Here is a 144,179-nt window from a genome sequence, read left to right as displayed (position 1 = left end):
TTCTGTAAGGTACTGAGAACAATGTCTGCCGTCAGGAAGGCTTCCGCCAAACACACTCTCCTATAAAATAAAACATCAGCTTTAATATACATCATTATGTTTGCATAATTATAAGTCCTTCCCTACTTGTATTATTTGATATCAATACAAGACCTGATCCTTTCCTGGCACATTCTCAGATAAAAACAATAAGACAAAATAGTAATACTGTCAGGAACTATTACACTGTATCTACTGTCCTTAGTATCAATATGCACAAATTATATAGCACATACAAAATTAAACTTTATTCATTTTACAACAATTGTGAAACAAGTTTTTTCCAACTTATAACAATCACTCTTGTTGGCCAAGATGGTAGCATGGAAAGGGTCTTACTGTGGGAGGAAAGCATAGTACCAAGAGAAAACCCACGTTGAACAGCAGTCATACATATTGTAGATAACTAATAACAAAATACCTCTTTCCAATACCCATGTTATAGACAAAAGGTTTTCACTGTTACAAGGTTTCAACACTGCAGGCACTACTGACCAGTCCTAGTAGGATGACACATTTGTATAATGAATTAAGTTCATCATTTGGCTCTATTACATCTAATTCTAAATCTGTAATGAAAGGTGATATTCAATTGTGTTACAGAACTTCCTTTACCTGTATCTCAAAATCAGAGAGTGGACTTAATAACAGACACTGGAATAGTACAAATATTTGTTGGTACAGCCCTTCAAAATCAAGGGTGATCGGATATCCAAAGGGTCATCAAAGAAAAAGGTCTTACAATCAATAATATTACATAGTTATCAAATTTTAATGTAAATACATTGTGTATACGATTCTAGGATTTCCAACAATTGAGCAGGTCATGATATCACCAATATTAAGTTGACCTGACAAAATCAAATTAATTGACTACAGTGGAGGAAAGTAATGTAATCTCACCTTACTGGGGAACACAAACCTTATATAGAATCAAGCAATAACCTTGTGGCTGCTTTAGTCCCTTAATCTACAGACCAAGCTCTCTATATTTTGTCCTTAATGTATGAACATTACAATCTATTTTGAACACTACAGACCTGTTAGCACTGTCATCGAGTGTGCGTTCCATCCATTGGACAGAAGCCGTCATTAGTGGATCCTGGACCAAACACATAAGGTGACGTGCCAACGCACAACAACGCTCACTCCTCATAGGGTTACGTTTATAGGGCATGGCACTTGAACCTATTGCAATGGGTGAAAATGATTCAAGACAAAAGAAAATCTAAAGTAGAAAGACAATTTATATAGAAGACAAATTTGTTATTTGGGAGGGCTTGTCTTTTAAAGATAGAACTTATATTTTGTGATTGGCAGGTCTCTAAAGAGAGAGTTTTATTGTTTATGAGGACTGGTCGCTAAGACAGGTTTAACAATTTGTGAAAATCTGATCTCTAAAGGAAGGTTTAATTGTTTTTGAAGAGCTGATCTTTAAAGAAAGGTACAAATCTTTTCCGAAATATTGATGAAAAATGTATTTGTAGTTTTGGGATTCAAGAATGTTACATGTTATGTACACTCACCAATTTGATCTTTTTCGAAAGGCTCTTCCAGTTCCTTAAAGCTTGCTAACAATCGAATATCTGTACAAATCTGAAATGATATTGAATTATCAATATTAAGAATGTTGTAGAAATAAATTATCAATTATCAATCATGATAATAACTTTTCCTTTCTTACAGACTTCAAACAGAAGGCAGTGGTTTATAGATAGCCATAAAACCACAGACAAAACAAATTAATATAATTTTTCTTTAACAAACCTGCAAATATATTTAGCAAAGAGAAAATCAGTTGAACTTTTTCACTTTTGCAAACTTGCAGACATTTAGACTTGAATTAATTTCACATGTAAGATTGAACAATATAATGATGAAAGCCAGTTTTTGAAGATTTCCAGAATCATATTTTCCCGTATTCCTTTCAACAAAGATTACATTTAGCTTAATATAAACAAGTTATGGGCATGCATTTTAGAATATGTGTTTATAGCACAAAGTCATACTAAATGAAACAATGTCAAATTCCTGTTTCAAACCCCAAGTGCCTTTTGAATACAACTGGTGTCATTTTGCTTTGTCATGATCCTATAGTGCTTAAGATTAACACAAACCTTGTGTACTGAAGCCCCCAAACTAGCTAAGGTATTGAGACAGTCCACGTCCACCTTCCGACTGTATGTCTGACCACATATCAGGAAATTCCTGTTGGGAAAACATTTTTTATTTAAGCTTGTTTGCTAGTTTTATCACCATAAACAGTGTCATTTTCAGGTGGGGTACCCTTATGATAACAAGTGGCTACCTCACTGAACAACATACAAGAGGCCCATTACACCCCATGATTGGATTCATTTTAACTTGAGCATGATTTCAACATGACAAGATGTCCTGGATTAATGATGTTTAGTGACTTTACACAATGGCATTAAAATTGTAACAATGGAAATGAATCAGAGTTGGTTGCAAAAAATATAAATGAAAAAAAAGTTGAGTCAGCATCAATGTGGTTATGGAAGAAAAAACAGAAATGTGAGCATCAAAGTGGTGTTGTGTGACTCTTCAGAATCACACCAATATGGTCTTTGTGATTAGGAGTGAGGTATGTGGCATTTGTTAAGTGATATCAACATCAATCACAAGAGAACTGTGAGAACATCAGCAGTGGTACATGGTGGAACAGGCAAGAAAGTTTCAGGCTAGGATTTGGTCACCCTGGTCGACACTCCTCTGGAGGTTGTAGTGGACAGCCACGAAACAACCAAGGATAGAGGATCCACCTGAAGATGGAACTGCCTGGCATCAGGAACATCAAGATAAATAAAGGTTATCATAGTAACTGTAAATCTGCACCACAAAAATGTTCTTACGTTTTAAATCCTGCCATCTCTGTAACGAGTCTATCCAGTTCTTCCACCTATAAAAAAATAATTTTCAAAATCTCACATTTTTGAAATCAGTGAATTCAAACTTCTTAGTTAAGTAAATACTTTACTATCTATGTTAACAAGCAGACTGTTGAAATTCAGTAAGTATTTGCGAAAAAAAAAAATTAATTAAATTGTCAAAACGGGAATACAACTTGCAATACTAATTCCTGTTATTTCTTATCATATATCTACATTCAAACTTTAAACATATGAATTGAACTGAAACTAAATTTTTTATCTTAGTATTTTAAAATTTCAACCTTTTCATGGTTTCCCTGGAACAGTGCTAGAAAGCTAGCCTGAGTTCCTGTGGTTCCCTTTACGCCTCGGAACCTGAGATTGTTCCGAGCTGTTTCCAAGTTTCGTATATCCATGAGAAGGTCTTGTATCCATACACATGCTCTTTTTCCCACAGTGGTCAACTGAGCTGGTCTAAAAAAAATCTTAATAATAAGGCACACTACATGGCAGAAGGGCTATGACCATGCTACTGGGCTCTAGATCAGACAGAACACTGTTTTTTAGTTTAAACCTATCTATCCCACTATTAGAAATTCTTTATCCAAGGATTGGTTTTTAGGGTGCATTTCAATTGTATGCTTTGTTGATTTCTTACATTTTCAAAATGCAAGTAATAAATAAAAAGTACACGGTCTTTGTTCTGTACTTACTGTAAATGTGTATAGGCCAAACAAGGCAAATTTTTGTATTCTTCAGCAAAGATTGCCAATCTCTGGATACATCTTGCCAACTGCATCAGAAATAAAAGAGTTTTTTTAAGGGGAGAAAATGATATAGATAAGTTCATGCATGCATATACAGTGAAACCTCACCTAACGACCACCTCAAAATTACGACCACCCCTCTATTACGGGCACTTTTTTTCAGTTTCGTTTTTTTTCACTATATATCTTTGTATGGGTCGCTTCAGTATTACGACCAACCCACTATTCCATATGTAGAAGATTTAAGAAATTTTTTGAATGCAAAATAAAATGACATTTCAGACACACAGATTTCAGATAGTTATTTTGGAAAATGAATGTTGCATACCTTTGGTAACAGGATATTAAAGCCATCCCTCATCACTATGAGATCCTGGAGAACAAAGACATTTTCTTTTATTAAAGATAGACAGAATTAAAATGACGAAATTGATAATTCTAATTAGATTTAATTAGGTGACCATGATAACACAATTTATTGCAATATATTGGGAGAAAAAGCTAGCTTAAAGAGTTGCTACTATTTTTTTTCTCATTTATTTGCTCAAAGAGAGTTCTTCAAACATTTCAGGATAAAAATTGATATTTTCCAAGAGTTCTGATTTTTACACAAACGAAATAAATTTGTGAAAAAGAATTACATGTACTTTTAATATTTGACCTACAACATACACATCAATAAATAGGAATGTGGTGTGGGGTGATTTTACAGTGTATTTTTATATTTCACACCCGGGCTTTGGTGATCAAGTTGTTTGTATTGTGTTAATTAAGTCATATTTACCGTGTTATCTCCAACATAGGCAGAAGTGGCCCCCAGATGTATAATTGGGGCTGCTATAGGACAGCACGCAGCAAATGTGTGAACATGTGCCATGACATCGTGTCGTACACGCTTCTCTTCAAGTGCAGCACGCTCAAAGTCAATATCACCCACATGTGCTTTCATGGCAGCGATTTGTTCCTCTGTAATGGTTACATTTTCCAATCCTACTTTCTGTAACAAAGTAAACCGTGAATATGGCTATTATTGAAAAATTTAAATAGGTCTCATTTCATTATACATAGCAACAGGATATTTGTTTCATGTTTTGATTGGTAGCTTGTATCCTGGGGCTGCTATAGGACAGCATGCAGCAAATGTGTGAACATGTGCCATGACATCGTGTCGTACACGCTTCTCTTCAAGTGCAGCACGCTCAAAGTCAATATCACCCACATGTGCTTTCATGGCAGCGATTTGTTCCTCTGTAATGGTTACATTTTCCAATCCTACTTTCTGTAACAAAGTAAACCGTGAATATGGCTATTATTGAAAAATTTAAATAGGTCTCATTTCATTATACATAGCAACAGGATATTTGTTTCATGTTTTGATTGGTAGCTTGTATCCTATGGGGGTCATCCTTAATGTAAAAATTTGATTGCTGAAACTTCAGCATTTCATTTGTCAATACTGTGTGCAATAAGGTGGGTAAAACATTGATCAGGGTAAGTAAAATTTTGTACAATATATTGGATATCAATAAATAAAAAACAAACTGATCTGACAGCCAGATGAAGCAATCATGATTATTCTAGGCTGACTGGAATGCTTTCAGTAGCTATAAGTGTACTCACTGGGACTGATAAAGTGCATTGTATACTCACAAAATTTTGTTTTGGGTCGATAATTCTCAACCTGAAGCCTAAGGTATCTGAGGCTTAATTAGCAAATTAAAGGTGACAAGTTTTTCCTTGTTCTTTCCCAACAATTACATACAGCAATGGCAAACAGATGAGAAATTTTGCATTTCTAGAATAAGAAATGTGATTCTATATATTGACATTATTTGTCTGACCTTTGCTGAAAGAAGGAGATAGGGTAAGATTATCACATTATTTGTCTGACCTTTGCTGAAAGAAGGAGATAGGGTAAGATTATCACATTATTTGTCTGACCTTTGCTGAAAGAAGGAGATAGGGTAAGATTATCACATTATTTGTCTGACCTTTGCTATATATTATCACATTATTTGTCTGACCTTTGCTGAAAGAAGGAGATAGGGTAAGATTATCACATTATTTGTCTGACCTTTGCTGAAAGAAGGAGATAGGGTAAGATTATTAGTATAAGTGAACAGTGTGTAGAAAGGAACTTAAGTCTCATCAGGTAGGTCAATGCAGTTACTTTTCTAAATTTAGAATGATATGGTTATCACTGATGACACACATGATTATTCCGCAGGTTTCTGACAATCTACCTGCAATTTCGTTTTCTATGAGCAAACCAAAAAGTGAAATGCAAAAGTATTCAGAATCCTTGGAACTAATAAATAATGTACAAACATATGTTGACCTAGTTGTATATGTACTTTTGCAAAAATTTAAACACTATTTTTTCAAATTGAAAATTCACTCAAGTCAGAAGTATTGAGGAAAAAATTATATTACTGAATTCATATTCATGATTTTGCATCATTTCCAGCTGTAAAAAAATTGTATATGCCGAGCTCATATTTGAAATGACAATGTAAAATCTAACACTAATTTTGGGTGGGGGTGAATTTGTGTAGACCGTTCCCGGCCCCAGCCCCGGACCCAATACCTGTACCAGGAAATTAAGAAAAATTAATATATTGAGAACAAAAATTCTAATAGATAAATTCAAATTTTTTACATTAATCTACTTAAATATAAAATATCTGACACTTTGAATGAGATAATTTAAATATTGAGATTTTATATATTAGCAATTAGTTTTTTTTATGGGGGTGAAATCTTGTATGCCATACTTGAACATGAAATTTTCCACTTTTTTGCAAATTACAGATACCCTATGGTTTGATTTTAGATTTTAAAAAATTCCAAACAACATGATTACCTATTTAATTGTTAATACATTAGTTTTACTCTTGCATTTATCATAATTGTGGGTTGTTTGTTTACGCTCCATCCCAGACCTGGCCCCATGCTAGGGGGAAGTCACTCCTTCAGTCTGTGCCAAAACAGAACATTTGTTCTCATCTAAATTAGTGTGCAATTCTTATTATCTGAATATGTTATAACACCTAAATTATGTCAGTAGAATTGAACTTGAATAGAATAATGTAATGCTTGACGAACTTGTGTTATGTAGTGTGACAATATGTATCTAACATAAGAAACTTAATATCTTTTTATTTTTTTACTTTGTTATTTCCAAATTTGACCTATCACATGTGACATGTCTTAATTAGATATTCTAATTAGTATAAGGGTAAAGTTAGTGTAAAAACTATAGTTGTTTCAGATGAGTACAGTAATGATGAGGTAAGTGACTGAAGAGGTAACACGTGATAGGACTCCAAGTATTCAGCAGATAGGTACGCAAACTGCACAAAGGTCTTTAACATTAGCAGTTTTAAAGGATTATAAAGTAATTAATGTTCCTTCTCCCAGGATGTTCATGAAAGTTCCCAAGGAAGTAAGTATGCAGTTGAGTTACATCCGAAGGAGACATGTCCAGTTGAGTAACATCCGAAGGAGACATGTCAGTGTCCATCATAGGTACATGTCATATTATTGCTACAAAGTTAAGTACAGAGAAAGATTATACAGTGGGTAAGAGAAAACTTGAGCCATCAGGCAGAAAAAGACCAAAGATAGACAAGAATATTATTCCAGCACCAGACACAAAGTTAACTAAGTTAGGTGGATCAGCGGTAGTGTGTTCTACACCCAGCACAACATTAATTAGCTTCTCCAGTACAGGTAGCTCCTACTCTTACTGATGATACATATATTATTTAAAATAGCTATTGTTATTAGATAGAATAACCAAACATATGTAATAAATGTTTATAATAATGATAAAAAACGGACTTTCATGTAGAACTGCGTCCTCATCACAAGGCCCTCAAAACATTTTTTTTTTCTTGTACTAAGAATAGCTGAAGGTTCTACACATTTTTCACATGAAGTATAACAAACATGCATCAGACAGAGGGAGTGACCTCCCCCTAGCATGGGGCAGGGTCCGGGGATTGAGCGTCAACAAACGACCCGCGATCATAGTAAATGCATGTTCAGATGTGAATTATGCATATTTTATGAGTGACACTAGTGTATTTACAATCAGATAGGTATAAATATTGTTTGAAATTTCGCAAAATTTCAAATCAAAGCGTATGGTAACTGTAATTTGCAATTTGAGTGCGGCGTACAAGTTTCCAACTTCTGTAGAAAACAAAAAACAAATCGTCGATTTAAAAAAAATCTCGATATCTGAATTATTTCCTTCAAAGTGTCAGATTTTTTTTTAATACGTGAGTGGATTTATGTAAAATATTAAATCGATTAGGTTCTTTGTTCACGAGATATTTAATATTTCTTACTTTCTTGGTAAGGGTATCGGGATGGGGGATGGACCGGGACTGGGAACGGCGTACACAACTTCACCCCCACCCATTTCTTGATAGTACAACTCTGACTTTTTCGGCTTCTGCAAGGTAAGTCCACAACAGCCTCCAGGTGGAGAATTTCTTCAGTTCACCGAAATTGCTAGCCATTTCTGGACTAGCATATCTGGACACCAGCGGGGACCGGTATTTCTCATGCTCCGAACTTTTAGATGGCCCTGTGCCTTCCATGCTTTGCGTAGTGTTGTAAAAGAGAGTAAACATGGTCATCTCTGCGCTTGTACGATATGTCTCAAAATCAAAGAGTACATTCATAACATTCAGTTTACATTGTGATATGTATCCGTGCAAGGTTATGTACGTTAGCGAGTTATATTGCGTCCAAACTTTTAAATGTCTCAGTAATTACATTTAAAACATAAATACAAAAAGTAAATAGACAAAACATACCGATGCTAAAAGTTTAAGCTCTTGTTTCCTCATTTTTATCCGAACGAATGTCAAAATCAATCTCTATCAATAAAAAAAATTGTTGGTTAGAAAATAACCAAAATGTTGCACCTTTTTTCATTGATGTAATTTTAAGATTACAACAGAAATGACCACATTTTAATGGGGTAGAACGAGACGTCCATATCATACACTAATAGATATTAGAGCTATTCAAATTTCAGGGAAAAGTGTACGGACGTGCTTACGTAAAAGTCGCTGCTAATGCTTTTGTCTGTTTGCCTCGTTTGATTTTTAATTGTTTCTCAGTCAATATCCTTATTTCTATAACTCATTTGTATAGCTAGTTCCGTGTCAATAACTATCGGATGAAGTGATCCTTAGGTAATGGCCGTCATGACAATTGTTGTACTGACTACTGTGCAAAGTTACACAGAACATCCTCTCATCCATCCGAAATTTATTTCATACCCCACGTTGATAGTAATGTGCACATACGTTTGTACATATACCTGTATGGATATGCATGGAGATACACAGTACTACAGTAAAATCTTCTAAATTGACAATTCATCATATACCATGGACATTGTTTTAAAAATAAATTGGACAAATTTTGGGAAAATCAAGACCTGGTTTACAATTACAGAGTTGAGCTCCAATATTGAACTGTATAACTCATTTTATTATTTTATAACAAAACAATTGTATTTTACTAGTTGACAACACTGTACATCTAATATGTGCTATGTAATATATGTTTTTTTTAAGTCAGGTGAAGAGGATTTGTCTAATCAAGGACCGAAAATAAGCTGAAGTTATATTTATATCGCAAGGTGAACGCATAGTAATTATTTTCTCACAATATTGCCATCATCTGTGCACAGTTCATATTTGAGATGTTTGTCTATGCCATCCCAAAATGGCCCATGTATCGCTTGGCTCCCGTGTTCTAGACATAGGTACTAACTGTTATATACGCTCGAGGGCAGTTGACTTGTCACACATCGACAGCAGGCCTTTTTTATCCCCCGCTCTCCATCCGTCCGTATGCTCGAGGGCAATTGACTTGTCACACATCGACAGCAGGCCTTTTTTATCCCCCGCTCTCCATCCGTCCGTATGCTCGAGGGCAATTGACTTGTCACACATCGACAGCAGGCCTTTTTTTATCCCCCGCTCTCCATCCGTCCTATCAGAAATGATGTGGAAATGAATGGCCACTTATAAATGTTTATAAATTTCATTATAAAACTTTTGGAGAAAAATGGTAATCAAACACAACAACGCTAATTAACTGTAATTGATACAGTATTTTAATTCAATATATACCATAATACAACAGGTTTAACCTGAGGGAACTTTCGTCACTTTCCACATACGAAAAATACATTGCCTCTTTCTGGAAGGCAGATGAAAGGTCCCGATTGGGAGTAAGACCTGTTCTTTCGATACTGTTTGAAATTAATTATGATCAAGTATTTGAATGTTTACAAATTTTCCAGCAAACACTTATAAGACACAATGATAAGATAACTATTAGTGGTGAGCTGTTTTTTTTCGCAGAAAAAGCCGGGCAGTTTACGCAATATTGGTGACTTAAATAAGTATTTTTTTAATGACTAATTAATCTAAATTTGTATATTTACATTGATTTTACTGAATTAAAATGTATAACAGAATAGTTTCAGCAGTGTTTACAACTTTACCCTTTTTTTTTCTACCAGGACAAACTAACATTGCTTAAAAAACTTAAACTTAAAGGTTCTAAAGCATTTTATGATTTGCTAATTAACAGAACGAAAACTCTCAATAGCAAAGAGAAAAGAAAACAGTGGGTGAGAAGATTCTGGTTTAATAATGAAAACTGGGTAAATACATATGCATCGCCTTTAAATACCCGTCGAAAACTGTATTGTCTTTCACCATATTTTGACTACGAAAATATTTCTTTTTTAAAGCAAATATGATAGATAGTCCTCTCTGCAATCTCTCTAACTCTAAAAGGGAAACTCTTGTACATTTTTGAAGATTCTTTATCAATTTTTTATAGTCTAGATATGTTGTCAAAGACCATGGAAGCAGATAGCACTCATCATAAATTTCAGTTTTTCTGGCCCAATGCTTTGAAACTATTCAGGATAATTGCTCAAAACATTTCACACTTATTACGCTAGTAGTATCTTTTGCGATGGGGAAGTTCACCGTTTAAATACTTTTTCTGTTACCATGGAAACAGATAGGCCAAATCACAAAGTTCTACATAATTACTCAGTACTCAAAACTTTGTACAGGCCTCAAGCTAGTACTCTAGTAGAAGTTCTCAATTTTAATAATTTTTGTGGAACAATTAAAGATAACAAATAGAAATAAAACTTGCAATATTAACATATATATAGGATCATGTGTCTTTCTTTTAAACAGCAGGGTGCTGGGATTATGTCACACTTTGCATGATCTCGTCGTCTTTTGTTTTGTTCGTCATTGTCTGTCTTCATGTTGTATGTTTGTAAGTGCATGACTTACTTACATATGGAAACTTTATAATTTCAACTCATAAAAATCACACTTGTAAGTATACGAGGGGTTTAACTGTCGAACCCCGGATAGCTAGGTGAAAGACAAGTGTGTTTCAACTGTGCCACCAAACAACTGTCTGATTATGATGATGCATTGTTTTCTAGAAGGAGAAAAGGAGAAAAAGAAGAAGAAGATGATGATGATGATGATGATGATGATGATGATGATGATACATCGGAACATGTATGTGCCAATATTTTCTTGAAGTCTTGTGAAATATAAAACAAATTTTAAAAACACGCTTCAGTGCAGACAGGGATCAGGCAGTTCAAAATATGCATCTTGTTGACCAATTTTGCACCCGCTTTTAGGCAGTGCCTATTTCATATTAAAAACACTGTAAAATTTATGTTTTCATAATTATTTTTTTATGTTACATCATCAAAACCAACCCGTCAGTCGAAATATGTACTTGACCATAACCAAATACATCAATGACGTCATCAGTCAAAACACACCACCATCTTAGATACAGAAACAAAAACAATGATGTCACACACTCCAATGATGACAATATGTTACTTGGGGCCTTTTGGATTGGGGTTACTAAGGGCGCCATCTTGTTTTCGTGGCTGGGAGATCAGGGTGTACCTATCTATTGTAGAATAATGTGTCCATGTTCTCACTAGGTAGATAAGGGTGTACCTATCTGCTGTAGAATAATTTGTTCTTTGTTCTCACCAGGTAGATCAGGGTGTAGCTATCTGCTGTAGAATAATGTGTCCATGTTCTCACCAGGTAGATCAGGGTGTACCTATCTACTGTAGAATAATGTGTCCATGTTCTCACCAGGTAGATCAGGGTGTACCTATCTACTGTAGAATAATGTGTCCATGTTCTCACCAGGTAGATCAGGGTGTACCTATCTACTGTAGAATAATGTGTCCATGTTCTCACCAGGTAGATCAGGGTGTACCTATCTGCTGTAGAATAATGTGTCCATGTTCTCACTAGGTAGATCAGGGTGTACCTATCTACTGTAGAATAATGTGTCCATGTTCTCACCAGGTAGATCAGGGTGTAGCTATCTGCTGTAGAATAATGTGTCCATGTTCTACCTATCTCACCAGGGTAGATCAGGGTGTACCTATCTGCTGTAGAATAATGTGTCCATGATCTCACGAGGTAGATCATGGTGTACATATATACTGTGTAGAATAATGTGTCCATGTTCTCACCAGGTAGATCAGGGTGTACCTATCTGCTGTAGAATAATGTGTCCATGTTCTCACCAGGTAGATCAGGGTGTACCTATCTGCTGTAGAATAATTTGTTCTTTGTTCTCACCAGGTAGATCAGGGTGTAGCTATCTGCTGTAGAATAATGTGTCCATGTTCTCACTAGGTAGATCAGGGTGTACCTATCTACTGTAGAATAATGTGTCCATGTTCTCACCAGGTAGATCAGGGTGTACCTATCTGCTGTAGAATAATGTATCCATGTTCTCACTAGGTAGATAAGGGTGTACCTATCTACTGTAGAATAATGTGTCCATGTTCTCACCAGGTAGATCAGGGTGTAGCTATCTGCTGTAGAATAATGTGTCCATGTTCTCACCAGGTAGATCAGGGTGTACCTATCTGCTGTAGAATAATGTGTCCATGTTCTCACCAGGTAGATCAGGGTGTACCTATCTACTGTAGAATAATGTGTCCATGTTCTCACCAGGTAGATCAGGGTGTACCTATCTACTGTAGAATAATGTGTCCATGTTCTCACCAGGTAGATCAGGGTGTACCTATCTGCTGTAGAATAATGTGTCCATGTTCTCACCAGGTAGATCAGGGTGTACCTATCTACTGTAGAATATGTTGTCCATGTTCTCACCAGGTAGATCAGGGTGTACCTATCAACTGTAGAATAATTTGTTCTTTGTTCTCACCAGGTAGATCAGGGTGTACCTATCTACTGTAGAATAATGTGTCCATGTTCTCACCAGGTAGATCAGGGTGTACCTATCTACTGTAGAATAATGTGTCCATGTTCTCACCAGGTAGATCAGGGTGTACCTATCTACTGTAGAATAATGTGTCCATGTTCTCACCAGGTAGATCAGGGTGTACCTATCTACTGTAGAATAATGTGTCCATGTTCTCACCAGGTAGATCAGGGTGTACCTATCTACTGTAGAATAATGTGTCCATGTTCTCACCAGGTAGATAGAATAATGTGTCCATGTTCTCACCAGGTAGATCAGGGTGTACATATTTACTGTAGAATAATGTGTCCATGTTCTCACCAGGTAGATCAGGGTGTACCTATCTACTGTAGAATAATGTGTCCATGTTCTCACCAGGTAGATCAGGGTGTACCTATCTACTGTAGAATAATGTGTCCATGTTCTCACCAGGTAGATCAGGGTGTACCTATCTACTGTAGAATAATGTGTCCATGTTCTCACCAGGTAGATCAGGGTGTACCTATCTGCTGTAGAATAATGTGTCCATGTTCTCACCAGGTAGATCAGGGTGTACCTATCTACTGTAGAATAATGTGTCCATGTTCTCACCAGGTAGATCAGGGTGTACCTATCTACTGTAGAATAATGTGTCCATGTTCTCACCAGGTAGATCAGGGTGTAGCTATCTGCTGTAGAATAATGTGTCCATGTTCTCACCAGGTAGATCAGGGTGTAGCTATCTGCTGTAGAATAATGTGTCCATGTTCTCACCAGGTAGATCAGGGTGTAGCTATCTGCTGTAGAATAATGTGTCCATGTTCTCACCAGGTAGATCAGGGTGTACCTATCTACTGTAGAATAATGTGTCCATGTTCTCACCAGGTAGATCAGGGTGTACCTATCTACTGTAGAATAATGTGTCCATGTTCTCACCAGGTAGATCAGGGTGTACCTATCTACTGTAGAATAATGTGTCCATGTTCTCACCAGGTAGATCAGGGTGTAATGTGTCCTATCTGGTAGATCTGTAGTATGTAGAATATGTGTCCATGTTCTCACCAGGTAGATCAGGGTGTACCTGTACAATTGTAGATCAGGGTGTACTAGTATCACCAGGTAATAACATTGTGTCCATGTTCTCACTAGGTAGATCAGGGTGTACTATCTACTGTAGAATATGTTGTAAGGTATCAAAGAATAAGAACACTAGATCAGGGTGTAGATCATAACAAATCATGTTTGTTCTCACTTCTGATAGATACATCACAAATAACTTATTCAGTTCACAGATGTCCATGACCGATGTTTCATGATGCAGATTTAAGGAGAGCCCCTGGAATCAGTACAATATTACTTGTCACTATCCTAGGTACCTGAGATATTGTCCAATATTTTATGATGCAGATTATCATAACTAGGAGAGCCCCTGGAATCAGTATGTTTAGTATCAGAACACTTCTGATGCCAAGTGATCATTCAATACAAAGTACACTAAAAATTCACAAATAACTTATTCAGTTCACAGATGTCCATGACCGATGTTTCATGATGCAGATTTAAGGAGAGCCCCTGGAATCAGTACAATATTACTTGTCACTATCCTAGGTACCTGAGATATTGTCCAATATTTTATGATGCAGATTTAAGGAGAGCCCCTGGAATCAGTACAATATTACTTGTCACTATCCTAGGTACCTGAGATATTGTCCAATATTTTATGATGCAGATTTAAGGAGAGCCCCTGGAATCAGTACAATATTACTTGTCACTATCCTAGGTACCTGAGATATTGTCCAATATTTTATGATGCAGATTTAAGGAGAGCCCCTGGAATCAGTACAATATTACTTGTCACTATCCTAGGTACCTGAGATATTGTCCAATATTTCATGATGCAGATTTAAGGAGAGCCTCTGGAATCAGTACAATATTACTTGTCACTATCCTAGGTACCTGAGATATTGTCCAATATTTTATGATGCAGATTTAGTGAGAGCTCTCTTTTTTCTGAGATTAATCTGATGAGTGCAATGTACAAAAATAAATCATTTTCAGAGATCTTAGTCCAATATCTAAGTAGTCTATGGTTATAGGCGAAGTTTCTCCGCTGCTGCTGTTACTCCCCTGGTCAAGGGATGAGGTCCATGAGTTCGTCAGGCACTTGGTTACCACATACCCTCAGTAGGACAGCAGAGAGTCCCTCCTCCTGTTACAGAAGTAAATATTCAATGACAATTAACTTTCCAGATCAATAATTTCTCCTTCCATGAAACAACTTGCCCTTATCCATTTGCTCAATGTGACACATTCTTCAAATCATCAATATCAACCTAATATTTGCTAGAAACTCCTTGTTGATATTGTCGCTAATCAATTATAATTATACAGATTGGCAATCATTACTGTAAAAGTTCTGCCCACCATCAGTGTCAGTTCAAAGTAAATATAACTCCACCAAAGCTTGGTCCAAAGAAAACAATTTGTGATTTCCCAAAATTTGACCATTCTAAAACCCAACACTAGGTGTCATTATTCTGGTCCAGGGACAAAATGTTCTCATATCATTCAACTTTGATTTTATATTGATAATTTCAACCAAATCTAAGAAATAATTCCAAAAGTGTACAAACCATATCAAGATAATACTATTTCTAAATTAGCATTTATCTGTCACTTCTTCCAACTGGAATACATTGATCTAGAAATTACTTTTAATTCTGAAATAATGAGCTATTGCAGATTGGACTCTTTAAAGCTCCAATATTGGTTACCAAGACAACATGGATGCCATCCAGATTGATTCAAGTAGAAATAATAGTAAGAGATTTGAATTTTCAATTGACTCTCCTCCTGTATTAACATGAAAATAAATCTTACGCAATATAGAAGTGATTTACAGTAAATAAGTATATCGCTGAAATGTTTGCCCATATTTCCAACTCGTGCCCCTAGCTATTAAATGGAAATTCATGAACCAGATTGGTCTGTTATTGACCAATTTATTACAGAACTATACAATGTTTCTTCTGTTTTCAGCAAACCAGAAAGTGAATCAGACAATGATTCGTATGGAACAAAAACAAATCATGAAAGATAACCCAAGGTGTAAAACCTATGGGCTACCCACAAATCACAACTAGTTCTGTACATGTACCTGGTATTCAAGTCTCGCCATGATGAATCTTAGTTGCCGAGTCAATGCCATGATGAAGTTCTTATGTTGCCATTCAGTCTTATACTGCTGGAGGACGACGTGGAAGGCATGCAAACCTAGCCTGGAAAAACAAAATACTGTTTGGTGTCAAAAGATTTCAGAATCAAATCAAGGAACACAAATTTCATATTCAGTTTGCTTACGAAGTACAATGTAGTTAAACATTATATTTTTGATGCAGAGGTTAAACAAAACTTAAACAATGATAAGTAAGATCTTAAAATTTGTGACAGACACTTATAGTTGAATAAAAATATATCAGGAATTTAATGCATAGAAACACAAAGCAACATACCACAGGACAACATCTTTTGGTATGCTGAAAACAGCCGGTATAGAACCCTGTAAGTATAAAAGATGGTCTTGTATCATGATGGTATTACAGTTGTTTATCATAAAAACAACAAACTTGACAGGACAATATATGAAGTCAAAAAGTATATTTAAAGTACATTATATTGCAAGAGAACTAATTTTGTTAACAAAAGATGAAGGGCATTAACAATTAGATTGTAAGCTTTATAAATCCTAACCTCAATCCCACACCCTATCCCTCACTCCGTGAGAGGAGGGGAATACATGCATTGTGATACCCTCGGGTCATGAAGTTCACATATTTGGTAAAACTCTGAAACCCTTCTACCCCATTTTTGATTATCCATCAAATATACAGTGCCTGTCCTCACAGTTATATTGTGTAAACTTGCTGAAATATACATTATTTAATGTCCAATTCATGTGTTGTTTGCTTCCTTTGATCACCATATTGATTGTCATTGACATTTTCATTTGAAAGTGTCAGAATTGCAAAGCTTCTTAATAATCTTGCTCAAAAAAAAGTCTTTTATCTAATATGCTGACAGTATATTACTCTTTTTAGGTCATTTGACCCAATGGGTCAGGATGACCTATACCCATTGTGTTTTGTCTGTCGTCAGGCACCATGTGCCGTCCACAGTGTGTAAACTTTCCATTCAAATGGCTTTTCTCAATAAACAGAAGGCTCAGGGTACTGATATTGGGCCTCTGAAATGATGTGATGAAGGGCTACCATGTATGAATGGCCTTGACCTAAACTGAAGGTCACAGAGGTTCCCTTCTCCCAATGATGCTTTAGAATGAATTTTGTCAAAATAAAAAATTCCTACAGAAGAAAGTATTTTCTCTATTTCCCCTATTGGGTCCCACGCCTCCTATCATAGGGGGCAGAGGCCCACAATTTATACAATACTGATTTCCCTTCACCCAAGCATGCTTCAGACTAAATTGTGAACATGAGAATCCTATCATTCCTACAAAAGAAGAATGAATTTAATGAACTTGCTGAATTTCCCCCTTTGGCCCAAACCCTCAGGCTGCTGAAGGGTTAGGAACCAATATTTAGACAAATTTTGGCCTCCTGCCCGAGGGATGCTTCTGACAAAATTTAGTCAAAATCTGTCCAGTCATTCATGATGACAGAGGCTGGACAAACAATGAACACCATGCCAAAGCATAAACTCACAGGTCCTTCACAACAAGAGAGCTAAAAATGTCACTATCAAGGGTTTGGGATACCCAATCATTATACATGATGTCAAGGTATACAAATATATGAGTATGTAATTATCATTCTGCTGAAACTGAAATATATCTTCATATACAGTCACTGTGTGGCATATTTGAAGAAGCATGTGAGGATTATGTAAGAACATACAGTTACCTTCTTGGTGAGAAAGGCATGTGCCTGATAATAGAAATAGCTGCCAATACCCATCAGCAAGTCTGCAACAATCAGGGAAATATGTTAACAAATTAAAACATTTAGATGATCTTCGTGAAGACATCTAGAACATTCAGAACAAGATGCCCAATGGACCTGCATCTTTCAAATATGACAAAAACTTTCTGAAATAATTTCCCAATTTAGTCCCAGTCTAGTAGTCAAACTAATGTCAGATTCACCATTCCTAAAAATTGCTTCAGATTCAGACCAACCTTGGACAATATCCTTGTATGGAAATGGTGATGAGTTACAGAAATACCTATATATGGGTGACAATATGGTAACGAAAAAGAATACAAAACAAACAAAAAATGACATAAACATCTACACATTGTCTCAAACATTCCTGTGTAGTTTCTTTAAATTTGGTTCCTAAGATAAGCAGTAATTGGACAAGACTTGCAGATGACCTCCAGATATCCAGACAGTAATTCAAGAATATGCCCCTCCCCAACTTAACTACAAGAGAGGTATTATTACAATAGTAAAATGTTTTGTTAAAAGTTCTCTAATTGTAAAGAGACATGCATTAAATTTTCACATTGGAATAATTTGACATAAATAATATGGATGCAAAATGTCTGCATTGAAGAGATATATTCCATACCTATGAAGGCTTCTCCATTATATGTGAAGTTTTGTGGAAGACGTCTGTGGTAGCTGTTGAACTTTAGTGCATTCAAAACAAAAATCTTGAAGATATTGGTCACCACTATTTCTGTTGTGTTCAGCTACATAATAGAAATAGTCATAGTTGGCTTGGTACAGTGTGAAGAAAAAATCTAGTAAACATATCATATCCTATAGGAGGATTAGTGTAACTCATGACTTCTCCGAGAAAACAACATTTTTGGAAGCTTAAAGATTATAGGTTTTAAGACTGTTATCAAAACATGTACCAACAACAATTGAGATGCAAGTTTCAATGGCATCAATTAAAAAATGAAGTAAAATGCATCATCAGACACAAAGTTTTCACAAAGCAACAGCTCTACACTACTGAATTTGTGAATTTGTGTAAGTGATCGTGATGTGCAAAAATCCAAGATGGCCACATGTCAGCCATTTCATTTTTCTGACAATTCCTAAAATCAAACAAGCACAACTCGTAACCAACGGAAACTTACATAAGAAATTTTAGAAAGAAAAAGCAATAACAAACTTCCATTGTGCAATTCCAAGATGACCACCTGTCAGAATTTTTTTTTACAGTATCTGAATGGGTAAAATGGTTCAACTAAATATGTACCACAGGGGAATCTGAATGGGTAAAATCTAAAAATATGTATATTTACAGTATCTGAATGGGTAAGATTACCCCAAATATATGTATATTTACAGTATCTGAATGGGTAAGAATACCCAAAAAATATGTATATTTACAGTATCTGAATGGGTAAGAGTACCCCAAAAATATGTATATTTACAGTATCTGAATGGGTAAGGTATGTACATTTACAGTATCTGAATGGGTAAATATGTATATTTACAGTATCTACATTTATGGAATGGGTAAGAATACCCCAAAAATATGTATATTTACAGTATCTGAATGGGTAAGAATACCCCAAAAATATGTATATTTACAGTATCTGAATGGATGTAAGAGCACCCCAAAAATATGTATATTTACAGTATCTGAATGGATGTAAGAGCACCCCAAAAATATGTATATTTACAGTATCTGAATGGGTAAGAATACCCTAAAAATATGTATATTTACAGTATCTGAATGGGTAAGAGTACCCCCAAAATATGTATATTTACAGTATCTGAATGGGTAAGAATACAAAAATGTATATTTACAGTATTTACAGTCTGAATGGGTAAGAAGGTATATTTACAGTATCTGAATGGGTAAGAACCCCAAAAATATATTTACAGTATCTGTATATTTACATATACAGTATCTGAATGGGTAAGAGTACCCCCAAAAATATGTATATTTACAGTATCTGAATGGGTAAGAATACCCCAAAAATATGTATATTTACAGTATCTGAATGGGTAAGAATACAGTATCTGAATGGGTAAGAGTACCCCCAAAAATATGTATATTTACAGTATCTGAATGGGTAAGAATACCCCAAAAATATGTATATTTACAGTATCTGAATGGGTAAGAGTACCCCAAAAATATGTATATTTACAGTATCTGAATGGGTAAGAATACAGTATCTGAATGGGTAAGAATACCCCAAAAATATGTATATTTACAGTATCTGAATGGGTAAGAATACCCCCAAAATATGTATATTTACAGTATCTGAATGGGTAAGAATACCCCAAAAATATGTATATTTACAGTATCTGAATGGGTAAGAATACCCTAAAAATATGTATATTTACAGTATCTGAATGGGTAAGAATACCCTAAAAATATGTATATTTACAGTATCTGAATGGGTAAGAATACCCCAAAAATATGTATATTTACAGTATCTGAATGGGTAAGAATACAGTATCTGAATGGGTAAGAATACCCCAAAAATATGTATATTTACAGTATCTGAATGGGTAAGAATACCCCAAAAATATGTATATTTACAGTATCTGAATGGGTAAGAATACCCCAAAAATATGTATATTTACAGTATCTGAATGGGTAAGAATACCCCAAAAATATGTATATTTACAGTATCTGAATGGGTAAGAATACCCCAAAAATATGTATATTTACAGTATCTGAATGGGTAAGAGTACCCCCAAAATATGTATATTTACAGTATCTGAATGGGTAAGAGTACCCCAAAAATATGTATATTTACAGTATGGGTAAGAATACTGAATGGGTAAGAGTACCCCCAAAATATGTACATTTACAGTATCTGAATGGGTAAGAATACAGTATCTGAATGGGTAAGAATACCCTAAAAATATGTATATTTACAGTATCTGAATGGGTAAGAATACCCCAAAAATATGTATATTTACAGTATCTGAATGGGTAAGAATACCCCAAAAATATGTATATTTACAGTATCTGAATGGGTAAGAATACAGTATCTGAATGGGTAAGAGTACCCCCAAAAATATGTATATTTACAGTATCTGAATGGGTAAGAGTTCCCCCAAAATATGTACATTTACAGCATCTGAATGGGTAAGACATTACAGTATCTGAATGGGTAAGAATACCCCAAAAATATGTATATTTACAGTATCTGAATGGGTAAGAATACCCCAAAAATATGTATATTTACAGTATCTGAATGGGTAAGAGTACCCCCAAAATATGTACATTTACAGTATCTGAATGGGTAAGAGTACCCCCAAAATATGTATATTTACAGTATCTGAATGGGTAAGAGTACCCCCAAAATATGTACATTTACAGTATCTGAATGGGTAAGAATACCCTAAAAATATGTATATTTACAGTATCTGAATGGGTAAGAATACCCTAAAAATATGTATATTTACAGTATCTGAATGGGTAAGAATACAGTATCTGAATGGGTAAGAGTACCCCCAAATGTAAGAATACCCCCAAAATATGTACATTTACAGTATCTGAATGGGTAATATGTATATTTACAGTATCTGAATGGGTAAGAATACCCTAAAAATATGTATATTTACAGTATCTGAATGGGTAAGAGTACCCCCAAAATATGTACATTTACAGTATCTGAATGGGTAAGAGTACCCCCAAAATATGTACATTTACAGTATCTGAATGGGTAAGAATACAGTATCTGAATGGGTAAGAATACCCCAAAAATATGTATATTTACAGTATCTGAATGGGTAAGAGTACCCCCAAAATATGTATATTTACAGTATCTGAATGGGTAAGAATACAAAAATATGTATATTTACAGTATCTGAATGGGTAAGACCCCAAAAATATGTATATTTACAGTATATTACAGACAGTATCTGAATGGGTAAGAATACCCCAAAAATATGTATATTTACAGTATCTGAATGGGTAAGAGTACCCCCAAAATATGTATATTTACAGTATCTGAATGGGTAAGAATACCCCAAAAATATGTATATTTACAGTATCTGAATGGGTAAGAATACAGTATCTGAATGGGTAAGAATACCCCCAAAATATGTACATTTACAGTATCTGAATGGGTAAGAGTACCCCAAAAATATGTATATTTACAGTATCTGAATGGGTAAGAGTACCCCCAAAATATGTACATTTACAGTATCTGAATGGGTAAGAGTACCCCCAAAATATGTACATTTACAGTATCTGAATGGGTAAGAGTACCCCCAAAATATGTACATTTACAGTATCTGAATGGGTAAACACAAAATATGAGTACCCCACAGTTCAATATAGTAGAGCCATGCACAGTATCTGAATGGGTAAGAAACCCCTAAAAAATATGTATATTACACACAAAATGTACTTCACACACAGAAATGTATACCATGTATCTGATTAACAAGGTATCTGAATGGGTTCAAAGCACTACCTAATCAATCATTTAACTATCTGGATATATTAACAATTCACAGAATGATGCGTATATTTCCAAGCTTTAATTGCCATTAGAGACAAAGATTAAGTAGTGTTTAGTGACACATATACATCAATTATTTATCAATACGATAATTGGTTGGTTTGTGATCTTTCCAAAGTACTTTTTTTATGTGTAGACCCTTCCTGTTTGACTTTTCAAACTCATCTTACTGATGGACTGAATGATTGACAAATCAGCAACTATATCCTCCCTTAACAATTTTCAGGAAGCATAAAAACTTCTACACAATCAAATAAAATATTGTCTCACATCAAGATGGCCTGATTTCTTCTATTTCATAATCAATATACAATTCAGTAGGATACATACTGCAAGAGCTTCTGTTTCAAGGTCATCAACAGATCCTCAGAAAGGTCAAAGCTCATAGTATCAGCAACAGCTTTATTGAACAGAAAAAAAAATCACTTCATTTATTGCAATGACTTGACACATGTCATCTTCATGTACTTTCAGTTTGAACAAGAGATCCAACAGGATCATTGTATGATCTTCATTTGCTTTTTTAAATGTAGAATCTGGAACTTTTCCTGTCTTTATTGTTATTTCTCTTAATTATATGGAATTTAAGACTACCTCTTAAAATACAGGTAATAATTCTAAATTGACAATGAACACCTTAACTAGCTTGTGGAACCTATCAAATTAAAATCCAAATATTCAGGTTCAAAAACTAAGATGGCTGATTATCAGTCCATTTTTTTAGGTACCAAGAAACTCTATGAAATTTGAGAAGGATCAATTTAGAACTTTAATAATTATATGTATCAAGACATAGTGACAATTTCATAATCTTCATACAGGAATGCTGCCTGTCAGAAATGTTAACCATCTGATGATAACAAGCTGAAAGTCTTCACAGGGAAGTACTTCAATGTGTATGTATCCATAAAAACAACAGAAATATCTAAATGTTCTTTTAAGAATTTAACATGAATGCAGTGTTTACTAGAAGTCAAAATTATTTTGAGAAACTTTCGGAAATAAAACGAAGCATTTCTGATGATTATACCTGTTAATGTTTCAAAAAAGTTTGTTCTATGTACATATTCCTTTAAATTTACATATTGACAGGAAATACTCACAGATGCCAGCGTATCTGGAGAAGTCCATACTAGCCTGGAGAGTTAAAGTATTAAATAACATCCCACACCACGGAAACCATTCTGAAACAAATTCTAATGTATTAGAAATTTCTGTTTCAAATTGAGTCAAATGAACATTCAGATAATGTGGTGTTAATGATAAAACTTAGACTGATATTTGAAAATATCAATATCTCTTAACACATTTTCAAGGAACACTTTGTATCAAATTTCTGAAGTTCTGAAGAATGCTATTACATGCAATGTTGTAGCTCTGACAACATTATGACTTTATTAAAATCTGTGCAGTTCTGGTTACCTCAACTTAATTATTCCAAGCGATACTTAATTTCTTTCATCATTTTAATTTAAAATCTGATTTTGTTTAAAACATCTTTCCTGTACATCCCATTCATTCATGACTAGTATCGTTTTGCAGAAAAAGTTAACAGACACATGACAATTTGGAGCTATCAATATTCTTTATTAATCAATATTTAAGCATTACATTAATAAAAGTTTCAACACAAAGTCCACAAGCCCCAGACTTACCTGTTTGTATCACTGGAAAGGATCCAATATCGTTCTGTTCCAGAGGAAAGTTTAGGAGAACTTTGTCAGGGTTTACATGTAGGTTATAATCAGCCATTCCTAGGGAAAGAAAGATTATTCCTTTAAACTTTCAATAATGACTTTGAATCTGGCGCTGTCATGTGAGAATTCACTGTGAATATGGATGTGATGACCATGTCAGTTTTGAACACTCAATAATATATCTTATAATTCTCTGGGAAGGATGAATTATCACTAGCTCATAATTAAAAAAGCATATTTGTCTTGATAGTCACAAATATAAAGCAAAAAGAAATTACAGGTATTTCAGAAAATTACAGGTATTACAGGAAATTACAGGTATTACAAGAAATTACAGGTATTACAGGAAATTACAGCAGGAAATGACAGGTATTACAGGAAATTACAAGTATTGCAAGAAATTACGGGTATTACAGGTAATTACAGCAGGAAATTACTGGTTTTACAGGAAATTACAGGTATTACAAGAAATTACAGGTAATTACAGCAGGAAATTACTGGTTTTACAGGAAATTACAGGTATAACAGGAAATTACCGATATTACAGGAAATTACAGGTATTACAGATATTACAGGATATTACAGGGATTACAGTAAATTCCAGGAATTTACAGGTATGTACAGGAAATTATAGGTATTACAGTAAATTACAGGTATTACAAGAAATTACAGATAATTACAGCAGGAAATTACTGGTATTACAGGAACTTACAGGTTTTACAGGAAATTACGGGTATTACAGGAAATTACGGGTATTACAAGAAATTACAGGTATTACAGGAAATAACAGGTACTATAGGTAATTACAGGTATTACAAGAAATTTCAGGTATAACAGGTAATTACAGCGGTAAATTACTGGTATCATAGGTATTACAGGAAATTACAGGTTTTACAGGAAATTACGGGTATTACAGGAAATTACCGGTATTACAGGAAATTACCGGTATTACAGGAAATTACAGGTATAACAGGAAATTACCGATATTACAGGAAATTACAGATATTACAGGATATTACAGGGATTACAGTAAATTCCAGGAATTTACAGGTATGTACAGGAAATTATAGGTATTACAGTAAATTACAGGTATTACAGGAAATTACAGGTATTACACGAAATGACAGGTATTATAGGAAATTACAGGTATTACAGGAAATTACAGGTATTACAGGAAATTACAGGTATTACAGGAAATTACAGGTATTACAGGAAATTACAGGTATTACAGGAAATTACTGGTATTACAGGAAATTACAGGTATAACAAGAAATTACAGGTATTGTAGGTAATTACAGGTATTACAGGAAATTACCGGTATTACAGGAAATTACAGGTATTACAGGAGTTGTAGATAGAGACTACTGACCTTTAAACATAAGATTAAGGAAATAAATTGCCCTGTCCTTGTGTGGCGTCACAAATAGTGAGTCATCTACAATCCTCATCCTAAGCTCCTCTCCCTCCAGCAAGGAAAACAACTTCTTTTCAAAGTGACCATAATACAGGTTACAAAGCATTGTGGATAGGATGGAACCCTGACTGATTCCTGACGCCTGGCGATAATATTTCTTTCCAACCTATGTATAAAAACACAAACATTATTCTAATCTGATACATAGATCTTAAGACAGGGTATACTGTCCCACCTGGTACACAGATCTTAGACAGGGTATACTGTCCCACCTGGTACACAGATCTTAGACAGGGTATACTGTCCCACCTGGTACACAGATCTTAGACAGGGTATACTGTCCCACATTATACACATGTCTTAGACAGGGTGTATGGTCCCACATTATACACATGTCTTAGACAGGGTGTATGGTCCCGATTTAGACACATGTCTTAGGCAGGGTGTATGGTCCCACATTATACACGTCTTAGGCACGGTGAATGGTCCCACATCATACACATGTCTTAGGCAGGGTGAATGGTCCCACATTATACACAAGTCTTAGGCAGGGTGTATGGTCCCACATTATACACATGTCTTAGACAGGGTGTATGGTCCCACATTATACACATGTCTTAGGCAGGGTGAATGGTCCCACATTATACACATGTCTTAGGCAGGGTGTATGGTCCTTTTGTTATAAACATGTCTTAGGCAAGGTGTATGGTCCCACATTATACACATGTCTTTGGCAGGGTGTATGGTCCCACATTATACACATGTCTTAGGCAGGGTGTATGGTCCCACATTATACACATGGCTTAGGCAGGGTGAATGGTCCCACATTATACACAGGTCTTAGGCAGGGTGTATGGTCCCACAATATACACATGACTTAGGCAGGGTGTATGGTCCCACATTATACACGTCTTAGGCAGGGTGAATGGTCCCACATCATACACATGTCTTAGGCAGGGTGAAAGGTCCCACATTATACACATGGCTTAGGCAGGGTGAATGGTCCCACATTATACACAGGTCTTAGGCAGGGTGTATGGTCCCACATTATACACATGTCTTAGACAAGGTGTATGGTCCCACATTATACACATGTCTTAGGCAGGGTGAATGGTCCCACATTATACACATGTCTTAGGCAGGGTGTATGGTCCTTTTGTTATAAACATGTCTTAGGCAAGGTGTATGGTCCCACATTATACACATGACTTAGGCAGGGTGTATGGTCCCACATTATACACATGACTTAGGCAGGGTGTATGGTCCCACAATATACACATGACTTAGGCAGGGTGTATGGTCCCACAATATACACATGACTTAGGCAGGGTGTATGGTCCCACATTATCACATTATACACATGTCTTTTTGGCATGACAAAGAAGTTCTTACCTTGGCTAATTTGAATAATACTTAATCTCTTAACAACCAATTACTAAAACAGAGTCTATCACAGATCAGAGGGATCTTGGCATCCCTAATCATTTGATGTCTATCTGCTAATTTAAAAAATTGATCTTTCGACATCTTTTCGCCTCTTTCATCTGCTCTTAATTACATTTATTTTTAGAAATAGAGATTCATGTATTAATCTTTAACTGCCCAAATCAAAGATGGTCACCTGTCCACCATTTTATTTTTCTGATCAGTCCCAAAATCAAAAGGGCATAATTATGGATGAAGGAGAAATTACATTATAAAATTTGAGAAAGATCCATTAACTACTTCTCAAGAAATAGCAATAACATCACTTTCATTGTCAAAATCCAAGCTGGCCTTCTCTCAGCCATTTCATTTGCCTGATCAGTCGCAAAATCAATCTGACACAACTAGGAACCAGATGAAATTCAAGGAAGGTCAATCCAATCCTCTAGAAATAGCGATAAAAAGAAATGTTTGTGGACAGACGGAACACAGATCATGGATATAAGGTGCTAAAAATACCAGAATGTAAAAATGATGAATTCACAAACATTCAGTGACTGTAAAACACACAGTATTACCAATGGGAGGTACATAACACTAACAATACTGAACCAGTAAAATGAACATGTTATGCCCCTACAATATAGTGTTGAGGAGATTAATTCAGTTAGAAAATAGTACCTTTATAAGATTGTTGAACAAATGAGACTTCAGCTGCTTTAATAAGTGTTGAGAGTTCTCAGACTGAGACACCACCTGAAACAAGGAACAACAAAAGTTAAAAAGCACAATTGTTCGGTAAGTTCCAAGTCACCTTAAAAGGTTTTTAAATTTTGGCCGTCATTATCACTGACAAGTTGAAAACCTTGGCCCTCAGCATCACTGACAAGTTAAAAACCTTGGCCCTCAACATCACTGACAAGTTATAAACCTTGGCCCTCAGCATCACTGACAAGTTATAAACCTTGGCCGTCAGCATCACTGACAAGTTAAAAACCTTGGCCCTCAGCATCACTGACAAGTTAAAAACCTTAGCTGTCAGCATCACTGACAAGTTAAAAACCTTGGCCCTCAGCATCACCGACAAGTTAAAAACCTTGGCCATCAGCATCACCGACAAGTTAAAAACATTGGCCCTCAGCATCACCGACAAGTTAAAAACATTGGCCACAGCATCACTGACAAGTTAAAAACCTTGGCCCTCAGCATCACTGACAAGTTAAAAACCTTGGCCCTCAGCATCACTGACAAGTTAAAAACCTTGGCCGTCAGCATCACTGACAAGTTAAAAACCTTGGCCCTCAGCATCACTGACAAGTTAAAAACCTTGGCCCTCAGCATCACCGACAAGTTAAAAACCTTGGCCGTCAGCATCACCGACAAGTTAAAAACCTTGGCCATCAGCATCACTGACAAGTTAAAAACCTAGGCCGTCAGCATCACCGACAAGTTAAAAACCTTGGCCGTCAGCATCACCGACAAGTTAAAAACCTTGGCCATCAGCATCACCGACAAGTTAAAAACATTGGCCATCAGCATCACCGACAAGTTAAAAACATTGGCCCTCAGCATCACCGACAAGTTAAAAACCTTGGCCCTCAGCATCACTGACAAGTTAAAAACCTTGGCCCTCAGCATCACTGACAAGTTAAAAACCTTGGCCGTCAGCATCACTGACAAGTTAAAAACCTTGGCCATCAGCATCACTGACAAGTTAAAAACCTAGGCCGTCAGCATCACCAACAAGTTAAAAACCTTGGCCGTCAGCATCACTGACAAGTTAAAAACCTTGGTCCTCAGCATCACTGACAAGTTAAAAACCTAGGCCGTCAGCATCACCGACAAGTTAAAAACCTTGGCCCTCAGCATCACTCACTAGTTAAAAACCTTGGCCCTCAGCATCACCGCTAGTTAAAAACCTTGGCCGTCAGCATCACCGACAAGTTAAAAACCTTGGCCCTCAGCATCACTGACAAGTTAAAAACCTTGGCCCTCAGCATCACTGACAAGTTAAAAACCTTGGCCCTCAGCATCACTGACAAGTTAAAAACCTTGGCCGTCAGCATCACTGACTAGTTAAAAACCTTGGCCCTCAGCATCACCGCTAGTTAAAAACCTTGGCCGTCAGCATCACTGACAAGTTAAAAACCTTGGCCCTCAGCATCACTGACAAGTTAAAAACCTTGGCCCTCAGCATCACTGACAAGTTATAAACCTTGGCCGTCAGCATCACCGACAAGTTATAAACCTTGGCCGTCAGCATCACTGACAAGTTAAAAACCTTGGCCGTCAGCATCACTGACTAGTTAAAAACCTTGGCCATCAGCATCACTGACAAGTTAAAAACCTAGGCCGTCAGCATCACCAACAAGTTAAAAACCTTGGCCGTCAGCATCACTGACAAGTTAAAAACCTTGGTCCTCAGCATCACTGACAAGTTAAAAACCTAGGCCGTCAGCATCACCGACAAGTTAAAAACCTTGGCCCTCAGCATCACTCACTAGTTAAAAACCTTGGCCCTCAGCATCACCGCTAGTTAAAAACCTTGGCCGTCAGCATCACCAACAAGTTAAAAACCTTGGCCCTCAGCATCACTGACAAGTTAAAAACCTTGGCCCTCAGCATCACTGACAAGTTAAAAACCTTGGCCCTCAGCATCACTGACAAGTTAAAAACCTTGGCCATCAGCATCACTGACTAGTTAAAAACCTTGGCCCTCAGCATCACCGCTAGTTAAAAACCTTGGCCGTCAGCATCACTGACAAGTTAAAAACCTTGGCCCTCAGCATCACTGACAAGTTAAAAACCTTGGCCCTCAGCATCACTGACAAGTTATAAACCTTGGCCGTCAGCATCACCGACAAGTTATAAACCTTGGCCGTCAGCATCACTGACAAGTTAAAAACCTTGGCCGTCAGCATCACTGACTAGTTAAAAACCTTGGCCGTCAGCATCACTGACAAGTTAAAAACCTTGGCCCTCAGCATCACTGACAAGTTAAAAACCTTGGCCCTCAGGATCACTGACAAGTTAAAAACCTTCGCCCTCAGCATCACCGACAAGTTTAAAACCTTCGCCGTCAGCATCACCGACAAGTTAAAAACCTTCGCTGTCAGCATCACCAACAAGTTAAAAACCTTGGCCATCAGCATCACCGACAAGTTAAAAACCTTGGCCCTCAGCATCACCGACAAGTTAAAAACCTTGGCCCTCAGCATCACCGACAAGTTAAAAACCTTGGCCCTCAGCATCACCAACAAGTTAAAAACCTTGGCCCTCAGCATCACCGACAAGTTAAAAACCTTGGCCCTCAGCATCACCGACAATTTAAAAACCTTGGCCCTCAGCATCACTGACAAGTTATAAACCTTGGCCGTCAGCATCACTGACAAGTTTAAAACCTTGGCCCTCAGCATCACCGACAAGTTAAAAACCTTGGCCCACAGCATCACCGAGAAGTTCAAAACCTTGGCCGTCAGCATCACTGACAAGTTAAAAACCTTGGCCCACAGCATCACCGAGAAGTTAAAAACCTTGGCCGTCAGCATCACTGACAAGCTAAAAACCTTGGCCGTCAGCATCGCCGACAAGTTAAAAACCTTGGCCCTCAGCATCACCGACAAGTTAAAAACCTTGGCCCTCAGCATCACTTACAAGTTGAAAATCTTCGCCGTCAGCATCACTGACAAGTTAAAAACCTTGGCCCTCAGCATCACTGACAAGTTAAAAACCTTGGCCGTCAGCATCACTGACAAGTTAAAAACCTTGCCCGTCAGCATCACTGACAAGTTAAAAACCTTGGCCGTCAGCATCACCGACAAGTTAAAAACCTTGGCCGTCAGCATCACTGACAAGTTAAAAACCTTGCCCGTCAGCATCACTGACAAGTCTTAAGTCTTTATTTGGCTTTACTGTATCTTATTCTAAACTTGTATCAAAAGCAAAATTAAGATGTTGAAAAATAAAGGGTGATAAAATTGTTTTTTTATGCAAGGTATCATAACTTCATGTCATTGTCATTAGGCCTACCATGTTTGAAGGGGAAATCGTTTAAAACAAGTCAGACAAAAGTCTGCAATGAAGAGACAGATAGAACGGCAAAAGGGCAATGGAATACCATAATTTTTTGACTAGCTTATAAAAATCATTCATCAACATGTGGATGAGACAGGAGACATCTGCAACCTAGGAAAAAGATTTTTGTGTCAATAACACTGAGCAAACCTAAATTTCTGACAATTCTCTTTTGACATGAAATCCCAGTATATCATCTGCAAGGTGTGAAAGATTCCATTTTATCACATTATTTGCCCATAATCTGGTGCACCTGCATATGAAATATTTTTGTCACTAGTGTAAGATACCCCGGGTCATTTCTCATTGGCTGGGCCTGTCAGGATTCAATGTTGATGTCATTATAAGATTTTAAAATGGTGCAACAAAATGATTTATGCTTCCATTTAATCTAGATTTTATAAAAATGTAATTTTCTGAGTTATGTAATAAAAGGTATCTTAAATTTGTTTTCATTTCAAATCAGATTTAATGAAACTCATGTTTGATGTTCGTGAAAAAACACAACAATGTACTAGGTCAACCAATATGATGTTTATGATTAACACAACAATGTACCTGGTCAACCAATATGATGTTTATGATTAACACAACAATGTACCTGGTCAACCAATATGATGTTTATGATTAACACAACAATGTACCTGGTCAACAAATATATTGTTTTTGAGGTTTTCACGTTCCACAGTTTCCTTCACAAAGTTTGTGAACAAGGGATTGAATTCCGACAATGGTAATGCTTTTCTTCTGAAGGTTCTTTTTACTTGTCCACCAGCAACAAACATAGTCACGTACTTGTTAATATGATAGTCCTCTTCATCCTAAAATGTAAAACTTATCTGTACACCAAGTAATATGTCTAATTAAGTAAGAACTACATGTAGGAAGTTCAATGTTCAATCAGTCTGTTTGTGTGAAAAAGTCCTCTGTATATACAAAATTGAACCCGGCCATGCCTGTCACCACACTGTATTCAATTTACTCTTGGTAAACAACCAAGAAAGCATATTGAACATTTAGCAAAAACTGCCAGGTGTCTTGTTCATGGTCCCAACCACATATCTTATCACCAAACAATTCAGGACCTGACATACTATCACCTGCATTTCTTAGCAGTCTCCATATATGGTTTGTACAGATTTTCATTACCTTTCAAAATCTAAGACTTCAAGGCACTTTGAAACTGTAACACATATCCTCGCATTTATCCGTTTTTTGTAATATCATGCTTGTGGAAATATGTATTACATGGCATCTTGTCAAAGTGTTTCACTGTGTAGCTATCTAACATTCTAATGACTTTCCGTGAATTTATAGGGCTAAATGACAGAGAGATTTGATATAACAAAAAACATTGGGACTGGATTCCAGCATTGATCTGACGACAGAAACCAACATATAGGCATTGTATGAGGAGAAGAACTGAGAGTACTGCATGTCTTACATGGACACGTGTAGTTTTTTTTAAGCGGTGTTAGGACTAATACAAATGTAGAGTGAAACCATCACTCCATGCCATGAGGATGTGCCAATTGCTACCCTAATTAGCACTTCCCCATGACAACTGGTGTTCGCCAGCTTCTGCCTTTATGCAAATTGTCACATATAAAATTGTCACATCTGCTGACCTGCGGACAGGAGTCCTTGCAGCCACCAGTCAGTGGTATATTACACCTGAACAAACCTGTACATGATACACGTAACAGGTGGAACCTGATTAACACAGGTGAACATTAAATACAGCTCTCTCAATCAAATCTATTATAATGTTGTAACCGTACATCAATCCTTTTTCCTCCTTTCAAAATTCAAATGAATTTCTAGCTAATTATTTGAGAAACTTTTGCCAAAAAATACCTTCAGAAATATGTCCTTGAGGATGGAAAACAGTTTCTCCGGATTGATGTCTTCAAAGCAGGTAGCAATGTCCACTTTGACAAAATAAAGTGGAGCAATTCCAGACCTAAAAAAAAAACTTTATTTGTCAAGGCAAAATGCTCACTTTATCTTAGTAAATAAACAGTCAGAAAACACGAAAAACTCAGATAATTTGAAGTAAAATAATAGGTCCCTGATTGAAAGAAAAATGGTAGCTACAGAAAGGCATTCATTAACACTAGAAGCTCAGGGCATTGTGACAAGGGAAAAACAAGTCACAATGTGCTGTCACACAATGCTTACCAGCAAAGCTGAAATCACAAGCTTGGTCTTGTATTCTAGCTAATGTTTTCACACATACATATAAAGATATAAAATTTATTTCATTTTATAACAACTGCGGAACAAGTTACTTCAACTTATACTAATCACTCTTGTTGGCCCAGATGTAAGAGTATGAGGGGTCTTACTGTGGGAGGAAACCAGAGCATCTCACATGGTAGGGCATGTGACTTGTTACATCTGTTCTGGGAATCGAACCCCGGATGGCTAGGTGAAAAGTATACATATCATGTAACTGGTTTTGATATCAACAGAGAAAGCTGAAGACCAATACAACAGTAACCATTGAGGTGATATCCAGAAAGTGAACATAAAGTGTCATTTTTTTTAATTGCTTTTGGGTAAGCAGTAGTGGTAATGTGAACAATCATTAGTCAAGGATAATTGAAACAGTGTTGAATTTTAGCAGTAAATGTGACAAATAACAAGAACACTGTGAATTCTTGACTGAGTTTTTCAAAATGTCTACAAGGTCTATGCTTAATGGCACCAGTGGAACTTAAAAAAATGTTGTTTAAGGTAGTATCCATTGTGTCATATAATATATTGACAAACTCCAAGAAAAACAACACTATGTCAGGATGATCCTCTTGGTAGAAGTTTAAAAAAAAAAAAGAGAGAGAAAAATTGCCGTGCAAATGGGGCACAGCATAACTAAGACGCACAATACAATAACTATCTATCACCCTGACCCTGATCTGAATTGACCAAGTTGTTAAGGAGTCAAACGGTCTCTATCACTAGCTTTGCAATCTTTGGGTTGCAGGTTCAAGACCTACATAGGGCAGTCGCCAGGTACTGGCGCTGGCTGTTGTTTATGCTATGGGAACTCCAGTTTTCCTTCACCACCCAAACCTGGCTGTTAATAGGATGTAAATCAACAATAACCCTTAAAAATAAGTTTGTATTCAAACAAAAACCTTGATTCACTTCTTCAAACAATACAGCTGTTGGTAAACTTTCAAACTGATACAGACATAACTTAAAATTCAAAGAAGGGATTACCCAAGTGGTCTTATCACTGGACAATGAAATACTGTAAATCACTCAGTCATTTCATGAACTAACCAATTCAGACATATTTGCGAAAACATAATTAGCAAATTGTGACCTAGAAATGACTAAATTCACGAATGATGGGCTATCATATATATGGACTCTGATATCAGTAACTGAATCAGTATGGATGTCATCAAGTCTTTGTACAAATAATCACGGAGGATTTAGACATGCAATTGACTTTCCTCACATATTAACACGAAAATAAATCAAACACAAAATATAAATATAAGTGATCTACAGTAGCATTTAATGTTTTTCTGTTAGAAAAATAACGTAATTGATATAAATTCTGTCTATTGTTTACAAAGTATTATTATGAAATTGACCTTCTGTGTCCTTGCTGTCGATACTGTAAGGCAAACTGCTTCCACATCGGGTAGACTTTGTCCAGTCCAAATATGGCAGATCCCACCAAATCAGGATTCTTGTCCTGTAAAATGCAGACAGGATTTAACAAGCATCATTGTATGAGGCAAAGTGTTAGAATCTGAACTACAATTACATCTGTAGGAAACAATGGTCAAGTAACATAACAGAAAAATCAAATCTCTTCACTTAAATTGTCGAGTACCTGAGACTTGTCTTTCAAAATAACTCATCAAAAGTCCACAGTGATTATAAAAAAATCCCAAATTATTTGAAGGGAGGCTTTATACCTTCAGTCTTACCTTGTAATAATTCAGGATGTTCAACATATGCAGCATCTGCCTGTTCATGGGTATTTTCTGTCAAATATGAAACAAAATTCCTCTTTTAGTAAATTAAACAAGTCAAGCTAGTGTGTCCTTTGGCTATTTATCTTTGAACAATGTCCACCAAAAGGAGATCAGGTATAGAATTTTACTAATGTGATACTATGACCTGAATCTAAACTAAACCTGCTGAGAGGTTATATAAGATATCCTGTTCAAAGTGGCTTTTTTATTCCAAAAGACATCAAGTGTAACCCTTTAACCTTGACTGATGGCCATCAAAGTCCTAATCAAGATGTAGCACTGTTCTAGTTTGATGTTATGTTTTGAATATGACCTAAATCTTTTGAGGGTTTCATTAGAGTGAATGCAATGATTCAGAGACAGTCCCAAAAGTTCCCCCTCAAACTGGCTGTCAATGATGCTTTCATCCAGGAACAGTCCCAGAAGTTCCCCCCCAAATTGGCTGTCAATGATGCTTTCATCCAGGAACAGTCCCAGAAGTTCCCCCCCCAAATTGGCTGTCAATGATGCTTTCATCCAGGAACAGTCCCAGAAGTTCCCCCCCAAATTGGCTGTCAATGATGCTTTCATCCAGGAACAGTCCCAGAAGTTCCCCCCCAAACTGGCTGTCAATGATGCTTTCATCCAGGAACAGTCCCAGAAGTTCCCCCCCAAATTGGCTGTCAATGATGCTTTCATCCAGGAACAGTCCCAGAAGTTCCCCCCCAAATTGGCTGTCAATGATGCTTTCATCCAGGAACAGTCCCAGAAGTTCCCCCCCAAATTGGCTGTCAATGATGCTTTCATCCAGGAACAGTCCCAAAAGTTCCCCCCCAAATTGGCTGTCAATGATGCTTTCATCCAGGAACAGTCCCAAAAGTTCCCCCCCAAATTGGCTGTCAATGATGCTTTCATCCAGGAACAGTCCCAGAAGTTCCCCCCCAAATTGGCTGTCAATGATGCTTTCATCCAGGAACAGTCCCAGAAGTTCCCCCCCAAATTGGCTGTCAATGATGCTTTCATCCAGGAACAGTCCCAGAAGTTCCCCCTCAAACTGGCTGTCAATGATGCTTTCATCCAGGAACAGTCCCAGAAGTTCCCCCTCAAACTGGCTGTCAATGATGCTTTCATCCAGCTGTACTAGTATTCTGTATTACAGCAGATGAATTGGATTTTACTATCATACCATAAATATCTTTAGCGGTTTCATGCTATAGAAATAATCTCAAATTTAAAATCTAACCTCCTGTGTTATAACCCTTCCCACACATTCTGGAGGATGTCTTCTATCATATTATCTGTTCTGCTCTAGGACAAAGCTACAGGAGCCAAAATAACAGCAGAGCTGAAGTCTGAGATAGTAACATCCAGGCTACTCAACAAAAATCTCAAGTCTGAGATAGTAATATCCAGGCTACTCAACATAAATCATAAGGGGAGACCTGTTATTTACAGTTTTGTTGACAAAAGGTACATACTTTGTAAGAACCACTTTATGTTGGCATACTTGACAAATATAAATCACGAAAAAACTGGAAAAAGAAAATCCCAAAAAATTATGAGTTCATCAATTTACTCTGGCTTTGAATTTAGTAGAGCTTAAACTTTATCTATAATGAAATGAAATTTAGTTTTATTGTCTTGATAATGTATTGTTCATATTATTTATATATGTGATTTTTAATGAAGTTAAAACATACAGCACAATAATTTGTTGAAGGAACCTCACCTCAAACACCACATTATTAACATTTAAGGGTATAATTCTTTACATATACAGAACCAACCTGTTTACATCCTGGTGGGGGTTTCCTCCCTAGGTTCACAAGAGGTCGAAGTGATTTCATCTTCGGAAGGAAACGTAAGCTGGCCACCCCAAGTGCACTGCCCTCAGCCAACTGCTTTTGAGCTTCAGTCTGGTTATGTTACAAAACACTTGTTTAGTGCGCCTTTTTAATGACAGTTCTTTCAGTGATGTCATCACAGATTATATCTCATTAAAAATATCACATCTGATTTACAGGTGAGGCTTAAGTAGCAGACATAATGAAGAGATAAAAATATCTCTAGAAAACTTATCAATTTTCAGGGTAGTAATAACTTACATACCTGGTACCCCAATATCATCAATTAATTATTGTGTTTGTTCTAACAAAATTAAAGAAACAAGAAACTAAAGGAGCTAAAAATATGTTTCAAAAGAATAATGAGCAATAGTCTAAAATAATATTGTTTTACTGTATCATGATAATGTAATCAAGACCTTTTTGTCATACAATAAAACACTGAACATAGAATATCTTAGTCTGGTGTTAAAGGGTTAGGGTACCTTTCTAGTTACATTTAGACAGGGAATATCTTAGTCTGGTGTTGGAGGGTTAGGGTACCTTTCTAGTTACATTTAGACAGGGAATATCTTAGTCTGGTGTTAAAGGGTTAGGGTACCTTTCTAGTTACATTTAGACAGGGAATATCTTAGTCTGGTGTTAAAGGGTTAGGGTACCTTTCTAGTTACATTTAGACAGGGAATATCTTAGTCTGGTGTTAAAGGGTTAGGGTACCTTTCTAGTTACATTTAGACAGGGAATATCTTAGTCTGGTGTTAAAGGGTTAGGGTACCTTTCTAGTTACATTTAGACAGGGAATATCTTAGTCTGGTGTTGGAGGGTTAGGGTAACATTCTAGTTACATTTAGACAGGGAATATCTTAGTCTGGTGTTGGAGGGTTAGGGTACCTTTCTAGTTACATTTGGACAGGGAATATCTTAGTCTGGTGTTGGAGGGTTAGGGTACCTTTCTAGTTACATTTGGACAGGGAATATCTTAGTCTGGTGTTGGAGGGTTAGGGTACCTTTCTAGTTACATTTGGACAGGGAATATCTTAGTCTGGTGTTGGAGGGTTAGGGTACCTTTCTAGTTACATTTGGACAGGGAATATCTTAGTCTGGTGTTGGAGGGTTAGGGTACCTTTCTAGTTACATTTGGACAGGGAATATCTTAGTCTGGTGTTGGAGGGTTAGGGTACCTTTCTAGTTACATTTAGACAGGGAATATCTTAGTCTGGTGTTGGAGGGTTAGAGTAACATTCTAGTTACATTTAGACAGGGAATATCTTAGTCTGGTGTTGGAGGGTTAGGGTACCTTTCTAGTTACATTTGGACAGGGAATATCTTAGTCTGGTGTTGGAGGGTTAGGGTACCTTTCTAGTTACATTTAGACAGGGAATATCTTAGCCTCAAGCAGAAGGGTTAAGGTATTTTTTTCATTTACCATTAGTTTAGTGCTGATTGTTTTCAAAAAAAATTAACTCACAAATAGGCAATATCCAAATCAGGAGCCAAAATAATTAAAGCTAAGGTAGGTAAGTCTGAATGTGCACTAGAAAAAAAAAGACAAAAAATGCTGATGCTGAGTATAACTCTTCTTCACCCTATCTGTCAAGTAAAAACATCTCTTACATCTACTGATAAGCTGAAATGCCAACAGATGTAATTATTCCAGTTATATGTTCATTCCTGCATCAGTCAAGTTCTGTCCCAGTATCAATCATACATGCTTACCTGTGTGATAGGCTCAATCATCTTCTTATTCAGTAATGCTGTAATGACACATTTTGCTTTCAATACATTATTAACTTATTGTTATTGCAAAAGTAATGGTATAATAAGCAATATCAGAACTTAAAATGAATGTACATGTCTGAATATAACTGATCTGTCAGACTAAGAAATTAAAGTGAAACATGGAATCAAGGCTGCACTTAATTAGTAGTCTGTTACTAAAATACACAAGATATCCCAGAGGGATCTTGCCATCCACCATTTATTTAACTCTATTTGCTCTTTTAAAGATGGACTTTTATCTAATTTTCTACTCTTTAATTATTAAATACTCTTATGTTTATGCTCTTAATGAAGTACATGAAATTTGAAAATTCCTCCAAGTTCCTCTCAGGTAAAGGTAATTACAATCTAAGACCATCAAAAACCAAGATGGCCACCTGTCAGCAAACTTGTGTATTTAATCAGTTTAATGGACAATGCACAGATAGGGACAGGCAAATCTTCAATCGAAATTTGAAAATAATCGATCAAACACTGCTCTAGAAATAGCGATCACAAAATAATGAACTATCACAGCAAAAAACAAAGATGGCCACCCATCGGCCATTTTGTTTTTTCTGGTCAGTCTAAAAATGGACCATGCACAACTAGAGAATGGGCTCCAAACCTTCTCAAGAAATAGGAATAACAAACTGTCTGTCAAAAACTAACATGGCCACCTGTAAGCCATCTTATTTTCTAGTCAATCCCCAAATGGACAGATCAAGGCAAGCCTACTTATAAAATTGAAGAAATATTGATACAGTGTTAACAAGAGTGATAACAACAACTGTTTGATAATGAAAGACGGTAGATGAAGGGCATTTGTTTATGGTGGGCTAAAAATTTAGTGATATTTCACTTTGTTGGTTTCTCAGTTTTACATGATTACACTTGAGAGAATTGATTTATGTAATACATTTTACAGTAATTTTAATGGCAAAGTTTACATTGATGGTTTTTAATTTATGTTCAAATTCATCATCAGATGCTCTAATTAAAAAGTGTTTAATATCTTAAATCAAATATGCAGTACTGTTCAGGCCCCGCATGTGAAGTCGTAACCAGTCTCTCTTTCGGAAATACAACAATCGGTTACGATGATGTGCTGTCTCTGTGATGTACAGGAAGGACTGAAATTCAAGAATACATTCTTGTAATTTCTGAATACAAACTATCAGGCTTAAAAATGCTTTACTCTGCTAAATCAACGATCTGATCTTAAATGATTAATATTCAAGTAATTGGTATAAATTATTATAGTTGGTTGATTCCTTGAAGGTGACCTGTAGTCATAGAAACATCACACTCTAATCTTCTACTGGATGTGTTATAAGATGAAGGTGACCTGTAGTCATAGTAACATCACACTCTAATCTTCTACTGGTTGTGTTATAAGATGAAGGTGACCTGTAGTCATAGAAATGTCACACTCTAATCTTTTACTGGATGTGTTATAAGATGAAGGTGACCTGTAGTCATAGAAACATCACACTCTAATCTTCTACTGGATGTGTTATAAGATGAAGGTGACCTGTAGTCATAGAAACGTCACACTCTAATCTTCTACTGGTTGTGTTATAAGATGAAGGTGACCCGAAGTCATAGAAATGTCACACTCTAATCTTTAACTAGTTGTGTTATAAGATGAAGGTGACCCGTAATCATAGAAACGTCACACTCTAATCTTCTACTGGTTATAAGAACTTCTATTCTGTACTAGCAATCAGTTATAACATGGAATTGCTTTTATCAACAATTCTTAAAGTTTTAAGAGAGATTTACTAACTACAGTCCAATTGAGATTTCTCTGACTCATGACTTATTTAGGTATATAGCTAACTGCATGGAGCTCAATTCCTACTCAAACAATATCATAGGAGCAAGTGTCTTTTCTACCAACATTTCTCTCTCAGATTTCCCTAACAACTACAGATTCTTCATTATCTACTCAACAAGAGGCCAAAGACACCTGTATGACTCATCTGGCTAATTCAACTACCAACTTCAGTCATTTACACAAGGAATTTCAAACATGAAAAACAATTTCTGAAATAATTACACTATGGGTCCAGACCTTGTCATCAAACATAAGTCTGATTCAACATTCATAAAAATTACTTCAGACCAAACTTAGACACTATCCTTGCATGGAAGAAGGATTTTTAGGAACTTACATTTACCCTATTGGGCCCAACATCTCTGATTTCTGGTTGCTACAAATTAGGTTCCTTTCAATTTTCTCTAGTTCCCCAATTTGGTCCTACCTCTCCTGCCTCTGGGGGCTGAGACCCACTGTTTATACAACACTGATCCCCTTCATTAATTAAGCATGCCTCAGACCAAACTTGGACAGAATCAAGACATTTCTACAAAAGAAGGATTTTAGATAATTTGCTTTATCCCTTTTAGGCCCTGCCCTACTCTGCCCTTCTCATCTGACAGCATACAGACATTCCTGTAGGTGAAGAATTTTAGAGAATTTGCTCATTTCCTAAGGGCTCTGTCCCACCGACCCTAGGTGGCCAAGACCAACCATACATACAAAATTCATTCACTTTCACCCAAGCATGCTTCAGACCAAATTGGGACAGAATCATGATATTTCTCCTAACATCCCTCCTGCCCTAGGCTCCAAAGACCAGGTATTTATATAAAATTGAGTTCTCTTCACCCTAGGATGCTTCAGACCAAATTTGGGCAAAATAAAACCTTTCTTACAGAAGGAGAAAGACATTTAAGAACTTGCTATATTTCTTCTTTTGGGCTTCGACCCTCAGGTGCCTGGCGTCTAAGAACAGATATTTAAAAAAAAACTTGTTTCCCCCTACCCAAAATAACACTTTTGACTAAATTTGGTCAAAATCTGTTCCATCATTCATAACTAGTAGCTCATTTTAGTAATAGGTTGACAAACAAAAGACAACAGGTCATGGCTTCAGCGCATCAGTTCTTCGCTCCAGGTTAGCTAAAACTTACACAATTCTGATTTCTAAATTTTGTCTATATTGTCACTTTTTGTGGAAATTTCTTGGGACTCAGTATTATGGTTAACAGATAAAAGATTATACCCTTAACAACACCATGACATAGTCCTTGAATATCCAGCAGATTACTTGTGACAGAAGGTGGAGCTGGTCAGCTCGTAAAGCAACAGCAGCCAACCACGGAATATCTTCCAACTGCAAATTATATCAACATCATATGTACGGCATGAAATTCTGGAGAAAGATTAAAACCAAACCTTAAAAGTTTCTAAAATAAACATTTTGTTGCTCCTATATCAGACGATAGACTCTAGTTGTTCTTGTTTTATATTTGTTTGAAATTACACCATGATGATAAATGTTATTGTTAATTCTATCCAATTTTTAGTAAGAAATAAAAGAAATGTCAATGATCTTCTCAATGTTCGAAAACATGTTTCGTAATTTCCAGTTTATATTAATATATATTTCCTAACAATAATCATGATTATATATGGTAGGCCAGGACTTGTAAACATGTACAGCATAAAAAAGCAAAAGAAGAAGAGGCCCAAAGGTACTGTTTTGCTCACCTGGTTTAGTTTGCTGAAATTGATTACTTTAAACTAAGAGTGAAAGGAAAGCCTTTTAAACATTGTATCTATTTCTCCTATTATGCCCCGTCCCCTTGCCTCAAGGGGGTAAGATGCACTGTTTATACAAAATTATACACCCAAGATTCCTCAGATTAAATCTGAACAAATACAACAGAAGATTGATATTAAAGACTTCTCTTTATTTCCACTATTGAAACATGCCTCTCCTGCCCAAGGGGCTCAATACCACTGTTCATACAAAATTGCTCTCCTTCACCCAAACATGCCTCAGACCAAATTTAGGCAATATAAGAAAAATCCTACAAGAGTAAGATTTTAGATAATTTGCTCCTTTACCTTGTGGGTCACAACTTCCTACCTCAGAGGGCATATAGCTACCATTTATAAAAATTCAGGATTTATACAAAACTGATTCACCTTCACCCATGAATGTTTCAGACCAAATGTGGTCAAACTCTGCTATGTTGTTCATGACTAGGAAGGATTTTTAAGAGAAACAATGAAAGACAACTTTTCTCCTTAAAACGGTGCCCCACAGGGTCAAGACCCAACATTTCAACAAAATCAATTTCCCTTTATCCATGATGGTTGAAACCTAATTTGGGCAACACCAAATCATTCCTACAGGAGGAGTAGGGTGTTAAATAATTTACTCTATGTCCCCTATAGGCCATGGCCTTCTGGCCCCAGAGGGCAGGGATTCACTGTTTATACAAAACTTATTTCTCTTCACCAAAGAATGCTCAAGACCAAATTTAAGCACAATCAAGTCATTCCTGCAGGAGTTGGGTTATAAAGAATTCGCTCTGTTTCCCACATTGGGCCCTGCTTCTCCCATTCCTGGGGGCTGAGACAACCCACCTTTTATACAAATTTGATTCTCCTTCACCAAAGCATTTAAGACATTCCTACAGGGGGAGCAGGATTTTCAAGATTTTTGATAGTTAAGCCAGTCCCTCAAACCCTTGGGGCCAGGAACCCTCATTCACACAAAATTTGTTCAACTTTCCACAGTGATGCTTGATACTAAAAATTTGGTCAAAATCTGCTTTGGCATTCATGACTATAGCAGGAATTCATACAAAAAAGTGGTATGCCATGAGTATCCAAAAATGACCAAAACATTATAATAAGCCCTCCTCAACTTCCTACTGCAGCAAGTGCTTAATAAAGATATCAACATTACTGAAAAATCACACCTTCATCTGGTCCACTTTCAGCTCAGCCAGAGAAAACTTGTCATATTTACGGAGATTTAGAAATGGCTTGATGTCTTAATAGCATTAGTTAGGGTAAACAAAATTATACAGTTTTATAGCAGTATGATTGTGGTACATTTGTATAAGTGTGACAGCAACATGACTGTGGTACATTTGTATGAGTGTGACACCAACATCACTGTGGTACATTTGTATAAGTGTGACACCAACATCACTGTGGTACATTTGTATAAGTGTGACACCAACATCACTGTGGTACATTTGTATAAGTGTGACACCAACATCACTGTGGTACATTTGTATAAGTGTGACACCAACATCACTGTGGTACATTTGTATAAGTGTGACACCAACATCACTGAGGTACATTTGTATAAGTGTAACACCAACATCACTGTGGTACATTTGTATAAGTGTGACAGCAACATCACTGTGGTACATTTGTATAAGTGTGACACCAACATCACTGTGGTACATCTGTATAAGTGTGACACCAACATCACTGTGGTACATCTGTATAAGTGTGACACCAACATCACTGTGGTACATTTGTATAAGTGTGACACCAACATCACTGTGGTACATTTGTATAAGTGTGACACCAACATCACTGTGGTACATTTGTATAGGTGTGACACCAACATCACTGTGGTATATATAATCTAGCTGTCAAAGGATACACTTGCATAATTTATTCTTGTTTGATTTTCCCAGGAGCTCATCTGGTATTACACGGGTAAGAACCCGCCTCAGAAACATGAATATCTGGAAAACATTTGATATATCACAGGTAAGAACACCCCTCAGAAACATGAACATCTGGAGAACATCAAGTAAAACAAAACAGTAAATCCTAGTCAGTGTAACTGAACATAGACTATTATATATTGGTTTTCTATACTCCACATGGAAAAACAAGAACTCAACGTTATCTTTATCACATACTAACTTATTACACAGTCTAGCAGGAATTAATCAATTTGGAAGTCAGCATTTTCTAAAGTTAACATAAATGAACAGATCTTGAAATTGTTAGTAATTAAATTAAATTTGATGAAGAAATGATTTGAAATAATTGCTCATATGTACTGTAATACAATTTTATGAGTACAAAATGTGATATGAAGTTTGTATGAGATATACAAAATAGTACCTGCGATGTCTGGAGGTGCCGACTCAGGAGAGTTTTAGTGGACACTTTTTGTGAACGTTTTGTCCATCTTGTTCCTGGTTTTACCCTCACATGACCTTGGTTACCTACGTTACCTGTGATAAATAAAAAAACTCATGAGAAACAGATCAGTGTAATTCTAATGACTACAAACCTTTGATGAATGTCTAACCTCTCATGTATAAGTATCAATATTTGACAAAATTCTATGATTAGTAACAGTGACCTCTAAACCCTGAGGTGACCTCTAAACCCGGAAACATGACTTCAACAGAGGTATCATTTCTAGTTGAAACATTTGTTGGAAAATAAAACAAAAATGATATATTTATGAAGAATAATGAATTGTTCTATTTGAAAATAAGAGATTTTCTTATAAAAAAACAACTGAATATGCAGTTGTGGTATCCCACAATGCACCAAAATTTTGTGTGCATACTGTAGATACATCTTCTGAAAGCACACACAATACAGTATCAAGTGCACAGATTTGCAATGGGATTACAAATTTTGTGCAGTTTGGTCAAAATGGTTGATTAATATTACCAATTAAAAATTAAATGGGAAACTAGCCAATTTCATCCTGTTTTGCTATCCTGCACATATCATTCATACATTGAGAGCACATCATTCAGAGGCAGTGTGCACATCACAAACTGTAATGTTATGAAATCCCACAACTGTAACATTCAGATAATCATATGAAGAACAAAGATTATTAATTTAACTGAAAGTTTTTAAAAACTATTTATATTCTCATTTTCCTTAATTATTCCAAAAACAATACCATAAGTTGATTTCCTTATCTTCTCCCTAGCTACAATTATCTCCCTTCTTCCTGTGCTACTTTGTTGGTACTCTCCACTAAAACACTGGTTTAAAAGTTGATGGTAGGAACATTTCCTAGAAAACAAAATATGTGTATCACATTATTGATGTATTCCTTAATCACTTAATTTAAAAGACCTCATTTTCATACACCCTCTGGCAAAACACAAATTATCTGAAAGGGCATCTTCATATTAATACATGTGCTTTGCCACCTTAAATATTTATTGTGCTAGCATTAAAGGGCTACATTCTGGTAAAGAATATATATTTCTCCTCCTGATTTCCTATTCTGTTTATGATGTAGAACATCTAGTTCTTCCCCTGATTTCCCATTCTGTTTATGGTGTAGAACATCTCTTTCTTCCGCTGATTTCCCATTCTGTTTATGGTGTAGAACATCTCTTTCTTCCCCTGATTTCCCATTCTGTTTATGGTGTAGAACATCTCTTTCTTCCCCTGATTTCCCATTCTGTTTATGGTGTAGAACATCTCTTTCTTCCCCTGATTTCCCATTCTGTTTATGGTGTAGAACATCTCTTTCTTCCCCTGATTTCCCATTCTGTTTATGGTGTAGAACATCTCTTTCTTCCGCTGATTTCCCATTCTGTTTATGGTGTAGAACATCTAGTTCTTCCCCTGATTTCCCATTCTGTTTATAGTGTAGAACATCCCTTTCTTCCCCTGATTTCCCATTCTGTTTATGGTGTAGAACATCTCTATCTTCCCCTGATTTCCCATTCTGTTTATGATGTAGAACATCTAGTTCTTCCCCTGATTTCCCATTCTGTTTATGGTGTAGAACATCTAGTTCTTCCCCTGATTTCCCATTCTGTTTATGGTGTAGAACATCTCTTTCTTCCCCTGATTTCCCATTCTGTTTATGGTGTAGAACATCTAGTTCTTCCCCTGATTTCCCATTCTGTTTATGATGTAGAACATCTCTTTCTTCCCCTGATTTCCCATTCTGTTTATGGTGTAGAACATCTCTTTCTTCCGCTGATTTCCCATTCTGTTTATGGTGTAGAACATCTCTTTCTTCCCCTGATTTCCCATTCTGTTTATGGTGTAGAACATCTAGTTCTTCCCCTGATTTCCCATTCTGTTTATGGTGTAGAACATCTCTTTCTTCCCCTGATTTCCCATTCTGTTTATGGTGTAGAACATCTCTTTCTTCCCCTGATTTCCCATTCTGTTTATGGTGTAGAACATCTCTTTCTTCCCCTGATTTCCCATTCTGTTTATGGTGTAGAACATCTCTTTCTTCCCCTGATTTCCCATTCTGTTTATGGTGTAGAACATCTCTTTCTTCCCCTGATTTCCCATTCTGTTTATGGTGTAGAACATCTCTTTCTTCCCCTGATTTCCCATTCTGTTTATGGTGTAGAACATCTCTTTCTTCCCCTGATTTCCCCTTCTGTTTATGGTGTAGAACATCTCTTTCTTCCCCTGATTTCCCATTCTGTTTATGGTGTAGAACATCTCTTTCTTCCCCTGATTTCCCATTCTGTTTATGGTGTAGAACATCTCTTTCTTCCCCTTATTTCCCATTCTGTTTATGGTGTAGAACATCTAGTTCTTCCCCTGATTTCCCATTCTGTTTATAGTGTAGAACATCCCTTTCTTCCCCTGATTTCCCATTCTGTTTATGGTGTAGAACATCTCTATCTTCCCCTGATTTCCCATTCTGTTTATGGTGTAGAACATCTAGTTCTTCCCCTGATTTCCCATTCTGTTTATGGTGTAGAACATTTCTTCCCCTGATTTCCCATTCTGTTTATGGTGTAGAACATCTCTTTCTTCCCCTGATTTCCCATTCTGTTTATGGTGTAGAACTGTCTTCCCCTGATTTCCCATTCTGTTTATGGTGTAGAACATCTCTTTCTTTCTGTTTATGATGTAGAACATCTCTGATTTCCCATTCTGTTTATGGTGTAGAACATCTCTTTCTTCCCCTGATTTCCCATTCTGTTTATGGTGTAGAACATCTCTTCTTCCCTGATTTCCCATTCTGTTTATGGTGTAGAACATCTCTTTCTTCCCCTGATTTCCCATTCTGTTTATGGTGTAGAACATCTCTTTCTTCCCCTGATTTCCCATTCTGTTTATGATGTAGAACATCTAGTTCTTCCCCTGATTTCCCATTCTGTTTATGGTGTAGAACATCTAGTTCTTCCCCTGATTTCCCATTCTGTTTATGGTGTAGAACATCTCTTTCTTCCCCTGATTTCCCATTCTGATTTCCCATTCTGTTTATGATGTAGAACATCTAGTTCTTCCCCTGATTTCCCATTCTGTTTATGGTGTAGAACATCTCTTTCTTCCCCTGATTTCCCATTCTGTTTATGGTGTAGAACATCTCTTTCTTCCCCTGATTTCCCATTCTGTTTATGGTGTAGAACATGTCTTTCTTCCCCTGATTTCCCATTCTGTTTATGGTGTAGAACATCTCTTTCTTCCCCTGATTTCCCATTCTGTTTATGGTGTAGAACATCTCTTTCTTCCCCTGATTTCCCATTCTGTTTATGGTGTAGAACATCTCTTTCTTCCCCTGATTTCCCATTCTGTTTATGGTGTAGAACATCTTTCTTCCCCTCATTTCTCATTCTGTTAAAGGTTATGATCAACACAACCTAATAACCACACTCCTCTGAACTGTCAACACAAACTTGATGCTGATGAAGTATTTTAATATTTCCAAACATGTAGATGATCATTTAGTCTAAATTTTAGATTGTTATTTGTTGGTGTATCATTAGTTGTATTCATTCCAGTGTTTGTCATTAGAGGGCATTCAATAAGTTTTCTTAACGTGTGACTAATTAATTACTTTGTCAAATGATCATTTATTTCAACTGATCAGAATTCAACAAAGTAAGACATTCTTAATATTGTCTTCAACCTGATAAGAACACACATAATGTGTTTAAAAATTTGGGGTAAATTTAGTAAATCTACTGAAAGAGGAAAGTTTCCTGAAATTGATTAAACATTTACCTACTGTTTACTTTAGGAGTGGAAGATATGTTTATCAGGCCCAATATAATGGCAGTATGCATCAATTAGGAAACCTAAAGACTGCATTTGTTGTGTAGTAATTTAAACCTCCTACTCTTACTTGTGTGAGTTTAGCATCTTCTCCAGGGCAGGTAGTACCCTGGTCTGGTATAAATCTGTAAGTCCACTCACATCCTGTAAACATATAGTACAAAATTCAGAAAATGATTAAAAGTCTTTAAATTTGCTGATTATTTTTCTTGAGTTGACTACAAATATTCCATCAAGTAAATTCTGATCAATTCTATTACTAACATTGTTTAATAACAAATTTCTGTGTAAGTACACTCGATGAAATACACCCATCTCACTTATATCAACAACAAACAAGAAGTGTTTATGAAACACTATTCCCAACACAATTCTGAAGTGGGACATTAAAACTGAACTGTGTAAGGCATGTGCTAATTGCATGCACATTTTGTGAAACACTTCTGTCTTCATTGTGGTAACAATTTGACAGTTTTAGTTCAATAGTTCTGGGCAATGTTAAAATTTTTCAAATGTAGGTCAAAGGTCATAGTCAACGTCACATGGTCAAAAAAGTTTGGTACTACAGAAAGGTCTTGTCACAAGGAATATATGCCAAATATGAAAGCCCTATCACTTACCATGCAATAGTTATGGGCAAGGTTGAAGTTGACAACAAACAAACAAACAAACAGTACAAAAATAATATGCCTACAATCTTTCGATCCGATGCATAAAAATACATAAATTGTATCGCAAACTGTTACTAGAAATTACATAAGCCTACTTAGCCTATCTAATTAATCCTTATCCACTTTCCCACACACAAAAAATCACTAATGTTGCCCCTGAAATAAAGAAAGAGCCCGTGGGAGTAGTCATAAGCAAACAAAGCTGTAAAACAGAAATATACTATAATTCCAAAGTAAGAATTTGAACAATTAGGCAAAACTACCAGACTGAAAGTTTAATGCTAGTTTAATCTTATCCTAAGTTTAGAATCTAACATATACTTACAAGTAAATTCACACACTGTGGATATACTGAATTGTCACAATACCTGGGCAAATTGTTCCTAAGAGTAGGGTACATTTCTAAAATGAAAACATTTTATCCAAAGTTGATATTAAAGAACAAGAGATCCCAGAGGTATCCTGGAACCAACCATTATTTGATCTTTATCAATTATTTTGATCTTTTCACTTCTTTTCTCTTTCCTTTTCTGTTTTTTGCTCTTAATGATAAGAAATTATAACGTTCCTTTGCGAAATAATAATCTTTAACTGCCAAATCAGAGATGGTTGTCTGGTAGCCGCGTTTTCCTGTTCACTCCCAAAATCAAACAGGCACAACTAGGGACCATGGGCAACCTATGTTTGAAATTTGAGAGATGCATTCGGTACTTCTTAAGAAACAGCGATAACAAACTTTACATGGCAAAATCTGTGATGGCCATCTGTCGGCCATTTTCTTTTTCTGATCAGTCTCAAAATATGACGGGCACAAATAGGGACCTAGGGGTACCTATACATGAAAGCTGAGAAAGATCTATGCAGTATTTCTCCAGAAATAGTGATAACAAACTATACTAGGCAAAAACAAGATTGCTGCCTCTCGGCCACTGTTCAAAAGCTGTCGCCAACAAACAGACGTATCTCTTCCTTCTACCATCTTTCATAGGTGTAGTTACCTTAAATATCTCCTGAGAAAGTTCTTTAGCACCATGTTCATCTCGTGACAGCCTGTTCAATATATCTGAAATGTATGATAAAAATACTCTACTGAATTCACATTGAATTCTCTAAGTACCGACTGTTGCAGATATTTGATTAATTTGATTGAATCATCTGTTTTATAGACAACTATAACACATCTTTTTTGAAGACAAGTCATGACTGACTTACACCCAATGACCTTCCTTATATGGCCATCCTCCTTGAAAAGGCAATAACTGTTAACATATATAGTTGGACTGGTGACCTGATTTCAGTAACATGTTACACTGTGTGTATCTTTAAGACTGAAGAGTCATATTCATTCCAGCAGATAATATATCACAATACCATTTGAAAATGTCATAATCATTTGATAAAATAATTCAACCTTAAATGAAAAAAAAATGATTCACTTAACAATCATTGAAGTTCTCAAAAAACATCATACATGCACAATGAAAAATATAATTACAGGATTTTGGAATCTGCTCCACAAGTCCTCTAGAACACAATATACTCTTCCTGGGAAAATACTGGTTTTGAAAGCTAAAAACAAGATGAAAAATGGCTACGAAAATTGAAGCTAACATTGCATAAACTGTATATGACATTTTTGTTGATCCTATAATTTAGTGTATTACACAAAATATCCCTGCTGAGAAAACATTCATTACAATATCAGAAGTGAAAATAATTGTTTCAGTGTCTATCTATCTATATTGGATATTGTAACATAAGTGATAAAGGAGGACATTTTTTGACTAATGCTCTGTCCAGAACTCAGGATCTACAGCATCAAATAGCAAGGCCAACAAATTACAAAATGCCCAACCATCACACCACCATGACATCCCCAAAAAGGGATATTTTGGATTTTATCTAAATATGTATACATCAACGCATCAACTTGCAGTCCATCCTATAGTTTCATCTTATTGGAAACAAGCAAAACCAGCCAACTTATGTTAAATGACATGAAAACTTCCTTGTATTCTCTATGACAATGAAAATACAATCTACCCAAATTTCAGCATATGTTCTTATTAGGTATATGGTATAGGTGAAGGACAAATATTTGATGATTAAGAAAAGTAGGTTTTTATCAACATAATGGAATATCTGAAACCACAAGAAAAGTTTAGGAAGTACTTACCTGCTAGCTTTCTGTAATGTGTTGTTTTCAGGATTAGATTCACAAACACTAAGAGAAATCTCTTCCATAGAAATACTCTGAGTTCCACCTTCCTTATTTTGCTTATCTCTCATTTCATTTCTATGCTGAAGCCGTAGTTTACGTTGGTTTTTTTTTGACAATCTTTTGTTTGCTATGATATATGAAAAATAAAAAGTACATACAATATTATCTTCTAATTGTACTGGACTAAAACTGATACAGTGTATCAAAATTTCCTACCAAAATCTTAATCATCGCTATTTTCTGATCTCGGTAAAAGTCCTGACAATATGGTAAGATTTAATCACTACACTAGAAATCTTTTCCAACAGAGGCAATCATACATTGAATTATCAAATAACTAAAGTTTTCAGTCCACCGATGTGACTGAAAATGACCATCTTTCTGACTGTGACATAATAACTTCATGTTGTCTCCTGCATTGTGACCTCGTCCAAAATTAATATACGGAGCGAGAATATCACAAATCTAGATTCTCGGTTCAATTAAAACTAAAGAGACATCCTCTATTTCCTAATGAGAATTACTGAGAATTACACAGAATGACAAATATGTTAGTTTCAAAGTCTATTATATTCATATTAATAACATGTGTTTGGTTTGGCATTATGAATTAAGAATTACACAGAAGGGCAGATTAGTTTCATAGCCTATTATATTGATATCAATAACATGTGTTTGGTTTAGCATGATATCTGTACATTATGCCTGTACAGAAGCATATTTATCCCCCAAATCTTTTTTTTTTTTTCAAAAAATTTACTTCTTTCGCGATGTCTTTGCTGGCATAGTTTTGAAGTGTTCAGTTGTGTCGAATGAGTCATTGTGTCAAATGAAGGTCGAGGTCTAATTGGAAAAAACTGTTGTGATGTTTCTGATGGGTGAAATTCTAACATGTCTGACAGTTGAAATGTTTTTGATGGGGATCGACTCGTCATTACACCAAATGGAGGCTGAGGTCTAGATGAACTGAACTGTTGGGGTTTCCATGGAGGCATTCTTCCAATTGAAGACTGAGAAATTGCTACACTGCATGAAGGTTCGTATTCTTCATTTGTAATCTCTAGCTTCTGCCTCTTGCAACTAGGACTGCCTGAGGCATCAAAATAATTAAGATATATTTGTTCCCTATGACAACTGTCATTGATATCTGCCTCTGTCGCAACTTCATTTTTTTCCTTTTTCCTTTTTGACCTCTGTTCTTTTTGTTTAAGTTTCCTTTTTTGTCTTTTACTGATTTTAGAACCAGGAAACTTCAGTTGTTCACAATGCTTGTTCACATCAAATCCCTCCTGCAGTTGTTCACACTGCTTGTTCACATCAAATCCCTTCTGCAGTTGTTCACACTGCTTGTTCACATCAAATTCCTCCTGCAGTTGTTCACACTGTGTGTTCATATCAAATCTCTCCTGCAGTTGTTCACATTGCTTGTTCACATCAAATCCCTTCTGCAGTTGTTCACACTGCTTGTTCACATCAAATCCCTCCTGCAGTTGTTCACAATGCTTGTTCACATCAAATCCCTCCTGCAGTTTTCCACATTTAACTTCAAAATCATTATCTCTCTGTCTTTCAAAACCAATCTTCTCCTTTAAATTTCTGTCATCATCTTTCTTAAGCCCTTGACCCAAAGCATAAGATTTCCATTTCTTTTTCTTTTCCTCCCAATGTTTCTTGCGTCTCTCTTTTGCAGTACTTGAAGCAATGACTTTATTCTTGGAAAATGCCTTTGCCTCAGATTTCAACTCTTCCAAGTCCTCTGTAATGCAGTATGTTTGAGAAGACCTGACAGCAGCATTCAAATGTTCTGATAAAGGAACTTGCTGGTCTCTCTTGGAATCTTTCTCACATAATTCTTTTGCGGGACACTTGACAGAAAGGCCAGGTTTCCACAGATCAAAAATGGCTTTACCTGAAACACAAAATTGTACTTAAATTATCATTAGGAATACAAAATAAATAAGAGGCCCATGAGCTTTAATGGATATCTGACTATAAAGACTCTTATATAATTGAGTGTAACACAGTAGGCGTAAACACACGTACTTGTTGGTAATAGCCATGTTTATTACATGCAGAATAATAATAATGTTACATGTACAAAAGCAACATCTCATCATCATTCAGAGTTCATATGCTCATACTAGTATTTCATGTTGTGTCTCATATCAGAACTGTCCATCTGGTGGGCTCTCCCAAGGCCATGTGTTCTAACCTAAATATCTCCCCCCTTTTATCTTACTTTGTCCAAGCTTGTCCGGCCATCCCCTAATATGGACTTCACTTGTTGCTAGATGATACGATTGTTGAAGTATAGCCACCTGTACTCAAGGTGCAAGGTTGAGATTCCCCCTGCTAATTTGTTACTTGAAATAGACCCTAATAATTACTCTACTACTATGTGACCCCTGTTCAAACAGGAAATTGCATAAGTTTGATTATCAAGGAAGTGGGGATAGTCTCTAATTCATTAACTGGCCAAAGCTGTACACCCACTGATAAGATTCTCGGGGCCCAGACTACACCAACCTAAGTGTATATATGCAAGTAATTATCCACACCCCTGTGAACTACCTATATGTGTTATATTGATATACTATTGAACATTTAACAAACTATTGTTTAAGCTAACTTATCTCAAACAATCCAACATGAAAATCCAGCTGTGTTACAGAATAGACTAATAGGATCAGAAGATATCAGTGCTGTCCACTGTAAATACAGTTACGAAATATCGGTGTGCATTCATACTTCCCATCCAGTCTACCCAATATTATGTATTGATAAAATTAATCAACCAGTCAGTCAAAGATTATTGACTTATGTATCTGAGATACACTAATATTGAAACCACATTTTGTAACAATATATCTAAACCCTATTTTGTTACATTAGGCACAATGGGCTTGAATAGTTCACCTCTTCTATAGCTTTCAAAGCCCTGTTGGCTTGTCAATTAAGTTTTTGCAAACTTGAAATCATATTCCTCAGGGTCAGTATAGGCATAACATCAAATTGTCAGCCTATACAAACAATTCCAACCAAGTTTGATCTAATTCCTATGGAAAATACACAAATTATGCTCAAAAATGTCATTTTCCTTTATAAACTGCAGTAAACTTTACCCCTTCCCATGGATGAAATGTGAGACCCAGGAGTCATGAATTTACGCAATTTTGGTAATCTATCTTAAGGCCTTTCTACCATGAAGAGTATTTGAGTCTACCAAAGATTTTTGCTGTTTCAATCAATTTGACCCGTTTTGGCCTTGCCCATGTGAGCCCTGGCTGGTTGCACAATATCCTTTACAAGTTTGGTGCACCTTATATCATAGAAGGTTTCTGCAAAATTTCACTGAAATCAGTTCTGGGGCTTTCAACAAGAAGAAGAAAAATATTCAAAGTTCATGAGGCATGGCATTCATTAAACATCGAAAGAATGTGATTAATATATTGATATATATCACAATTACAACCTCAAAATTGCTTTCTATATCAACTAGAAAATGTCTGCAAGACATAAATGCCCTAACTCTGATAAATACAGCGTATTTGATGATTTTCTATAAAGAGAATTTTGACCTTAACCTTGAACTTTGAATACTGAAACATTAACTTATCCCAGATATTCACACACATGACCTTCTCATAAAATTTAACAGAAATCCTTAAAGAGGAAATGGGGTGGAGGAGGGTAGGATGTTGTATTTGACATATATTTTTGTAATGTCTGTATAAAGTTTGATAATATATCCCTTGAAGTGACTCCACAGCTTAAAGTATGCTACCTTATGATGGACCAGCACTGCAATCCCATCCTCACTGTACATATAGGGTAAGACTGCTGTATTGAACATTCTCACGAACATAAAACCATGGCTGAGACAAAAACAGTTCTCTGCATTAATAATAAATGAGTTATCACCACATTACCTGTTAATTGGATATAGTTAGATGGTGGTATAAATGTGAAAATGGCAGTATTCTCCAACAGGTGCTCCATCATGATATCTCCAATCCTGAAAAGAATAATTCATTTTTCGCTAATTCATTCCTGGAGCCTTATTACAGATTTTTTTTCATTGTTTTAATTTACATGGCATACGATGTCTACAAACAATACACTTAGTTTCTGATGTTATCAATTAAGAAACCATACTGTTAAATGATAATTCACATGCATCAATCCAATATCTGCTGAATTTGTATGGAGTCTTACCTGGATAAAACTTTCTTCCACTCTGGGAAATGGAGTCTGTTAACTGCACTGTTTGGATGGCGACACTCTACTCTACAGGTATTTGACATGTATGCATTTGGATCATCCGATACCTGTGTCAAAGCAATATTACTGCTTATACATTCTATATTTGCATACTTTTACAAATAGTAAATGATTCATCTCAGGTTTTTACTATTGCTCTATCACAGCTACATAGCTGTCTCAAAGCAGTTTACAAATTACTGTCAGTGCTTATATATATGGATATTTTGCGACAAGAAATAATCCCAGAGCTAGCATTCCATGTTTGTACAAAACATTTCCAACACAGACAAACCACGTCCCCAAATTACAGGTGAACTGACTGTAACAAACAAAGTGAAGTACCTTGAAAACTAAAGTGTCCATGTTAGGAGTTATAGTGTAACCTTTCAATCATCAGCAAGAGGATGAAATAGTATCCATTAAATACAGATACAGGGTGTGAGTGTAATATCAGACATGGATGTTGTATAATGACTTAGACATACAAAATGTCAGTGAAATGGGATGTAGGAGTTTGAAATACTGTCCCACAGAACAAGCACTATGACTAGTAATGTCAGAACTACTGGAAGTGTGGTAAATACTTGTCCCACAGGAACAATCGTGTTTGTCCCATTTTTTACCAGCTTTTATATAATCTAGTAATATGATGAAGGGAGAGAACTATGTACATACCTCTCCAAAACCTAGAGCAAGGACATTCTCACTCTTCATCTCCTTGATCAGTCTCTGAATGTACAGAAGCAGTGACATATATGATACATACTTATAATCAAAGCACATTTACAGACTTTCAACTACTTCTGATGATCTGAATTGATCACTAAAATATAAATCAAATAAACTTAACATACTAGACTATAATATATGTTTCCAATCCCCCTACCAATGATACTGTACCTAGATTCTATCCTCAAACATGTCATGACCACTTTCAGCATTAAATTCTCACGATCTTGGATCAATAACATAGATTACTTTTACCAAAATGTTTATTGCTGAAAGTTCGCCCTATTTACCAAAGGAGTAGGTCCTGAAAACACATCCAGATCTTGGCCTAGCTAAATAAATAAACTAACATCAAATGGAATTTTTCTTTTTATCAGAGTTTGGGTAATTACACTAATATTATGACTCAGTTTTAATAAACAGCAATAGATATAGACATATTGTTACCTATGGATGTCCCAAAAAAAAAAAATGTAATGAAAAAAAACTTTACCTCTATGACTCTCATGATTATCTCCCTTTGATGGGAGTGTTGACAAAGGGAAGGTTTAACTGAAAGACGTTTGGCTCCATTCGGTATTGCCACTATAGTTGTGTCAATGAAGTTTATAAAACTGAAATAAAATCATAGATTAAATATCGGAAAACATCAAAATCAGAAAATGTCATCTGTCTTACATTTTGTTATTACATCATTATAGATACTATCAATCAAATACAAAGTTTGAGGTCTTTAATGTTCACAGTAAATTAACTCGCATTAACAACCAGTAGGAAAAATATGAGATATGGCACAAATTGTTTTTAGTTGAACCCAGTACTTGACAAAATGTTACAGTATTTTTGAAAATTATAATTACAACAAACATTAACCTCAATTCATATCATGTCATTATGAAAGCTTCATATGATGTTAAAATCTTCAATTACTCTGGCTAATTATAATCATATACCTGTCCGAGTCCTCAGCCTCTGAGAGTTTGTTACAGAAGGACTCAACAGGATAATCATCAAACCAGCTCCTGAGGGTGTAAACCTCATGGTACATTGTCTTTAGGATATTCATTTTGCAACAGTTATAGTGTATCTGTTGATTCACTGGCTGACGTTCAATGTCAGTGCCTGGCTAATTTTTATAGTTTTTTCATCAATCCTCCTACAGAAGTGTATCCCTCCATGATGATTTGCCTATAAACAGTTAAAGCAATTTCTTATCAGGTGAAGTATAAAAATCATATGTGTGGCACACTGATTAAGTAATTAAATATTTCATAGTTGTATTTAATAAATATGCTAAGTAAATTCTGTACAGTAATCGTTTCTTTGTTTAATACTGTCCATGGAAGTTGTAATTATTGTTTATTAACATATCGCTTCGTGTCGCTAGATCATGTGACCGCCACTTTTGGTTTGTATGTATTTCGCATTGTGTGTACTCAGGTGTGGTGTCATGTGATGTGTTGTATTCTTTTGTTGACCGGACTGACCACTCTGGACACATGCGCACTGCCTATTTTACTGTCCTTTCCAATTTTTTTTCTTTCCTTTCACTTGGGCACCAGATTTCGAAAGGGTTGGACGTTTGAAGTTTGAACCGATTACCGCAACTATATCTATTGTAGCTATTCAAGATACAAGTACACATCCCCAGCACCACATGCAGGGTAAGTTGCTGTGAATTATTTGTTAACGATTATTACCCATAAATTATTAATATTGCTGTACAAGTTCAGTCTTTCATATTTTAAACATACACATATATCATCTCTTACTTCAGATGTCCAGTTGTTCGCATTGTGTATTGTGAAGTAATTGTGCAGTGCGTTTGAAAACGTATTGTAAAGGTATTTTTATGTGCTCGTATTGTATAATCGTGTTTTTGTCTTTTGAGGGATTTTTTCGTGCCCAAAATAAATTTGAAGCAAACAACCTCGAGTCAGTCGTTTTTTTTTCAAAAAGAATCCTAGTTTTACATGTTCCTGTTACATGTACATGTTTGAACAAAATGGTAAAAATGGTAGCCGCTATATATCGTTATGTCAGTAAAATAGATTATATATTTTTTCTGCAGATTTATCATGCATTGTTTTAACTATGTACAATCTTCGTGTGTTAGGGTGGTTAAGATTTAAGCTGGTTTCCTTCTGCTCCAGGTTATAGATTGCTGATATCTGTACATGTATACACGTGTATGTGCTGGTGAGGCATCCGACACGGCGTGAATTATTACTTACATTAACCTTGACAAGCTGTAGTTTGCTGTGCATCAAAGTTGTGGTTTATCTATATGACAATAGGTAAAATTTCGTAACTTTGGCATTAACATATCTATCAGAAATTTGTGATTTTTTTCTGGTTGGTCCGATGTAAGTAACAGACGATCTCTTACCGGAAGTACATTGTAGTACTGTAGTTATAAAATACGAAACGATAATACCGGAATAATTCTTCGTCGGTATTGTCTAACAATAAGGTCTATTCAATTTATGATAAAATGCGGACAAAGCGGTTTTCGCACGACAGGCAATTTGATGAACATGGGAAGTAAAATTGAGGCGTTGTACAAATTGAAAGGGAACCCTCCAGAAGCGGAGGAAATATCAACAATTGATGTAACATTGGCTAACTTTATGTCATAATACATGTATGTATGTCTAAATACTAGTTCTTCATATACTAGAGGTTAAATGGAAAGTAAAAGTAAAAAAAATATCGGGTAAATTTTGGTTATCTCGATTGTATTGAGGAATTTAAAGGTTTCCCTGAAAGGATGACAGAAATAAATGGACACAAAGTTTAGTTTCACTTAATTAGCAGATAGTATTGTGTATGTAAAGTAGTTAAATTCAATATTCCTCGAGACGATATGACTCAAAGATTATCATATCTAAAGCTACACAACGTCCACGTACCATGTAATCGCGTGAGACCCCCGCCGTAATAATTACATAAGTTCTTGGCTGACACTTTGTCTCTTAGACGTCAGTTTATAATGCAAGGTAATTATATTGACAGAAACGGTGGACGTAAAAAACGCGGGTGCACAAACAAAACATTTACTTGAAATCTTGAAATCTTATTCAGATCTACCTGTGTTCCTCTTTGTTTCATGCTGTCAGTAGCTTGACAATCGAGAGGGGCAGAGAATGAGAGGGTGGGGAGGTGTTTGTTTACCTGGATACCGACTTTTCAGACTTTGTCGCTGGACTACATAAATATATGTACTTGTACCACCTTTGGATTGCTTAATTCAAACGTGCATGTAGCGGGAAACAAACACATTTTCTCTTTGGCCTGAAGATTTCCGCAGCCAAACCGAAAGCTTGAAAGAAATAGATCTACTTTATGTGTCTTTGAAGTACGGCGTACTGTATACCGGGTAGTACAAGCGTACATACAGTTATATCTACAGCTGAGACACAATTACAATACATAGGTCATTACTTATAAACGACTTATTATCTCACAATAAAATTACCAAAAGTATAGGATTTATGTACAGGTGATGTTACTTTGGCAATAAATACACATAAAAATAAAATATACATGTCTTTTGAAGAAACCAGTCGCGTGTTCACATGCATCGATAGATATTTTACTTTAGACTACGTGGGGTGGGTTGTTGAGAATAACCACTGGTCATAAACTGTTGATGTCGTAGATCAAAGAAAATCATTACATGTATATCTAATAATCATACAGTATATTTTTGTAAAAAAAAAATACTTGAGACTAATATATCTTTTATTATCTCCATTTTTCTTGGAGTACAAATTTAATCATTCCTCATCACACGAAACTACAAAAAAATGAATAAATAAGTTTTGAAAAAAATCAATATGATTTTAACACAAGTACTATCCAAATAAAGGCGTTTGGGAATCGAAATGAACTGTAAATATCCTGGTATTCAAAGTGACATCTATGTTGACAGATTAATCCCTTTCGAGAAATGCAGGGTGATAGGGAAATTGTACGGGCATCCTAATTGGTGTATACCTTGTTCTATTTCCGGAACGAAACATTACTTATTTGAATAGACCAAGATTTACATAGCGGGTGTCGTCGATGAAGCAGAAGACGTCTTATTCTTATTGTCCTTGTTTTGTAAGAGATTAATCGAGTATGAATTAAGATTATATGTCTTACCTTTATTGTTTCCGCCCTATTATACCGTCATGACTTCACACTGTTACTAACAGTTCATCGCTAATAACGTGTGTCTGACTTCTTCATATTTTAACTGATCTTACAATACTGTAGTCTACAGGTCCTTTATATTTTCCTCGATTGTCACCCATTACTATTATGGGCTAGCACTTTCAAAGTCCCAGACATATTCAAAGCCCTCAATATATAAAGCTTGTGACGTAGTGAAACGAAGGGAAATAACTCTTGTAGATATAGTAGTTAGTCTAATTTTTCCTAACAGCTTTTCAGTAGTTTCCTGTGTGTTTTTTTTTAATTATAATAAATGCAATACTTGCCAATCATCCGAATACGACGTATTTTAAGTCACTATCAACAAAATAACTATTCTTTCATTTTCAGTCGAAGTCCGAAAAACTCACAACACAACGATATCCGGAATCAGCCACCATAATATATATATCTGTGTCTGATTGTATAATTCCAAATGCAATTATTAACATTGTAAACAGAATTTATGATGCTCCACGGGAGTCCCATCATCGACTCTCACCGGCAGTCAAGCTTATCCTATCGATATAACCGCTGTGAATTATTCTTGTGCTACCGAGTTTGCACATTGTGGTTTTTTAAGCCGACATTTATATTTTGATATATATTCCCTTTGATTATTTCGATTTTCTTTTGATCTCAAAACCAGACAATGGATATTTTGAGTGAGAAATGAGTTGTTTGGAGATATACAACATAAAAGAATTATATTTATTGTCCAAAGAATCTTTGTATGTTTGCTTATTTTTTTCGGCCAGGGTCTCCACAATAACTGACGACTTTCTTACCGAACACAATACTGTAAGCCCGTCGCATGCTGTCCAAAGAAATAAGAGCAGGCCAAAACACGATATCATATATCTATATTAAGTGGAAATAGATAGGTCTGAATATTATTTGAAATCTGTATAAATGGATCACAGTTTTCTCCTGGCTTTTCAATATCTACAACAATTTTGTTGCGGCAAAAACGCATATGATATACATGTGCACATAGATTATCCTCAATATGTATAAAGATATCGGTTTCTTTTTAACTTTTATCGACTAATTCCTGACTAAACCATTTTTTAACTACAAAGGACATTGTCTAACATGCTGTGTTGAATCTAAGGTGGCAAGTTCCTCAGATAATCTCCTAGAAAACACCCGTACATAATACCAGAGCCTAAATACAGAAAAATAAATAGAAGACAGGCTTTAGAGCCCATTTTCTTCCTTGAAAGATGTTTGAACCGTAACATTCCTGTGTAGATCTATCATCACTGCATAGCAGGCTAGAATCAATATGTCACTAGAAATGTACGGGCTGTTGGATACGATTCTTTTTTTTTTTTTTTTTTTGTTATGTTTAAAAACAGTGCTTCACAAGGTGGTGCCGTATATAGTACATATGCTACTCTCAGCACCTGAATTATCTGTTTACAAGTGCTTGTTGAACAGCGATTGTAAGCCTTGGTTTAAGATTTTGCTTCCGGTATGATTTGGTCACACGGAGCTTCAAAGGAAAACGCGCCATAGGTTGGGACGGCTGGGTATTCACATTCTGTTGAATACCAAGAGCAGTCCTCTTGAATGCTATATTCTATAGAAATCCATCAATATGACACTGCATCCATAATTCACACAAGTTGGCTCAATATGAGCCGATTTATCAGGCAACGGATAAATCAACCAGAGATCCCAGAGGCATCTTGGCGTTTTTTATTTTTATTTTTAAATTTTAATCTTTCATAGTGAAAATCCAACAAGAAGCAATTCCAACCTTTCACAGTCAAAATCCATGACTGCAACTTGTCAGCTAGGTTTTTTTCCTGATTAAATACAAAAATGAAAGGAAAATAGACGAAGACCAAGATAAACCTACGTACGAAATAAGAGGAAGACCCATCTAGTACTTCTCACGAAATAGCGATAACAAACTTTTATTGTCAGTTTGTGATCAATTCCAAAATCAAAACGGAACAAATGGAATTTGAGAAAAGTCAATGAAAACAAATTATGACCGTCAAAAACAAGTTGGCCGCATGTCGATTGTCCTGTTTTTCAATAAGTCTCAAAATGGACTGTGTAAAACTAGGGACCAAAGCAAATCTACCCATAGAATTTGAGAATGGTCTTCACATTTCTCCAGAAATGACGATAACAAGCAGTTACTGTCAAACTCAAAGATAAAAATAAGTCCTAAGATTAAACAATGCCAAATCAACACGTAGAAGGAACCTACATATAAGATTTGAGAATGATCCATCCAGTCCTTCCCAAGAAAAAGCTAAACGAACTGTTATTATCAAAATCATGATCGCCAGTCGGCAATTTTGTTTTCCGTGTCATTTTATGAATGAGACAACTATAGGGACAAGGGGACAAACTGCCATATGGAATTTGAACTTTATCCAATCAGTACTTTTCAATAAGTAGTGATAAGAACTGTTTAAAGGCAGACAGACGGATCACGATCCACGTACGAAGGTTGATTTGAACATAAATGATATTTTTAGTCCACCATCTGATCTTAAATCACTTTTGTTCATGTCTATGCATTGATTCTTTTGCTCAAGTTACTTTGAACGGAGAAACTGGAATCGTACAGATTGAACAAAATGACAGCATGTTACACACTTCGCTTTATAGCATCTGTGATTTCTGAGGTCATTGGGCCTGTATGTCAAGGTCAAAGATAAATTTACTTTGCGGGGTATGAAAGATTACAGCATGTGTTTGTAACTCCGGGTATTTTTAGCCACTCGGTGTACCTGGAGTGTTTGTAACCTGTGGATATCACTGATAAGCAAACACGTTTCGCCAACTACCTGTACTGAAGTCAGACCAATTGATGGTTTCTTAATTAATCTCCGAAATCGAAAGGCTATCTTTAAGGATTTGTTGGGGCACGAGACATAGCGATACAGTTGTTACACTGATTTGTACTCGAGATTTAGGAAAAATACTCGACCCAAGTACGATGTGTGAACATGGGTGTACTTGATTTAAGGAAATCGTGTTCCGAACCACCTTTGGAGTTTACTTAAGCGCTGTTTTATTTAACTTGTCTTAAATAATCGACACATGAAAACAAATATGATCAAATCTAGACGTATTTGATTTGTACATCACAGTAACTCAAACTACAATCGTTAGTATTTATGTCGTTTTGTTAAATGGGCTGATATTGACACAATGACACGTAGCAAATTATTTCGTATTTTATATTGTTTATATACCAATTAAAATGTAGCGTGTAAAAAAAACTTAACTTGGAGGGGTTGCCGATTTGGTAAGACCAACAGATACCTTAGCTGGGGCCTATTCATTATAGTGTCAAAATAATTTGTTGTTATTGAGATTCTTTCTTTGAATATTTGTGTTAACAAACCGATTATTGTAAACGTTGGTAAACAAACTTTGAATTAGGAAGACGTTGTTAACGTTACCAACAAACTTTGAAGTAGAATAAAAAATACCACATTTACAACATCTCAGGTGTACAAATTACATGATTTCGTGTTATCAGTCGTAGTAAGTAGTAACCAACTTCATCGACTTAGCGTGAAAACATGTAGGCACATTATATATATTTATAAACAAGTCACAAATAAATCGTAATAAGCTATGCGTTTTTAATTCCTTGATATTTTATGTTTTATTAAATTCATGTCAATACTGGTCGCAGTCTAATGCAGCCCGGTATGGCTAAGCTTAGAAATGTGATGTGGACTTCCGGTCTCTCCACATTGTCATTTCAGTATGATACTGATAACAAACATTACCTGTATAAATCTGCACGACGTTGTTACTAAAATGCTCGATAGTCTTAAGATTAGAACTGCAATTATCAGAAGTCATTCGGAAAAGTAATTCTAGGTCAACATCCGGTCACGTGAGACGGAACATCACAGCATGATAATGTAGCATTTTGAACGCTATAGATAAAAATCAAAGTACTGAAAATACTGAGAGGCTAAACGTATTGAAAAATGTTCACAAATAACCGCTAAGCTATATTACTTTCCCCATACTCCTACCTTTGGAATGCAAAAATTACTAAAATAAGATAACCAGAGGCTATTTTTCTTAATTTTAAGCGATTTTATATCTTATTTAATTCTTATTTCAAATTTGACAATAATGTGAATAAATCAAAATAGGTAAAAAAAATAGCTCTATGAGGAAGTTGACTTAATAAAACCTTTGAAATACCTAAGATGTTCATTAATATCCTATCAATATGAGGATTTAAACAAATCGAAAGGACTTTATTATTTGTTATATTTGTAGTTGAGGAAAGTAGATAAGGTATACACAGCATTTCAGATAGACAAAAGTGTAAGTAATTACATTAAATGTATTTACATGCCTATCTTCCTTGAAGTATCATGGTTAGACTTTTCTTCCAGTAATTATGTCTATAAAGGCATGGTTCTATGAGATTTAACCAGAGTACGTTTAGCCTAAAAAGCAACATAAGAACCAACATGCAAAATTAAGAATTGGTGAATAAATAATGAAAATAATTGTTTGCACTCCAACATTTGTAACTCATTATATTGACGGTCTTTCGTATCGATCGAAAATTAAAATCATTGCTGTGGGAAATAAATCAAACAATAGGTCTCCATGTACGTCAGCTCCGAACTACAATAACACTATACAGACATCAATGTGAACAATCGACTTCATATTTCAGAGTGTGTTTCAGACATTATTTCAGAAAATCTGGTAAATGTGTAAGAGAGTGTTTAAAACATTTATGTAAACAATCGGGTCCTTGTTTCAGAGTATATTGCAGAAATTGTCGTAAACAATCGAGTACTTGTTTCAGAGCGCGGTTCAGAAATTACCCTGAACAATCGAGTACTTGTTTCAGAGCGCGGTTCAGAAATTACCGTGAACAATCGGGTACTTATTTTGGAGGTTTTTTTTTCAGAAATTGTCGTGGACCATCAAGTACTTGTTTCAGAGCGTGGTTCAGAAATTAAAGTTGACAGTCATGTAGTTTAAAAGTACACACAAAGATCTGTTACTATGCGGGTTAAAAATCGAAACAGATAAGTAATTGGATGTTTTTAAAATACACTAACACAAACAAATACTCCGACTACAATGACCCACACGTAATTATCCACGTTAAAAGCAAACACTCATGTGTTGTTATTTACAACACACACATATATTGTATGCATTACCACACACAATTCACATTGCCCTATCTATGCTGACCTGTGCACTAGTATATAGTTAATCAGTTACATGTAACATTAGCTATAGACCATCAAAGACTACTGACCATGTCTAAACAACATCTGATCGCCTACCTTATCACAACCTAGGAACTGTGTAATTAATTCTAACTAGGTCTACTAGGTATTTCAAACTATACATTCAAATTCCAACTAAATAATTTTTATAAAATAACTTTGTTAAAATAACTTATAATGGTTCATACACACATGTAATAATGTCGCTTAAAACTAGGTACCCATTATTATTATGTACTACACACATAACTAATTATGTAGGTTAAAACTAAACACCCATATTTTACTATGTTCTACACACGCAAGTAATTATTTTGGTTGAAACTAAGGTTCAAACTACATACAAGTGTATAAGTACGAAGGTTCAAACTACACATAGATTTGTAAATACGAAGGTTAAAACTACACATAGATATGTAAGTACGAAGGTTAAAACTACACATAGATTTGTAAGTACGAAGGTTAAAACTACACACAAATCTGTAAGTACGAAGGTTAAAACTACACACAAATCTGTAAGTACGAAGGTTAAAACTACACACAAATCTGTAAGTACGAAGGTTAAAACTACACACAAATCTGTAAGTACGAAGGTTAAAACTACACACAAATCTGTAAGTACGAAGGTTAAAACTACACACAAATCTGTAAGTACGAAGGTTAAAACTACACACAAATCTGTAAGTACGAAGGTTAAAACTACACACAAATCTGTAAGTACGAAGGTTAAAACTACACACAAATCTGTAAGTACGAAGGTTAAAACTACACACAAATCTGTAAGTACGAAGGTTAAAACTACACACAAATGTGTGTAAGTACGAAGGTTAAAACTACACACAAATCTGTAAGTACGAAGGTTAAAACTACACACAAATCTGTAAGTACGAAGGTTAAAACTACACACAAATCTGTAAGTACGAAGGTTAAAACTACACACAAATCTGTAAGTACGAAGGTTAAAACTACACACAAATCTGTAAGTACGAAGGTTAAAACTACACACAAATCTGTAAGTACGAAGGTTAAAACTACACACAAATCTGTAAGTACGAAGGTTAAAACTACACACAAATCTGTAAGTACGAAGGTTAAAACTACACACAAATCTGTAAGTACGAAGGTTAAAACTACACACAAATCTGTAAGTACGAAGGTTAAAACTACACACAAATCTGTAAGTACGAAGGTTAAAACTACACACAAATCTGTAAGTACGAAGGTTAAAACTACACACAAAGTGTAAGTACGAAGGTTAAAACTACACACAAATCTGTAAGTACGAAGGTTAAAACTACACACATATCTGTAAGTACGAAGGTTAAAACTACACACAAATCTGTAAGTACGAAGGTTAAAACTACACACAAATCTGTAAGTACGAAGGTTAAAACTACACACAAATCTGTAAGTACGAAGGTTAAAACTACACACAAATCTGTAAGTACGAAGGTTAAAACTACACACAAATCTGTAAGTACGAAGGTTAAAACTACACACAAATCTGTAAGTACGAAGGTTAAAACTACACACAAATGTGTGTAAGTACGAAGGTTAAAACTACACACAAATCTGTAAGTACGAAGGTTAAAACTACACACAAATCTGTAAGTACGAAGGTTAAAACTACACATAGATATGTAAGTACGAAGGTTAAAACTACACACAAATCTGTAAGTACGAAGGTTAAAACTACACATAGATATGTAAGTACGAAGGTTAAAACTACACACAAATCTGTAAGTACGAAGGTTAAAACTACACACAAAATCTGTAAGTACGAAGGTTAAAACTACACAAAAATCTGTAAGTACGAAGGTTAAAACTACACACAAATCTGTAAGTACGAAGGTTAAAACTACACACAAATCTGTAAGTACGAAGGTTAAAACTACACACAAATCTGTAAGTACGAAGGTTAAAACTACACACAAATCTGTAAGTACGAAGGTTAAAACTACACACAAATCTGTAAGTACGAAGGTTAAAACTACACATAAATCTGTAAGTACGAAGGTTAAAACTACACACAAATCTGTACACACAAATGTTTGTAAGTACGAAGGTTAAAACTACACATAGATTTGTAAGTACGAAGGTTAAAACTACACACAAATCTGTAAGTACGAAGGTTAAAACTACACACAAATCTGTAAGTACGAAGGTTAAAACTACACACAAATGTGTGTAAGTACGAAGGTTTAAACTACACACAAATCTGTAAGTACGAAGGTTAAAACTACACACAAATGTGTGCAAGTACGAAGGTTAAAACTACACACAAAGTGTAAGTACGAAGGTTAAAACTACACACAAATCTGTAAGTACGAAGGTTAAAACTACACACAAAGTGTAAGTACGAAGGTTAAAACTACACACAAAGTGTAAGTACGAAGGTTAAAACTACACACAAATCTGTAAGTACGAAGGTTAAAACTACACACAAATGTGTGCAAGTACGAAGGTTAAAACTACACACAAATCTGTAAGTACGAAGGTTAAAACTACACACAAATCTGTAAGTACGAAGGTTAAAACTACACACAAATCTGTAAGTACGAAGGTTAAAACTACACACAAATCTGTAAGTACGAAGGTTAAAACTACACACAAAGTGTAAGTACGAAGGTTAAAACTACACACAAATGTGTGTAAGTACGAAGGTTAAAACTACACACAAATGTGTGTAAGTACGAAGGTTAAAACTACACACAAATCTGTAAGTACGAAGGTTAAAACTACACATAGATTTGTAAGTACGAAGGTTAAAACTACACACAAATCTGTAAGTACGAAGGTTAAAACTACACACAAATCTGTAAGTACGAAGGTTAAAACTACACACAAATCTGTAAGTACGAAGGTTAAAACTACACATAGATTTGTAAGTACGAAGGTTAAAACTACACACAAAGTGTAAGTACGAAGGTTAAAACTACACACAAATCTGTAAGTACGAAGGTTAAAACTACACACAAATCTGTAAGTACGAAGGTTAAAACTACACACAAATCTGTAAGTACGAAGGTTAAAACTACACACAAATCTGTAAGTACGAAGGTTAAAACTACACACAAATCTGTAAGTACGAAGGTTAAAACTACACATAGATTTGTAAGTACGAAGGTTTAAACTACACACAAATCTGTAAGTACGAAGGTTTAAACTACACACAAATCTGTAAGTACGAAGGTTTAAACTACACACAAATCTGTAAGTACGAAGGTTTAAACTACACACAAATCTGTAAGTACGAAGGTTAAAACTACACACAAATCTGTAAGTACGAAGGTTAAAACTACACGTAGATATGTAAGTACGAAGGTTTAAACTACACATAGATATGTAAGTACGAAGGTTTAAACTACACATAGATATGTAAGTACGAAGGTTTAAACTACACACAGATTTGTAAGTACGAAGGTTAAAACTACACACAAATCTGTAAGTACGAAGGTTAAAACTACACACAAATCTGTAAGTACGAAGGTTAAAACTACACATAGATTTGTAAGTACGAAGGTTAAAACTACACATAGATATGTAAGTACGAAGGTTTAAACTACACATAGATATGTAAGTACGAAGGTTTAAACTACACATAGATATGTAAGTACGAAGGTTAAAACTACACACAAATCTGTAAGTACGAAGGTTAAAACTACACACAAATCTGTAAGTACGAAGGTTAAAACTACACATAGATTTGTAAGTACGAAGGTTAAAACTACACACAAATCTGTAAGTACGAAGGTTAAAACTACACATAGATATGTAAGTACGAAGGTTAAAACTACACACAAATCTGTAAGTACGAAGGTTAAAACTACACACAAATCTGTAAGTACGAAGGTTAAAACTACACACAAATCTGTAAGTACGAAGGTTAAAACTACACACAAATCTGTAAGTACGAAGGTTAAAACTACACACAAATCTGTAAGTACGAAGGTTAAAACTACACACAAATCTGTAAGTACGAAGGTTAAAACTACACACAAATCTGTAAGTACGAAGGTTTAAACTACACATAAATGTGGTGTCAGATAGGTTACACCTATATACCCACTTTTAATATTTTGTAGGTTTAAACTAATCTCGCATGCATACTTATTTATGGAAAAATATACACACAACGTGATCATGTAAGTTACAACTGCATTCACAGGGGTAATTATGTAGATACAAACAACAAGCTTGTGTAATTTGGTAAGTTTTAGCTTACACACATATATAAGTGACTACTTAGGTTAAAACACAACTGTGTGTTGTTATGTAGGTAAAGATACACACACGTTACTGTAATTAATTAGGTTAAAAGTACACTCATGTGTAATTATATAGGTAAGATACACACACATATGTAATTAGGTATGTAAACTACACACACATAGGTAATAAAAATTCGCACACATATATTTAGTTATACATGTTATAACTACAAGCAATATGTAAGTGTATGATTCAAAACTACACACACGCACACGTGTAAATATGTATGTAATACTGCGCACACGTGTAATCATTTCGGTAAATTCTACACACATACATATCTATAATGAAGTATAAACTGTACACCCATATAGATAATCATGTAGGTTAAAAGTACAAACACATATCTAATGATGTAGATATAAGCTACACACTATTCGTGTAATTCTGTTATTTATTTGATAACAATAGTAGGTTAGGTGATTTTTTTTTTCTCGAACATACAAATGTATTAATCTTTCGGACAATATCAACTTAAACTGCAAAATGATCTTATCCTATGACCTTGACATGAGGCCATTAGTTACTCTGTGTTAATTTAAAGTGTGTCAAACACCGCTGCCATTGTCTTAAAGTTATATACCCAGAACAGGTTGTCAAGCGCCTTTTCGACGCAACAAACGAAGATTTTATTACTCGGTTTAAAGGTCACTGTGATATCACGTGACAACTAATCAACCCGGTGTCGGAACATTTAACGTTACATAGTGTAGATATTCCCTATGCTTACAGGTAGCTAGATCTAATGTGATTTAGAGTGCATGTTTGCATCCGGAGGTCTTTACGTATCTTACAACAAAACATTCATAAACAAGCATGTGACAAGATATGATCCTGTCGGACTTCGGATAAATCATGCCAAAGTGATTATTTGGAAAAAAAACACCTACAAATGAATTGTCTTGAAGGATTATTTTGTGAATAAACTTTAAAAAAAATTGAAAGTAAGGACATTTTGTGGAACGAAACTTAATGCATCTGAATGTTCGTTACACCATTGCTGAAAGGCGTACACAATACTCCTCACGAGAATAATTTTTCTTTGGATTCTTTACCTCCTTTTTAAAGTCATCCATGAAGATTGTTACAGTAAAAGAGAGCATGCAGCGACCTCCATCAGACACAAACTTTGATATGTTCACGACCAGCAGTGAACCCGAGCTTCAGCTAGAGGTAAGGTCATGTAGAAAAGTCTATTGTTTTTAAACTGTCTCATCACTTTTCAGTCATTGATATTGAAGAGTGAATAGTCAGTAACATGGTCATTTCGTCTGTTTTCTTTATTATGGAATTGGCTATTTGATCACAAACAGTTTACTTTATAATGCAAGAATGAGGTTTCTAATATCAAGACAAGCATGCTGATATGGATAGATACTGTGGAAAGTTCTGTAACATCGATAGTAGGCCACAGCTTTGAAGATGACCGTTACCATATAGACATAGCGATGGTGTATATCGAAGCATTATCAGTGTGATGCCAGACTTCAATAACTGTTTAGAAATAACACGACGGAACAATAAGAAAAATAGACGAAACATGATAATATTTTATAAGGTCAGAAACGGAGCTTCTCATAATACTGATGCATTGATCACCTCTTAATACATGTTTTGGTTCACTAAGGATGTATATTTTTGGAATGAATGTTTGAAATCGAGCATCAGTGTAAATAAACATGGGTTGACTATTATATATTTCTGCTGACTATTATAGAAAATAGGAAGAGGGACTTTTAAATACGCAATTTAAAAATGTATCATTACAATTAGGCTCATCTAGAGCTGAAGTTGTTGTCTTAGAATTTGTGAAACTACTACTAACTGGTACAATACATCAACATAATGTGTGTTTACAGATAATATAAGAGTATGTGTACTTGGTGGTACTGTCAAAGATATCGGTGAAAGTTATATCTCAAGGGATCGTAGTCTTACGTTAAACAAGGCACAACTACGACAACGACAACGGTATAGTTAGAAACAGTGTAATCAGTTTCGATATATTTAAGAAATATACAGAATAAACCTGGGAAATTTAAAGTATACTTGGAAACTCAGTGAAATTGGAGACAAAAGATAATCCTTTTAAATCTACTTGAAACCCATACTTGAAGCCGACAGGTTATGAAAATGTTATTCGGAATAATGACTTTGTCCGACGACCTAGACGATTTGAGTTCAATTCCTGATCAGAGAGAAAAATGTATGGATCGACTTCTCAACCGACATGACATTTTAATAAAGGTTAGCATACCGAGTTTCAGAATTGTTGCAAATTTATTAGAATTTATAACTATGATGTACTTAATAGCCAGATATTTATGGGAATCTTGACCGACGTTGGAGGAATCGATAATCTACCGAGAATCGGGCCGTGCTGTCGTTACCAAGTAAAAAAAATGCAAACGTTATAAGATATAAAGCGTTTTAATTGAATTATTACAGGAAAAATTTGATTCGTTTTAAATGGGTTTTTTCATTGTGAGACCTGTTTATATCTTACATATACGTATACATATATATCGGACAATAAGATATTGAACATAAAGACATCATAAAAATATTAATAAGCAAATTATGCTGTTTATGAAAACAGATGTCATAGAGTAAGGGCATGCCTTTAGAATCATTATTGTATAAAAAAGGGAAAACTCTGCGGGAGATGGCAGTATTTATGTTACATGACGCACATTCAAATGTAAATTTGATCCTCAACAAAAGGAGAGATGAGCGTTGTACCCTCGAAGACATTTAAATTGATCTCAATCAATCTTCTATTGAATGTTTGTCAATACACATGACTGTGCCTTTTCCAATGCAGCATAACATAAGGAATCAAATGAAAGAGACATATATATATGTAACAACATTCGCCTGAATATGGCCACTAGGCTTGAAAAAGACAGTGAGCTACCATGTTGATATTATCTATTTGATTATATACTGTTATAAATAATTATAGGTTTTGTTTACTCTAACATTTTTATTTCTACGACATCAATTTTTCGGGATTCATTCCATTCTCGAAAATATAGAGAAATTCTTACGGTACTGCCTGTATTTAAACCTTGTATTTTTACCTTAAAAATTATGAATCATAAATATGTTACTATTCTACATTTTATTATTTGTCAGTTGTACAAATAAAATAGATATACCGCATTTTGTATTCCTTTACAATGCTATTAACACCATGACCCTTTGTATATACATATATACCATTGTGTCTTGATTACAGTGAATATTCATTGTTTTGTGATAGGTAATTTGATACTTTGATTATGAAGAGTGGAAAGTGATCCAAGTAAAGGCAATTTACAGTAACCTAATTGTTAGTAGTTATGTGACTGTTGTTTGTTGAATGGAAAGTATTCAAAGATTGGCAAAATCAGTTAAAAGTCAATTTTTGCACAAATATTTTAAGTCACTGTGTGACTGTGTGAACACTTCAAGTTATCCGAGCGAATCATTTCAGTAAGTTCGAATTGCAAGAGTGAAGTTTGGAAGGGACCGAAAAAATATTCCGAAGTAAACGGGGTCTTCGATTTATAAGGGTTCGAGATAATGAAGTTCGACTGTAGTATGTAAGATTGAACATTATGAATTATCTAAAAATCTATCTAACATTTGACAGATTTTTTACTTCCAAATGTCAAACACAACCAAAAGACGACTTAGTGGATCGCATTGTAATGAGAAGCCATTGTCCTAATTAATTCAAACGTTAAATTCCACTATGACTTCGTAAATTCAATATAATTATGTTTTGTCACACGATCTCACCTACTGAGCTATGTGAATTGTGCCGACAGATCAGTAGATTGGCAGGGCTTTCAGGAAGCTTTTTGAAACAATACATGTAGTACACCTGAACCAAGAAACTCCTGTATATCGCGCCCACTCCAAATTAATACAGACAGGTGCTTTGTGATATATGTACATCAAATATTACTACAACACGTTCGAGTTTGTTTAGCTTCCACTCATCAATATAATTAATTTTAAATATCTCTAAAGATTTTACCAGTACCTGGCTAACTTTTGTGGCAATTTCAACAGTTTACTGAACACATCAGTTAGCCTGTGAAATTTATGTAACACAAACTACGAATTACTTAAACCAGGTACTGCTTAAACTATTTTAAGAAACGCAAATAGGAGATTTGTAACAATCCAATGGCTAAGTGTAATTACTGATATCATCATAACGGTGATCGCAGCGTCACGGGCACTACCCGGTAAATAACCAAAGACAATTTGATAATTTCCTTTGAGAAACGACAGCAAAATTCAAGTCTTTGTACCTAACAAAGCTCCTTAAAAAGACAAACAATCAACAGATTATAAATATGCGTTCATATTTTAACACTTTACATAATATCCTACTCCCAAATATACCGAATAGTTTGTAAATAGTGATATGAAATAAGCCTTTATGTGTACACCTACTTAACGGACGCAGAAGTACATGGCTAGAATATAAAGCCTGTGGTAGCCTGCTGATTTAGCAGTCTGTTACTCCATTACTCGAATGGCGTGAATTAATTGCAGTTGTTTGAGATATTGGCATTAACCCAACGGAATCATTGACGGCCTTAAAAGACCATCTGACCCCTGACCATTTTATCTATACAGTTATCTCCCCTATGGACTCCCGGTGGGGTTCTCAAAGAAGTCTAATACTATACTACATTCAATTTGATAAATTCAATGGAGGTAGGAAGCCTATTGCAAGTCCATAATGAACATTGTACAAAGGTACAATGACATATATATTGAAGAGGTTTTCTAAAGCTAGTATGTGTAATTAAATAACTCCAAAAGACTTCATTCAGTCAAATATATGACTTCATTATCCATGGAAAAACAAATGGTGACTAATAAAATAAAACAAAACATGTACATTCAATAGGGACCGCTCGGTAATCAATCATCTTAAGTCGACAGAAAGACTCAAGTTTATAACTACTGGCGCGCCTTGCTATACTTAAGTCATTTGACTTTTTTGTAGTGAAGGAAATTTAACGGGATACAGAAACCGAAAAGAGATACTGGATACATTCTGAGAAGTAGATACGGAACCAGGAAACGTTTTAAGACAACTATCTAAATATTTGTATAGTTATCAAGCTAGTACTGTGGTAGTGCCTATTGCTACTCATTTAAATACTTTTTTGTTACCTTGGAAACTAATCTCAAGAATATTACTTGAAACTTTGAAAAAGCAGTCAAGCTAGCATATTTGTTATTGAAAAACTTTGAATTTTAACGTCTTTTTTATTCATGGAAACAGAAAAACCTAGAAAATTTGCCGTTTCCAGAGTAAAAGGTCAACACCGTTCAAGGTCTCTACCTGAAACCTGAAGCTTTGGAGAAGTCCCATGAAAACAAGGATAAAATTACAAAATTCGTGAATTTCGTTTTCTGTTGCCTATCAAAAATAGCTGTAATCGCTGGCAAAGTTTCCAAATATATAGGTAATGATTATATTTATCCCATAGACAAATTCTATATGTTTTTATTATGTAATCAGTGAAGTTACTAATGATTCCAAACCATAATCAAAAACATCAACAGTAAAATGATCCATATCAATATACTACTGTGGTGGAATGGAGCTAGGACCTCGTATTGTAGTATATTGTAATTATACAAATAATTGTGTTTTTCTATGTTACAGCGGGGCAAGGAGATATTGTCATCTTGTTCATATCTAATTTTAGAATGGAAATTTTAATTTTTTTAATATTCATTTGGATGAATAACGGTTTATATGGTTCACATAAACATTCCTAAACGTAAATTATTCTGAATGAATTCAGATATTTAATATTTATGAACACGTTGTGAAAGTCGACCTGCAATAAATGTTATTGGAGATGCCGGTCCCTTTGTGCATAACCTTACTAATAAGTACAGTGCAAGTTAATCAAAACATCTCATTTCTAACATCATAGAGTTCCCTAATCAGTTTATGTGTGTATAGGCTTGTGCTGCTAAAAGCACAAAGCGAAGGCAACAGTTCGGTAAAACATTGTAGTCACTTCTGTAATATGTAAAACCAAACTCATCAATAACCGGAGTCCTTATTACGGAGATATTTTGGTTAAAATGAAAATGTATTTGGTTGTGGAAAATTGTACTAATTAGGTACAGGAGGCAAACATGGGAATAGCTGTTTCGTGTATGATATATCAGTAATTCTAAAATAAATCTAAAAAAAAGAACAAAAAACAAAAAAAAAACGGTTGTTACAATATGGAGACGCGATCACCCGGTAATTTCGAAATTTTCAGTGTCCGATTATATCAGAAGAACTCTCAAGTTAATTTTATAATTTTGAACCATACACTAGATAAGCTTTCTTTATTTATTGCACTAAACCAAGTATGTAATTATGAGTGTGCTTAGACCCCTCCCTCCGCTGTTTTTATGGATGTTCGTTATCAATCTGTAAACAAAATTCTCACTAACATATTTCCCGTTTAACAGCCTTGTTTATTCCCAAGCTTGTACGACTCAGTATGATCAATCAAAGACACAAAATTCTAAAGCTTTTTAAAATCTCAACCTAAACTTGGCGTAATCATTCCTCAAAAACTGAATGCTTAGCACTTTTACAAACGTGTAATCGACTCGAACAATCAATTTCGGTATTTTAATTTTTACATAATCAACATTTCGGTTGCGTATTCGAAATCAAGGAGTTTGAGGTAAAGATTCCGTTGTAGTATTGAAACTGTACAATTGATATGTGTGTCTTTTGCGCTGCCGTTTGATTTGTATAATATTTTGTACCACGTAGATGTCTCAATACACACTTGAGAACAGTATGCTCCTGCCTATACACCGATGTACATTTAAAACAAGAAAATACTAACATCACAACATAATCATAATCCAAACTTAAATTCAATAAAACTGGGGCAAAACTAAAGAAATATTTATAAAACAAACATTTTTAAAAAAGTACAAGGAGAATAAGACCAGGTGTTCCGGAAGAGTAAGAATCTTGCAAGATAATAATGTCGTTGTGGTAAGTTGGCAATAGAACAGAGAGGAATTTTTGTTTTAACGTTTACAGTGTTCAGAATTAAGCATGATATTACAAGTACTACTCGGACCATGTGTCAGATGGTGCATGTTGCCAGGTTTTACAGGAGGATAGTTGTGCATATGTCTCAATATCATTCATTATCAACTAGTTTTTAATCCATTATCAGAAAAAAAAGAGTAAAAAACAGTTTTTATCGGTTCACTCAGTAGTTCACTCATTGCGCAGTCCCGGTTGAGTAAAGAAATGATATCAAGCAAATATGTGTATGTTTGGCCGTCAGTTGTATGCATTGTGTCTTTATTTACTTGAGGTTTGGTGTTAATATGTTGGTTTGGTTTGGTTTACGATTAACCTTTTCACTTGTCATTCTTTCTCTAAATACCCGTTGAGATGCTCGTTCAAATAACATTGAAAAGGAATGTTAAATACGTTTGGTTTACGTATTGTTAGTTATTCCGTTGATACCAGAAGGTGAGTAAAAGAAGGATAGTTATAGATAATAGGGATCATTTTAAAAGTTCATTCTTTTCATACCTCGGGAAAGATACTGAATGTAGGACCTCAATGTATAATCATTACCTGCTTTTGACATTTATAGTTTTCGACAAGGCCTGTTGTTATTGTTAAGGGAAGTTATATATATATACATATGTATATATCATGGTGTTGACCCGGAAAACTCTGTTTTTACTGTGTTCAATAAAGGTTGGGGTTGATATCACAAGAAGGTACCTAGCTTCAATCAGGTCTGAATCAAATATTCATTGATTCAGACACTTCAAACGATATTCGTGTTTATGACAAGACTGACCTGCATGTCCTCCAAGATCGTAAACACACCAATATACCACGTGATCAGGGATCATGTCTATGTCTATTAACACGTAAGCTTTAAACGATTCCTATTAGCCATAAACTTACACTTCTGATATTGCTTATCAAATAATAGCAAGAATTTGATTGAATTGTCTCCCTTCAGTTTCATTCTGTGGAAGTCAGATTAATGGATAAATTTCTAATTATTTTCTATTTATTTTGTTATGGTTAGATCAACTAGATACTGCATAATGGCAAGGATAAACACGTAATAAAAAAGAGAAGAAAACAAACAGGTGTCAACAAATGAAATAAATAAAACAAAACAGGTAAACAAATGTACTAGTTAACAAAGGAAATAAGACGTAATCAGAAACAAACAAACGTTTGAACCATACAACGTACAGGCAAATGTAAGGAAGTAGTTAGATATGTACTTAAACAATACTAAGGAGAGATTAACCACTATACATTATATCTAACTATAATGGACAAAGAATAGCTTAAAACGGTGAAATCAAATAGTGGAGTTATTTAGCAACTTCAGATTTTGAAGCACGAAATTTCAGTTAACATATTGGTCGAAATGTTTTTTGTTTGAAAATTAATCTCTGAATATTTGATAATAGTTAAATAAATACTGACTTTAAGATTTAGGTTTAAAACGGATACATGTATAGAACTTAACCTTTAAATCTTCACATCGAGTCAATATTTTATCTGAGAATGGAGATCAGAGTATCTTGTACAAACACTTCACCTGACACGTTATTTACATACCTGTCCGTCTCAGGGTTAATAAATCCGACAAAGGGTGTAGTCTTGAACGGGAGTAGACTTATAAACTTCAACGGGTCCATTTATTTTTTATCATAGTTCCCCCGTCTCAATTACGTGTCATATGATAAGCAGAAAAAAGTCTTATTCGAAAGCTAATTATACAGAGCCACGACCGAGGTTTTTGTTTGACATTTAATAAACGTGATTGATCTCGTTAACAGAAATGCACTGAACGATTACCTTCTGACAACAGGGTTGAGTACATCCTTACATTTACTAGCGTTCTTCCTATGCGTTATGGTCTCTGTTATTCTTTCATAAACCTTTGTACAAGTTTATCTTTCGAGACAATTCACTATGAAATTATTATTTCGTGTAAGAATATATATATATCTCCATACTTACAAAATATAGAGATGAATTCTTTATTTCCCCACATGGCTACATTTACACGATTATTGTTTTAAACACTTCGTGATGTCATGTCAATCACTCGTAATAGTGGCACGGTTCAGAAAATACACATGTACTTGTCGCTTTTCTAAAAATATTTGATGTATAAAAACCACGAAATTTACCTAGCCATGGGGCTGCTGTACCTCCTCGTATCCTAGGCTTAAAAAATGGGCTCTTAGCATCAATGTCGAATCCTAGAGGAACAAATCAGCTGTGTGATGCAGTTTAATAGACACACAAGTGACAAGGACATTTTATACATAGATTGTACAATAGATACACAAGTGACAAGGATATTTTTATACATAGATTGTACAATAGACACACAAGTGACAAGGATATTTTATACATAGTTTGTACAATAGACACACAAGTGACAAGGACATTTTATACATAGATTGTACAATAGACTCACAAGTGACAAGGATATTTTTATACATAAATTTTTTTCAATAGACACACAAGTGACAAGGACATTTTATACATAGTTTGTACAATAGACACACAAGTGACAAGGACATTTTATACATAGATTGTACAATAGACACACAAGTGACAAGGATATTTTTATACATAAATTGTACAATAGACACACAAGTGACAAGGGTATTTTTATACATAGATTGTACAATAGACACACAAGTGACAAGGATATTTTTATACATAGATTGCACAATAGATACACAAGTGACAAGGATATTTTTATACATAGATTGTACAATAGACACACAAGTGACAAGGATATTTTTATACAAAGGTTGTATAAAAGACACACAAGTGACAAGGATATTTCTATATAGGTTGTACAAAAGACACACAAGTGAAAAGGATATTTTTATACATATATTGTATAAAAGAGACACAAGTGAATAACATTTTTCAATACAAAAGAACGAGATACCTAAATATTGAATTGAATAACATGATATAGCTATTTTGACCGGTATGGTGCGTGTGTGATATTTGGGACCAATAGTATTGAGACCTAGGAAGCGAATAATTTTTAACGAAATTTAGACGTCAATGATATCAACGTAGCCAACGACCAACAAATGCAACGTTATACTTTTATATAAGATATGCACGGGTGGAGAAGATGACTTCTCCGTTGACCTTCTCCAAATATACAAAAAAAATATTGGTCAGCATCTGAAGAACAAAAGGCACGATTCTGCAGAAATTCCATTACAAAACTCGATCAACATAACAAAATAAGTCTGTCTCAAAACTTCCGAGACATTTAAATGGAGTACTTTATCCACTCCTCCTTAAGGTAATTTGATATTAGACAGGGGGTAAGCGATGTAGGTAGTTGGTTTAATTTATTGTACCTATTGTACGTGGTAGGAGAAGTTTTCTTACCTGTGGTATACATTTACTGATCAATGAAAGAGTGACCCACATAAATAGTTTCTCTGTACTAAATCCCTCCTGTCAAAAGTTTGTCAGCAAAAATTAAATTTTGTGAGAGTTTATCACGAACTTAAAACTCTTAAAAAGTACCAAATGATCTTACTCGAGTTCAAGACAATTATCGTTCTCTGACGTTTACCACTTCCTTGCCGTTCTAGTTGGTTCAATGACTTAATAAATTCGATATAAGAACTGTCATTCATATACTGTTGCCAAATTCAGTCACAAAACACTATATAGTGTTGAAACTAAAAGAGAAAACTCTGCAAAATCAATCCTTGAAATGATAAATATAGACAAAAATATTCTTATTGTGAAAACCACGACCAAAGAAACAATTAACTGTCATCCCCTTTAGTTAAAAAAATTACACGGAATCCCAGAGAGTTTTTGCTTCGTGAATGTCACGGAATGAATCATTGTTTTCTTTTATAAATTCTATGCTTAAGGTTTGATTCCATCCTCCCAAATAGTGAAAAAGCTAACCCCTCGAACAGCCTTTGTGAAAGTGTTTAGTTTTAGAGACATTTTCTTTTGGAATAGTAAAGTTGCAGTAAGTTGACTTGTTATATAGTATAATTTCCCTACAATGGCTGGCGATAGAAATGGGCCTGAATATGTTTATATGATTTCTCTCTTCCAACTCCTTGAAAATCACGATATCCTGTTATTAAATTTCGTGTTAAAGTTGGTTCTTTTGTTTACCTAGATATAGTTTGTAGGCTATTTAGGAACTATATAATCAACAGGATGAGTACAGTCAGAAAGACGACATGTAAAACTTCCTGTATTAAGAATACGTCGACTGTGTCTTGGTCTTATCTCAGTATCGAATACATTCATTCTAAACTAAAAAAAATACTTCAGTGCCGGGCAGAAACAACAATGACAGATAACAGGTGTCCGTATCAGATATACCTATCACTGAATCACTACAACCAATACACGTAAAATTGGATAGCAGAAATATTGAAAAAATATTTCAATAACAATAATATTTGTTTGCTTGAACAAAATAAAATTTAAGATCCGCTTTGGAATTTAAAGTACATCATTAAAGAGAGACGTCAGCGTGGATTCTATATCTACGAATATAAAGAGATTTATGTAAGTGCTTCATAGTTCAGCAAATCGGTTTATTTACATCTGGAGTATAAAGAAGTATTACTACTTACAAATATCTATAAATGTGTAGGCGACAGTGCATTGAGCCCTTTTGAAAAGCAATTTGGAAAAATCGCATCCAAGTTGTTTACACTAAAGTATAGAAAGTGCTGTTGGAAGTATTTGCAAAGGAGTGTGACACAGAAAAATAGAAATTGTTACAGGATATATTATCATACAAAAACTAAAAAAAAAACGCTTTTATGAGGCGTAATGAAGAGATATCGAACTTATCATCTTAAAAATAGTACGAAGTTGTAAAATCGCGGGAAATGAGTCAGAACCTGGAAGACGGGATGATATACGGGACAGGAGAAAGAAAAAATCATTTTAATACCCTTTATGTTCTGTCCAAACGCACTTTAGCAAATTCAGACTCCAGTCCAAAATGTGTCCCACCCTTCTATCATACAGTCTCTCTAACCGTGAAGCCCGTACCTTTAACGGCAGTTTTCTGGTTGTTGATAACGCCAGTTATGGCGGGGGTGTGTACCGGGCTCCTTCATACAGGAGTCAAGGATGTTACTTTTGACTCCATAGTTGTCTTAGGAATTTCGGCTTAAACTACACTATAATAAAATATCATCTTCACAACCGGTAATGCCTATAATAATTTGAGATATTAAACGTTTTGTCTGGTAAGAATTGACCCTTTGATATCTTGTCTCTGTAACTCGTCTTTTCTGGATGTTGGTCGATAAACTGATGAACCAAACCTGTTTCGTTTTACATATGAACTATTCCATAGATCAGACGGATCTATGTTTGTTTTTCTGGAATTCACAAAGAACTCTTTGGTGCCAGTATCGTCAAAATTAGTCAAGGACTTGTGTAAACCATTCATCGTCATCCCAACAGCATCCGTTATAGGGTTCAAAGTTTACTCGTACATATATACAATAACCGTTCAACTAGCTTATCTATCGTCATCATACTCCTCTTCCTCTTATTACGAAGTATTTATTTATCAGTTCGATACACAGTGACTGCTAGCACTGCTAGTCAACACTACACACCACTACCAGTAATTATTAATTGAATGTTGACCTATAGCACGTCCATATATCGTGCATAATTAATTCTTATGACGCCCGAATGGGGTGTACGTACGTCATGCTCATCAAGAAACATCGCTTAACTTGGATTGACCTTAAATGGTAAATATGATGTTAATCTTGGCTAATTAGTTGTCTCGACGCACGTTGTTTGTCGTGATTGCACGTACGATAATAAAAAATCGATCACTCCTACCAAACATCAAGGAGCTTCATCAACTGCGCAGGATAATGCATTGCAAGAATTCGAACATGATAAACATGTTTCGGGGGTTAAGCAACCAATTCACCGGAGACGAAGAACTTCCTGTGGCATGCATTGATCTACAACATTAATTATAGAGACATAACGATTGTATTTGTAGTTTTACATACACAGGCTGTGTTTTGGGGAATGTCAGTCTCCAACAATGCGATTGGAAAAAGATACATTTGGAATAACAGTAAGTGCTTGTGTTAGTAATCAATAACGACCAAACCCGGTTCTCTTGTAAGCCATCCACAAACTCTAAACGATTTGGTGCAAAATATTATTCAAGTAATTTTGGGAGCTTGACGTTTGTGTTGGAATTTGATGTCAACAGCTTTGATAATTCACTGTTATTTCACAGAACGAAAACATATGAGAACTTATCACAACGGATCTTGCACAATATCTTAAGATACGTTATATTTCAAGGGATTTTCCGACAAAGCTGCCGTCATGTTGGATTGTTCGCATCAGGAACCTCGTCAGCTCACTTCTATTTTAACCAATAACTTTGTTGGAGAGGTAAGCTTATGTGTTCGGTCTTTGTTCTCGGTTAAAAATACTTTTTAGAGTGGGGGGGAGGGGGTTGATAAATCAAGATATGAACCTTATTATAACATTAAATTAACACTTATGGTATCGTGATAAGTTTATTTTACAGTGTAATAGTTCGGACATTTTTAATACAAAATATCATTCACATTATGAATTTCCTGAAAAAAACTGAAAAATTCGTGAAGTGCCTTGTTTTTGTGTACTTATCAATCGATATAATTTTCGCATTGTTCCGTTGGAAAGGAGTTTCAAAATAACGGTCTTTAATGAAACATGAATCATTAGCATTCTTTTCAGATTTCAGTTATATTTCAAATAATTACTTAAGCCAAGGAGAAGTTATCGACGTTCCAAAGTGACGGCAAACATAATATTATATCTAAATGCAAACATAACGACCATACTGGAAAAACAACTATAGAAGAGCCGGATCAATATTTGTTTTAGAATTTAAAAATCTTTGAAACCATATGAACACATATCATCCTAATAGATCTGGAGCTTTGATGTAATGACACATGACTTCTGTCTTAAATGTAATTTTTATATATATTTACTCAATTGCATTTTTTCAATGTGGACGTAATCCCAAATATACACACTCCCACGGTCAGTACACATTAGAAAATGCATTTTATGTACTCAGTGACGTTAAAGTGTACTTTTAATTGTAGAAAAAATCTAACTTCCCATGATATTTTGTGGTCGTTTAGGACGGTTTTATAGAATGGAGCAAACTTTAGGGCCATTATGTAATGCCATTTCACTAGAGTGGCATCTTTATGTTTACAGCTTCCTATTAAGTTGTATAATTAGTGTGATAATAATATTTTCCCTAGTGTAAATTTTCCATTTCTGAATAGTTACATCCCAAACCTATGGTATTTCATATCGCTGTTGATTCGATCTTCAAGGGACTGCTAGCATTATCACGATTTTCGTGCAAGATGTCGTCGACTCACGAACAAACTCGTAACACAGGGTTTCACAAAATAAAGGTTGATGACAAATATGGGACAGTTTTATGGTCACCATAGTGATGTCATTGAAAAACATTCTACTTCTTTGTGTGATATGAAGCTGGACGCGTTGATGCTCATTAGTATGCTCGTTGGTTTCGTTGTTGTTTAACATGTTTGATGTCCGTCAGTATATCTGTTCCGTTGTTGTATACCTTGTTCTCATTTGGGAACACGAAATGTCTTACTTAGCTAAGATTTCAATGACGGGTGCCGTCGATGAAGCAAAAAACGCTTACTCTTCCAGAAGACATGGTCTTATTTTCCTTATACTTTTTTCAGAAGTCTCCTCATCAATCATTCTTTACTTCATATTTGTCCGAGTTTGATTGAGTTGGAGTTTGGATTATGATTCTGTTGACATGTTCTCAGTATCACGATATTCGTGCAAGATGTCGGCGACTGACAAACTTGAAACACTCGGTTTCTAGAGATGCGGGTAGATGAAAATAATGGGGCAGTTTTACGGTGATCATAATAATCTCATTGGGAAATTTTCTATTTCTTTTCGCGATATGAAGCTGCATATGTTTGGTGTTCGTTAGTATAACTGTTAGTTCCGATGTTGTTTACTGTGTTCTTTTTCGGGAACGTAACATTACTTGTTTGGATTGACTAATATGTACATAGTGAATGTTGGCGATGAAGCAGAAGACGCCTTCACTTCCAGAACATGTTGGTATTTTCTTGTTTTTATTTACATGACATCCCTTCCGGTTCATTGTGTTTCCTTGTCAATTTAGTGCGGAGCAGGAAGTACCATTTAATGGTTCTTATCTCACGGTTAAAGGACTAAAGTCATGACCTTATTCACAAGGACGAGCTCTATTGAGATGAGTATACATTCTGCAACCGGAAAATTGAAACAAATCAAATCCTTGTTAATCTTGAGATATCTTTTCCGTCGTTTTAGAGTTTATCTATTATTCCAATGGGACCTCTGGACATATCTATCGATTCAGTATTACTAGAATCTTTGTGTTATGCTTAATTTCGGTATTTCCCAAATCTTAGTTTCGAACTTTTCCTTCCTTCCACCTCAAAAATATATATAACGATCACAAAATATGTTTCATGATATTCCGATTTTAATGACATTTAGTTTGAAATATTGATTTGTTTAATTAACAAGCTCTTTATTCGTGTACCGTACCAATTAATTGGTTGACTAAGGACAAACACTGTAGAAGCGACCAGAACACTCTATCGCCCTGTATTTTGACATCGACATACTCACTAATATTAATACAAGTGCCTCTTAGCAACGCTGACTAGTCGTGTAAATACCCGTATATGTGTATTTCTCAATACACAATATCTAACATAGAAAATATAATCTTGCTTATAATCTGAAAATAGCATCACTGTGTTTGTCGAAAAATCTGTTCGGCATGAATTAAGTACCGTGATCGTCACACAACAATATCCACCGGCATAACGAAGCCTATCATTAACTGGCTCGTGTTTACAGTACGGATTTAAACTTTTACCTATCCAGGGGGGCTGGTTCCATGTATACAGTTAAATTTAACACCATTGAGTTTGAGTGTACTGGAGACAGTTGTGTATTAGTGGGGAGCGGTTATATTATACCACGCAATATTACGTGAAACACGCTGGTGGATTTCTGCCATTAACGTAAGGATTGTGTGAGCCAAAGCATTATTTCTATCCATGGATTCATAAATGAGAACATCTTAGTTTTGTATGAAAAACTTGACTAGGATATCTCCTATTTTTAGCTAAAAAAGGTAAGAAATATCTGTACAATTTGTAGTGACCAGTATCATTACAGATGTAGTAAATAATTTGTAGTGACCAGTATCATTACAGATGTATATATAATTTGTAGTGACCAGTATCATTACAGATGTATATATAATTTGTAGTGACCAGTATCATTACAGATGTATATATAATTTGTAGTGACCAGTATCATTACAGATGTAGTAAATAATTTGTAGTGACCAGTATCATTACAGATGTATATATAATGTGTAGTGACCAGTATCATTATAGATGTATATATAATGTGTAGTGACCAGTATCATTACAGATGTATATATAATTTGTAGTGACCAGTATCAGCACAGATGTATATATAATGTGTAGTGACCAGTATCATTACAGATGTATATATAATGTGTAGTGACCAGTATCATTATAGATGTATATATAATTTGTAGTGACCAGTATCAGTACAGATGTATATATAATTTGTAGTGACCAGTATCAGTACAGATGTATATATAATTTGTAGTGACCAGTATCATTACAGATGTAGTAAATAATTTGTAGTGACCAGTATCATTACAGATGTATATATAATGTGTAGTGACCAGTATCATTATAGATGTATATATAATGTGTAGTGACCAGTATCATCACAGATGTATATATAATGTGTAGTGACCAGTATCATTACAGATGTATATATAATTTGTAGTGACCAGTATCATTACAGATGTATATATAATGTGTAGTGACCAGTATCATTACAGATGTATATATAATTTGTAGTGACCAGTATCATTACAGATGTATATATAATGTGTAGTGACCAGTATCAGTACAGATGTATATATAATGTGTAGTGACCAGTATCAGTACAGATGTATATATAATGTGTAGTGACCAGTATCATTACAGATGTATATATAATTTGTAGTGACCAGTATCATTACAGATGTATATATAATGTGTAGTGACCAGTATCATTACAGATGTATAAATAATTTGTAGTGACCAGTATCATTACAGATGTAGTAAATGATTTGTAGTGACCAGTATCATTATAGATGTATATATAATGTGTAGTGACCAGTATCATTACAGATGTATATATAATGTGTAGTGACCAATATCATTATAGATGTATATATAATTTGTATATATCATTACAGATGTATATATAATTTTTAGTGACCAGTATCATTATAGATGTATATATATAATTTGTAGTGACCAGTATCATTACAGATGTATATATAATTTGTAGTGACCAGTATCATTATAAATGTATATATATAACTTGTAGTGACCAGTATCATTACAGATGTATATATAATGTGTAGTGACCAATATCATTATAGATGTATATATAATTTGTAGTGACCAGTATCATTACAGATGTATATATAATTTTTAGTGACCAGTATCATTATAGATGTATATATATAACTTGTAGTGACCAGTATCATTACAGATGTATATATAATTTTTAGTGACCAGTATCATTATAGATGTATATATATAATTTGTAGTGACCAGTATCATTACAGATGTATATATAATTTGTAGTGACCAGTATCAGTACAGATGTATATATAATTTTTAGTGACCAGTATCATTATAGATGTATATATATAACTTGTAGTGACCAGTATCATTACAGATGTATATATAATTTTTAGTGACCAGTATCATTATAGATGTATATATATAATTTGTAGTGACCAGTATCATTACAGATGTATATATAACTTGTAGTGACCAGTATCATTACAGATGTATATATAACTTGTAGTGACCAGTATCATTACAGATGTATATATAATTTGTAGTGACCAGTATCATTACAGATGTATATATAATGTGTAGTGACCAGTATCATTACAGATGTATATATAATGTGTAGTGACCAGTATCAGTACAGATGTATATATAACTTGTAGTGACCAGTATCATTATAGATGTATATATAATTTGTAGTGACCAGTATCATTACAGATGTATATATAATTTGTAGTGACCAGTATCAGTACAGATGTATATATAACTTGTAGTGACCAGTATCATTATAGATGTATATATAATTTGTAGTGACCAGTATCAGTACAGATGTATATATAATGTGTAGTGACCAGTATCATTACAGATGTATATATAATGTATATACAGATGTATATATAACTTGTAGTGACCAGTATCATTATAGATGTATATATAATTTGTAGTGACCAGTATCAGTACAGATGTATATATAATGTGTAGTGACCAGTATCATTACAGATGTATATATAATGTGTAGTGACCAGTATCATTACAGATGTAGTAAATAATTTGTAGTGACCAGTATCATTACATTATAGATGTATATATAATGTGTAGTGACCAGTATCATTACAGATGTATATAATTTGTAGTGACCAGTATCATTATAAATGTATATATAATGTGTAGTGACCAGTATCATCACAGATGTATATATAATATGTAGTGACCAGTATCATTAAAGATGTATATATAATTTGTAGTGACCAGTATCATTATAGATGTATATATAATGTGTAGTGACCAGTATCATTATAAATGTATATATAATGTGTAGTGACCAGTATCATTACAGATGTATATATAATGTGTAGTGACCAGTATCATTACAGATGTATATATAATGTGTAGTGACCAGTATCATTACAGATGTATATATAATTTGTAGTGACCAGTATCATTACAGATGTATATATAATGTGTAGTGACCAGTATCATTACAGATGTATATATAATGTGGAGTGACCAGTATCATTACAGATGTATATATAATGTGTAGTGACCATTATCATTATTGTTGTTTATATAATTTGTAGTGACTAGTTTCATTACAGATGTATATATAATGTGTAGTGACCAGTATCATTACAGATGTATATATAATTTGTAGTGACCAGTATCATTACAGATGTATATATAATTTGTAGTGACCAGTATCATTACAGATGTATATATAATTTGTAGTGACCAGTATCAGTACAGATGTATATATAATTTGTAGTGACCAGTATCATTATAGATGTATATATAATTTTTAGTGACCAGTATCATTACAGATGAATACCGAATATTTGTTAGGAAATATTACTTTCGTGTTTGTAGATAAACTTGTGAGTACAAGATTTAACTAGTTAAATAGAGATTTGTTAACGTTGATCTATAAATAGACACGTTTTTCGTAAGTACGTGCATACTACTCGGTAAAGTGATTCAGTAATATTGTTCTATATAAGACGGTGTTTATAAAGGTGAGATCAATACATGTCAATCATCTAATATATTGGCATTTTATGGATAACTGATAACGAAATTAAAATATCGTTTCTACACTTCTAAATATATTTTCTGATAATACTTTAATGATTTGTTGGAGTCAAGCAAAAACACGTTCGGAAACTCAGAAGTTGAATCATATAAGTATTCGGGGTCAGCTTTAAAGATATCGTTTTTTTTTTTTTTTTTCAATTTTTTTTTAAACATCAAAGATTTATGATATTAAAGCAAAGCTTACCAGCAAAGTCATGCTGTACGGGCTTGACTGGGTAACAAAGTACAAACATCTAATTACATTGTAATTATTGAATTGGAAACCCAACACCCGCCGGGTCGATATCAATAAAGGTTCAAACATATATGTAGCTATAGAAATTATTACTATCCGGTAGGAAGTCAATATATCGATCGGCCACCTTCCCTAATCTTGGTTTTTGGATACTATCATCTTCCTGGTGGGAGTAGGGCATACAGGTGTAAACGAATTTAGTTACCTGAAAGCAACGGATTGCCAAGTCTTCATATCATGATGATGAATCATGATATTGATATCAAATGGGACACATTAACAATAAAATAGTATAATTTCTGAAAATTATGATGTCATTTTATAATTCTTCATCTAAACACATAATGAAGTAAATGTTTGCAATCGGTGTTTTTAGAAAAGGACTCTCAAAAAAATATGATTAAATACCCAAACTGCAGAGATCTAGCATAAGTCACCACGGAGCCGGGAGGGGAAGCAATCCATTCGATCGCAATATTTCTGCCACTTCCGTCAAGGGTCAGGAATTCTGTGAGACTCATATTTCCGATAGAAACGAGAATGGGCAAGGTCCACGATTAGTAATTATTTATTAACACTCAAAACCAAAGGGCAACATAATTATTACAAACGTGTTTTCTATTGTTTTCATGAAAATATTTTAACTGTATCGTTGAAATTCAACGTAAAAATATTTTTTCTGTATTTGTGTTTTCCAGGAACTCCAGAGCGTACTGGTTTCTGACGAGAACGGACCAATCCCCATGGAGACAGACCGGAAGTCGAGGTCCGCAAAAGAGGCTATTTCTGACGCTGTAGGCGGGGTAGGTTTTTCCGCATATATTATAACATCCCCGTGTGTTGTAGCTGTGTTTTTGCTCTGCTGTAATATTAACCTTTCAAGAATACAATGTCATTTCCATAAACTCTATTGAAGAAATATTTATGTTGCACTCGACTCGCACTTCCTTCATTTTGCTATAAACACAATACATATTTTTAAATGGCTTACTCAAGTCTTCGATCACTTTACAAAACAGCACAGGAATAATGTCTATTACCCTGTATCTCTGTTTATTTTTTGTTTGTATCATTATCGTTTATTTCCAGATTCGAGATGATTCTAGAAGATTCTATAAGTTTGTCAAGAAACACATTCATCTACGCAGAAAGGAAAAGTTCACTGCCGTGAAAAATATTCATATCGAACCGGAATACGATGAAACCACGTGGGCAAGAAGGTCAGCAAGTAGTGCCGCCTCGCGGTCAAGTGTAGACTCAGCCACATCGACGGACAGTAGTTCCAGTAGCGCAAGGGACAGTAGTTTGGAAATAGTGCATGATATGGAAAATGAATTTGGTCTAGAAATAATCCATACATGATTCGACTGTTTGGTGTAAATACTGGTTAGTTGGTGCTACAGGAAACAATCAGAGGGACACAAATATACGAACCTCTGGATTACTTCCGGTCATGCTGGAGAAAATAACCCATCGGTATCATGATAGAAACTGAATCTTTTGTCTACGACCAAGGAACATTAAGGAATTTTATATAGTAAACAGAGATTAACAATGTGGCGTAAGATTTCCCAATATTTTACAAGTGAGTGCGTCTCTGAAATTGAGTGACGATACTATACATCTAGTCAATAAGATTAAGTGGGATATATATTTCTGTTTGTTCAAATTCCGGATATAAAAAAGCACCATAAATAGATTTAAGGTTAAAAAAATGACCTCCAGTTTATACGTTGGTGTATTTTTTTTGTTTTTTTGTTTTTTTTATTAAGTTGATTACTGCCCAGCAATAACCATGTGACGTAATCACGTTCCATTGATTCCGTACCGCGACTAAATGTAGGCAATGGAATTCAAACACTAGAAGGATCGAGAAGATTTTTGGTTTTTTAATTCTGATTATTAAAAAATATAAGAACTTAAGAATGAGTGGTTGATAGTATTAAGGATACTGATTTTTTTACCGGTAAACACACTCGGAGAAAGAAAAAGGGTATATCTTAATTCGTTGTCGCATATCTATTCACTTTTCCATTAATCCTCGCATAAACATGAATACTTGATGAATATTTTAAGGTTTATTAACCAGAAAATCAAGAGAGTGGTACAAAGAATATAACCCGAGGAAAAATATTTCTGAATGTGTAAACATAATGTCATATATTGCTTGTCATATTTTCGATACAGGGAATGATTATATTTTATTCTAAAACAGAAAACCCATTGGAAATGACGTAATGGGGAAAACGATCAAGTCAATAGTGACATATATATAATTGATAATAGTCCAGTGACGTCACACGTGCTTGTCGAAACCGACATGAAAAATTGTACCAGTAGGAGAAGAATTTAGATATTATGTATGAAGATGTCTTACATGGTCATGACAATTATCTCATCTACGTGTATATTGATACAATAATCTCCTGAAACTTACAGATTTCAAATAATAGACCTAAAGTTTTCGATCATAAACATTTTGGGGAGGAGATTTTGAAAATTGATTTAAAAGATGTTCGCGAAACTAGATCTAGACGGAAGGGAGAAGCAAGGAAAGGCAAGTGGATCATACATATATATTATCATTATAATTAATATTAAGTATGTGTGTGTCTAAAGTATATCACCAGTAATCAGGTGTAGTAATCATGAAGGATAAAGATTTCACGTGACCCTGTTTTTTGTAAATACGTCATGTCGACACCGATACCTAATTTATTATTGTTTGCAGTGATTTAGAATGCGGTGTCAGATTTTTTTAGAATGTTTCCTTTTTTATTTGTTATTCATAATCAAAACGTGCAATAACATATATCATCTTTGTAATTATATATTTGTATTAATAATAATCATTTTAGTGTTAATTCTGTTTTATTGTGTATCAAGAGCGAACTGTGATTAATATCACAGGCACCGGTCGCAATTTATCTGACACGATGTTATGTAGTTACGTTAGATACTAACTAGCCAACAACAACTGATAAATTGTAACCAGTATCTGTGACCTCCGTAATCAATCTACTGCCGTGATCTACAATAGTTGTCACGTTGTTGGAGACAAAACGAGTTACTTCCCTTTGTTTGATCTCCCTATTACTTTTACATATCGCACAAGTAGACAATTTGGACAACTACGTAGAAATCATCCTGGTGTTTTAAAGACTTTATATTAAAGTCATGATTCCTTAGTATCACGCAGTAAATTAGTTTGTTGACCTAATTATTATAACCAGGGCCTGTTATAACTCAATACTACAGAAGCAACATTTCTAAATTTTACATGTTTTCACTATCTCTTTCTTCGTGAATCATAGAAATTAATATTTGTGAGACCTTGTCTACTTTTGAGGCTCTGTAATGTATCTTGAGTGGAAATCAGTGTCACCTACCATATTGTACTTCACACCAGAAGCAATATCTGTTCGACGTGTGTTGTAAAAGGAAAGGGAATACTTGAATAATAAACGTGGTTTAATGAATAAATCAATCAATTACACAAATTTCTTGTCCGCTTCGTTTTGTGTGTGCCTTTTTTGTTTGTTTTGTTTTTGTTACTGATAATTTCTCTTTAAATGTTCTTTGTTGTTATTGGAACAATTATTTAAACCGTTACAATCCCAAAGAACGAATTAAATATCCTCTTGAGGGGTCCATATCAGTGGATCTCGCCTTGAGGGGTCCATATCAGTGGATCTCGCTTTGAGGGGTCCATATCAGTGGATCTCGCCTTGAGGGGTCCATATCAGTGGGTCTCGCTTGAGGGGTCCATATCAGTGGGTCTCGCTTGAGGGGTCCATATCAGTGGGTCTCGCTTGAGGGGTCCATATCAGTGGATCTCGCCTTCATCAGCATGGCATCCGCAAATCGACTCTCGACACTCCGTCCCTGTTTATCATGAATTACAATTTTTATCTCCGATTTTGTTGAATACAAACAACTGTTCCTGAACGTCAAAGAACATTTAACGGATGTTAAAAAGTGAAAAAAAAAGTTTTATTGTCACTGCAGTGCCATCCCTGTACGTGTTAAACCAGTATAGAGAGACAGCCATAGGGAGGGGATTGGGAGGGGAAAGGGTGTTTTTTTATGTGAGTGTTTGGCAGGAGCGGTAATGGAGAGACATTACTCGGCACACCGACCTGTCATAGCTGCAAACTGCGCTATGACCAGCCAAGAGTCATGTTTCAGTTACATGTGGTATCATATCGTACACCCTCGGGATCGTAATGACGTAATTTGGACAAGGAGGGGGTATTTCAGCACATATACATTAAGTGTATGCATTTCCCTCAAATTCACTATATCCTAATTTAGTTATCTATCTACTTGTTTATTCATCGGGTTTTCGTCCACTATCATTAGTAATGATTCATTACCTTTCGTCCTTTCAGCTTCAAACAACGATATCGTATCTTTAACAAGAGTTGTTGTGACGCGTGACGATAGGAGAAATGAATGACGGGCTAACAATACACACATGTATATATACTGTCAAATACACACACACACACACAGGTTACAGTTACAGTCTTACTTGTAAAACCGACGTGTACAAGGCCGAGGCCATACATTACACAGCGTGGTGCTGGTCGAGTGGTCATCGTTACCTACGGAATTCTAACACATCCACAGGTATGTAAACTTTGAGAGTTCAGGAGATTTTTCTGGTACAAGAGCACCTTTCCTTTCGCTTATATCATTAGGAAAAACTCCTCTCGGAAAGAGTTCCTTTTGAACCACCCACCCAAAATGACTACCAGTAGGCTATAATAAGTATCTAAAAGGGTTTATTTGAAGGGGTACCAAGAAAACTTGGGGCATGGTCTTAAAATCAACCCTTTCAGACACTTGTATTATATTTACCAGGTATAATAACCCCTTGGTAACCACTTTGGGTGGGGGGTTCAAAAGGAACTGTTACCCTCCTCTCTCAGTTGAGGCATGTTTCTTTCGTCCAGAGCTTTAGCACGCCACCGTACACATTTCAGACTAAGCCATCTGTATACGCCTGGTTAGTTGGTTGACAGGTTTTTCGTCTCCGTGTCACCGACAAACGTCAGTGTTCTGGCGACGTGAGGGGGCGTCCTGCATCCCCTTCATTGCGATCAAACCGTCTGTAGCTGTGCTCATTTGATTATACTAGTCTTAGAAGACGGCACCAGGGCCTAATATTGCCTAACCTAACTATAGCAGCAAGAACATGTCCAGAAGCTGAGAGGAAAAGTTGGAGGCCTCCCTAGATTTGGGATCTGGGATGGGGCACAGAGAAGGACACCACATACCTCATCAAGTGTTAATATGCACCAGTGAAATAGAAGGGCAGTAGTAATCCTCTCTGGTACCGTCTTCCTTGGTATCCTGGGGATCCTACCTGTTGTGTATAATGTACTGTAGCTTTCTGATATTTGGGAGTTGACTCCCGTCTACTTTTCTGTTTACCGTTTATATTTTGCCTAAATAATCATTTTTTCTTCGGAATTCGACGAGCAGTTTATGCACTAGTCTTTCATTTTCACGTGATTGATGGATGTACATTAAATTTTTATTTCTTGAAATTCGGCTATGAGATTTTTTCTGTCCTGATCGAATCTAATGCAATGTAGAAAAATATTATCATTTGCCTCTTCTGTTCTATAATGCGTAGAGTCTGGTGAGATATCTTTAACCATTATACTGTTGTAACTTTTTAATTTTGTGGTTCCTTATCTTAGTCTTGTGACGATAATATCTTCTAATTTATTTCGTCCTAAAGCTTTTGGTTTAATGTTAGGTTTATTTATAATTTGCCTCAGGTTGTTTGATCTTTCCAAATATTTCCATGTTTGTGACCATTTATTATTGATTTTGTGATTGATAAAAGAATATACTTTTGTCTTAGATAGTTTCACCTTATATTCTAAAGTGTTTTTCTGAAGAGCTGCTTTGGCTAGATCATCAGCTTTTTCATTTCCAGGTATATTGAAATGTGCTACCAAAAACCCCTGTTGTTTTAAGTTTCAATCTAGATTCAATGTTGAGGTGAATGCATTAGTTCTTTCACTTGTTCTAGTCTGTATTGATTGAAATGAAGAAAGACTATCTGTAAGAATTACCGCTCTATTTGTGGACTTTTTCTTGTTAATAAGTCTAAGTGCTAATTCTATAGCAATACTTTTACTGGTATAAACGGAGCACTGATCGGTCAGTCTGTATGATAATGCAATGTTGTTTTCTCCGAAAAAAATACCTAACTTTGTTCGTTTGTAGATTTTTTTGATCCGTCAGTACAACATTTGGTATGATAATTATATTTCTCGTCAATTATGGATAATGCAATTGTCCTTGTAGTTGCTGGATTGTCCTTGTAGTTGCTGGATTGTCCTTGTTTTTGCTGGATTGTCCTTGTAGTTGCTTTTGTATAAAATTTCGGTGCTAATTTGCGGAGTATTTCCAAGGCGGAGTGGGATTTGGAATGCTTTGCTCAATCTAGCTTGGTCTAAATTGTGTCCGACGAAAAGTTGGTTTGTTACATGGTTATATGGTGGTGTATTGTGATCTTTAAGTTTATCTCTATATTTAATGTTCTTGGCTTGTTCTGCTATAACATTAGGTGGAAAATCAGGTCTAAAGATTGAGTTCTAGCCCAGTATTTTAATATTATTTTCTCTCTCCTTAGTTTTAATGGTATTTCACCAGTTTCCATATGTAGACTTATAGTGGGTGTTTTTTTTATTGTGCCTGTTGCTATTCTAAGTGCTTTGTGTTGTATTATATTAAGTGTTTTTAGGTGTTATCTGAGACCGAGTTATAAATTTGGTATCTATAATCTATTTTTGATCTAATTAATGCACTGTATATTTCAATTTTGATGCTTGTTTACTAAAGGACTGTGATGGGGCACCTTGCCAGATTTAGTACTTAGACAATGCAGTGCTGAAAGTTTTATTTTCATTGATAGAGTCTATGTCTGTGCGTGATTTGACAAGTCTACCCTTTTTAATGAAGTCTTACGATTTTAATCTGTCAAATACTGCATGCCAAGTTAAAAGGGAAACTGTTAAAAAGTTCGCGAAATTCACATATATATTCATATGAATATTCATTCGTCGTAAAGTCATGTTTATAGGATCTGTTTCTTTATACGTCGTTTCTTGTAGCATATCTAAAGCTAGTTTTAGTTTTGTGTTATTGTCATTCCGAAAAGCATATGATCTGCACTGTTATGTGCCTTGTCAGTAAGGGGAGTGTACACGAAGTGAGAACAAACGTAGTAGACTGGTATTGTTATAGCACGTTTTGTTATTTGGATATATAAGCAATGAAAGGAGAAAGTAGTAATATATATATAGTTCTGTTTATTTATTGTCATTTCAATCAAATAGATTTAATTATGCGGTTTGTACCACGATGTACCCTATAGTAGTGCACTTCGTTCAAACGTAATCAACGTTAGAAAACTCATATCGTCAATCTTATTTAGACACTTTGGGTCGAAATTCCAATGAGTCGAAATAATTTCAACGGTCCATTGAATTTCGAGATAACGAGTTTCGACTGTACTTACTGACCCTTTCAACGTCAGTAACACAGACTGGGGGTCACTGATCAAGCTATCGCTTCTCCGAAGATAAGGAGGCTTGCGAAGTATGAGGTAAGTCTGGTAAGACTTGAGAATGAGCGGAGGGAAAGGAAACACCAGCATCAATTGCAGATGGAGAAGCTGACAAACATTAAGCAACAATAAATGTGACGTCAAGAAGAGTTGGAGGCTCTTTGGGTCAAGAAAGACGGGAGGGTGGGGGTAGAGGACAGAAAGCCACTTTTAGCCTCTTACACCACCGATTTGGGTTGTGGAGAGATTGACTACGGGGAGTTCGTATAAAAAGAAATTCTCGGAAGAAGCACCAAATGAGGATAAGTCTCGGAGGGAAGTCTTGTAATAGGGTAGAAGGACCGCCTCACCGAAAAAGCGCTCTCTATGGTGTTAAAAGTGACCACAGAGTGCATAACTTGATTTTCAGGTCGTCTGCGAGAAAGTAAAGGAGAGGTTCAAAACAAGGACCAACCGAACCTCGTCAGAGGGCAAATGCAGGATATCAGATAGGAAAGTCATGAAAATCTTGCGGTGTTTGCTGAGAGACTTTAGGAGCTAACCCTTGATAGGTATTCAACTGTTTCGAAGAAAGTTACCAAGCTTATTGCTGCAGATGCTTTTCTGAAAGGATGCTTGGACAAAAGATCCACCCTTACAGGTATGGAAAAGGAAGCGGAAACCCTAAATCAAGCGAGGGTTATTGTTAAGCTAACTACCACCAACCAGCGTCTTATATTTGGAACAGGAGATCTGATGTGAGACGAGTCAGCTGGGAAGATAAGTTTGAGGGTGACTCCGAACAATAGGTCCCGGTAGTATCGAGGTCAAAGCCAACCCTTATGTAGCAAGTGCAGAGGTTTGGAAAAACAGAAAAGGCTGTAGAGGATACCAGAACTTAGGTGAACACTCCGTATCATGAAAGATCAGATGGTAAGTCCACAAAGATAGTTGTTGTTCAATGAACCAGCCAGATTAAAAAAATCAGCGTTTCAAATTCAGTCAACTTTCATTTTTCGACGAATACTTCCGAAAACATCGAGCAATAAATTATATGGAACGTTTTGTGTTTCTGGAACCATTGCAGTGTACAATTTTCTGCAAATCTTGCGGAGAAACCGATGCGAATTGGCGTTTTTTGAATGTCAGTCATGTTTGTAACAGATAATGCTGCCTTCTCATTGGTTAAAAGTACATGCATCACGGAAATGTCATGCAACTATTTTTGGACTAGGTTATCAGTTTGCAGGAATTCGCCGATTCCAAGTTAACATTGCATTTTGTCGAAACCTGTGGGAGACCTCAGAGCTAATCACAGGACAGAGATCGTCCCTTGTCTTATGAACATACATTAAATTAAATATGATACCAGTCTCTTCAAACTCTGGTCTCTCAATAATCCAGTCTCTTCATACTCCTGTCTCTCAATAATCCAGTCTTGTCATACTCCTGTCTCTCAATAATCCAGTCTTGTCATACTCCAGTCTCTCAATAATCCAGTCTCGTCATACTCCTGTCTCTCAATAATCCAGTCTTGTCATACTCCAGTCTCTCAATAATCCAGTCTTGTCATACTCCAGTCTCTCTATAATCCAGTCTCGTCATACTCCTGTCTCTCAATAATCCAGTCTCGTCATATTCTGGTCTCTCAATAATCCTGTCTTGTCATACTCCTGTCTCTCAATAATCCAGTCTTGTCATACTCCTGTCTCTCAATAATCCAGTCTTGTCATACTCCTGTCTCTCAATATTCCAGTCTCATCATAATCCGGTCTCTCAATAATCCAGTCTTGTCATACTCCTGTCTCTCAATATTCCAGTCTCATCATAATCCGGTCTCTCAATAATCCAGTCTTGTCATACTCCAGTCTCTCAATAATCCAGTCTCGTCATACTCCTGTCTCTCAATAATCCAGTCTCGTCATACTCCAGTCTCTCAATAATCCAGTCTCTTCATACTCCAGTCTCTCAATAATCCAGTCTCTTCATACTCCTGTCTCTCAATAATCCAGTCTGGTCATACTCATGGCTCTCAATAATCCTGTCTCGTCATACTCATGGCTCTCAATAATCCAGTCTCGTCATACTCTGGTCTCTCAATAATCCAGCTCATCATACTCCGAACTCTGCATGCTCCAATGTCTACATATTATACGTAGGAAATGGTTTGATGTCATTGATGTTACCTTGAACGAGTAAGGATTGGAATAGACATAAAAAATTCTTCTTTAAAAATCAGACTGAAAACAGTTTTACAATATTGCTTCATACAATATGTTATAGTGATCTAGATGACATTGTTAATATCACTGATTTGTTACAGAGAGGATGACAACATTTGAAAGATATGGACATCTCGTGGCCTCAATAGACCAAGGCTCCAGCAGCACACGTTTTTCGGTACGTAGGCTAGGGTTAAGTCTTACGTTAAATATTTCTAACACGATCATTTTTCTTTTCATTTTGTTTTTCTTTCTTTTTTTCCCAATAAGTGCTGAAATCATTAAGGTCAGTGGACAGTTGATTATTATATAGTCAAAGCATTAATATGAATTAAAAGCAATGGGCTGAACGATATCATAGTTCTGACGTCCAAAGGAGGTTATCCTTAAATTATTATTCCAGACAGTGCGATACGCTGAATATGTTTCTAATGGTTTCTAGTTATCACTATTAGAATTAAATGCATGAAAACATCGTCAATATATAGAACTACAATCAGTTTCATAACTTCCGCAGAAATTTTCGTTTTCACTTCAAATTTTTGGTAAATGTATAAAACTGCGAGAATTTGAACCACTGAACACTAAACAGTACATAGAGAACAATGAAAATTATAGCTAAATTGGGCAACGTTTTTCGTGTTCTATTTTGAAGGTGTTTTCCAGTAAGACGGGAGAGATGCTTGCCTACCACCAGGAAGAATCGGTGATCCTCACACCTCACGAAAGGTTTATATACTTGTATGAAGGGAAACTTTATACTGATGAAATATCCCATGTAATTTGGTATATAGCTGTATACTGATAATACACATGCTTAATTTACTTATCGTCCAATGATTGTTTCTAGAGTTATGACCATTCAACTTTAAAAGTTGTCTTAATTTTTTCACAAAACAAAATGTATGTAGGACAAATATTGAAAAGCATTTCAGTAGAAATGGAAAAGAAAAAAAAATGTCAGCAATTTCATTTTGAATTTTTACCTTTGACTCTGCATCACTTTTAATTTCGTATTGTTATCACGGGTTCTGCAATCAGAGCTTCTATTTTGTTCTTTGCCATGAGTAAACCTTTTAACATAGTCAGTAACACTAAAACTTCCAAACTTTTCCTTGGTTGTCGACGGGGTGTTCGTGTCGCTCAGACTTACCTAGTTTGATTCACTGAATCAAATTCATATGGTTTGTTTCACTAGAAGTAATCTAAATTCAAAATCTGACCAAGTGAAGTCTGCGCGCCACATAATAGATCGCAAGGACATCTGAGTTATTTATATAAATAATGCATACTTTGATGACCTCAGACGGTATATGACTTTATCACTTGTCAAAAACGTCAAGAATAGACACTGAATATTTTGTATTTTTAGCACCTTCTTCTACAAATGTTATTTTCGTGAGAAAAAATAAGATTTTGGAAACTAGAATTCCTGGCCATCCACAGAAAACATCGACTGATTTACTCGGTAGTATTGTCGTGGAGTTACTTCTAATTTACAGTAAAAGTTCAGAAAGTAATCATATATTCACAAAGTACAACTGGCTCTCAAAAGTATAAATATGTTTTTTTAGATGGTCAGAAATGGATGCCGCATGGCTTATAGATTCGACTTGTGACTGTATGGAGAGAACTGCGAACAAGCTTGACGATATGGGCATACACATCAAAGATATCAAATGTAAGTCAACTTTTCTTTTTTGGAAAATTGTACAAGATATACTGTTTAAGTTATTATTGTCTGGGCTTTTCTAGTTCACCGCACCTCAATTGAGCTTATGACGTGGTTAGGCGTCCGTCGTCAACTTTTTCCTTTACACATCTTCTTAATAACCAATGGACCAAATGTTTTAATATTTGCTTGGTATGGTCCTGGTATGCCCGAAGTGTTTGCGAAAAAAATACCTTGACCTATATTCAAGTTCACGGAGGTCAGATTTGTTAAAACCTGTAAAGAACTTTTTCTCCTGAACTGAAAGGCCTAGAAACATGATATATGGTTGGTATGTTCCTATGATGTAGCTATACAAAGTTTGCGAATATAAATTACCTTAACTAATATTCAAAGTCACAGGGGTCAAATTTCATGAAACATTTAAACGACTTCTTCTCGTGAACTAAAAATCCTAGAGGCATGATATTTGATAGGTATGTTTCTAGGATGAAGCGCGACAAAGTCTGCCAAAAGAAATGACTTTGACTTATATTATAGGCCACAAGGGTCAAATTTGTTAAAACCTTTAAACGATTACTTCTATTGAACTAAAAGGCCTAAAGGCATATTTGGCTGGTGGCTTGTATGTTTCTAGGAAGAACCCCAACAACGTTTGGGAAAAGAAATGACCTTGACCTATGTTCAAAGTCACAGAAGTCAAATTTGTTTAAAACCTTTGAACAACCTTTTCTCATGAACTGAAAGACCTAGAGATATGATATATAGCTGGTATGTTCCTATGATGTAGTCGTACAAATGACTTCATTCATGGTCACAGAGGTGAGATTCGGTGAAATATTTAAATTACTTCCGTTCATGAACTAAAAGGCCTAGAGGCATGATATTTGGCAGATGAGCGCTGCAGGCCCATTGGGCCTTTTAGCACTATTCTTGAAGATACAATAAAAATGATATGCCTAAAATACCAAGATGTGTGCGAAATACACGTTTTTAACGTTTTGGTTAACATTTAAAAATTCACAGGCTTGTAACAGAGTGTAAAATAAGATGTCAAATAAGAAAGGTATACTCATCAGGATAAACTTGTATTGGATTTTTAACATAGAATAAACTACTTATATTGCTGAAATTTTGTAATTGCCGAAAGTGATCTGACTTTTTGAAAATTTTATAAATCACTTGAGATTAAGACAGAAATCGTTAATGGTACGATTTCATTTACCATGGTTTATTTTCATTTTTTACAGGTATTGGTATAACTAATCAGATGTTGACTTTGATTTTATGGGATAAAGTCACTGGAAAATCGCTGTGTAATGCTATAGGTAATGAATGTCAATGTATGTAGTGTGGTCCCTCAATAAGTGGGCACTATTAGTGTTGATCACATGTCAGATCATATGACACATGTGTTATAAAGAAGCTTGTTATTACGTCACTGTAGTTACTGAAATGATGTCACCTATGCAGATGGCACTGTAACTTAAAAAGTTTGACGAAGAAATATCGGTTTTCTACCATATCTGTTTGAGAAATCACTGAAAAGGATTTTAAATTCGGCTCCAGAATCTGAATAAATCTGATTTATGAAGCTCGTTGCGATTTTTTAAAATTCAGCTCACGAAAGATTTCATTTAAAAGAAAAAATTCTTACTCATTTCATTAATTCACTTGTCAACGGAAACGTGTCTTTCGTCTATTTTCAACTACTTACAGAGAAGCTCATATTATTCAAGGATTGGATGTTTGTCGAACATTAAATTGATGCAGTCGTATTTTCATTAAGCTTTTTCATCTCTTTTCGTTTAGAGTCTTCAAGGTTTACTTTCTGATCCTATCATTTTTGTTGACTAATTCATATTTGTAAACATTCAGGTTACACAGATTCTAGAGCCCATGCTCGATACCAGGAACTAGAAAGAAATATGTCTAAGGAAGACCGTGTGAAATATCAAGTAAGGATTAAATTTAAATGTGTTGGATATATTACTACGTTAATGTTTCTAATTAAAATTAAGAAAAACTGCCTCAGCACTTCTGATGTCTGTGATCATTTTGGTTATATTTAATTCGGTAGTAAATTGTAGTGGATGTAAATTTTGTAAATTTATTTATTAACCTTTTTCTATCATAGTATTGAACAATGACGTCCATGTAACATTATGTAAGGATGAGATAAAGTAAGTATGACAATCTATCAATCGATAACAGTGTAGAGGACTCAAATTTCCTCGGTATGACTCTAGCCATGGCGTTGAAGTAAAATCTCAACAAATATACACATGAATTCTCCTGAATTCCTTTTCATCCACCAACTGTGCTGCCTTTATCGAAATACACCTGCCACATGTATTTTGCTGTATTCGGCAGTGACGAAAAACAACTGTGTTTTAGCACGTGCATTAATTCGACGGAAATAGTTTCTAAATTTACTTCGAATCACGTTAAACAATATACTAATAAATGATGAAAAAGGCGGTTATATATACTCGGCGTCAATGAAAACGCAACACCTTTAAATTACTGTCAAAATTTACCAGTTATAGTTTTGAATACAATATTTAATAAAATACCTAAAAGTTGATTATGTCCATAACAAAATTCACTCAATGCAATCAGCACTACATCATGGGAATACTTTGATTTCCGGTGACTAATGTCCATACCCCCAAAATCAAAATTACCACGTTCAATATCTAATGTGGCCACCATTTGCAGCGACACATGCGCGACATCTTCGAGGCATTGACCGAATAAGGCGTTGAATTTTGATTTGAGGAATGTTCCTCCACTCTTCCTGAAGAGCGATTTCAAGCTGCCGACGCGTCTGGGGCTGTTGTGGTGGCTCTCTCACAGCCCTACCCAATTGGTCCCAAAGATGCTCGATCGGACTAAGATCGGGGGAAAACGCGGGCCACGGAAGGGTTGCGATGTTCTGATGTTGAAGTTAGTCTGTAGTGATACGAGCGGTATGTGGTCGTGCATTGTCCTGTTGTAATAACGCTACGTTTGGGTGTGCAGCAAAGAATGGAACAACAGCAGGAGTTAAGACCTCGTTGATGTAGCGCTGTGCTGTTAGATTGCCGTCAATAATTACTAGAGGGGTACGGTATGCAAAAGAGATACCTCCCCACACCATCACACTGCCCCGCCCCACCTATCCGTTTCCGTTACACAGCAGTCCAAAAACCTTTCACCTCGACGTCGCCACACTCGAATTCTACCGTCATTTCCTCTGAGGCGGAATCTCGATTCGTTAACAGGACGCCAGCCCACCGACGTTGTGTCCATCCTCGGCGCTGTCTTGTCCAATTTAGACGATTTTGACGGCGAATTTGAGTCAATTCGTTTCCTCTAAATGGACGGCGCGACGCCAATCCGGTTGTGCGAAGGCGACGGCGCACAGTACTAGCTGACAAACGTCTGCCATGACTTCCTATCGTCTGTCTAGCCGTTCTTGTCGCGGTTTGAAAACGATCTCGCAGGTGACTTAGTCGAATGTAACGGTCCTGGTTTGGCGTCGTCACTCTGTCGCCCCGGACGAGGTCGATCTATCACGGATCCGGTTTGTCGCACTCGTTCTGCCAGTCGATTGATTGTGGAAGCAGAACAACCCATTCTCCTGGCAACTTCCCTCTGAGAAAGCCCTCCTGCCAGCATACCCCGAGCTTCGTGTCTTTCATTGTCTGTCAGTCGAGGCATTTGTAGCAAATAATGATGACAATTTAAAAAATTGATGACGGAAAAATGTCTGCCTGTAACTACAGTGTTCACTAGTAGTGACTGAGCAAGGATATAACGCACTTTAGAGCGCCGACGTGTAAACTCATGCTTTTAAGACAATGCCCTGTGGTACGACAAGGAGTTGATATTACTCGACCATTATTTCGTTAGTTTTGTAGTGCATTGTGGCTAAATACAGCAGAATAAGAATCTAATCCTTGTTGTGAAGAATATATTATGTCCAAAATTTTAGTGTTGCGTTTTCATTGGCGCCGAGTATATGTTGTAATGAACAGGTTAATTTACGAAAATTCGTAATATCGTTGTCACATCAACTTAAGTTTGGAATTAAATTTTTGCATGTGGTGTTGTGAAAAAATAGAAAGAATTGTGATGTAGATAATGATATGTAGTGTGGTGTTGTGATGTAATGATTTCATGTATAATGATACAGTGTGGTGTTGATGTAGATGATACTATATGATTCAGTGTGGTGTTGTGATGTAATTGATTTTGTGGTGTTGTGATGTAGATGATAACATGTGGTGTTGTGATGTAGATGTGGTGTTGTGATGTATCTCAAATATTTATGTGTTGTGATGTTTATGATAATGATATCAGTGTGGTGTTGTGATGTAGATAATGATTCAGTGTGGTGTTGTGATGTAGATAATGATACAGTGTGGTGTTGTGATGTAGTGATTCAGTGTGGTGTTGTGATGTAGATAATGATTCAGTGTGGTGTTGTGATGTAGATAATGATACAGTGTGGTGTTGTGATGTAGATAATGATACAGTGTGGTGTTGTGATGTAGATAATGATACAGTGTGGTGTTGTGATGTAGATAATGATACAGTGTGGTGTTGTGATGTAATGATACAGTGTGGTGTTGTGATGTAGATAATGATTCAGTGTGGTGTTGTGATGTAGATAATGATACAGTGTGGTGTTGTGATGTAGATAATGATACAGTGTGGTGTTGTGATGTAGATAATGATTCAATGATTCAGTGTGGTGTTGTGATGTAGATAATGATACAGTGTGGTGTTGTGATGTAGATAATGATTCAGTGTGGTGTTGTGATGTAGATAATGATACAGTGTGGTGTTGTGATGTAGATAATGATTCAGTGTGGTGTTGTGATGTAATGATACAGTGTGGTGTTGTGATGTAGATAATGATACAGTGTGGTGTTGTGATGTAGATAATGATTCAGTGTGGTGTTGTGATGTAATGATACAGTGTGGTGTTGTGATGTAGATAATGATACAGTGTGGTGTTGTGATGTAGATAATGATACAGTGTGGTGTTGTGATGTAATGATACAGTGTGGTGTTGTGATGTAATGATGTAGATAATGATACAGTGATGGTGTTGTGATGTAGATAATGATGGTGTTGTGATGTAGATAATGATTCAGTGTGGTGTTGTGATGTAGATAATGATACAATGTGGTGTTGTGATGTAGATAATGATTCAGTGTGGTGTTGTGATGTAGATAATGATTCAGTGTGGTGTTGTGATGTAGATAATGATACAGTGTGGTGTTGTGATGTAGATAATAATACAGTGTGGTGTTGTGATGTAGATAATGATTCAGTGTGGTGTTGTGATGTAATGATACAGTGTGGTGTTGTGATGTAGATAATGATTCAGTGTGGTGTTGTGATGTAGATAATGATTCAGTGTGGTGTTGTGATGTAGATAATGATTCAGTGTGGTGTTGTGATGTAGATAATGATTCAGTGTGGTGTTGTGATGTAGATAATGATTCAGTGTGGTGTTGTGATGTAATGATTCAGTGTGGTGTTGTGATGTTGACAATGATACAATGTGGTGTTGCGATGTAGATAATGATACAGTGTGGTGTTGTGATGTAGATAATGATTCAGTGTGGTGTTGTGATGTAATGATACAGTGTGGTGTTGTGATGTAGATAATGATTCAGTGTGGTGTTGTGATGTAGATAATGATTCAATGATTCAGTGTGGTGTTGTGATGTAGATAATGATTCAATGATTCAGTGTGGTGTTGTGATGTAGATAATGATTCACTGTGGTGTTGTGATGTAGATAATGATACAGTGTGGTGTTGTGATGTAGATAATGATACAGTGTGGTGTTGTGATGTAGATAATGATACAGTGTGGTGTTGTGATGTAGATAATGATTCAGTGTGGTGTTGTGATGTAGATAATGATACAGTGTGGTGTTGTGATGTAGTGATTCAGTGTGGTGTTGTGATGTAGATAATGATTCAGTGTGGTGTTGTGATGTAATGATACAGTGTGGTGTTGTGATGTAGATAATGATTCAGTGTGGTGTTGTGATGTAATGATTCAGTGTGGTGTTGTGATGTAATGATACAGTGTGGTGTTGTGATGTAGATAATGATACAGTGTGGTGTTGTGATGTAGATAATGATTCAGTGTGGTGTTGTGATGTAGATAATGATACAGTGTGGTGTTGTATGTAATAATAAGGTGTGGTGTTGTGATGTAGATAATGATACAATGTGGTGTTGTGATGTAGATAATGATACAGTGTGGTGTTGTAATGTAGATAATGATACAATGTGGTGTTGTGATGTAGATAATAATACAGTGTGGTGTTGTGATGTAGATAATGATACAGTGTGGTGTTGTATGTAATAATACGGTGTGGTGTTGTGATGTAGATAATGATTCAGTGTGGTGTTGTGATGTAGATAATGATACAGTGTGGTGTTGTGATGTAGATAATGATTCAGTGTGGTGTTGTGATGTAATGATTCAGTGTGGTGTTGTGATGTAGATACTGATTCAGTGTGGTGTTGTGATGTAATTATTCAGTGTGGTGTTGTGATGTTGATAATGATACAATGTGGTGTTCCGATGTAGATAATGATAGTGTGGTGTTGTAATGTAGATAATGATACATTGTGGTGTTGTGATGTAGATAATGATACAGTGTGGTGTTGTGATGTAGATAATGATACAGTGTGGTGTTGTGATGTACATAATGATTCAGTGTGGTGTTGTGATGTAATGATTCAGTGTGGTGTTGTCATGTAAATAATGATGATGTGGTGTTGTGATGTAGATGATGATTCAGTGTGGTGTTGTGATGTAGTAATGATGTAATGTGGTGTAGTGTGGTGTTGTGATGTACATAATGATACAGTGTGGTGTTGTGATGTAATGATTCAGTGTGGTGTTGTCATGTAAATAATGATTCAATGATTCAGTGTGGTGTTGTGATGTAGATAATGATTCAGTGTGGTGTTGTGATGTAGATAATGATTCAGTGTGGTGTTGTGATGTAGATAATGATACAGTGTGGTGTTGTGATGTAGATAATGATTCAGTGTGGTGTTGTGATGTAGATAATGATACAGTGTGGTGTTGTGATGTAGATAATGATACAGTGTGGTGTTGTGATGTAATGATTCAGTGTTGTGTTGTGATGTAGATAATGATACAGTGTGGTGTTGTGATGTAGATAATGATTCAGTGTGGTGTTGTGATGTAGATAATGATACAGTGTGGTGTTGTGATGTAGATAATGATACAGTGTGGTGTTGTGATGTAGATAATGATACAGTGTGGTGTTGTGATGTAGATAATGATTCAGTGTGGTGTTGTGATGTAGATAATGATTCAGTGTGGTGTTGTGATGTAGATAATGATACAGTGTGGTGTTGTGATGTAGATAATGATACAGTGTGGTGTTGTGATGTAGATAATGATTCAATGATTCAGTGTGGTGTTGTGATGTAGATAATGATACAGTGTGGTGTTGTGATGTAGATAATGATACAGTGTGGTGTTGTGATGTAGATAATGATTCAGTGTGGTGTTGTGATGTAGATAATGATTCAGTGTGGTGTTGTGATGTAGATAATGATTCAGTGTGGTGTTGTGATGTAGATAATGATTTAGTGTGGTGTTGTGATGTAATGATTCAGTGTGGTGTTGTGATGTAATGATTCAGTGTGGTGTTGTGATGTAATGATTCAGTGTGGTGTTGTGATGTAGATAATGATACAATGATGTAGATAATGATGTGTGGTGTTGTGATGTAGATAATGATACAGTGTGGTGTTGTGTAGATAATGATTCAGTGTGGTGTTGTGATGTAATGATACAGTGTGGTGTTGTGATGTAATGATACAGTGTGGTGTTGTGATGTAGATAATGATTCAGTGTGGTGTTGTGATGTAGATAATGATTCAGTGTGGTGTTGTGATGTAATGATACAGTGTGGTGTTGTGATGTAGATAATGATACAGTGTGGTGTTGTGATGTAGATAATGATACAGTGTGGTGTTGTGATGTAGATAATGATACAGTGTGGTGTTGTGATGTAGATAATGATTCAATGTGGTGTTGTGATGTAATGATACAGTGTGGTGTTGTATGTAATAATACGGTGTGGTGTTGTGATGTAGATAATGATTCAGTGTGGTGTTGTGATATAGATAATGATTCAGTGTGTGTTGTGATGTAGTTAATGATTCAGTGTGGTGTTGTGATGTAGATAATGATTCAGTGTGGTGTTGTGATGTAGATAATGATACAGTGTGGTGTTGTGATGTAGATAATGATACAGTGTGGTGTTGTGATGATACAGTGTGGTGTTGTGATGTATGATTCAGTGTGGTGTTGTGATGTGATACAGTGTGGTGTTGTGATGTAGATAATGATACAGTGTGGTGTTGTGATGTAGATAATGATACATTGTGGTGTTGTGATGTAGATAATGATACATTGTGGTGTTGTGATGTAGATAATGATTCAGTGTGGTGTTGTGATGTAGATAATGATACAGTGTGGTGTTGTGATGTAGATAATGATACAGTGTGGTGTTGTGATGTAGATAATGATTCAGTGTGGTGTTGTGATGTAGATAATGATTCAGTGTGGTGTTGTGATGTAGATAATGATACAGTGTGGTGTTGTGATGTAGATAATGATTCAGTGTGGTGTTGTGATGTAATGATACAGTGTGGTGTTGTGATGTAGATACTGATACAGTGTGGTGTTGTGATGTAGATAATGATTCAGTGTGGTGTTGTGATGTAGATAATGATTTAGTGTGGTGTTGTGATGTAATGATTCAGTGTGGTGTTGTGATGTAGATAATGATACAGTGTGGTGTTGTGATGTAGATAATGATACAGTGTGGTGTTGTGATGTAGATAATGATACAGTGTGGTGTTGTGATGTAGATACAGTGTGGTGTTGTGATGTATACAGTGTGGTGTTGTGATGTAGATATGTATGATTCAGTGTGGTGTTGTGATGTAATGATTGTGGTGTTGTGATGTAATGATACAGTGTGGTGTTGTATGTAATAATACGGTGTGGTGTTGTGATGTAGATAATGATTCAGTGTTGTGATGTAGATAATGATTCAGTGTGGTGTTGTGATGTAGATAATGATACAATGTGGTGTTGTGATTGTAATGTGGTGTTGATACAGTGTGGTGTTGTGATGTAGATAATGAGAGATGTACATATATTACATAAACGTCTCTGGTTTGGTATTCCTCGTCACACAATATTATGCGCAAACCAGGTAATGATGATCTCCTGAGTGAAGTTTTCTCACGTGTCCCGCTGTCACATCGCGACAGCTGACACAAACTGAAGCCCTAACTCTGTAAAGACTGTCAAGCTTATGCTAAACCATGAAGTAATCAAAGTACCGAAAGTACTGAGAGGCTAAACGTATTGAAAAATGTTCACAAATAACCGCTAAGCTATATTACTTTCCCCATACTCCTACACTTTGGAATGCAAAAATTACTAAAATAAGAGAACCAGAGGCTATTTTTCTTAATTTTAAGCGATTTTATATCTTCTTTAATTCTTCTTTCAAATTTGACGACAATAATGTGAATAAATCAAAATAAGTATAAAAAAGATAACAAAATACACACAACCATATATTTATCGCCAACAAGCCAAATGATAAATAGCTCTATGAAGTTGACTAAATAAAACCTTTGAAATACCCAAGATGTTGCAATTACTATCCTATCAATATGAGGGTTTAGACAAATCGAAAGGACTTTATACCTACTTCTTTATTTTGAATGTATTGCAAAGTAAAAGTCCTTACTTATTGTAATTATATTTGTAGTTGAGGAAAGTAGATAAGGTATACACAGCATTTCAGTTAGATAAAAGTGTAAGTAATTACATTAAATGTATTAACATGCCTATCTTCCTTGAAGTATCATGGTTAGACTTTTCTTCCAGTAATTATGTCTATAAAGGCATGGTTCTATTAGATTAAACCAGACTTCCATATATATACAAAATTTACAATATTTTCATTATAGCTACTACTATTTCTGATCTCCAATGCATTAGATAATGCCACCATGACACGCTAAATGAATAAATATGTTATGAAAATATTTCGTTTTAGTTAATTGATAATCATAAACATGAATATTTTGGGGTTTTTTTTATACGCGCGTTGTTCGAAGGAATATTTTGAATTCAAGGAACTTTGATACACATTAACAAACATTGAGAAATCAGCACAATCAACCTTCATCAAATAAAACTGAAAGACAAAAAATAAAAGTCATAACAAAGTCAACATCATGACCAGTACTGTATTAAAAATATATCATTCATAAATCATGAGCACCAAATGTACCTCGCCTACGAAGCGCAAACTTTTTATCTTCAAAAACTTGAAAAAGTGTCATGGCGGTGGATGCTAAAATCCTGAAAAAGTGTCATATCGGCGGGTGTGCGCGCAGGACGAACAGTCCAATTTTGTGACGTCTAATGAGGTAAAGTGATGTTATATATTAAGACGATCTTGCCACAACGACAAGGATTAAAGCAAAATTGATGTTCTGTTTGTAAGTTTTGTTTGTTTATAAGTGCTGTTAGTTGATAATTCAAACCAAGCCCCCAGACTAGCTTCTTATCATTGCGTCAAATATATATAGTATAAATATAAATAGTAATCGTATTGTTATTAAAAAAAATAGACTAATTTTGTATGCTTTTAAAATAGCGATGTGAAAAATCGCGGCATTATTTACGCAGAAAATTGCCGCTAGAGGGCTCTAACTCTTTTCAATATTTCAGCCAATGAGAAGGCCAGGATCGGTAAATTTTGTCTGAAAGGCCGTCGCAATAGGCTATGCGTACTGAGTACGTTTAGCCTAAAAACAGTAACTCTGTGAGATCGGAATGGGACTGTATGCAAGTGTACCTTGTCAAAGAGCACAGGTCTTTCACTGTATTTTGACAAAGTAATCGTTAACACTGATAAGGTCGGTTTTTATAAATAATAAATTCGTAGTCATAAGACCCAATGCAGACTCTGCATACTAAAATGTCAAAGCTAACTACCGCTAGTGATCAAGCAGACAACTGCACATGGATATCACTAAAAGAATCCTCGCGTTACTTATCAGTTGAAAATGTAAGGGTTTTGTCATGTACTATAATCGACCCATTTTTCAATGTTTTTCACACGTGCCAATGTCTGTACTGATCGGTAATTTCCCATCAAGTCCGTTGCCAAAACAAAGATTTTTGGAGAACCTTGCAATGCGGTTCGTACAAAGTTTTTTTTTTTTTTTTTTTTGCCTTTTCTTTTCCTCTGAAGTGTTCTCTTCAAGAATCTGTATGATGCCACTCTGTCATCCTTGGGCAATCCGTACAATATGCAAATGAAGTCCGACATTACTAAAAATCTTGTTTTCATCAACATCTCAATAAGTATAAATTGTGTCAAAACGATTTTGGTGTCTACCCCCATGAAATGTGGGGCAAAGATCCGATTAAGTGATTTCAGTAAGGATCACATGGTATCAAGAACCAAAAAATTGACGTTCAACCCCATGTTTTGAGGGGCACTGAATCAGATTAGGCCAATCCATAAAAAAACACACAACTGTTTTCTGCGAAATGTGCAAATGAGGATCTCCATCACTGATAATACAGCTGTAAAGCAGAAACTGTTCTGATAGCACCTAAACGGAAACGAAAGGGAAGGGACAGACCAACCGCAGCACCGTCGTTCGGATGAGACGTTAAAGCGCGTCCACGTGTACAGAGTTACCCAAGCTTTGACAGGGTCTACAGAGCTGAAAAACCTATATGAAGGTGAAGGAGCAGACGAACTGCAGCACCGTTGTTCAGATGACACGCTAAACCGTGTCCACGTGTGCAGCACCGTTGTTCGAATGAGACGTTGAACCGCGACCACGGGTACAGAGTCACCCACTGACAGGGTCATTAAAGCTGCATAAACTGAAGGTGGAGAAACAGGTATGTGGAACTCGGACATCGTATAAAGAGATTTGAACGTGAGTTCAGACTTCTTCTTCGTTTCACCTTCAGTAATTGATCAGCAAATATTGATCGGAAGAAAAACAAAAAATATATCATCAAGGTAGAGCTTAGAGATGGAAGGGTGCTGCTCCTTGGGTAATGGAGATGGAAGCAAGAAGGAACTTAGCGTAGCAGGCACTGATAGGATACAGAATATCATTGAATCAAGTAAACGGAGATGTGATTTTTCCATGATGATCTCGCAACTAGACTTTCCGCAGACAAACATTAAGAGGTCGTTTTTCATAGATACTGTGTATTTAAATGTACATCCAAAACGCACATTAAGAGGCACTTGAATAGGCTCAGCTCATCAAAATAATTCAAAGAGACATCTGCAGTAAAACGTCTGCGTCGGTCCGGATCGACAATCTTCGACTTCAGGCAGCATTGCCTTTTCTGCGGCGAGGAATGCTTCGACATTGATCCAAAGCATCCAGATTGGTGGAGAAGGGTTGTTCTTTGTAGGATAGCAGACCGTGGTGAGGGGAGGAAGAATTATAAGGAAACCCTTCTAGATATCTGCAGATCTCGTAACGACATCTGGGACAATGGGTGATCTGCATGCTGCCGACGGTAGAGAGTTTTTGTTCTCCTGCTGCACTTTTACGCCAAGTTGAACTTGACTTGTTGTCTTACAATGGAAGGACCAAGCGCTGAACGAACTACTATAGATATTGGGTCCAATTCAAATGAACATGGACACTTGCTCTCACAAATGTTCATACCCTTTCAGGCTGTGACACTGTCGCTCAGTGCTTCGGGATAGGAAAAAGCACAGTCATCAAAGTTCTCAAGAGTGGTATTGCGATGCAGAAATTGGGTGTACTATCTGAGGACATGGCTGACATCATTCAAGAAGCAACACCATTCATGGCTTCATGCTACGGGGTGAAAGGCTCGGTCACGTCGAACATGTTTGAGGCCCAGGGAGAGTTCTGGTCAAGAAGGATGAACAGAAAAAAACGTAATAAAGGCTCCAGAGCTTAAGTCACTCCCACCTTCCCGAGAGGCATTCAAAGGTAAAGTAAAGCGGGCGCACACCAGTGCAACATGACGTCAGTGTTTCTCCACCGGAGGTGCTGGAAATGATAAGGTGTGGTTAAGCTACGGATAATCCCTGTTCGACAACAATGTATGGATGCTACAAAGCTCACCTGCCCTGCAGAAAGTTTTGTGTATGTCACGGGGGAGTATACTGCCAGAATGAGCACACCCGACGTGTTGATGACAGTGACAATGTTTCTGACTTGTTTCTTGACTGACAACATGCATCAAGCAATTGGATTGTTCTTTGACGATTCACATACACACTAAAGTTGATTGTCCATTCTTTGGAATTGTGGTCAACACTGGAATGGCCTAATTCGATGATTTACCCCTAAGAACATTATTTTGATACCACATGTAATTATTGAGATTGTGACAAAACAAGATTTTCAATAATAGCCTCCTCAATATGTCTATTCACCATAAAGTGATTGGTGCGTTCTTCACTGAAATGACTTATCCTGATTCTTTATACCTCAAAACATGGGAATAGACACTAAAATGATTTCGATACCATTCATTGTTACTGAGAAATTGATAAAAAACAAGATTTTCAGAAATGGCGGCCTTCATTTGCATATTGTTCGGATTACCCAAGAATGACAGAGTTGCAGGTTTTTTTAAATTAAAAGTTTTTTTTTTTTTTTTTTTTTTTTTTTGCGTACCAGATAATCCCAACAAGCAACAGATAATCCCGACAAGCAATTATGGCGGCATCGCAAACTTTTTGAACTTTCCATGAAATAAAAGGGAAAAAATGAAAAATCCTATAGCTACGTAATGTGTGCACTCCCTAACTTTCATTTTTCATGAAAAATTGCATTCTTTCCCCGAGGGTTTTTACGCTAGCAAAATAAACCATTTACAATCTGTAGTAAGGTTTTGTTTTTGGTTCAATATCCAATACCAATGCCAGTGGCAATATCTTGATTTAGAACTTTAAATTGTTTTCGTGAATTTTGCACAAATTTCACTGATTTGATGGAAAAAGTACTTAAAATTTGGCCGTTTGTATTAATCTTCTATAACAGTGTTTGATTGTATTGCATGTGATGGCGTATAATTTACAACTTACGTTATAGATATATAAAGATATCAACATATTAAGTCAATCAGTAAGTTCAGTACTTTTTTCCAGTTTGAAAATCGTACGTAGTAGGTAATGCTATCTACAATACCTCAATCTACGATATGTACTTTTCACAGTTTTTTTCTCAGATAAAAGTGAAAGAAAATGACAGTTCAGCTGTTGAAAATGAAATTACCATAATACCAGTCATTTTCTTAAGTCTTAGATAAGGAGTAATCGACATAAGATTCAGGGAACTCTACTCAACAATGTCGGTTTGTTCTTCTAAACGAGATCTTTTTCCGCGAGGAGTGTCAAAAGAAAAGTTTCCAACTCGACTGCAGGCTGAATCTACAATTTTTATCCCACATTATTTCAAAATGAAATTTTGATTTTGACTGCACGCAAATGACGTATTTTTAATTAAAAACATTTTTTTTGTTGAGATTTAAAAAAAAAATGCAATATTACTGGAGACTTTTATTACAGACACTGACTGGAGGACCTAACGGCGGAAGTTACGTTACCGACGTCACTAATGCTTGCCATACAGGATTAATGAATCTTAATACCCTCTGCTGGGATGTCGATATATGCAGGTGATGTGACTATTTTTATCTAAGTGTTCAATGGTTTACACATAGTATGTTTTAAGATAAAATTATTTAAAAAGGAGTCTGATTTTCGCCATATTCAATCACGGGCGTAATACAATGACGAAAACTGATACAATGAACGCATTAATAGCTAGCACTGTTACCATTTTCATGAAAACAATATCATCTTTTTGACTTAAAACGTTTAGGTACAACATTACAACAAGGTAAAGCAGACAAAAATTGTAATTTGTCTCTATTTCATATATCTAGTTGTTTTTATCTTTATGTAAATCTTGTTTACATAACATATATCAACTTCTGATAAAACCGTATTAGACTTCCAGAAATTCTGAAATATCTCTTATTACACAAAAATTGATATATGATACCTTTGTTTGGTGTGCAGAATTTAGCAAATGATGTTTTATAGGTGCGCACTTATTCGCTTTCGAAGCTCACACTGTTTCCATTATGAATACATTCTCAGGCCGATTCCTTCACTCACGATTTCGTCGATTGATATACTTTTATAGACCAAAACAGATATAAAACACGTCTTTGACATTCATTTGCGTAAATTGAGAATATTCCTTTAAACGGAGAAAATGAGACTGTAAAAATCATAGCACACCTATTTAGTAAAACACACAATAACGTATGTAATTAGTTTCACTTACAGTGTATCTACAGCTCCTACCGCTGTTCCTGTTTACGATATCTAAAGCTCATGGGACCAGAAGTATTTCACACTGAAACCACAAAGATTGTAGACAAGATAAAAAATGTCCAAATCTACATGGGAGGGTGCGCTAGCGATAATTCAACGATTTTCGATAATTTCATAAGATGATTTTAGAACAACGTCAAGTACATGTGTATAGTCCAGCTCTATCCGAACTAATGAAAACGTGACAGGACGTTCACTGGGACATCAAGTTCATCACCAGTGTCTACCACATGCAATTTCAGAGATAGACCATTTAGAATTAGTTACAGTAAAGTTAAGTGACGAATTTAAACAGCATCATACAGTTGTTTCGTCCTTCTAGGACTCGTCAGGGATGTTAAGGGTCTACCTTGTAAAGTCTAGGAAAGCCGAGAAAAATTCAAAGTGATCGAAAGCAAGGTCAATATCTAGATAACCAGTCCGATAATTCAACGTGATTTCGTGATTTCCATAGATTTTATAACAAGCAATATCAGGTACATGTATATAAACCGTGCAACTGTTGAAATGTATTAAAGTGTAGATTAAATGGGAAATAGCTGTGAACTCACTGTGGATGGAATGCATGTTAATTCAAATAGCTGTGTACTATATATCAGAAACAAAAACATCACACTAAATAACGATATAAGACAAAACTGGAACGATTACAAAAACTGTTATTCAGTAATAGAAATAAACAGAAGTAACATTATGCTTTTTCTTCCTGCTTTCATTTGATGGATGATGATTAAATGTTTCAAGAACATGTGTTGATATCAAGTCACGTGTTTCATATTTCTTCTCCCATTTTTGTGAGTAAGGGTGTGTGGTAAGGGAATTGTTTCTTTAGCAGAGTTTGTCAGTTACTGTTTTTTATTTTCTATATGACATTCTTTTTGTTTTATCTCGAATGATTATTCGATTGTATCTTTTAATCAACAGAACATTTAACGTTCCTACATCAATTCTGCCCGACATTCACAGTACATCGGAGGTATATGGCTACGTGAACGAAGGGTCGTTTAAAGGAATTCCATTGTCTGGGGTAGGAAAACTCTTAATTATTCGATGTTTATTTTTTTGGGTTATGGCGTACACTTTCTCTTAAGAACCAAGACACTCTACTGTACAGAAATGCCTATTCCCTCTTCAATGATATCTGATCAAATTTTCATTTAAATATTCAATTTGTATTCGTTATTTTGCATTGTTCTTATCATACTAATGAGTTCGTTGTCACTATCCCACAGCTTATTTTGAGAACGTGGCATTACTTGATTTTAAAATACGTGTTCGTGGTTGATAACGTCGATGAAAGCCCTCATCCTATCAGAACAGATATCATTCAATAAATGATGTGTTTAGGTATGTTTATGTTCTTCACAGATGGCAGGTGACCAGCCGGCAGCCACAATCGGTCAGCTTTGTTTCAAACCAGGGGAGTCAAAATGCACGTAAGAAAAGCAAGCCAACTTTATCGTATCGTGATCGAGAAAATTCAAAATATCTTGAATTTGATCTATGTATTACACAAAGTTCTGACAGACATAAAGTGTTACAGGAGACAAAGTTGGTGATGAATTATTAATTTACAATAGCTGTAATCAAAACATTTGTATTTTGGTGGCAGGAAAGGTATCCTACATGCATATTGTAAATCAATTATCTGGTTAATAAGGGTTTTACTTTTACAAAATAAGTACATAAAAAACTCATGTCATTATCTTGACCAGGAATCCACGTGGAGGATACCAACAGGGAAAGCTGCTTTATTGTTGCTGAATATCAATAGAAAATATACTGAGAATTGAACGAAATTTTACATTGTGTCTTTATTGTCACTGAATAATACTAGCTGTTTTATTTTGTAGATATGGTACGGTCGCTTCACTCAATATAAATACCGGAACAAAGGTAATATTTCAAGAAGTCACGTGAGTTCATATTGACGTCATAACTTCTTATGAGGTAATATGATTATCCTCAATAGTAGACATTTAACACTTTCAACAATGAATATATAGTCACGTGATGTCACTTACAGGCACAGCATGGTTGAATTTTAACGTCACAATGGATCCAGTAGATACAGGGACAAAACATCATCCAAAATACATTCAAACTTTAAGATTTTGATGAAGGAATTAGCCCGAACGCTTCCGACAAGAATCTTTTCGCTACTGGACATTTTGAAGGCTTCAATATGAGTCCATAAGTTTGTTTCAAGAATACTAACCACCATTGAAAAAGCTTGTCATATTGATGTGAGTCATTTTACTTCGTGAGGAAGGACTGGCTTGTTCAGCTTGCTGCTAGAGTGACTCTTTAGTGAACAAAACAATTTTTGTAAATTTGTTTTATCATTTCAGTTAGTGATATCTAGCCACGGGTTGCTGACTAGTCCTTTGTACCAGCTTGGGAAAGGGAACCCGGCCGTCTATATGCTAGAGGTATGTTTACTACTTCCCTGTACTCCATCAAATGAAGAAGATTTTTAGAATTAAATTTCTGTACAGACACAGTAACGAATGACAATTTTCTCTATTAATTAGAAAATACAATTCACTAACTTACCTTTCTGAGAAATGATTTTATATTGCTTACGGTACTCTTTATACGTTCATTGATAGGGTGTGGTTGCATCATGTGGAAGTGTGATTAAATGGATCAGGGACAATCTAGGAATGATTTCCAAAGCATCTGAAATCGGTATTTGGTATATCTAACATGTAGTCAATAATTCAATGATATATATATGCTATGTTATGAATAGCTCAATGGTAAGTATAATATGTGGTGAATAGTTGAATGGTAAGTGTAATGTGTGGTAAATAGTTGAATGGTAAGTATAATATATGGTAAATAGTTGAATGGTAAGTGCAATGTGTGGTAAATAGTTCAATGGTAAGTATAATATATGGTAAATATTTCAATGGTAAGTATAATGTGTGGTAAATAGTTCAATGGTATAATATATGGTAAATAGTTCAATGGTATAATATATGGTAAATTGTTCAATGGTAATTATAATATATGGTAAATAGTTCAATGGTAAGTATAATATGTGGTAAATAGTTCAATGGTAAGTATAATGTGTGGTAAATAGTTCAATGGTAAGCATAATGTATGGTAAATAATTAGATGGCATAAAAAGTATGTGATATATATTTATATTTTGGTGAATGTTTTTTATGATGTGCAATAAACAGTAAATGATTATCTGTATTAAACTTTGTATATTATAGTTTACAGTGATATACACATCATGTAGCATTAGTAAACTTAATAAAGTGATGGTGGATAAAAAATAGAATGAACGGGGGAGGTCGCTTTCTCGGGTTGTATTAACCATCGTATTCACCTGAAAACAGGTCAACAATTGTAGGTTGATAATCCTTTGATTGAGTCTTGCTTGCAAAATTGTTGAAATGATGTATCATATTAGAATTGTATCAAATAACACAGCATAACATTTCCACAAATCTCGTATAGATATATAAACATTAAAAATATGAAATTATAATATGATTTATTTCTTTTCCGCAGCGGTAAAATTTCTATCACAATTACATCGATTGGTTCCTTTACTTAACTTACCTAAGATTAGTGAAATTTTAGGATGCCACAATAATTTGCTGCTATGGCTGTCCACCACAAATTACCGACCATTTATTGTGATTGTTTCGGTTTTAGAGGAACTAGCAGGGTCGGTAGAGGACTCTGATGACTGTTACTTTGTACCGGCTCTGGAGGGGTTCTTCTGTCCCTACTGGACTGATGATGCTAGAGGGTACGTCGCTAACACATAGTGCTAGAAATATAGGTTAGCTTTGTACAAAACAGACATAGCACATTGCAACCTTTTAACTAAGAATTATATACTGCAATGTATAATAATGATTTAAACTCCATCTGTTATGGATCATCGTTTTTCCTTCTAGGACCCGTCTGTTACGCTAAAGGCTTAATTTTTGAAACCTAGAAGGCGACTGAGGAAACAAAGAGAGTCATCGAAAAAAATCAAATCAAAATCTAGATGGAAAGATGAACTTGCCGAATAATGCAATAAATTGAGAATTTTTTCATGTTCATGAAGTAGTGGTTAGTGATTGATGTCTGTAGTAAATAGTGGGTAATGATTGATGTCTGTAGTAAGTAGTGGGTAATGATTGATGTCTGTAGTAAGTAGTGGGTAATGATTGATGACTGTAGTAAGTAGTGGGTAATGATTGATGACTGTAGTAAGTAGTGGGTAATGATTGATGACTGTAGTAAGTAGTGGGTAATGATTGATGACTGTAGTAAGTAGTGGGTAATGATTGATGACTGTAGTAAGTAGTGGGTAATGATTGATGACTGTAGTAAGTAGTGGGTAATGATTGATGACTGTAGTAAGTAGTGGGTAATGATTGATGACTGTAGTAAGTAGTGGGTAATGATTGATGACTGTAGTAAGTAGTGGGTAATGATTGATGACTGTAGTAAGTAGTGGGTAATGATTGATGACTGTAGTAAGTAGTGGGTAATGATTGATGACTATAGTAAGTAGTGGGTAATGATTGATGACTGTAGTAAGTAGTGGGTAATGATTGATGACTGTAGTAAGTAGTGGGTAATGATTGATGACTGTAGTAAGTAGTGGGTAATGATTGATGACTGTAGTAAGTAGTGGGTAATGATTGATGACTTTAGTAAGTAGTGGGTAATGATTGATGACTGTAGTAAGTAGTGGGTAATGATTGATGACTGTAGTAAGTAGTGGGTAATGATTGATGACTGTAGTAAGTAGTGGGTAATGATTGATGACTAGTAAGTAGTGGGTAATGATTGATGACTAGTAAGTAGTGGGTAATGATTGATGACTATAGTAAGTAGTGGGTAATGATTGATGACTAGTAAGTAGTGGGTAATGATTGATGATTAGTGTGGGTAATGATTGATGACTAGTAAGTAGTGGGTAATGATTGATGTCTGTAGTAAGTAGTGGGTAATGATTGATGACTAGTAAGTAGTGGGTAATGATTGATGACTGTAGTAAGTAGTGGGTAATGATTGATGACTGTAGTAAGTAGTGGGTAATGATTGATGACTAGTAAGTAGTGGGTAATGATTGATGACTGTAGTAAGTAGTGGGTAATGATTGATGACTGTAGTAAGTAGTGGGTAATGATTGATGACTAGTAAGTAGTGGGTAATGATTGATGACTGTAGTAAGTAGTGGGTAATGATTGATGACTGTAGTAAGTAGTGGGTAATGATTGATGACTAGTGGGTAATGATTGATGACTGTAGTAAGTAGTGGGTAATGATTGATGACTAGTAAGTAGTGGGTGATGATTGATGACTGTAGTAAGTAGTGGGTAATGATTGATGACTAGTAAGTAGTGGGTAATGATTGATGACTAGTAAGTAGTGGGTAATGATTGATGACTGTAGTAAGTAGTGGGTAATGATTGATGACTGTAGTAAGTAGTGGGTAATGATTGATGACTGTAGTAAGTAGTGGGTAATGATTGATGACTGTAGTAAGTAGTGGGTAATGATTGATGACTGTAGTAAGTAGTGGGTAATGATTGATGACTAGTAAGTAGTGGGTAATGATTGATGACTGTAGTAAGTAGTGGGTAATGATTGATGACTGTAGTAAGTAGTGGGTAATGATTGATGACTGTAGTAAGTAGTGGGTAATGATTGATGACTGTAGTAAGCAGTGGGTAATGATTGATGTCTGTAGTAAGTAGTGGGTAATGATTGATGACTGTAGTAAGTAGTGGGTAATGATTGATGACTGTAGTAAGTAGTGGGTAGTGATTGATGACTGTAGTAAGTAGTGGGTAATGATTGATGACTGTAGTAAGTAGTGGGTAATGATTGATGACTGTAGTAAGTAGTGGGTAATGATTGATGACTGTAGTAAGTAGTGGGTAATGATTGATGACTGTAGTAAGTAGTGGGTAATGATTGATGACTAGTGGGTAATGATTGATGACTGTAGTAACTATTGGGTAATGTTTAATGTCTATAGCAAGTTGTGGGTTATGATTGATGACTAGTGTGGGTAATGATTGATGACTGTCGTAACTGATTGATGGGTAACTATGTGTAATGATTATGATTATAGCTAGTAGTGTGTTATGATTGATGACTAGTGGGTAATGATTGATGACTGTAGTAAGTAGTGGGTAATGATTGATGACTGTAGTAAGTAGTGGGTAATGATTGATGACTGTAGTAAGTAGTGGGTAATGATTGATGACTGTAGTAAGTAGTGGGTAATGATTGATGACTGTAGTAAGTAGTGGGTAATGATTGATGACTAGTAAGTAGTGGGTAATGATTGATGACTGTAGTAAGTAGTGGGTAATGATTGATGACTGTAGTAAGTAGTGGGTAATGATTGATGACTGTAGTAAGTAGTGGGTAATGATTGATGACTGTAGTAAGTAGTGGGTAATGATTGATGACTAGTGGGTAATGATTGATGACTGTAGTAAGTAGTGGGTAATGATTGATGACTGTAGTAAGTAGTGGGTAATGATTGATGACTGTAGTAAGTAGTGGGTAATGATTGATGTCTGTAGTAAGTAGTGGGTAATGATTGATGACTGTAGTAAGTAGTGGGTAATGATTGATGACTGTAGTAAGTAGTGGGTAATGATTGATGACTGTAGTAAGTAGTGGGTAATGATTGATGACTGTAGTAAGTAGTGGGTAATGATTGATGACTAGTAAGTAGTGGGTAATGATTGATGACTGTAGTAAGTAGTGGGTAATGATTGATGACTGTAGTAAGTAGTGGGTAATGATTGATGACTGTAGTAAGTAGTGGGTAATGATTGATGACTGTAGTAAGTAGTGGGTAATGATTGATGACTGTAGTAAGTAGTGGGTAATGATTGATGACTGTAGTAAGTAGTGGGTAATGATTGATGACTGTAGTAAGTAGTGGGTAATGATTGATGACTGTAGTAAGTAGTGGGTAATGATTGATGACTGTAGTAAGTAGTGGGTAATGATTGATGACTGTAGTAAGTAGTGGGTAATGATTGATGACTAGTAAGTAGTGGGTAATGATTGATGACTGTAGTAAGTAGTGGGTAATGATTGATGTCTGTAGTAAATAGTGGGTAATGATTGATGACTGTAGTAAGTAGTGGGTAATGATTGATGACTAGTGGGTAATGATTGATGACTAGTAAGTAGTGGGTAATGATTGATGACTGTAGTAAGTAGTGGGTAATGATTGATGACTGTAGTAAGTAGTGGGTAATGATTGATGACTGTAGTAAGTAGTGGGTAATGATTGATGACTGTAGTAAGTAGTGGGTAATGATTGATGACTGTAGTAAGTAGTGGGTAATGATTGATGACTGTAGTAAGTAGTGGGTAATGATTGATGACTGTAGTAAGTAGTGGGTAATGATTGATGACTGTAGTAAGTAGTGGGTAATGATTGATGACTGTAGTAAGTAGTGGGTAATGATTGATGACTAGTAAGTAGTGGGTAATGATTGATGACTGTAGTAAGTAGTGGGTAATGATTGATGACTAGTAAGTAGTGGGTAATGATTGATGTCTGTAGTAAGTAGTGGGTAATGATTGATGACTGTAGTAAGTAGTGGGTAATGATTGATGACTGTAGTAAGTAGTGGGTAATGATTGATGTCTGTAGTAAGTAGTGGGTAATGACTAGTAAGTAGTGGGTAATGATTGATGTCTGTAGTAAGTAGTGGGTAATGATTGATGTCTGTAGTAAGTAGTGGGTAATGATTGATGTCTGTAGTAAGTAGTGGGTAATGATTGATGACTGTAGTAAGTAGTGGGTGATGATTGATGACTGTAGTAAGTAGTGGGTAATGATTGATGACTGTAGTAAGTAGTGGGTAATGATTGATGACTGTAGTAAGTAGTGGGTAATGATTGATGACTGTAGTAAGTAGTGGGTAATGATTGATGACTAGTAAGTAGTGGGTAATGATTGATGACTGTAGTAAGTAGTGGGTAATGATTGATGACTGTAGTAAGTAGTGGGTAATGATTGATGACTGTAGTAAGTAGTGGGTAATGATTGATGACTGTAGTAAGTAGTGGGTAATGATTGATGACTGTAGTAAGTAGTGGGTAATGATTGATGACTGTAGTAAGTAGTGGGTAATGATTGATGACTGTAGTAAGTAGTGGGTAATGATTGATGACTGTAGTAAGTAGTGGGTAATGATTGATGACTGTAGTAAGTAGTGGGTAATGATTGATGACTGTAGTAAGTAGTGGGTGATGATTGATGACTGTAGTAAGTAGTGGGTAATGATTGATGACTGTAGTAAGTAGTGGGTAATGATTGATGACTGTAGTAAGTAGTGGGTAATGATTGATGACTAGTAATGTAAGTAGTGGGTAATGATTGATGACTGTAGTAAGTAGTGGGTAATGATTGATGACTGTAGTAAGTAGTGGGTAATGATTGATGACTGTAGTAAGTAGTGGGTAATGATTGATGACTGTAGTAAGTAGTGGGTAATGATTGATGACTGTAGTAAGTAGTGGGTAATGATTGATGACTGTAGTAAGTAGTGGGTAATGATTGATGACTGTAGTAAGTAGTGGGTAATGATTGATGACTGTAGTAAGTAGTGGGTAATGATTGATGTCTGTAGTAAGTAGTGGGTAATGATTAATGATCTGATGACTAGTAAGTAGTGGGTGATGATTGATGTCTGTAGTAAGTAGTGGGTGATGATTGATGACTGTAGTAAGTAGTGGGTAATGATTGATGACTGTAGTAAGTAGTGGGTAATGATTGATGACTGTAGTAAGTAGTGGGTAATGATTGATGACTGTAGTAAGTAGTGGGTAATGATTGATGACTGTAGTAAGTAGTGGGTAATGATTGATGACTGTAGTAAGTAGTGGGTAATGATTGATGTCTGTAGTTAGTAGTGGGTAATGATTGATGTCTGTAGTAAATAATGGGTAATGATTGATGTCTGTAGTAAATAGTGGGTAATGATTGATGACTGTAGTAAGTAGTGGGTAATGATTGATGACTGTAGTAAGTAGTGGGTAATGATTGATGACTGTAGTAAGTAGTGGGTAATGATTGATGACTGTAGTAAGTAATGGGTAATGATTGATGACTGTAGTAAGTAGTGGGTAATGATTGATGACTAGTAAGTAGTGGGTAATGATTGATGACTGTAGTAAGTAGTGGGTAATGATTGATGACTAGTAAGTAGTGGGTAATGATTGATGACTGTAGTAAGTAGTGGGTAATGATTGATGACTGTAGTAAGTAGTGGGTAATGATTGATGACTGTAGTAAGTAGTGGGTAATGATTGATGACTGTAGTAAGTAGTGGGTAATGATTGATGACTGTAGTAAGTAGTGGGTAATGATTGATGACTGTAGTAAGTAGTGGGTAATGATTGATGACTGTAGTAAGTAGTGGGTAATGATTGATGACTGTAGTAAGTAGTGGGTAATGATTGATGACTGTAGTAAGTAGTGGGTAATGATTGATGACTGTAGTAAGTAGTGGGTAATGATTGATGACTGTAGTAAGTAGTGGGTAATGATTGATGACTGTAGTAAGTAGTGGGTAATGATTGATGACTGTAGTAAGTAGTGGGTAATGATTGATGTCTGTAGTAAGTAGTGGGTAATGATTGATGACTGTAGTAAGTAGTGGGTGATGATTGATGACTGTAGTAAGTAGTGGGTAATGATTGATGACTGCAGTAAGTAGTGGGTAATGAATGGTGACTGTAGTAAGTAGTGGGTAATGATGGATGACTGTAGTAAGTAGTGGGTAATGATTGATGTCTGTAGTAAGTAGTGGGTAGTGATTGATGTCTGTAGTAAGTAGTGGGTAATGATTGATGACTAGTAAGTAGTGGGTAATGATTGATGACTGTAGTAAGTAGTGGGTAATGATTGATGACTGTAGTAAGTAGTGGGTAATGATTGATGACTAGTGGGTAATGATTGATGACTAGTAAGTAGTGGGTGATGATTGATGACTATAGTAAGTAGTGGGTGATGATTGATGTCTGTAGTAAGTAGTGGGTAATGATTGATGTCTGTAGTAAGTAGTGGGTAATGATTGATGACTAGTAAGTAGTGGGTAATGATTGATGACTGTAGTAAGTAGTGGGTAATGATTGATGACTGTAGTAAGTAGTGGGTAATGATTGATGACTGTAGTAAGTAGTGGGTAATGATTGATGACTGTAGTAAGTAGTGGGTAATGATTGATGACTGTAGTAAGTAGTGGGTAATGATTGATGACTGTAGTAAGTAGTGGGTAATGATTGATGACTGTAGTAAGTAGTGGGTAATGATTGATGACTGTAGTAAGTAGTGGGTAATGATTGATGACTGTAGTAAGTAGTGGGTAATGATTGATGACTGTAGTAAGTAGTGGGTAATGATTGATGACTGTAGTAAGTAGTGGGTAATGATTGATGACTAGTAAGTAGTGGGTAATGATTGATGACTGTAGTAAGTAGTGGGTAATGATTGATGACTGTAGTAAGTAGTGGGTAATGATTGATGACTGTAGTAAGTAGTGGGTAATGATTGATGACTGTAGTAAGTAGTGGGTAATGATTGATGACTAGTGGGTAATGATTGATGACTGTAGTAAGTAGTGGGTAATGATTGATGACTAGTGGGTAATGATTGATGACTGTAGTAAGTAGTGGGTAATGATTGATGACTGTAGTAAGTAGTGGGTAATGATTGATGACTGTAGTAAGTAGTGGGTAATGATTGATGACTGTAGTAAGTAGTGGGTAATGATTGATGACTGTAGTAAGTAGTGGGTAATGATTGATGACTGTAGTAAGTAGTGGGTAATGATTGATGACTGTAGTAAGTAGTGGGTAATGATTGATGACTAGTAAGTAGTGGGTAATGATTGATGACTGTAGTAAGTAGTGGGTAATGATTGATGACTGTAGTAAGTAGTGGGTAATGATTGATGACTGTAGTAAGTAGTGGGTAATGATTGATGACTGTAGTAAGTAGTGGGTAATGATTGATGACTGTAGTAAGTAGTGGGTAATGATTGATGACTGTAGTAAGTAGTGGGTAATGATTGATGACTGTAGTAAGTAGTGGGTAATGATTGATGACTGTAGTAAGTAGTGGGTAATGATTGATGACTGTAGTAAGTAGTGGGTAATGATTGATGACTGTAGTAAGTAGTGGGTAATGATTGATGACTGTAGTAAGTAGTGGGTAATGATTGATGACTGTAGTAAGTAGTGGGTAATGATTGATGACTGTAGTAAGTAGTGGGTAATGATTGATGACTGTAGTAAGTAGTGGGTAATGATTGATGACTGTAGTAAGTAGTGGGTAATGATTGATGACTGTAGTAAGTAGTGGGTAATGATTGATGACTGTAGTAAGTAGTGGGTAATGATTGATGACTGTAGTAAGTAGTGGGTAATGATTGATGACTGTAGTAAGTAGTGGGTAATGATTGATGACTGTAGTAAGTAGTGGGTAATGATTGATGACTGTAGTAAGTAGTGGGTAATGATTGATGACTGTAGTAAGTAGTGGGTAATGATTGATGACTAGTAAGTAGTGGGTAATGATTGATGACTGTAGTAAGTAGTGGGTAATGATTGATGTCTGTAGTAAGTAGTGGGTAATGATTGATGACTGTAGTAAGTAGTGGGTAATGATTGATGACTGTAGTAAGTAGTGGGTAATGATTGATGACTGTAGTAAGTAGTGGGTAATGATTGATGACTGTAGTAAGTAGTGGGTAATGATTGATGACTGTAGTAAGTAGTGGGTAATGATTGATGACTAGTAAGTAGTGGGTAATGATTGATGACTGTAGTAAGTAGTGGGTAATGATTGATGACTGTAGTAAGTAGTGGGTAATGATTGATGACTGTAGTAAGTAGTGGGTAATGATTGATGACTGTAGTAGTGGGTAATGATTGATGACTGTAAGTAGTGGGTAATGATTGATGACTGTAGTAAGTAGTGGGTAATGATTGATGACTGTAGTAAGTAGTGGGTAATGATTGATGACTAGTAAGTAGTGGGTAATGATTGATGACTGTAGTAAGTAGTGGGTAATGATTGATGACTGTAGTAAGTAGTGGGTAATGATTGATGTCTGTAGTAAGTAGTGGGTAATGATTGATGACTAGTAAGTAGTGGGTAATGATTGATGACTGTAGTAAGTAGTGGGTAATGATTGATGACTGTAGTAAGTAGTGGGTAATGATTGATGACTGTAGTAAGTAGTGGGTAATGATTGATGACTAGTAAGTAGTGGGTAATGATTGAGACTGTAGTAAGTAGTGGGTAATGATTGATGACTGTAGTAAGTAGTGGGTAATGATTGATGACTGTAGTAAGTAGTGGGTAGTGATTGATGACTGTAGTAAGTAGTGGGTAATGATTGATGACTGTAGTAAGTAGTGGGTAATGATTGATGACTGTAGTAAGTAGTGGGTAATGATTGATGACTGTAGTAAGTAGTGGGTAATGATTGATGTCTGTAGTAAGTAGTGGGTAATGATTGATGACTGTAGTAAGTAGTGGGTAATGATTGATGACTGTAGTAAGTAGTGGGTAATGATTGATGACTGTAGTAAGTAGTGGGTAATGATTGATGACTGTAGTAAGTAGTGGGTAATGATTGATGACTAGTAAGTAGTGGGTAATGATTGATGACTGTAGTAAGTAGTGGGTAATGATTGATGACTAGTGGGTAATGATTGATGACTGTAGTAAGTAGTGGGTAATGATTGATGACTGTAGTAAGTAGTGGGTAATGATTGATGACTGTAGTAAGTAGTGGGTAATAATTGATGACTGTAGTAAGTAGTGGGTAATGATTGATGACTGTAGTAAGTAGTGGGTAATGATTGATGACTAGTAAGTAGTGGGTAATGATTGATGACTGTAGTAACTAGTGGGTAATGATTAATGACTATAGCAAGTAGTGGGTAATGATTGATGACTAGTGGGTAATGATTGATGACTGTAGTAAGTAGTGGGTAATGATTGATGACTAGTAAGTAGTGGGTGATGATTGATGACTGTAGTAAGTAGTGGGTAATGATTGATGACTGTAGTAAGTAGTGGGTAATGATTGATGACTGTAGTAAGTAGTGGGTAATGATTGATGACTAGTAAGTAGTGGGTAATGATTGATGACTGTAGTAAGTAGTGGGTAATGATTGATGACTGTAGTAAGTAGTGGGTAATGATTGATGACTGTAGTAAGTAGTGGGTAATGATTGATGACTGTAGTAAGTAGTGGGTAATGATTGATGACTGTAGTAAGTAGTGGGTAATGATTGATGACTGTAGTAAGTAGTGGGTAATGATTGATGACTGTAGTAAGTAGTGGGTAATGATTGATGACTGTAGTAAGTAGTGGGTAATGATTGATGACTAGTAAGTAGTGGGTAATGATTGATGACTGTAGTAAGTAGTGGGTAATGATTGATGACTGTAGTAAGTAGTGGGTAATGATTGATGACTGTAGTAAGTAGTGGGTAATGATTGATGACTGTAGTAAGTAGTGGGTAATGATTGATGACTGTAGTAAGTAGTGGGTAATGATTGATGACTGTAGTAAGTAGTGGGTAATGATTGATGACTGTAGTAAGTAGTGGGTAATGATTGATGACTAGTAAGTAGTGGGTGATGATTGATGACTGTAGTAAGTAGTGGGTAATGATTGATGACTGTAGTAAGTAGTGGGTAATGATTGATGACTGTAGTAAGTAGTGGGTAATGATTGATGACTGTAGTAAGTAGTGGGTAATGATTGATGTCTGTAGTAAGTAGTGGGTAATGATTGATGACTGTAGTAAGTAGTGGGTAATGATTGATGACTGTAGTAAGTAGTGGGTAATGATTGATGACTGTAGTAAGTAGTGGGTAATGATTGATGACTGTAGTAATGATTGATGTGGGTAATGATTGATGACTGTAGTAAGTAGTGGGTAATGATTGATGACTGTAGTAAGTAGTGGGTAATGATTGATGACTGTAGTAAGTAGTGGGTAATGATTGATGACTGTAGTAAGTAGTGGGTAATGATTGATGTCTGTAGTAAGTAGTGGGTAATGATTGATGACTGTAGTAAGTAGTGGGTAATGATTGATGTCTGTAGTAAGTAGTGGGTAATGATTGATGACTGTAGTAAGTAGTGGGTAATGATTGATGACTGTAGTAAGTAGTGGGTAATGATTGATGACTGTAGTAAGTAGTGGGTAATGATTGATGACTAGTAAGTAGTGGGTAATGATTGATGACTGTAGTAAGTAGTGGGTAATGATTGATGACTGTAGTAAGTAGTGGGTAATGATTGATGACTGTAGTAAGTAGTGGGTAATGATTGATGACTGTAGTAAGTAGTGGGTAATGATTAATGACTATAGTAGTGGGTAATGATTGATGACTGTAGTAAGTAGTGGGTAATGATTGATGACTGTAGTAAGTAGTGGGTAATGATTGATGACTGTAGTAAGTAGTGGGTAATGATTGATGACTAGTAAGTAGTGGGTAATGATTGATGACTGTAGTAAGTAGTGGGTAATGATTGATGACTGTAGTAAGTAGTGGGTAATGATTGATGACTGTAGTAAGTAGTGGGTAATGATTGATGACTGTAGTAAGTAGTGGGTAATGATTGATGACTGTAGTAAGTAGTGGGTAATGATTGATGGTAGTAATGATTGATGACTGTAGTAAGTAGTGGGTAATGATTGATGACTGTAGTAAGTAGTGGGTAATGATTGATGACTGTAGTAAGTAGTGGGTAATGATTGATGACTCTAGTAAGTAGTGGGTAATGATTGATGACTGTAGTAAGAATGATTGATGACTGTAGTAGTAGTGGGTAATGATTGATGACTGTAGTAAGTAGTGGGTAATGATTGATGACTGTAGTAAGTAGTGGGTAATGATTGATGACTGTAGTAAGTAGTGGGTAATGATTGATGACTGTAGTAAGTAGTGGGTAATGATTGATGACTAGTAAGTAGTGGGTAATGATTGATGACTGTAGTAAGTAGTGGGTAATGATTGATGACTGTAGTAAGTAGTGGGTAATGATTGATGACTGTAGTAAGTAGTGGGTAATGAATGATGACTGTAGTAAGTAGTGGGTAATGATTGATGACTAGTAGTGGGTAGTATGAGTAGTGGGTAATGATTGATGACTGTAGTAAGTAGTGGGTAATGATTGATGACTGTAGTAAGTAGTGGGTAATGATTGATGACTGTAGTAAGTAGTGGGTAATGATTGATGACTGTATTAAGTAGTGGGTAATGATTGATGACTGTAGTAAGTAGTGGGTAATGATTGATGACTGTAGTAAGTAGTGGGTAATGATTGATGACTGTAGTAAGTAGTGGGTAATGATTGATGACTGTAGTAAGTAGTGGGTAATGATTGATGACTGTAGTAAGTAGTGGGTAATGATTGATGACTGTAGTAAGTAGTGGGTAATGATTGATGACTGTAGTAAGTAGTGGGTAATGATTGATGACTGTAGTAAGTAGTGGGTAATGATTGATGACTGTAGTAAGTAGTGGGTAATGATTGATGACTGTAGTAAGTAGTGGGTAATGATTGATGACTGTAGTAAGTAGTGGGTAATGATTGATGAGTGTAGTGGGTAATGATTGATGACTGTAGTAAGTAGTGGGTAATGATTGATGACTAGTAAGTAGTGGGTAATGATTGATGACTGTAGTAAGAAGTGGGTAATGATTGAATGATTGATGACTGTAGTAAGTAGTGGGTAATGATTGATGACTGTAGTAAGTAGTGGGTAATGATTGATGACTAGTAAGTAGTGGGTAATGATTGATGACTGTAGTAAGTAGTGGGTAATGATTGATGACTGTAGTAAGTAGTGGGTAATGATTGATGACTGTAGTAAGTAGTGGGTAATGATTGATGACTGTAGTAAGTAGTGGGTAATGATTGATGACTGTAGTAAGTAGTGGGTAATGATTGATGACTGTAGTAAGTAGTGGGTAATGATTGATGACTGTAGTAAGTAGTGGGTAATGATTGATGACTGTAGTAAGTAGTGGGTAATGATTGATGACTGCAGTAAGTAGTGGGTAATGAATGGTGACTGTAGTAAGTAGTGGGTAATGATTGATGACTGTAGTTAGTAGTGGGTAATGATTGATGTCTGTAGTAAATAGTGGGTAATGATTGATGATTGATGACTGTTGTAAGTAGTGGGTAATGATTGATGACTGTAGTAAGTAGTGGGTAATGATTGATGACTGTAGTAAGTAGTGGGTAATGATTGATGACTGTAGTAAGTAGTGGGTAATGATTGATGACTAGTAAGTAGTGGGTAATGTTGATGACTGTGGGTAATGATTGATGAGTAGTAATGATTGATGACTGTAGTAAGTAGTGGGTAATGATGGATGACTGTAGTAAGTAGTGGGTAATGATTGATGACTAGTAAGTAGTGGGTAATGATTGATGACTGTAGTAAGTAGTGGGTAATGATTGATGACTGTAGTAAGTAGTGGGTAATGATTGATGACTGTAGTAAGTAGTGGGTAATGATTGATGACTGTAGTAAGTAGTGGGTAATGATTGATGTCTGTAGTAAATAGTGGGTAATGATTGATGACTGTAGTAAGTAGTGGGTAATGATTGATGACTGTAGTAAGTAGTGGGTAATGATTGATGACTGTAGTAAGTAGTGGGTAATGATTGATGACTATAGTAAGTAGTGGGTAATGATTGATGACTAGTAAGTAGTGGGTAATGATTGATGACTGTAGTAAGTAGTGGGTAATGATTGATGACTAGTAAGTAGTGGGTAATGATTGATGACTGTAGTAACTAGTGGGTAATGATTAATGACTATAGCAAGTAGTGGGTAATGATTGATGACTAGTAAGTAGTGGGTAATGATTGATGACTGTAGTAAGTAGTGGGTAATGATTGATGACTAGTAAGTAGTGGGTAATGATTGATGACTAGTGGGTAATGATTGATGACTAGTAAGTAGTGGGTAATGATTGATGACTGTAGTAAGTAGTGGGTAATGATTGATGACTGTAGTAAGTAGTGGGTAATGATTGATGACTGTAGTAAGTAGTGGGTAATGATTGATGACTGTAGTAAGTAGTGGGTAATGATTGATGACTGTAGTAAGTAGTGGGTAATGATTGATGACTAGTAAGTAGTGGGTAATGATTGATGACTGTAGTAAGTAGTGGGTAATGATTGATGACTGTAGTAAGTAGTGGGTAATGATTGATGACTGTAGTAAGTAGTGGGTAATGATTGATGACTGTAGTAAGTAGTGGGTAATGATTGATGACTGTAGTAAGTAGTGGGTAATGATTGATGACTGTAGTAAGTAGTGGGTAATGTAGACTGTAGGGTAATGATTGATGACTGTAGTAAGTAGTGGGTAATGATTGATGACTAGTAAGTAGTGGGTAATGATTGATGACTGTAGTAAGTAGTGGGTAATGATTGATGACTAGTAAGTAGTGGGTAATGATTGATGACTGTAGTAAGTAGTGGGTAATGATTGATGACTATAGTAAGTAGTGGGTGATGATTGATGACTGTAGTAAGTAGTGGGTAATGATTGATGACTAGTGGGTAATGATTGATGACTAGTAAGTAGTGGGTAATGATTGATGACTGTAGTAAGTAGTGGGTAATGATTGATGACTGTAGTAAGTAGTGGGTAATGATTGATGACTATAGTAAGTAGTGGGTAATGATTGATGACTAGTAAGTAGTGGGTAATGGTTGATGACTATGGGTAATGTTTGGTGACTGTAGCAAGTAGTGGGTAATGAATGGTGACTGTAGTAAGTAGTGGGTAATGATGGATGACTGTAGTAAGTAGTGGGTAATGATTGATGTCTGTAGTAAGTAGTGGGTAATGATTGATGACTGTAGTAAGTAGTGGGTAATGATTGATGACTGTAGTAAGTAGTGGGTAATGATTGATGACTGTAGTAAGTAGTGGGTAATGATTGATGTCTGTAGTAAGTAGTGGGTAATGATTGATGTCTGTAGTAAGTAGTGGGTAATGATTGATGACTGTAGTAAGTAGTGGGTAATGATTGATGACTGTAGTAAGTAGTGGGTAGTGATTGATGACTGTAGTAAGGAGTGGGTAATGATTGATGACTAGTAAGTAGTGGGTAATGATTGATGACTGTAGTAAGTAGTGGGTAATGATTGATGACTATAGTAACTCTTGGGTAATGATTGATGACTAGTAAGTAGTGGGTAATGATTGATGACTGTAGTAAGTAGTGGGTAATGTTTGGTGACTGTAGTAAGTAGTGGGTAATGATTGATGATTAGTAAGTAGTGGGTAATGATTGATGACTAGTAAGTAGTGGGTAATGATTGGTGACTTTAGTAAGTAGTGGGTAATGATTGATGAGTGTACGAAATAACCAGTGATAATTGCTTCCTGTAATTAATGTTTTTGATTGTTTATATTTTCACCGCTATACGATTTGGTAGCGTAAAGAATTGTCATTTTCGATGATTTATACAATATTATATTTTTTTCTTGAGTGTTATTTTCAATATGCACATTTTGAGAGATTTTAATCCTTCCTCGAAAATAGTTTATAATCGATGCACTTGAAAATAAGAACCTTCAGAGTGTGTTATATAGCTGTATTGATTAGGACTTGTAATAAACGTTATAGTAGGCAATATGACACCTCTCCTCGGTAAATGAGGTTTACATGAACCACCGACATAGCCTTTCATGAATAAATCCATCTGAAGAAAAATCTCTGGATGTTATTAAGTATATTATTTGATATCAGAGTAAAATGATTTACATTTTGAGTGATGAATGTGTGATATTGATAAATGTTTTGTATTTAAGGGTTATTTGTGGATTGAATACTAATACAACCAAGGCACATATATGTCGTGCAGCATTGGAATCAATATGTTTCCAGGTCAGGAAGGTAGGTCACAATGACCTGTTCAAAGTACTTTATATTAAACAAATTGGTTTGAAAAGAACGAAGTGAAAGTTTTACACAAATGCTTATCTCGATATTTAAATAACATGAGCACGTGAAAAAAAAATAACGCAAAAGAGATGACGGCTCGCTATTTGGCACCATGGTTATACTAGGAAATTTGTAAATTTCCGTTATTTTACAGTTATTAGAAATTGCCGCCGAGGAAAGCGGATTTCCCATTCCCTCCCTCAAGGCAGACGGCGGGATGGTTGTGAACACATTGTTTATGCAGATGCAGGCTGACATCCTGGAGGGAAATGTCGGTATGTTCCAGTACTGATGATGTAGAATAAGTCTTGTTAGGGGTTACTGTGCAACAATTATATTTGTCCATTAGATCAGAGTGACTTAACCTTGATATCCACTCTCCACAGTGTTAATTTATGCATATTTCTTTATCAATGATTGGATATATTTTGTCTGTACTTATATAAAAAAAATTCAGAACTTTAATACTATATTTTGTAAAGTTTAGTTTTACTTCTTTTACGTAATGTTTCTCTGGTTTAATGCTATTGATATTTGTTATTTCGTGATAAAATTATAGTGCGACCATTCATGAAAGAAACAACGTCTTTCGGGGCTGCGTTAATGGCGGGTTCAGCTGCCGGCATAGATATCTTCAGGATAAACGAAGATCATTTAGGACTAGAAGAAGAATTCCCAAAAAGAAATGATGTATTTGAAAAGTCTTGTTCAGCTGAAGGTTTGTGTTATATGACTGTTTTTTTCTTTCCATTCGTTAGAGCGTCCTGTCGATGATGTTTTTGTACATATATGTAATAACACTGTCTGAATGGAACTTTACTCAAAGAGTAGTCACTGTACACGGAAGCGGTCGGCTGCAAAGCAACACACAATAACATAATTTCTTCCTCGTATCTAGCTTACTTGTAGCGATGCAGGCCATTATGCGCTTGAAATAATTTCATTAAATATTATATGCGAATTGCGATTGAATTGAAGACTCCTTTACAGAAGAGGTAGTAATATAAAATAAGTCTCTCGGACAAATGCTAAATAATCGTTGTTGTTTTTGTCATTTAAGAACAGCAAAACTGTCATATATAAACAATTTTGAGAGGAGTAGAAGTCCGTTTTATCAGTTTCAATCGTTTGCACTCACCCAATACTTTCTAAACATCGTGATTTTAATGTATTTTATAAAATGTAAATGATAACTTCGGGTATTTTCCGTCGACCAGTAATGACTACCACCTACAATCCTATTGTATACAAGTTCACGTGTATATTCTAAACCAGTGTGATATATTTTGAAGTATATATTATATATGTAACATTCTCAGCTCAGAGGAAAAATTAGACAGAGAATGATACTCGTATATGTATCGCTTACGATGTAAATTGTATAATCTTTGCAATTGTATGACGTGGTTCTCTAAGTTTCTGGTCTATATAAAACCCTAAATTTGTGCATTATTCTTCCATATTTCAATTTCTTTATTTCAATTAGAGCTTGGAAGTCGTGGCAGGTATTTAGTAGAAACAGCAATGATACGATTCTTGGACATTATTACATTTGTCATTGAAACACGATACAACTAAATTCAAATTTGACTACATGCAGTGTTTCTTTCTTACGAACATCAGCCACTACCACACCTTTTAGCACATACCTGAATCAAATTATTTTTTTATATTATCGCGGGAACTAGTACGTCGACTCTTCGTCTTTTCCTATTATTAGGTATTATGTTACTCATAATCTTACTAATGCAGGCTTTTTATACCCAAATTATGTGATTTGAAACGTTGTTATCAAATATTTACTATAATCCTGTTGTTCTGAAATTATTTGACAATTTAACAGTAAGCTTTATAACCTTAATTACTTAACAACTGTCTTTGAACTGATCATCAGAATGTACGTATGTTATACACCATTGTATATTAACTACATGTTTTATCGCTTCGCTGAACAGAAACTACTTTTTTGTGTATAGTTCCGTTCAGACACTAGAAAATACTACATTGAAAATACGTTTGCACGTATAAACACGATGTCAGGAAACACTAACTGTTTATTACTTCAAATGTAAAGAAATCTCGCGAAAAAAAACTGTCGAGAAAAATCTGTCATGTTTTTAGACCGATTCAACTTTCCTCAAAAATATTTAGTCACAGACGTTCTATACGACAGGATAACACGATTAACGATTGGAGTTTATTCTTTTAAATTGTTTACATAAATAAGATGAATATCAATATTTCTTTGTTTTTTTTTTCGATATCCCAGTATGTATGTAGTAGACTTCTAATAAAGATTCATTTTCATTTTTCGGTCAGATGTTAGAGAGTTTACTTTAACTTTGAATTTAACTTTACTATAAATTTTCTGGGTTGTTCTATTCAATGTTTATGAATTAAAGAGTGGCATGTTGTCTCTATCTTACTTTCATTCACTTTTATTTCCCATTTTTACAAAAAACAAATACATTTTACATCCTAAATGTTATTTTCATTTTCCAGCTCTTCGAAAAAGACTAAAGCGATGGGAGAAGGCGGTTAAGAAATCATTTGATTGGATGACGGAGTGATTAAATACCAGATCGTTGAAATTTGTTAAGAATATCCTGAAACACCGATGTAAATAGTTGTATTTAGGTGGCAGATATGTATTTTTCAGTTTGATTTCGAAATTATTGTAGAACAAATTGATTTTGCAATAACATCTACATTTTTCATAACCTTTTTTCTCTTTGGAATTGATATTGCATCGTCTAAGGTGGGGTTCAAGCTAATGTTAAAATTCCCATAGAAACCACCCACACCCAGATTTCTTTCAAACTTCACATGTTTGTAGTACTATCAAAGGCAATACTAAAAACACACTTGATTTTTGATTTTTTACATTAGAAAGGCCCAAAGGGCCCGCAAAATCAGAAAAGTGACGACATGTAAAAACATGCACCCACATCATGTTTTCATGCAATCCGTTTCATCGATTCTTGTTTTTTTTTCTCTTCTTGAAACATAATTCATAATTCATATATGAAATCTGTACTGTTTTCTTGATGCAAGGAATGTTTAAGAGGCGGAAATAATGATGTTTTGCAGTTTTGAAAACCACGATGTCGCCAAAAATGTCAAAATTTGCCATGTTAAAAATTTTGTTCACTATTATAATTTAAATAAAAATTAGCTGAAATATGTGTTTCTCCACCAGGTAAAATTTGAAAAGAATCGAAAACCAGGAAAATGGTTTTTGAGCTACTTCAATGCAGCTTGTGTAAAATTTTGGATTTGAGGAAAGTGTCTCTAGTTGTCAAAAAAAGGGATAATTCACAGCATAATTACATAACTATTTGATCATTTTTAGGTGTATGCTGTGTTTTTTAGATAACATTACAATTTTACAACAAAGAAATACGTATTATTTTCAAATATGTTTCTTATATCGCTATTTTTTGGTTTTTATTTTCTATTATTTTTGAAATAGTTGTTTTGTTTTCTTCTGCATTGACCTGAACAACAAAATTACTCTGATTGCAAATATTGGTAGAGAAAAGAAGACCATTGCATATCAAGAAATGCAGCATAACAATGTATTTATATACGCTCTCCATATGACAATGTCTGTTTACATTGTACATGTGTTGTCAATGGTGATCTTGAATAGGAACTGTAATTATGATATTATAGTGTTATATATATTGTAATAGAATTGTCTCAATATATGGTAGTAATACATACAATACATTTGTGTAAAACCTACTGATTTATCTTCTTGGGCCTTCATGTATTAATCAAATGAGTAAATAAAGGTCACAAAGGACACCCTTGCAATATCCCCATTTTGATAATTAACATGTTAAATATAATATTTAGTTTAAAATGTCATAACCTTAAGTAAAGCTTACAACAAAAGGCATAGTCATCTTCTGTAATTCAATATAACGCATTTTATGCAGAAGCACCATTAAATGACAAAAAGAAGACTTGTGTCGGACCAGGATGCACATTTCGTGTAAGGGATATTCCCAAAACATAAAAGATCTTCCGGAAGGTTGTTAACTATGAGTGGCCTTGTAGACTCCTTTCAGAAGATGGTGTCAACCAATCAAAGATTAATGATGCAGTCATTTGTTTCAAATGCTTTAAGCACTATGAGAGAAAACCAGCAGCGAATCCTGTCAGAGATATCCAAACAGATCCTTCAGAAATACCAGAGCCTGATGATTTTTGTACAACTGAATATCAAGTTCTATCTGTGGTTGATGTGTTATATGGTGCAAGCTTCCACAGGCGATGCACAATTTGTTTGCAGTATGCATCCTGCTATCAATCACCACTACCTCACTCTGCTCGTCTTACTCTCTTTCGGAAATTCAAACTTTGGTGTCCAGTTGACTCCTGCGTATGCTCAAATCATCTTGTAGGCAATGAGTTGCATCCTGATATAAAAGTTAATATGGACAATTGCACTCCATTAAAGGAACACCTCTCTGACAAAGCCGAACCTATCATTAATGATCTTTTGGAGCTGGCAAGCACCGTGAAAGTTGGTATGGACAAACCCAGGCTAGGCTTTGCTTCTCTTTCTGATGAGGACTGTAAGGCAAGGACAGGTTGGTCACTTGATGACATAAATAAGATGCATGAGCTAAGTACTAACAATATCACTAACCGAAAATATACTTCAACAGTCAATGCATTAATTATGTTTTGAGTTAAACTTAAAACAAATGTATCTTGGCCAAAGCTGGGTGCACTGTATGGTATCAGCAAGGCTATTATCTTGGTATAGGAAGTATAACCAGGGATGAATCCATTTCACACAACACCTCTTTTACAGAAGCCTTATATGGCAATAAAGGTTCAGTCATATTGGATGGAACGTATATATACGTCCAGAAAAGCAATGATCACGAATTGCAAAGGTCTTCATATTGTGGCCAAAAATATTAGGAACTATTTAAAGTTTATTAGTTTTGTCCTTCCCGACGGTTATGTTCTTGACATAATAGGTCCATTTAATGGTAATGAAAAAAGATTTTTGTGTCTGTTGAAAACTTGAATGTATGGCTACACGATAGCGATAATATTATAGTTGACAGAGGGTTCAGGGACGGTCTTGACCTTATCAAGTCATCTGGTTTACAATCTCATATGCCTTCTTATTTGCAATCCGGGATGTCACAACATGATGCAGAAACAGCAAATAAGGAAAGACTATGCACAAAAACATGCTGGGTCGTCGAAAGTTATCATGGACAATTCAAGCAACGACTTTTTAAAGAGAAACTCTCTTCCAATTGCCCAGCTTGTTCGCATTACTACTGCCTGTCTGAATGCTATCCGTGACCCGATTTACAACCCATCTGCTGCCCGTGAAGCCAAAGATCGCCAACTAGCAAACAATATTGACCAGGCTCTCCTTGAAGAATTCTTTGGCTGGTAGAGTACTCAAAGAGCCAGATTTAAGCCGAAGGGCAAGATCAGAATGGCAGAAATTATGCTGTGCTGATATAGCATTTCCAGAGCTCGATATGGAGTACCTAGAAACTGCAACATTTGGTGCCTATTAAATCAAACAGGCTTCAGGGTACATTGCAGAACACCTGACTGATGATGGTGATTTCCAGGTATGGGTGTACCAGCACGCTGATGGCCTCATATGAGGACAAATACATTCACGTCACAAATACCAGACGAAGTACAACGTTTGGATAGCATTCGATGAAGACAACAAGGATGACCCTATTACTGATCATTATTGTCAGTGTCCAGCAGGCAAGCGCACAGTTGGTATGTGCTGCCACATCACAAGTATACTCTACTATCTTGGTTACCTTTCCCGCCAAACTAAGGCAAGACCTTTACAGCCACAGACAAAGAAATTCAAACAAGCTTTGTTCAACTGAAGCTTCATGTTGTCATTGACAAACAAATGTCATTAAAGTTGAGTACTTTACTTAGCACATGGCTTATCGCATCTTTAATAAGTGACGTTTACTAAAATGTTCATGAACATATAAAGAATTCCTATTCATTAATGCTATATTTTCTAATAAACAGTTGCAATGCTAGTATGCAAGGAAATACAAATTAAGAAGAACAAATTGATCCTCCGGATAGATCTATGACCATGAAACCCCAAAAAATACATAATTTTCCTTTAGGGTGTTCCCAAACCAGGCAGGTTGATGGGTGCAGACCAGATAACTAATCAGTTACACACAGATATTGATGACTTTGCTTATTTTAGTTATTTACAAAAATATTATACATACATTTATTTTGTTTTAATGTAGCACAATTAAAATATCTTTTGTGAATATTTTACACTATTGCATAATTGTGTTTTACCAGGTGTATGACATTTTCCATGTCAAATAACATTAATTATAATTATCTTTATTAATTATTACATGTTCATGTTTGTTATGTCGTTTCACATCAAACCTAATTATTTTCAAGTTAGCATAGATTTTAAGTTATGTTGTCCATTTAAATGACTTCAATAATATCTTACCTCACTTTTGTATCTACGCAGTACCTGCTGATTGAGAGGGGATGGGGATGTTCATAATGCTATAAAACCATTTTCCCGGATTTTGTTTTTATTTCAATATTAAGTATGTGTACAGATGATGTGTATAACCTATTTTTAAAATGGTTTCAATTGGTGTACAAAGATAATGCCATATTGCTTTGATGTCTTAAACTTTAAAATTGAGATTTGCGGAATTCAAAATTAGCTACTTTTCCACCCTGAAGTTGACATGTGAGTAAAGCTATCACTCCAAACGGAACATTATTGATAATGACGTAGAGAAACAATTATCATTAACACATCTAAGAGTAAAATACTTTCCAAAATGAAGGAAAGATTTACCTTAAAGGCACTTAATTATATGTAGTGTGAAAAAGAGAATTTCAGGCCCTGTGGGCCTTTTGCATATCACAACTGGAAAAAGAAAGACATATTCAGGTTTGTTTTAAGGTACTTTAAAATACTGCAAAGTTTTAAAAAATCGGAGAGTGGGTGGTTTTGGAAACCCCACCTTTTTGTGTGATAACGTGACTTCTAACAGAATTAAAGAAAAAAAGCCACACAAATAGCTTTTTGTTTCCAATTACGTATCGATTGGCGGTTTCTTAATGCTACTTTTGTTGCTCGTTGTGCATTTACAATTTATTATGCATGAAATGTGACAGAGATGAGTTGAAGTTTTGTCACCACATGATAATACTTTCCACGAAAATAAATTCCATAGTTACAACGAAAATAAATTCCGTGGTCACTTACCACTAATAAATTTCGTGGTATTGGCAGCAGCATTTTCTATTGCTAATGATATTAGGGAATACTGCACAGTCGACTGAGATGTTAACAGGTAGTCGTCTATTCAAATACTATACATGATTTTGTGTTGAAGCTAGACGAATGCAATAAGAAAGACTTACAAAAACAACCTTTATAATTAGGATATTAACTTGTAGCTTTAATATTTTACACAAGCGGGAAATTTGAATTTAACAAACAAAAAGCGCGAACTTATTAATTCCAACTTGAAAACGAATCAGTAGCTACGTAAGCAACGTTTAGGCATTGACCTCTCACACAATTGCGGAAAGAGTGTTTGAATGAAATTTAAAAAGATCAGTTATATCTATTTTCCCAGGTTTGGATGCATAAATACCCGGGTATTTGTAAAATGAAAAACACATTACTCCCGCAGCGGTGCGAGCTAGCAACAAAATGGTCTCTAGCCAGAAATGGCTTGAATTCCTGTAAATTCAAACACGCCGAGTCATGCAAGGTGACCTGTACTCTGAACTTGGTATGAGTAAGACTCATCACTGTGTTTAAGACCTACAAATGTGCATGCAGTGCTCAAATATACCTTGCATGGATGGAATGGTATTGGCTAAAAAACAGTTGATTATATAACCAATTAATGATATAGTTCATAACCATATATCTATTCTGCCATTTTACCTTTTTTGGAGAAGAAAACAAAGGCGTACGTTCTGTTTTAGAATGGGATATGATGGTAAACAAGGTAGAAAATGAAAGGTTCTTATAGAAGAATTTGTTTTAAAAGAGGATGTTGAAGATTGGTCCAAAGGTTCTTTGGAGTTCTTCAAAATAATATTAATTCCACTTA

The 144,179-nt window shown here is 35.4% G+C and overlaps 5 protein-coding genes and 1 long non-coding RNA gene across 6 annotated transcripts in view; 3 read left to right on the top strand and 3 right to left on the bottom strand.

The window, feature by feature from the left end:
- The window catches only part of LOC132559123 (adenylosuccinate lyase-like), a 13,096-nt gene extending 4,789 nt beyond the window's left edge, over positions 1–8,307 (bottom strand). Inside the window, exons 1-10 of the mRNA XM_060223731.1 lie at positions 8,149–8,307; positions 4,482–4,694; positions 4,026–4,070; positions 3,644–3,723; positions 3,233–3,404; positions 2,913–2,959; positions 2,157–2,247; positions 1,566–1,635; positions 1,080–1,227; positions 1–60 (exon numbers count right to left, since the gene is read on the bottom strand). The exon at positions 1–60 is cut by the window's left edge and continues 31 nt beyond it. Coding sequence (XP_060079714.1) covers positions 1–60; positions 1,080–1,227; positions 1,566–1,635; positions 2,157–2,247; positions 2,913–2,959; positions 3,233–3,404; positions 3,644–3,723; positions 4,026–4,070; positions 4,482–4,694; positions 8,149–8,307 — 1,085 coding nt within the window. The remainder of the gene's footprint in view (positions 61–1,079; positions 1,228–1,565; positions 1,636–2,156; positions 2,248–2,912; positions 2,960–3,232; positions 3,405–3,643; positions 3,724–4,025; positions 4,071–4,481; positions 4,695–8,148) is intronic.
- Positions 8,308–11,266: 2,959 nt separating this feature from the next.
- LOC132559124 (uncharacterized) lies at positions 11,267–16,945 on the top strand. Its single transcript, XR_009554601.1, has 3 exons — positions 11,267–11,289; positions 15,087–15,223; positions 16,043–16,945. It is a non-coding gene; the product is annotated as an uncharacterized LOC132559124 (long non-coding RNA).
- LOC132559122 (telomerase reverse transcriptase-like) lies at positions 14,476–53,224 on the bottom strand. Its single transcript, XM_060223730.1, has 29 exons — positions 52,164–53,224; positions 51,359–51,530; positions 50,678–50,751; positions 50,181–50,245; positions 48,582–48,655; positions 45,423–45,538; positions 44,618–44,730; positions 44,145–44,229; positions 43,444–43,517; positions 41,733–41,843; positions 39,698–39,794; positions 38,620–38,657; positions 36,847–36,975; positions 35,033–35,089; positions 34,691–34,794; positions 32,940–33,045; positions 31,727–31,903; positions 27,690–27,764; positions 25,539–25,749; positions 24,128–24,226; positions 23,576–23,656; positions 22,803–22,872; positions 22,403–22,420; positions 19,476–19,497; positions 18,593–18,716; positions 17,923–17,984; positions 16,516–16,562; positions 16,161–16,281; positions 14,476–15,212 (listed from the first exon to the last, which is right to left on the bottom strand). The coding sequence occupies exons 1-29, from the start codon at positions 52,795–52,797 to the stop codon at positions 15,135–15,137; spliced, it is 3,234 nt and encodes a 1,077-aa protein (XP_060079713.1). The 5' UTR covers positions 52,798–53,224; the 3' UTR covers positions 14,476–15,134.
- On the bottom strand, positions 52,799–58,728 carry LOC132559129 (telomerase reverse transcriptase-like). Its single transcript, XM_060223735.1, has 8 exons — positions 58,630–58,728; positions 57,349–57,583; positions 56,889–57,009; positions 56,342–56,395; positions 55,619–55,731; positions 55,333–55,418; positions 52,980–53,312; positions 52,799–52,809 (listed from the first exon to the last, which is right to left on the bottom strand). Exons 2-8 carry the CDS (start codon positions 57,459–57,461, stop codon positions 52,799–52,801), a joined length of 831 nt encoding a protein of 276 aa, XP_060079718.1. The 5' UTR covers positions 57,462–57,583; positions 58,630–58,728.
- Positions 58,729–71,199: 12,471 nt separating this feature from the next.
- LOC132559121 (uncharacterized) lies at positions 71,200–91,390 on the top strand. Its single transcript, XM_060223729.1, has 3 exons — positions 71,200–71,298; positions 90,727–90,831; positions 91,118–91,390. Exons 1-3 carry the CDS (start codon positions 71,200–71,202, stop codon positions 91,388–91,390), a joined length of 477 nt encoding a protein of 158 aa, XP_060079712.1.
- A 3,215-nt stretch (positions 91,391–94,605) lies between these two features.
- LOC132559128 (glycerol kinase-like) lies at positions 94,606–139,842 on the top strand. The gene is made up of 19 exons (XM_060223734.1): positions 94,606–94,660; positions 99,922–99,998; positions 100,476–100,549; positions 101,395–101,501; positions 102,743–102,820; positions 103,371–103,450; positions 113,206–113,428; positions 114,306–114,460; positions 116,178–116,287; positions 117,939–118,041; positions 118,383–118,450; positions 118,868–118,910; positions 119,366–119,446; positions 119,627–119,705; positions 120,690–120,786; positions 135,900–135,984; positions 136,187–136,307; positions 136,592–136,750; positions 138,535–139,842. The coding sequence occupies exons 2-19, from the start codon at positions 99,927–99,929 to the stop codon at positions 138,600–138,602; spliced, it is 1,803 nt and encodes a 600-aa protein (XP_060079717.1). The 5' UTR covers positions 94,606–94,660; positions 99,922–99,926; the 3' UTR covers positions 138,603–139,842.
- The last annotated feature ends 4,337 nt before the right edge of the window (positions 139,843–144,179 follow it).

This window comes from Ylistrum balloti, unplaced genomic scaffold (genome assembly GCF_031769215.1).
Source record: "Ylistrum balloti isolate Yb309-2 unplaced genomic scaffold, AGI_CSIRO_Ybal_v1 Utg370858, whole genome shotgun sequence".
NCBI lineage: Eukaryota > Metazoa > Mollusca > Bivalvia > Pectinida > Pectinidae > Ylistrum > Ylistrum balloti.
This window is presented reverse-complemented; position numbering and strand designations above follow the sequence as displayed.

Excerpts from the sequence above, each read along its gene's own strand:
- LOC132559122 (XM_060223730.1), bottom strand. The coding sequence starts at position 52,797 with ATGAACACACAGTGTGAACAACTGCAGGAGGAATTTGATGTGAACAAG. Across the intron at positions 17,985-18,592 it reads TAATGGAGAAGCCTTCATAG|ACTTGCTGATGGGTATTGGC; the intron begins GTATGGAATATA and ends TGATTGTTGCAG. Across the intron at positions 16,563-17,922 it reads ATGCCTTTCTCACCAAGAAG|GGTTCTATACCGGCTGTTTT; the intron begins GTAACTGTATGT and ends TTATACTTACAG.
- LOC132559129 (XM_060223735.1), bottom strand. The coding sequence starts at position 57,461 with ATGAATATCCTAAAGACAATGTACCATGAGGTTTACACCCTCAGGAGC. Across the intron at positions 55,419-55,618 it reads TGGAAGAAAGTTTTATCCAG|GATTGGAGATATCATGATGG; the intron begins GTAAGACTCCAT and ends TATTCTTTTCAG. Across the intron at positions 53,313-55,332 it reads TAACTATATCCAATTAACAG|GTAAAGCCATTTTTGATCTG; the intron begins GTAATGTGGTGA and ends TTTGTGTTTCAG.
- LOC132559121 (XM_060223729.1), top strand. The coding sequence starts at position 71,200 with ATGAAGATTGTTACAGTAAAAGAGAGCATGCAGCGACCTCCATCAGAC. Across the intron at positions 71,299-90,726 it reads AACCCGAGCTTCAGCTAGAG|GAACTCCAGAGCGTACTGGT; the intron begins GTAAGGTCATGT and ends TGTGTTTTCCAG. Across the intron at positions 90,832-91,117 it reads TTTCTGACGCTGTAGGCGGG|ATTCGAGATGATTCTAGAAG; the intron begins GTAGGTTTTTCC and ends GTTTATTTCCAG.
- LOC132559128 (XM_060223734.1), top strand. The coding sequence starts at position 99,927 with ATGACAACATTTGAAAGATATGGACATCTCGTGGCCTCAATAGACCAA. Across the intron at positions 100,550-101,394 it reads ATCCTCACACCTCACGAAAG|ATGGTCAGAAATGGATGCCG; the intron begins GTTTATATACTT and ends ATGTTTTTTTAG. Across the intron at positions 119,447-119,626 it reads CGGCCGTCTATATGCTAGAG|GGTGTGGTTGCATCATGTGG; the intron begins GTATGTTTACTA and ends GTTCATTGATAG.